The 109,277-nt window shown below is 59.0% G+C and overlaps 2 protein-coding genes across 12 annotated transcripts; both read left to right on the forward strand.

Moving 5' to 3' along the window:
- The first annotated feature begins 21,863 nt into the window (after positions 1–21,863).
- Positions 21,864–35,540, forward strand: BGN (biglycan). Of its 3 annotated transcripts, none has more exons than XM_032265196.1 (8): positions 21,864–22,155; positions 30,855–31,106; positions 31,370–31,482; positions 31,965–32,178; positions 32,594–32,704; positions 32,895–32,988; positions 33,111–33,249; positions 34,270–35,540. In XM_032265196.1, exons 2-8 carry the CDS (start codon positions 30,866–30,868, stop codon positions 34,465–34,467), a joined length of 1,110 nt encoding a protein of 369 aa, XP_032121087.1. In that variant the 5' UTR covers positions 21,864–22,155; positions 30,855–30,865; the 3' UTR covers positions 34,468–35,540. The 3 variants fall into 3 exon arrangements, with proteins under 3 accessions (XP_032121087.1, XP_032121088.1, XP_032121086.1); XM_032265197.1 differs by lacking the exon at positions 21,864–22,155 and adding an exon at positions 27,044–27,143; XM_032265195.1 differs by lacking the exon at positions 21,864–22,155 and adding an exon at positions 28,699–28,938.
- Positions 35,541–43,242: 7,702 nt separating this feature from the next.
- ATP2B3 (ATPase plasma membrane Ca2+ transporting 3) lies at positions 43,243–103,422 on the forward strand. 9 transcript variants are annotated; one of them, XM_032265202.1, is made up of 22 exons: positions 43,246–43,451; positions 60,655–60,988; positions 65,518–65,715; positions 65,854–66,111; positions 66,487–66,612; positions 66,900–67,025; positions 69,989–70,030; positions 71,438–71,638; positions 72,280–72,494; positions 73,098–73,340; positions 73,754–73,995; positions 76,399–76,633; positions 80,046–80,225; positions 80,321–80,408; positions 80,919–81,025; positions 82,027–82,218; positions 83,620–83,833; positions 84,593–84,804; positions 85,884–85,991; positions 88,431–88,613; positions 92,913–92,999; positions 102,716–103,422. In XM_032265202.1, exons 2-22 carry the CDS (start codon positions 60,781–60,783, stop codon positions 103,034–103,036), a joined length of 3,786 nt encoding a protein of 1,261 aa, XP_032121093.1. In that variant the 5' UTR covers positions 43,246–43,451; positions 60,655–60,780; the 3' UTR covers positions 103,037–103,422. The 9 variants fall into 9 exon arrangements, with proteins under 9 accessions (XP_032121092.1, XP_032121090.1, XP_032121091.1 ...); XM_032265203.1 differs by having other exon boundaries at positions 43,247–43,451; positions 71,474–71,638; XM_032265206.1 differs by having other exon boundaries at positions 43,247–43,451; positions 92,913–93,066; positions 102,716–102,835.
- Positions 103,423–109,277: the final 5,855 nt, after the last annotated feature.

Consider the following 109,277-nt stretch of genomic DNA (forward strand, 5'->3'; position numbering starts at 1 on the left):
AGACGCAGGCCTTGCAGTCGTCGCCCCTGCCACTGGCCGGGAGTGATGACGCGTCGAAGCGAGGCTCTTCCAGGAGGGGGCGCTCCCGCCTTGGTCGGTTCTCCTGGGCCACCACTAAGGGGACCCTAGTTCCCAGGAAAACCAGGGGAAGCCTTGGGTGCAGAATGGAGCTGGGACTGAGGCGCCTTCTCCCAGCGCGGGGCTCTGTCTTCACCATGCTCACGCTATAGTTACAGGGAAATTTCTTGTCACTCACTAGCTGTGTGCCTTTGAACCGGTTACCTAACCTCTCTGCGCCTCTTTGCCCTCACCTAATGGGGCCAATGAGAGCACCTATCCCACTGGGATGCTAATGAGGATGGCAGGCAGTAATAATTCCCATGGCCTGGCAAATGGAAAGCACCATGTAAATGCTCACTATCATAATCTATGCTGGCCCCTGCTCCCGTCACGGCGCCCGGGGCTATCTGTGGCTCCTTACTACCGTGTCTACTTACAAATTTTTCTACAACTCTCAGCCCCCTCAAACTCAATGACTCTGCAATGAAATATGTCAGCCCCTCCTCCCCCAGACCCGCCAAGCCCGCAGCTCGCTGAATGCTCCCTACGCTGTGACTTACTGATTGGGCAAGGCAGGAAGAAGCTGAAGGGTGGCTTGTGCCCAGGAGCCCATCTGCCCCTCCTCTGTGCCCTGCCCTGCCATCTCCTGGAGGATGGGATCAAGGGGCAAGTCTAGAGTCAGGGAAACCCAAGGACCTGGTAGGAGGTAACTGCAATCATGCAAGCGACAGGAGGGGACTTCGTTCTGTCCTGGGAAAACGGCGTGCCTCAAGGTCTCTCTCCGTCCTTTCACGTGGCTGCCACCTCAGGCCCTTCTGGAAGCTGAGGGCTGTCAGGGGCTTTGGGATTTTTTGAAAAAAGCTTTTTCTCCTCTTTTTTGTTTTTCTTTCTTTCTTTTTAGAAAATTTCATTTCAGTCACAGCCCCAGCTCAGACATTCAAATTCTTGTGGGTTTTTCTGTGGATCCTTCCTAGGACTGGGGAATTTGGCGGAAGAAACCACCTCCCCCAGCCCTCCCCTCCTCACAGCCTCTGCTCCTGAGGACTGGGAAGAAACCAGCCCCTGTGTACTCTGGAAGAAAATCTCCCTCCTCCACCCAGCTCCATGGAGTCTGTATGCTAAACAGGCCTCTCCCACCTCAGCAGTTCTGTCTATGGGATCTTGAGGAACTGGCAGGTTCTTGAGAGGAGGCCATCTTGAGAGGTGATGGAGGCATCGCCCTGCATGGAGATGGCCAGCTCTCAGCCCATGGAGATGGTCGCGGAAGACTCAGCAGCAGGCAGCGGCCTCCCTGCCCATGCCACCCGCCACCCGCCACCAGAATCATAGCAACTCCCAGGCATCTTCCTCCGGAAAAGCTGGAGGCTGGGGAGGGAAGAGAGGCTGCTGGGTCTCTCAGAAAGGTGGGAAGAAGGGGTCCAGAGGTAAAAGCTTCTGGAAATGTGGACTCAAGCTCGATGCAAGAAAGCACTCCTCCCAAAAAGCACTGTCTGAACTGTGGCTGCCTGGAGAGGGAAGGGCTCCTGGTCCTAGGAGGTCTATAAGCCCAGGGAGGTGGGTGGGCGTGATGTGGAGGGTTGAGTCCTAGCATGGGGGAGGGAGGGGCGCATCTCTAAGGGGCATTCCAACTGAGAGCCCCCGGGGCCTATGAGGGAGGCCTGGGTGGGTCAGGGGCCAAAAATGTGGCTGAAGGACCCACTAACGTGCAGGAGGGATGGGGGGAAGCTGTGGATGTGGGGGGCAAGCTGGGGAGTCCTGGGCAGACCTGGGTGTCCCACGCAGCGACAGCCAAGCTCCTGGTCATGGGGGAAACTTGGCCGTGCGTCCCAGCAGGGCCTCAGCTGTGTGTCAGTGCTTGGAAAACAGGCTGAAAAATGAGACCAGTTGACAGGCACTGGCCCTGCCATGCCAGAGATGGGCTGGCGGGCGCTGGAGGCGTTTGAGACCCTCAGTTTCTGTGGTGGCCCAGCGGTGTATGGCCCAGCAGTTGTGCTCACCGAATGGGCAGCCTCCCCGACCTGTGGAGGCTGTTGAAAAAGTCCTCAGAGAATCTGCGCCCTGCTGTTCATATGACCTTTAGGGCAGACCCCAGGGTGCAGTGGGAATCAGCCAGCCCCCCCAATCTGCCGAAGATACCGCTGATCAAAGGAAGCCGAAGTCCAAGGACTTTCCTCTCTGTGGAGGTGAGTCTGCTTCCGGCATGGGCTGGAGTGAGACCCGAGGGGGAGCTGCCCCACCTGGGGGGCTAGGCCTGGAATGCTGTCGGAGCTAAAGCCCTGGAAAGCCTTGCTGCACAGGCCACTTCCGCTCCGGCCCTCAACCAGGGAACCTAGGGCGGAGCCCTTGAGGGACTGAAGTGTCCGCCTTCACTCACCCCCTCCCCAAAGTTCCTCAGTGAGGGTGGAGAGCACCAAACGCAAGCTGTTGAAGACAAGGCAAGTATGTGTGTGTGTGTGTGTGTGTGCGCGCGCGCGTGCGTGCGCGCACACGTGTGTGCATGTGTGATGTTTTGGGGGAGAGTTCAGATCTAAGATGGGAAGCTGATCACACCCATGGGAGAAGCAAGTGGAGGGGCCTGGCATTGGGTTTGGGGGAGAATGCCTCTGCCTCTTCTCCCTCCCCTCCTCCCTCTCTTCTTCCCCCCTCTTCCTCCTCCCCCTCCTCTCCTCCCTCTCTTCCTGGGACCTCTCAGCTGCTAAGCTGCCAGGCTGAGCTGTTGGTCCCCCATCCACCCTGCGTCCTGGTATGCAGGCTCAGTACCCAGGTATTGTGGGCAGCCCACGCCATCTGCACCAGCCATGAGCCCACCCAAAACCCAGCCCTTTCCTTGAAGATGGGGGAAGGGGTGCAGAACAGGAAAGCAGGGGTGAGGGCCTTGCAAATGAGACAAGAAAGTGGCTGTAAGCTTGGGGGAGTCCCTCGACCTGTGGCATTAGCTCTGGAGGGACCACAGTGTCCACCTGGGAGCTGCCTGAAGACTTGACTCTAGAACGTTCTTCTCCTCGGCCTCTGTGTTCATCTTTGGAGTCTAGTGCCATATGAGAATGGGGAGGCTGCCCTGGGACCTTGGCTTCCTCTTCCTGTCACTTCTAGTCCTTCTGCTGGGCCCACCCTCGCCTCCTGAAGTTGAGAGGCCCTCACCTGCCCCATCCTGCCCCCAGGCCTCCAGCTCCGACAAGCACATTCTTCAGTGCAGCCCACATGCTACCACCGTCACCATCGCCATCATCTCCAGTGGGCCTGGAGGTGCCACCATCACCTGCCCTGTCCTGCCCCCCAGGCCACAGGCTCCTGCAAGAGTACATCCTGCAGGGCAGGGCCTGCAACCCAGGGCAACTCTTGCTCTGAGGCCAGAGGTGGTTGTAGGGGATGTGGACAGAGTCTGGCTGGCAGGAGTCCATCCTTGTCCTCCTGCCCCGGGTCCCAAAAATGAGGGGGAAGGACTGGGGCCCTGGGGACCTTTGGGTTTCCCGCTTCTGCCCTGGCACTGCGTGTATGCAGTAGACGCAAGGCATGAGGCAGGGGAGGGAGCGGGGAGCGGGGACCGGGGTGGAGGCGCGGCGTGGGCGAGCGGCTGCGCGTGAACGCGGCTCGCGGGAGGTGGTGGACGGGGGCGCGCGCGGCTGCACGTGCGCGGGGCGCAGCCGCCCAGGCGGAGGCAAAGGAAACGGCGGCGGGCGGGATCGCCCCCTCCGCGGGGAGACGCTTGGGTCTAGACGGCTTGGCAAGGCCGGCGGGGCTGAGTCACATGCGTCTGGAGCGGGAGGCCAGGGCGCCAGGATGGGAACATGAACGTGTGCCGCTAGGAGGGCCTGCCGGGGGAGGGGGCTCCCTGCCTGGCCTTCTCACCTAGCCCTCCGTCCCCTGCCAAGATCCTCGAAGCCCACCGGAGGGGGCAGGGCGGGGCTGCTTCACTGCACGGAGTCCAGTGAAGCCATGTTATGGGCGAGAACGGACTCGAATTTCACACGGGCAAGGAGGGTGGGAAACTGGCCCCTACTCTGCCCCCATCCCGACCATGGCCCTACTCCCTATGGGCCGGTCCCTGCTGCAGTCCTCCCTCCACTGGCACCCTCCACCCAATCCGCAGCCACCCCTGTCCTGTTTGGGGCCCTGTGCTCCCCTTACCTCCTTTTCCTTCTCTACCCCCTTCTCAGGATCACTGGGTCTCAAGCATTTAGTGCTCACCAAAGCATCTGCAAGGAAAGTCATTTAATTGGGACCAGATCCTCTGAGGTTTCAGTGGCATTGAAACAAGATGGGTTTACTCTAGGGAAGAGTAGCGGGCAACAGGAAGAGTGCATGGAAAGGGGGGCTTTATTCTTCTGCAAGCTTGAAGGGATAAAGTCTCCATGTTGTTACTGACATATAAGATAGCTGCAGGCGCATGTCGCCTGAGAGTCCCTTTCTCTGGGCGTCACCCCAAGGCTGTGTCTCTGGCTGCCCTGGGCCCTGGAAAAAGGACAGGCATGCAGTAGGTGCTCCTGCAGAGAGCAGGAGAGCAGGAACAGCCCCTAGACCTTGACCCTGAGGCCCCCATGTTCCTGACCCCACCTGCTCCTCCCCGCGACCCTGCCTCCACCCGGGGGCAGCCACTATCACCTGACTGCTGCACACTGCCTCCCACCTCCTACCCTCATGCCCCCAGTACTCCTTCCGTGCTCCACTCCACAGCCTGAGGGGCCGTGATCCTGTGACTCCTCTGCTTAGCAGTCCACGGTGGCTCCCTGATTCTTTCAAGGACAAAGGCAAATCCGCGCTCCCCGCAGCTCACTCAGCCTGCTCCGCCACATTGCTGTCATGCATGGCTAGTGCTCAAATTGGACCCAACCCTTTCCCACCTGGGGCCTGTGCACTGGCCAGCCCTCCTCTTTATGCACGGCCACGTCCTCTTCATTCACACCTCCGCCCAAACGTCACTTCCACTCCTCACCCGTCACCTGTCGGTGAACAAAGAATCCACTCTCCAGTCCTCATTGATGAGAGCCTTGAGGGACAAACAGCAATGCTACCAATCTGAGTCCCCGCTTATAGAGGGTATGTGTGTGCACGCGTGTGTGAAGAGTGGGCTACGTGGAAGGGAAGGGGGAGGAGGAAAAGGGACAGGAGTCTCCTCCTTGACCTTCAAATCCTGGGATGGTACAGCTAGAAGTGACCTTGATCAGCTAATGCACCTTCTCTAGGCCCCTTCTGGCTGTCAGATTCTAGAACTTTCTAAGGAGCTGTGTGCACTGTCTTGAGATGAGGAGACTGGGGCACTGAGGAGGGAAGCTTGTTCCTGACATCACATGGCCAGTCCATCCAGAGCAAAACTGGGAGCCCAAAGCTCTTTCCAACAACACTCAGGCTGCATCCCTGGTCCCTGGAAAATCCCGACACCCCTCCCACCGTCTGCTCCAGACGCCGGGCTCAGGATTACACAAGTCCATCAGTGAGCTCCTGGGCGGGGGTGGGGGGATGGGGGTGGCAAAGCAGAAACTTGCCGGGAGCCTCTGGCTCTGCTGAGCCCCCTGAAGGCTGCCTCTGCTCCATGGGGGTTCCTTCAAGGTCCCCACAATGGCCAGGTGCCTGGAACTGGACAGAGTGGGTGGCAGGAGTACTACTCCCCAGGGGCCCACCCGGGTCAGCCACCAGGCCCCCAACCAGGGGACGGGCAGCGAGGCCAGGCCTCCACAGGAGATGGGAACGGAGAGCACCCCAGGCCTCACTCCTTCCTGCTTAGGTGGGTGGGAGCATGATCCCTCCCTCCTCCAGGCTGGCTATGCCAGAGAGACCTGGGAGCAGGCTTTCCCCCACCCCCAGCCAGCTAATGGGAACCAGATGGCAGGATGTTTAGTCAGCGCCTGGGGAGCGGTGCAAACAGGGGAAATGGGTAGGGGGCCAGGATTCCAGAATCCATCCCCAGGCGGGCGGAGGGGTGAGGCCGGGGCTCCCATCACCATCCAGTCTCCAGGCCCCAGGTGGTGGGCTCACCTCAGGCAGGGACCTACCCCGTTTCCCAGGCCATGCCTGGACCAGGAGGCAGGAGGCCTGGCCTCTGCTGTCGAGTTTGGATGAGCCCAACTCCCTCCCTGTTTTTTCTCTGTAGAATGGGGGTGACTGTGCTCTGTCCTGTAGGATCCCAGGGCAAACTTCACTTAATCTTGGAGCCATACTTCAGGCCTCCCGTGCCCAAGTGCTGCCCTCTCCCAGCTTCAGCAGCTGCCCCCAGAAGAACACGAGCCCAAGACCATCCTGTGTCACCCCCAGGACACACAAGGAGACAGTGGCCTCATCCCTGGCTCCCAAGGCATTTGCTCATGCCCCAGATGGTCCTTGTCTCTGATCTGTATGTGGCAGGGTCCAAATTCAGGTCAGAAATCAGAGTCCTGGAAGGCGGGAGTGCCCTGGACATGGCAGAGGACCCAGTGTGGCTCCTATGGGACTGTGAGCTGGAGTGGCAGCTCCTCGAGGAGCCCAGTGAAGACCCGGTTGCTGGGGCCTCCTCCCCATCTTGACTGGCCCTGCACCCCTCCGGGTCTCACACATTGCCCCATTGCCCCAGGACAAAGACTCCTGCCCGATGGCCCTTGCTGGCCCCTGCCCCTCCTCCACAGCTTCCCTTCTCCCCTCCACCCAAGCCCTGCCCACAATTAACTCATTTCTTAAGATCGCTTCCAAACCTAAGTCAACGCTGGACGGGGCTGTAGGAAAAGCTTCCTCAATGCTGGCCCCGAAGAGCCCAGCCGCGGTGAGATCAGTCCTCTCTGCCAGCCCCCGTCTGCCTGAGCCCCCCCAGCTCCCACAGCAGGACCCGGGGCCTGCAGGGACACCCCAGTTGGAGCAGAGACTTTAGGCAGCCCTCTGAGAGTGGGCTCCGGGAACTGGAGCCAGACACCCCCTTCTTTGCCCCTCACTCCACCACACGCCCCTCCGGCCCCACCCAGCAGCCCCTACGTCGGGCCCAGCCTATTTGCCACCTCCTGCCATCCTGATCCACAGGCCCCCCTCTGACCAAGAGGATGTATGCCGCTGAGGCGAATCTGCCACCTGGGTCTGTTGACCAAGAAGTCTGCGGGAGACCCGTGACATGGCCTCACCAGGCAGTGCCTGGAACACCCATGCTTCTATGTAGGGGTCAGGACAGCCGCAGGACATCCAGGCTGCCCCCACCCCATTTTACAGAGGAGGAGGTAGAGACCCGGAGGGCAGGCAGAGGAACCCGCAGCCAGCACAGCCCCAGGCATGCCCATGCCCAAACAGCACTGGGGTCTTGGGTGCAGGAGGGGGACCCTGGCCGCCTGTGCTCAGCCTGCCAATTTGATTTCCTCCACACTGCTGCCCCGGCAGAAGCCCACAGCAGTGAAAGCAGGGCCTAGCAGCCTGCAGTGGCCAGCCCGCTCTGCGGTGGGCCTCTCAGGCCTGCCACGTGTGAGACAGAAGCCCCATTCATGGGGGCCACTGGGCCAGAGCCATCGGAGAATCAATGCGGGCCTCACAGCGAAAGGGCAGGGCCGCCGGGTCTGAGGAAAGGGCATTCTGTCTTTCTTTCCCGGTGGGAGCAGGGCACATTGCGGGAGTTGGGGGCAATGTCTGGGGAGGTGTTCGTTCGACAGAAGAGGGGCCTTCCTAGGGAAGGGCTGGGGTTGGCAGGGGAGGCTCCAAGTGCTGCTGCCACCAGGGCCCAGAACTTAGGGAGTGAGACAAACTTGTGCTGCCCGCCATCATCCCTTTCGGCCACCACCGTGCCTCTCCCAGTCCTCCTTCGCTCCAGGGCAGCCATGAGGAGTGTGCTGCTCCCCATCCTGGTGCTGTGGGCAGCGTGCTGCTCAGGAGGGCCCCCAACAGCCCCCATGGGCTTGGCTACCCTGCAGCTGCTGCCCAGCCCACCAGGGACCCTTGACGGTGAGTAGCTGGCACCAGCGGGAAGACCGCCACAGGCTGCCCACCTCGGGCCCACTTCGGGTACTCAGGCAGGGCTGTGAGGGGCCCAAGGCCCTGAGAGAGCCTCCCTGGAGGCGAGAGGTGCGTGCAGACTCCAGGGCCGAGGGAGGAAGAGCCTCCGGAGGAGTGATGCCGTGGGGCTGAGAGCAGCTGGGCGGTGCTGGGAGGAGCAGGGACATGAAGAATCTCGGGGGTTGGAAGTGTAGGGCTTGGGGGTGAGGGGTGTCACTGCCAGAGAGGGCTTCAAGGGGCTTGAGGATGTGGGCTGTGAGTGTGACCTTTGTCTTATAGGCTCGTGGTTGTAGCCACACTTGGTGGCACTGCCCCAGGCTTGGGGGTGGGGCAGGAGGGGCCGTGTGGGTGGGTCTGGCGCTGGTTAAAGAGGAGCTACTCCATGTGGAGGGAGGCATTGGGGTTGCCACCCTCTTAAAAGCGGCTGATAGACCCCTTGAGGTGTCCCCCAGCTCGCCTAATCCGCAGTGACCCCTTCATCTCCTCAGAAGCTGTCCCCAGGAGGCACGTGTGAGATCCCTGCTCACCACTGGGTATGGGGCAAAGGGGATGCCGGGACACACTGGGGAAGTGAGGGGAGGTGGGACCCATGGTCCCGTGAGCAGGCCAAGGCTGTCTACCCAGCGCTGCTGAAGCTCCCCTAGGCCCAACCCCCAGTCCAACTCCCTAGTCCTAATGGGCCTAGAGTGCCCCCAGCAGTGAAGGACTGCCTCGGTTCAGAGAGCCAGGCCAGGTGACTGGGCCCCAGGGGCCGCTGGCCTGCTGCCGACGGTGGGGGCACCCTGCCCTCTCGCTGGTCTCCTCAGGAGAGAAGGGCAAGGTCGGGGAGGCCTGGGTAAAGAGGAAGGGTGACGGGCTGGCTCGCAGCTGACCGCCCCTGGGGAAGGGAGGCGAAGCCCCCAGCCTACACTGGCTCCTTCTGCAGGTCGGGTGTAGCCCATTCCTGGTCCCGGCTGCCTGGACCCGCCACGGTCTCGGCCCACCCCAAAGCAGGGAGCTCAGGGAGCCCCCACCCAGTCCCCCTCCACTGGCTAGAAGGTGCCCCCCCCCAGGCCAGGGCTGGCTCTGAGGAAGGAGTCAGCCCCAGTAGCCTCGCAGCAGGAGCAGGGTCACAACACGGGCCTGGCCACAGAAGGACTGCAGCCAAGACCGGGATGGCGGCAGCGCCTCCGAGACCCCGAGCCATGGGTGGAAAAGGCCAGGAAGCACACCCAGGTACAGGCACAGGCGTGTGGACCTGGGCACCGCCCAGCAGGCCTTGCCCGCTCTGCCGGCCTCGTGCCACCTGGCCCAGGCAGCCATTGCCCATGGCAATGTCAAGATGAAGCACGTCCCTGCCCTGACCGACCCTGGCCTGAGCACACTCTACCTGGCAGGTGGGTGGCCTCCTCCCCTCACACCAGCCCCGGTGGCAGAGGTGAGAAGGCCGAGACCTGGGCTCCCACCCCGGCTCCCCCAAGCGGCCCCATCTGGTGTGGGAGGTACAGAGTGGCAGTGGGCAGGAGGCAGAGAATATGACTGCCCCGTGTGCGCACAGAGAATGAAATTGCCAAGATCCCAGCCCACACGTCCCTGGGGCTGCCCAACCTGGAGTGGCTGGATCTCAGCAAGAACAAGCCATACCCCAAGGCCTGCACCCCCATGCCTTCGAGGTATGCTGCAGCCCCTTCACCTGCTCCCAGGGGCCAGGGCTGGGGCTGGGGCTGGCAAGTCCCAGATGACCCGAGGCATCCATTTCCTGCAGGGTGGAGCTGCTTGCAGGGTAAGGCCTGGAGGAGACACTGCAGAGAGCACCAGCATGGCAGGCTTCCACGATTTGGGGTGATGTGCTCCATCACTGGGAGCAGGGGGAACAGCACAGGCCCGAAGCCCCCAGACAGGCCCGGACTCAGTGGGAACTAGGAAGCCATGATGCCCCAACAGAGCGCCCTTGGTCAGGCCCCAACCCCAGCCCACCTATTCCCCATGTACCCCAGAACCTGATGCGGCTGAAGCGGCTGAACCTGGTTGGGACCTGGCTGGACACAGCCCTGGCCCTCCCCCCTCCCTGCAGGAACCCAAGCTCGACGACAATCTCTCGTAGGGCCTGCAACGCAGCAGCTTCCGTGGTGCGGTGAGCTACGGGGGCAGGGGCCAAGGGGGCCAGGCCGGGGCAGGTGGGTCCCCAGGACAGGGGCTGGGAAGGGGTGGGCCCCCCTCTGGGAGGCACACTTGGGAGAATGCCCGGGGCAGCCCAGCTGGAAGGCAGAGGAGACTGCCAGCCTGGGTGAGGGGCAGACAGGGCTTTGGGAGCTACTGCCAGGAGCTCTGCAGTGGCTCACCACACCCCTCTGCCCACCTGCAGGACTCAGCCAGCTGCTGACGCCAGAGGTGGAAGGGAACCAGCTGCATGACAGGGACATTTCCCGCCGGCCTTCCAGCCCCTCTGCAGCCTGCTGTACCTGAGGCTGGACCGGAACCGGCTGCAGAGCATCCCACACGGCCCGCCAGCCTCCCTGCAGGTGAGCGGGAGCCCCCAGGATGGGGAGGCAACGTTGTTACAGCTTCTGCTTCTGCTTTGGGGGCGTAGAGGAGCCTGTGGGGGGATCTGTGCACTAAAACTCATGAGGCTTCAGGCCTCTCCTGAGCTTGACCTAACCTTCCAGAAGCCCAGAGCGGGACCTCCTGCATGGCTCTGCGCCCTCTGGGGTCCCTGAGTAAGGCCCATAGCCTGCCTGGTGGTGTTCTCTGCGGCTTTCTAGGGCGATTCTGAGGTTCCCCTGCACAGATGGCCATGGGCCTGACAGTGGCAGAAGCTGGCACCTGAGTTACATGGGCATGGCTGGGTGGAGGAGGCAGTGCTGGAAGAGAATGGGGACGGCCAGAGTTGGAGCCTGACCAGGTGGCCAACAACTGGCAGGTAGGCCCCTCACCCAACCCCTGACCCCCGACCCCTGACCCCTGACCCTAGGACCTGCACCTGGGCACAAACCTCATCGAGGAGGTGGCAGAGGGCACGCTGAGCCACATCCACAGCCTTGGCATGCTGGTGCTCAGCCACAACTGGCTTCATGAGCACCAGCTGGCACCCCCAGCCTGGATCCATCTCCCGTGAGGGGCCACCCCGGAGCTTCACCCCTATAGGCATTGGGAGGCAGAGAGCAAGGATGGCCCAGAGCAGCCCCGAGAGGCAGGTGGGGAAGGCAGAGAGGGCAGTGCTGAGCCATGGAGCCCCAGAGAGGAGCTCCCAATGCCTATAGGGGTGAAGCTCCAGGGTGGCCCCTCACGGCAGATGGATCCAGGCTTGGGGCCTAGGGGAAGGCTTGTTCCTTGGGCCTGCTCTCTGGCAGGCCACTGGAGTCACCTCCCTCCCTGCTTAGGTTAGCCTGGGCCCTCAGTCGCCACAGAGTCTTCCCAGATATTGCTTGCAAGGCCTCCTTTCTGTCTCTCCCACCCAGCAGAATCCCCCTCACCCTCCTGTGCCTAGGCCTGCCGCCCCCAGGAAGCTCACCCTGGAGGTGCCACGGGCCGGGGTGCAGGGCAGCAGTGGTGGGGAGAGCTGGCCTGGCTGCAGCACAGCCCCGAAGGGCTGGGGGCACAGGGAAGTGGGAAGGGGAAGTGCATGCGCGTCCTGGGGCTGCCATCACTGAGTGCTACAAACTGGTGGCTTCAAACAACAGGAATAAACTGAGTTGCAGGGGCCAGAAGTCTGCAATCTGGACATTGGGGGGCCTCGATCCCTCCAGAGGACAGGATCCTTCCTGCTTCTCCCAACTTCGGGGGCCCCAGGTGTTCCTGGGCTTGTGGCTGCACGTGACCCCGTCCCCTGCGTATCTCCGTCCGTCTCATCTTCTCTCTTCTGTCTCTCAAAACCTCACCTGTCATGGGAGCGGGGCCCACCCGGGAACCCAGATGAGCTCAGCTCGACATTCTTCTCTGCAATACTTACTTTTGCAAATAAGGCCATGCTCACAGTTTCTGGTGGACATAGGCTCCGGAGGCCACTCTTCACCTCATTCCAAGAAAAGTTAAGGGCAGCTCCCTGGATCAGTTTGGGACAGCTAGGTGGGGATGCTAGCCGCAGGCCACTCACAGCGACCAGACGCTGCAGGGCTGTGGAGGTTGGGCTAGGGAGTCAGGACACGGTCCTCGGAACAGCAGGGAGGGCTGGGGGAGGCTGGGTGCCAGGGAGAGGCTGAGGAGGGCCTGATGACCACCAAGGCAGGGTGGGGCCAGCATGGGGAGGGAGGCGGGGGTCCACAGACAGTCTGACCCGCCATTCCAGGGACCAGAGCCTCCCGCCCTGCATCCTCGAGTTCCAGGAAAAAGTTACCAGAACGTTTGGGTTTAATTATTCCTTTTTCCTCTCCCTCGCTTGCCAAGGGGGCAAAGGAAAGCAGACAGCGGCCTGGGAGGGGCTGCCCAGCCACCATTCCACTCCTGCCGCGGGGCCTGGACAGGGGCTGGCAGCAAGCCAAGGCACGGCCGCCTCAGCTCCAGCCTCTCCTGGACTCTGGTGCCACCCATGTCTTCTCAGGCTGGTAGAAAGGGAGGGGACCGAGAGGCACAGGAGCAGCGCAAAAGGCTGACCCCAGCCACGGGGGCTGAGGGTGTTGCCAAGAGAAGCCTTCCCTGTTCCTTGTCTCCCTGTTCTTACCTGTTCTAGAAGCCTCGCCACCCTCTGCTCCTGCGTGGCCACGGGGACCGGGGCTTCCTGCTGCTGGAGTCAGGGCCTCAAGGAGTCAGGTGTCCACCGTGGAGCAACAGGGGCTCCCAGCTGAAGGCAGCAGCCTGAACTCCATTATCGGACAGTGAGGGCTGTGTGATTCCCCAGCATCCCCCAGTCCTAACCCTCAGAGCCCGATCCTTCTCTCCCGACCCATCTAGCTTCTATACATCTGAGGCTAAGACTGGAAGAGGCAGGATGAGGGCAAGAAAGCGGGAGGGACAGAGGAGAGAGTTTCGAAGCTGAGGCTGGCAGGGGCAGAGACTTCCCCTGCCCCACTTTTCCCCTAGATTTCAGGAGCCGCCCTCTGAGCTCTGTCAGGTGTCAGGATTCGGAGACAGGAGGCCCGAGAAAACACTCAGAGGGAAGGAAATTAATGGGACGATAGTCTTTAGGTCTCCACAGCGACAGCCATGTAGGGAGCAAGGAAGGCCCCCACCCCGATCCTCTAGTCCCCAGGCCTTGGGGGACAGAGGAGGACATAAAAGCCCTGACACAAAAGCCACACAGGGCCTGGCCGGACTCACACAGGAGTTGTGAGGGTCCCAGCCGTCAAGGGTCCAGGTCGTGGTTGCCGTCGGGGAGTGAATCCCATGCTCGTCTTTGCGCTGTGCGGCTGCAGGCCCTGCAGCACCCCTCCAGCAGCTGCTGCAGCTCCCGCCGTCAGCCCCCTGTGCCCCAGTGTGCCCCACCTCACGGGAAGCTGGAGACCCTCCACCTGTCCTACAACCGGCTGGTGCACGTGCCCTCCTTCCTGCATCGCACACATGAAGCCAGGCCTGGAGCTCCTGCACCTGTCCCAGCGGTTGCTGCAGGCAGACGGCATCCACAGCATGTCCTTCCTGGACCCGCTCGCCCCGCTGGCGGAGCTGCTGCGGGATGACAACCAGCTGCAGGCCATCCTGCGCGGCCTCCTGGGCCTCAAGGGATTACAGGTGCTGGGCCTGAACCACGGCAGGATCAGGTAGCCTCCCCACTGCACCTGTGGCCATCCCCACCCCCACGCCCCTGCCAGCACACAGAGAAAGAGGTACCTGAGGCCAGGAGGCCCTGCTTTCCCGCTGTACTAGGACAGGCTGGCTTTTAGGCTCTTTACCCACAGGCTGGAGAGGCCGAGGGCAGGAGTTGAGGCTCATCCACCCTCCCGCAATCCAGCCATCCGCCCACCTTGGTGGCCATGATGGAGGCTGTGCCCAGTGGCTGGCGGGCCTGGAAAGCCAAGGGCAGGCAGTGGCCGGATGCTGGCAGGGCTCCAGCCCAGAGCAACAAGGGCTGGGGGGGGGACCTGGCACTGCGCCTCAAGTTGGGAGGGTCAGGAGGCCGCCACAATCTCAGAAGCCTGCCGCCCCTCCTGTGCGGTTCTGATGCGGTGGCTCGGTCTTACCGCTCCTCTCAGGACAGGGATCTCTGTCTGCCTCTTCTTGAATGATGTTACCCCTTCTTTCCGGGGTCTTCTCTCCCCTGCTCTGCCCCGCCCCTCCCTTGCAGACAAGTGCCCCTGAATTGCATTTGTGACACTCGTGTGGCCCAGGACTCCAAACTCACCTCCACACACCTGGAGAACAACCTCACTGCCCGGCACCGAATCCCACCCACCGCCTTCTGCATTCGGGCCTATCAGGCGTGGTCCTCCAGCCCCAGCCTGGGGAGGGGGAGGGCTCCTAGCTCCACCCGCCACCTTCCTCCAGCACACACTCTGCTTCTCAAGAGCATGGAGGGGCAGGACGAGCTGTGCTTGGCCTTCACATCACTGGAGAAAGGTCTAGAAGACCCCACTGCTTCTAGCACACCCAATTCCCACGGACCGATGAGGCCCCTCCGCTTAGCAAATGGTCCAGGGCGAAAGCTGGCATGGGTTTGTACTTGAACATAATAAATGCAGCTCAGGGAAGCTCGCAAGCCAGCCTCCTCCCTCCAGGAGCTACGCAGCATGTGCTGGCTCTCCCAGGTCCAGGCAGTTCCTGAGCTGCTCCTGAGACTGTCGGCAAAGGGACTCAGAAGCTTATCTGAGAGCCGCCCCACCCCCACCCTTGCTCCACCCCAGGCCATCAAGGGGCCAGGCTCCCCTCCTCTGCTTGGGGCAGCATCTGCACCTGACCCTGTCATATAAGAAGCGTCCCTGTCCTAGAGCCACCCACACTTGTACTGAGGCCTGAGGCCAGGGGCTGGGGACGCTGCACAGTGGTCCTCTCCAGAAGCCCCTTTGCCTCTCCCTTGACACTCCCCCAATTCCTGGTCCCAGAACCCTCATCCCAGCCCCCAACATGCACGCCCACCTGCAGGACAGGTCCCCAGGGCCCCACCCCCAGCTCACAGATGAGTAACTTGCCCGGGGATGGATGGCTGGCTCACTGTGACACCAGGCTGTGCCCCTAACTGACCTGGCACAGGGAATGGTGGGAGTGAGCACGAGGTCTGTGCAAAGCCAAGCCCCACCCTGAGCACCTGGCAGGGACCACCCCGGCCAGAGTTGCTGTCGGCCTGAGCGACCTCATGTGCCAGAAACCCCTGGGAAGTGACAGTTCAGCTCTGCCAAGCCCTGAGACAGCTATGCTGGCAGACACACTGGGTCTGTGGAGCCCTTGAAAGCCACTGAGGCCATTGCCCCGTTGGCCTGCCCGAGCGAGGGGGCCCCTGGGAACCGGATGGGGTTTCTGGGATAGCTTCCACAGCTCTCCAGGCCACCGGCCCCTCTGCCGGGAAGGGATAGGGACAAGGGGGTCACAACCAGTAGGGAGCACGACAGCCACTGCCCTTGGGTGGGGCTCACAGAGACAGCCAGGCAACAGGCGTGGACGACGCCGCAGGAGGGGGCCCGGCAGAGGTGTGCGGTCCCACCAGAGACACAGCCCAGCCCCAAGGAGCGTGTGGCCCCTGTCCCCATCTCTCCCCCTCTGACTCGTGAGCCTCCAGCATGGTCCTCCAGCCCTTGCTATCCCCCCCATCACCTCGGCACCCCCATCTCAATCTGGGCATGGCCTTCCTATTTCCCAGCCCTCCTCCACCCTGGCAGGGCCGCCCCTCTCCTTCCCCTCTGCCTCCGGGCTGCTGGATATGGGTGGAGCAGAGGGGACCTTGCCCCACCACCAGCTCTGCCTAGGACCTAGGCCTGGGAACTGAATCTCGCCTTGGTCCCATTCCATCACCGATTCCCCCCACCCCTGAGTTCTCAGTGGAGAAAGCGCCAGACTGTGGTGGGGAAGAGAGGCCTGGGAAGCTGCGAGCTGTTTTCTTTGGACTCATCCCGGCATTCCTTCTCCTCCAGCTGGCCCCACAGATATGGCACTTCCTGTTTGGGCTGGGTCACAGGTCAGCAGCCCTCAAGGCGGTCTCACAATCCTCCTCCCCTCCTGGCCTCCCCAGCCCCTGTGCCTCTGGCTCGGGTCACCGTGCAGTCCCCACCTTCTCGCAGTCCCAGAGGTCAGGCCCGGAGGCAGAGGAACAGTAGGCTGAGTGAGCCCCGACATCCCAACAGATGAGGCCAGAGGGGAGGAGGAGGAGGGGCCCTCGGCTGCAGGAGTGCAGGGACAGGTGGTTATTCCACTTCTCAGAGTCGGCCAGGCTAATCTTCTTGCGACCTTCCCAACTGGGGAGGCAAGGGACTTGTGTTGGGGACATGTACCTTCGGGCTCTTGGGGTCGCACCTGGCCAAGGGAGAAGCTGGGCTGCAGCCCACCCTATAGGCCCGGCCAGGCCTCAGCCAACCTGCACTCTGAGATGGGGCAAAGTGTCTCGGCCTTTATGTCCCCTCATGACTGGGACAAGGGGGACTGTTTTCAGCCCAGGGGATTCCCCAGAGGGCCAGGAGCTCATGGCTGGGGGCTTCCGTCCTTGGGGCTGTGGGAGCGCGGGTCAGAGTCTAGTTGGCACTGGGACGGAATCTCTAGACAGAGCCCAGCCCGAAAGCACGGGCAGCCCAGCGGTGCCTGCTACAGGATGAGTCCAGCGGTGGCTCTGCACCTGCCCTTGCTTCAGCGTGGGCCACCCTCTGGCACCCACTCACTCCCACCTCCGCCTGTGGCTACTGTGCACCTCTTTGGGGTGCCACTGGCTCCATCCGAGGGTACAGCAGTAGGTGCAGCTCAGTTGGTGACCCCAAAGTGCTGGGCATCTGAGGGGACAGTGCAGTGACAACGGCAACAGTGATGACGACAGGGTAGGTGTGACTGGGGGTCAGGTAGCAAGAAGGGAGGTGCTCATCGGTCCCCAGATCGAGATGGGGACATTGAAGTGATGGGGTGAGACTGAGGGTAAGGACAGTGGTGACAGCTCACAAGTCAGAGGGGTAGAGAATGGGGGTGGGGAGCCACCCCTCCCTGGGGCTGGGGCTGGGCCTGTGTCTCCAGCCTGGGACCTGGCTGGGACCTTGCGCCTCTGCTCCACTTCTCCCAGCTGCAGTCCCAGGAAACTGCCCATCAGCCTCCAAATTCTTCTCCAAATGACCCTCGCTGGACCCCCACATGCCCACACCCCACCTTCCGCACAGTCGGTTCCCAGACCTCCCTCCGGCCTAACACCCCCATTCGCAAGCATCTTGCCATGGTGCCAACCCCCACCCCTGCCCCCATAGTAGCTGCCACTATGGCGGTCACACAGGGACAGTCTGGGAGACGCTGGGCTGTGTGGCCCTCAGTCCAGGTGCTGTCCCGCCCCATCTTTGAGCATCTGGGCCAAAGATCGCCCCAAGCTGAAGTCAGGGCTCAGCACAGGCCCAGCCCCTCCCCACTTCCACTGGAGCCTCCCAGTGCTACTCCTGGGTTCTGGCCTCCCTGAGGGAAGACCACAGGGGTTCTAGGGTGCCCCTGGCCTCTGGCTCACAGGCTTTGGCTTCCAAGGCAACCCACCTTCTGTCCTCTGGCCACGCCCCAGGCCATGCCTCTCTAAAGATAGCTAGACGCAGGCTGGGCCTCCCCCGAGCCCCCGTGCCGGCCCTGAAATTACAGCCCTGGTGGCCCCGAGAGAAGAGATGCTGTGTGATTATGTCCTCGGGGGAAGGTCAAAAAAAGCTCCTGGCATGGAGAGTGCCAGCTTTCAGCAGCCACACCTCGGCCATCCAGCACTGGGAAGCTTCCAGATAGTGGAGGCGCGGCCCGCTCGGCACCAGCTTGGCCGCCCCGAGGCATGTTGGTGCAAGCCTCCTGCACCCAGAGGTCCCCGCTGAGCAAAAGCTTCATGCTGCTTCGGGGCTGCAAGTCATCCAGACACTCTTGAGTGGCGGTGTGGCTACACTCTGGTGTCTGCCCCGAGGGTGTGGACATTGGGAATGGGCAAAGCCCGCAGGCGGGAGTGAGGGCCACTCAAGGGTGTAAACTCCGTCCCCTATGGGCAGGGTCAGTTGCTCAAGAGGTAACCTGGATGTGTGACAGGTCCCTGGCTGGAAATTTGTCCTGGAGGCTGAGGCTCTGCAAGAGCTACTCCCCAAGTGACTGAGAGGTGGCCTTAGGACACTGTCTCCTCCCATAGAAGCCCTCCCTGCCCCAGTCTTGTATGGGCGCATGGCACTTGTCACCTCCTTGCTTCTTGAGGCTGATGGTCCAGGGGATCGGGATGCTGCCTGTCTGCCTCCCCTACTGCGGCTCTCTGTCCCAGCTCTCTCGGCTCTCCCTCTGTCTCTTTGTCCCATCCCCAAGACAGGCATGGGCCCTTCTGTTCACACCATCAGGATGGATGGGGGTAGTCACGGGGAGTTATGTCCAGGCAGAGGGGTTTGAGTGCGAGGGCCTGCCGGACACAGGGAGCCAGGCAGAGAGAGCCTAGGGCCCAGTTCTAGTTTCCAGACCCTGGAGAATCACAGGGCGAGCAAGGGAATCTCTGCATAAGAGACCACCTCCCAGGTGCCCAGGCTCTGCCCTCCAGGTCTCACACTACCCGCCAGCATTTCACGCCCACAGCCTGCCCTCTGGGCCCCCTGACCCTTCTGCTCTCCTGGGCCTCCCTGCTGTAGCTTTGAAGACAGGGCACCGACAGCTGCAGGCCAGCTGTGGGGGGCGGGCTGCAGCTGACTCCAGGTCTTCTTCCCCACACGGCCAAGGAGATGGCAGCTGCCTTAGATCCCTGTGCCCTGCCTCCCTCCTCTCAGCCCCTGCCTCTGTGGCCCTCTCCCTCCCTCATATGTGCCCTGGTCCCGCCCTTCCTGCCCATGGCTGCCTCCCCACCTGCTACCTTCCAGCACTTGTCCTGGGCTGTGCCCCAGGCAGGCTGGGGTGGCAGCTGCCTGACGAGGGCTAGATGAGAGGCAGGCTCACCACAGTGTGGCCTGGGGCTCCCAGGCAGGGGCAGCTGCCGGGGCAGGGCAGCTTTCCCCAGAAGCCTGAGCAGCCTGCCCAGGGCTGCCCTCCTCACGCAGCTGAGGGCTCAGGCTCCTTGTCGGGTGGAGAGGACTGAGCTCTCGGCTCCATCTGGCAGGAGGACGGCTCCCCGGGGCTGAGAGGCAAGGTAAGGCTGGTGCCAGCAGGACCTCCCCACCCTCTACAGCCTTTTGGGAGAAGCATCCCAGCTAGGGTCACATACAGGCCGTGCTGGAAGGGGCCAGGTTCTGCTTCCCCCACCTCCTGCGCTGGTGTGTCTGCCTCCTCCCCAGGAGCCCTGGGGGCCTCAGGAAATGCCTGCTCTTCCTTCCTGCCTTGCAACCCCCATGCCTGCCCTCCCCCTGCTTCCTCTGTCTCCCCCTGCCTCCTCCCAGCCCTGAGAGGCCAGAAGGGCAGAAGGCTGCCCGCCCGCCTGCCCATTCTGCTGGCCAGCAAGGCAGGAAGGAAGGTTGTTTCTGTGCTGCAGAGAGAGCCCAGGCCTGAGGATAGGGGAGCGGAAGGGGGCGCAGAAGGGGACGGCCCTAGGACAGAGGTACTGCCTGGCTGGTCTGGGAGTGGCCCCCAAATTAGAGGGCCAGGCCGAGTGACTCAGTGGGTCCTGGGCCGGGCGTGCAGTCATGGCTTATTGCAGACTGCAAACCACAGACACAAGAACCTTCCAAGCACAAGGACCGTATTTACACGAGTATTCCCCCAGAAGCAGCCCCCAACTTCGGGTAAGAGTTGCAAGGTGCATGCATAATGTGTCTCCCCAAGCAGGGTGTCACCTCACAGCCACTTCCAAGCCCCCTCCAGGAACCTGCCTGGCTGAGACCTGCGTCTCCCCACAGCCCCCAAACCTGGGCTCTTCCTTCCACCGGCTACATCCCTCTTCCCTACTGGTTTGCCCCAGGTCACCTCCTCCAGGTAGCCCTCCCAAGCCTCTGGCACTGTAGATGGGCCTGTGTCCCCACGGTATTCAGAGCTGTGTCACTGCCACTGGGCCTCCTGGATGGAGGGGCCCTGAGTGACAGCTCCTGGGTTCTCACTGCGGAGCAGTGCAGGAAGGGACTGGGTACTAGCACCTTGGGCAGCATGAATGCCTCGAGTGAGTTTCTCCTTTCCTCTGAAACAGCTTTACCACAGGATTTGCCCACTGAACACGTACCAGGCAAGGGTTATTATTTGGTCTAGTCACAGAATTGTGTAAGCATCACACAGTCAATTGGAGAGCATTCTCATCACTTCGAAAGGAAAACGCATACTTTTAGCTACCCCCTTGTCCCCACAGATGAGCCTATTGTGAACATTTCAAATGAATGGAACCGGAGGGTCTGTGGCCTTTTGCCACTGGCTGCTGTCACTGAGCGGAATGCTTCCAGATGCTTCTCTCTCCACCCAGACTGCTAGTCAGGCCTGGTCTCTACTGATGGGTTTCTCCATGAATGAGTTGGCATCTGGGTCCAAATCCAGTGGGGGATGGAAAGAGGGTGGGACAATGATGAGACCAGGCAGCCGTGAGTCCGACACTGAGGCTGGGCAAGGCTGCATGGCGCTCACAATACCATGATAGCATTCTTTCTCCTGCCAGGTATGTCCGCATGTTTACAGCAAAAGGTAAAACACACAAACCTGCCAAAAGACAAGCCACCCCCTTTGTCTGGAAGGGGCACACATGGTCTCCAATGTCCTCATACCAATCACGAAATCAAGAGGAAAGCGGGGTTCCCAGCCTAGTCCCTGGTTTCCCATGTCTCCCTTCTCCCTGGCCCAGCCTAGAAGCTTCTTGCAAGCAGGCCAAGCCACCTTGTGTCCCGGATCCTGGCCAGGCCCTGAGCTGCCTCTGGGACATGGGAGGGGTCTGTGCCCTGCCATGCTCCCAGGTAGGGCCATCCTGGGAGCATCCGCCCTGGCCTGGGGCCTTCCAGATGGCACTGCCAGGCAGGTGAAGACCCTGAGCCTTCGCCACTGTCCTATCCTCTCTAGCCACCTCTCTCCCTCTCTGCCCCTTCAAGCTTTTGCTCTCAATTCTATTGTGGATCTCAGTTTCCCACTCCATCTAAACCCTCACCCTGTGTCTCAGGAGCTGCTCTTGCTGAGGGAAGAAGGGGACACTACGGGACAGGGGGGCAGCATCGTGCTAAGGACCCAGGCTGTAGACACAGGAGGAGCTGGACTCACTTGGGCCCTCAGGAAGTGGCCGAGGCTTGGCGGGGTAACCTGGTCACCCCCGGCAGTGACGAGCAGAGGGTTGAGCCCAGAGGAAGTGGCCACCCACAGAGCAGTTCTGATGTCCGAGGGGACCTGCAGGAACTGAGCAAGAAGGCTGACTCGCTGGATCTTTCATCTCTGAATCAGCTCAGGGCAAGCCAGTGGGCGAGGCCCCTGCCCTGTCCTGCCACCACCAGATGGACGGGCCCTCTTTTCAAGGGAAGAAAGGCTGGGGTGGAAGGGAGGGCTCAGGGTGCCCAGGAGCATACGTGAAGTCCACAGCAGCTCCCTCTCTGATCCCGAGAAACCACCTCCTTGCTTAGGCCGAAGCAGGTTCCCCGCAAGCTTAGGACCAAATTCCAGGGCCACTCCCAGGCCTAGCAGCCCAAAGCCGCCTCCCCTTCGTCTTCCTTCCATCTCTTTCCTCCGCCTGGAGAGATGGCAGCCAGCACCTCAGTGTCCCCATCTGGGCAGTGGAAAGTTTGACACTCTGAGGCAGTGCCTGCCCAGAGACTCCAAGGGTCCTTGTCTGAGGGAATGAGACTGTGTCCTTTCCTCTGCTGTCTGCCCCAGACAGGGGCGGAGGGAAGGGGGGGTGTGTGGCGGGGGTGGGGGCAGGGGGGCGGGGGCTCAGCTAGCCCAGCAGTCTACAAGAAAATTGCTCCCTTTGAAGCTGCCAGGGGGGCCGGTAAGCCTGCCCCCTCCCAACTGCCCGCCCTCTCCGCCCCACCAGCCCCCTCCCTTCTTTCTTCCCTCCCCGCCCTCTCCCTGCTGTCCCCTCCCCAACGGCCCGCCTGCCCAGCCTTTAGCCTCCCTCCCTCCGCCTCTGTCTCCCTCTCTCCACAAACTGCCCAGGAGTGAGCAGCTGCCTTCCGTCCGCCGAACAGACAGGACAGACAGACCCACCACCCCAGCCTGCCAACTAGCCAGCCTGCGCCTGGCGCCTCCCCTCTCCAGGTAGGGCTCCTGAGCCAGCCCCGCTCCCGCCCTGCGCTGTCTGCACTGTTCCCTCGCTGGCCTCAAGCTGCCTCCTCACAACCCAGAGATGCCTCTGGCCCTCCTGCTTCTGCTGTCCCAAGCCCTGGTCCTGCAGCCCCCAGGGCCCTGAGGGTATCCACAGATTTCCCCAGCACTCGCTGCTGGCTGCTGGTCCGTGCCCCGTCACCGCCACCCTGTGGCCCCCTCGGTCCCTGCCAGACTCTGCCTCCTCTTGCCGCCTTCCAGGCACCCCTCCCTCACCCCTGCCTCTCCTTCTCCCTTCTGACCTTGCTCTGCTTCACCCAGCTCTTGTCTCTTTGTCTCCCCCTCGGGGTCCCTCTTCTTGGCTGCCACCCTAGAGCATGGCTGGGTGATTGGCACCGCAGCTTTGCCACGGGCCCTTTCCCATCGTTGCTAGTCCCAAGCGCATACTCCACTGCCTCAGCCGTCCTCTGCCAGGTGCCTCCTTGCTCCAGGACTTGGCACCTGGCCCAGGTTGGGTCAGGTCGGGGACCACCCAGCACTCACTGAGCTCAGCACCCAGGAGCAGTCCTCCACCACGCTGCCCAAGGCCAGTCCTTGGCCTGGGCTGAGAGACTTGGTTTCCCAGGCACCCTGCCCAGACATTCCTCACTCACCCCCAGGCTACTGCCCTGCCTCTACTTCCTCTGTGAGAAGTGTGGGTCCTGGGAGCCCTGGCTACAAGCGCCCCGGCTGGGGCTGCCTGGGTGGCTCAGCTCTGTCTGTCTGCAGGACCGCCTTGGACTCAGAATGGGCGGGGAGGGGAAGGAGAGAAAATCACGCAACTGTGCCATGTTCCCCAGGGCAGACCTGCCAAGGGACCCAGGAGAGGAAGCAAGAGAGTGCCCTGGAAGGCCCAGGGAGTAAAGTGCCTCCTCACTGCTCCTTGTGTGGGGCTGGGTGCCTGTGCTGAGCAGAGCAGGGGCACCCGGGTCAGCAGGCGCAGGCCACAGGAATCTCCAGTGGTGTGTCTTGGCAGGCAAGCTCAGGTCCCATCCTCAGGGGCTCCTGTCTCTGTACCTTTGCCCCTCCCTGGCCTGCCAGCTGTGTGCCCTATAGCAAGTAGCTGGAATTGGGACAAGCTGGAGAGGCTCAGGCCCTCCCCCTGTGCCAGAAAGGTTCCCAGGGGCCTGCGTCCAGGAGTGCAGGTGAGCGCCTCCCGGAAACGTTCAGGCGCCTGTGCCAGCCGCACCCCAGGAGAGCTGGTGTGTGAGCAGGGGTGCCTTGGGGTGGAGTGTGTCCATGTATGGCCACTGTAGGCCATCGTGGGCGAGCATTTGAGGGCAAGACCATGGGGGTGTATTGAAGACGTAGGGCTGCCTCCAAGCTACCAGGACTGGGTGGTGGGAGCAGGCTCTGAGCCAGGAAGCAGAGAGGGCTCCCATGGCAAGCTAGCCAGCTGTGGGTGGCAGCCCCGGCCTCCCTGGCCCACCTTCAAGTTCCAAGGACCCAGATGGCAGTGGGTATTAGCCCTGCCACTGCATAGACAGGGAGTCTGGGAAAGGAAAGGGGATGTTTCCAAGGCAAGAATGAGCTTCCTGTCTTAGCAACATTCCAGTCATTCAAACAAGGCTATAGAGTGTCCCTTCCAGTGACAGCACCAAGTCCCCAGAGGAGTGGTTTGTAATGAGTCCACACTTGACGGTTCATACCCAGAGCCTTTTGCGAGGGCTTCTGAGTCCTTGCCACCCTGCATAGAAGTGGGATTGGGACCTCCCCTTCTGCCGTCTCCTGTGCTTCCCAGGTCCACCCCCCACCATACCCAGCCTGTCTGGGAGTCACGTGTCCTCAGCCCACAGAATCCCCAGCACACGCCCCACCCCTAGGCCCAGCCCAAGCCCCGGAGTCCCTGGTGCCCCACCTGCCAGGGCCCCTCCCCTGCCTTGCTCACCCCCCAACACCCCTCATGGTTGAAAAGGTCTTCCCCTACCCACCACGACCGCCTGTCACTCATCTGTGTTCTGGAGAGCTTGGTCCCTGCTCCAAGTTGCTCCCTCTAGTGTCCAGGCCCGCCACTGAGCCGCTGCCAGTCCTGGGAACCCCACGGGTGGGTGGGAATGCTGGCGCCAGCCGGGGGTCTTGCTCATACTGAGGGGCTGGGGGTGATGGTGGCCCTCCCAGGCACCCTGCCAAGGGCTGTAGGCTGCTAGGTGGGCACCAGATCCCTTGGAAGGCAGCCCAACCCAGGACCCTGCCGGCGCTGACCCTGAGCCTGCCGGCCAGGGCCTAAGGGGACCAATGCTCCTGTCCTCTTCTGCTCAGATGCTGGGCTGGGAGATCAGGGGCAACAGCTTGGTCACTCACAGAGCCCTTTTGGCAAGTCTTAGAGGGACCAGTGGCAGAGGCGTATGCAGAGGGGGTGCACTCATGCTGGGGGGAGCGTACAGGGCTCAGTCCTGCCAGGCCCTTCTCCAGCCTTCCAGAAAGAACCAGCTTCCCAGGGTTCCCTAGGGAAGGCCTGGGCCATCTCCTCTGGGGGAGTAGTAGGGGCTGTGCTTCATTCATTCCTCCTTCCCCACGTTCCCTTCCAGGCCGGCAGGTCCCCTCCCCCACTGGGAGCCCACAGCCAGAAGCCCCCTCTGGGACTCTAGGCTCCTGGGAACCACCCCAGCTGCCCCTCCTCCATTTGCTTTCTTCCCCACCCTGTCATGGCTCTGGGTCAGAGCAGCTTCTGGGGTGGCTCTGGAGGGGGCCAGTAGCCTCGGCTCTTCCAAGGACTGCAGAACCCTTCCCCCTTCCAGCTTCCCACCTGCCCAGCTCCTGGCTCCCTGGCAGGCCTGGTGAAGGTGCTGCCGTTCCTGAGGGGCTCATCTCTGAGGCTTAGGGGCCTGGGGCTCTAGCCAGCCTTCTTGAATGAAACGCTCCCGTCCACGGAAACACTGGCCTGGGATGAGCTGCAGGACCAGGGTGCAGCGGGCTCTGTGGCCTCTTGAACTTGCCTCTGCCCCCACCCCACCCCCACAAGCTGCTGGACATCCCAGTCCTGTCTGGTCCCTGAGGTGTTCAAATGGGCCAAAGCGAGCATAGTGGGCAGACCTCTGGGTGGCCACAGGATTAGAGGGCAGCCCTGTCCCTGAAGACAGGGAAAGTCCAGAAGGCCAGTGAGGCTTCTGTCCTCTGGAAGTCTGAGTCCCTGCTTCACCTTGACTGCCATCCCGAGAGTCTTGGAGGCTGCACACCCATGGGAGCCCAGCAGCCCCGGGAGCCTGAAGCGAAGTAGGCTGTGGGTCACCCTGGCTGGCTGAAGGAGGCTAATCCCAGCCCAGCCTGTGCCCCTGGCAGAGAGCGGGTTGTGGCAGAGTGGGCCTGCACCAGGGAGGGAGGGAGGCAGCGCCCCAGGCTCTGGGGGGCAGGCCGGGAATATCTCCCCTGGGGCCCTGAAGTGCTCACCTGGGGGAGATCTTGGCTTTTCCAGGAGACATTCCAGCAGACAGGTGAGAGGGCTGGGCCGGGGCTGCCCTGCTGTGTGTGCCAGGGCTGAAGAGGAGCTTCTGGGTCTGTGGACCATAGGAGCTACTGACAGTGGTATCCGGAGAGAAGGGCCATGCTTCTAGGGGAGCAGGGAAGCACTCTGCACACCCCTGAGAGTGTGAGACCTGTCAGCTCTGGGTCCTGTGGCACTGTCTGCAGTGGCGGGGGGGGGGTCCAGACATGGGCAAGGACACGGACAGACAGTGTGTGCAGTCCCAGACCTGCTGTTTCCTCACCGTGTCTGTCTGTCTGTCCGTGTCCTTGCCCACAGCCAGAAGCTCTTGCCTTGGGCAAGACCTTGGGGAACAACTCCCTGAGCCTCAGTTTACCCCTTCATCGAATCGTAAGAGCATCACTTCCTTCTTATGGTTAATGGGGGATGGCAGGGGCTAAGTAAAGGATCTCTTTAGGGAGTGGGAGGGGACAGCAGTAGTCCGTGTGATGTGTAGAGGACCAGGAGCACACCCTGCCGACTGTGAGACAGGCTGGACCTGGACATGGGCGCCACAAGCTGCAAAGGGCTGGCACAGAGAGGTGGCAAGGTGGCTGGGTGCATCAAGGGAGAACTCCACCCCTGCCCCGACCCTGCCAAAAAAGCTGTGGAAAGCATTTGGGCAGCAGATGAGCCGGGGTTTCCCAGCACCTCCACACGTGGCTGCCTGAAGGGCGTGCCGGGTCGATGGCGGCGGCTTGGCAGGTGGCTGGGTGCAAAGGGTCCACCCTCCCCACTCCAGACCCCAGCCCCTCAGGCTGCCACTCCCACAGACCAACGCACACACCCGGGCTTTGCCAAGGCCATGGAGGGCACATATCCCCTCTCTAGTTGACGCCCAAGTGCAGGCTAGAGCCATCGGCAGGGAGGGACTGGTGGGCTGGGTCCTGGAAGAGCAGCAGTGCTGGTTGAAGCTGGGCCCGAAGGGCTTTGGCGGCCAGAGGGGAGGGAGGAAAGACGCAGTCCCAGGGACCCTGCAGGGCTGCGTGGAAGGTGGCACGTGTGTCAGAGTTCAGATTGGGTTGCTCAGGGGGGCAGACGCCCAGGGCTGAGGCTGCAGAGACAGCATCCAGCGTCTGCCAGACCTCAAGTCCTGCTCCCGCCGCACTTGGCCTGGCCTGAATGCCTGGCATGGACCCTCCATGTTCTCAGAGACTGCCAATGCATCTTGTTTGGCTGTGACCTGGAGCGATCCGGTGTGGAGGGTTGCGCTGGCTTTCCGAGGGGCAGACAAGGAGGGCCCTATTTGGGCGGTGGCAGGGGCTCCAGGAAGCCCAGCCTCCTCCCTCACTCACACCTGCGGTCGCCGGACCTGGGGCTCGTGCCATGGCCGCTCCTGTCCTTTGCTCCTGAGAGACAGCATCCAGGGAGCTCAGGGCACACTCTGATGTGGCTTAAAGCCCTCCCTGAAGTCCCTGAGAGCACACCCAGGGAGGCTGATGAAGGGAAACTGAGGCCCAGAGGCCTCGGTGGTGGTGGAGAGGTGAGGCCCAGAGGGACTTGCTGTGGGTCTCACAGGGTCTGACTATGGGGTATTCCTGCTTCCTGGGCCGGCTTATCTGTTCCTGTGTATAAACATGTGTATGCATGTGTGTATAAGTGTGTGCGTGTCTGTACATGTGTGTATGTGTACATGTGTGCATGTGTGTGTGCATGTGCATATGTGTGTATAGGTGTGTGCACTAGTATGTATGTGTGTGTGTACCTGTATGTATGTATGTGTGTCTGTATATATATGTATATACATATGTGTATGTGAACGTGTATCCATAGGTATGCATGTGTGTATGTGTGTGTCTAGGTGTGTGCATGAGTGTGGATGTACATGTATGTGTAGGTGTGTGCATGTCTGTGTGTGTCGGTGTGTGCATGTACGTCGATGTGTGTGGATGTGTGGACATGTGTTTTGTATAGGTGTGTGCATGTGTGTATGTGTGTGTATAGGTGTGTGCATGAGTGTGGATGTGTGCCTGTGTGTGTTTGTGCCTACGTGTGTGTGTGCATGTTCTAGCAGGAAGGAGGGGCTCAGTGTGAGTTGGTGGAAGAAGGCAGGGGCCAGGCTTTGGGAAGACAGCTGGGCCTCTCCATCTCCAGAACCCCCCAAACTGCCACCCCCAGGCTCGGTCATCCCCAACCCCAGGTTCTCGAAGGCCCAGAGGTGTGGTTGGAGCCCCTGTGGCTGAGGAGCACAGCTGAGGGCTCAGGGCCTAGAGACGCCACAGCAGAGTTCCAAGTCAGGCTGAGTGACTTGGGGAAGTTGGAGCCTCTCTCTTGGCCTCTGCTTTCGTGTCCATAAAATGGGGAGACTCATCGGCCAGCTCCAGGGAGCCTTTCCCCCAGGGTCCCTGGCTCCCTCCGGCTTCGCGGGCTCCTTGCCACCTCCTGTGGGCGCGGACATTCTGCCTGCCCCTCTTCAGAAGAGCTCTCAGTTTTATGCCAGTTCTTTGAGGGGAAATGAGGGTTGTGCCGGGAAGCCTGCCCAGCCCCCACCCCTCCAGCCTGCCCACAGCTTGGGCACAGCCACGAGCCACGGAAAACCAGCCAAACCTTGTCCTTCTGCCTCTGTCACGGGGCCCGGGCGTATGGGCCTCCTGGCCCTCAGCCTCCCTCCCTGCTCTGAGGGAACCTCTTCCCCTCGCCCCTTGCTCAGTCTCCTGGAGACCCCCAGACATCCTGCTATATCAGACAGCTGCCTCCAGAGTCCCTGTCACCCCATAGCTGGTCCCGGGAACCCACCTGGGACCCCGATGACCAGTCTTGCCACAACTGGCCTGCCCTGCGCCTGTGAGTTTCGTAACAGGAGTGCATACAGGGAAGCCCCAGCTCCCAGGGAGTCCTCCTCCAGGCCAGTGCATGGGTCCTGCGGGGCTCTAGGCTAGCCATGGTTACACAGCCCTCTGTCCCCTCAGCCTTCCCCAGCCCTTCCCACAGCCTCCCCTAGGCCCAGTCGGGCCACCCCAACCCCACCTGCCCAGGTGGACTGCCCATGCTGGAGCTTTCCAGGGCTCCGGCGGGGCGTTCCAGCCCTGACTCACTCCTCCTGGGAGGTACTGGCTTTGGCAGGGGCATCAGGCAGGGAGGGGCGGGGCAATCTTTTCCCTCCCCTCTCCGTCTTACTCTCCTGCCTCCCTCCTGCCCTTCCCGTTTTCTCCCACTGCTTCTCCTCCTCCTCCTCCTGCCCCCGGGTGTCCAGCGGCACTGGGTGAGGGCCCCGCAGTGGCAGCGGGCACCAGAGGTCGTGCCCTGCCTTGCCCGGGAGGAAGGGAAACGCCATCCAGGTAGGCGAGGGCTGCGTCTTCTCCCTACTTGGGCCCAAGACCCTCCAGGGGGCTCCCCTAGGTTCTGCTGGGCTGGCCTGCGGCTACAGTCGTGGGGTCTCAAGGCTCAAAGGAATGAGGGAGGCTGCACCCAGCAGGGGCTTCCTGGTGACCCCAGGGATCAGCACAAAGTCCAGCTCCACGTGAAGGGGAAGCTGAGTGAAGACTTGGGCTCCAACTCCCACTTTGCAGTGTGGCCCGGGGTATGGGCTCAGGAGGGCTCTGGGGCTGGCTGCGGGAAAGCCACTCCACTGGCCTCGTCAGAGGTCCCTCTGTCCACAAGTGTAGGAGGGGGCATGGGCAGCCCCTCGGGGGAATGCCAATGCAAGGGGCACGTGTACCAGCAGAGGCTCCCTGGAGCATCTGGGAGAAGCTGCTCGGGGCACAGTACGGGCCTCCTTCCCAACCCACTCCTGGGATTGATGGAACCGGAGGCACAGCACTGTGCTGAGACCCAACTTGGCCCTGAGGTGGCCTCAGGCCCCCAGTCCACTGGTTGCTAGGACCCCAAAGCAGCAGCCCCTGGCAGCCAGCCCAGCCCCCAGGTCAACTGGGCCTGCTGGGGAGGCATTGGGCAGAGCAGGGCTGCTCAGAGGCTCTGGCCTAGGCGGCAGAGTCCCCACCTCCCCACAGCCTCCGTAAAGCCCTGCAATCAGCAGCTGGGCTCAGGGGGCTCACTTCGCCCTGCCGGAGCCCCAGCCAGGACTGGTCCTAAGTGAGGGTCTCCTGGGGGTGCGACTGCTTCAGGTCTGCCAGAGGCTCCTGCTGCCCAGGTGGGCTCCCCATCTCCAGATGCACCCAGGGCCACCCCAGGCAGTCCAGCTGGGAGGCGAGCAGGGCAGGCATGTTTATTCCCACTTAACAGATGGCTAGGGGGAGACCTGGGCCTTTGCCAGGGAGTCAGGGTAGATGGAGCGGTAGGAGAGCCAGGCCTCCAGCCTCTTCCAGTAGGGTGTCTTCCCAGCTGCCTCTGGATGGGGAACTGTGTCTGATGAGGGGAAGGAGGCAAGCAGAGGTGGGTGCTGGGGGCTGGGCCGCTTCCCCTCTACTCCCAGCCGCCACCTCAGCCTGGGGGGCCTCAGGCAAGCCTGATCCTGCCCTGCCACCCTGGCGGCGGCCTGCTCCCCTGGGGGGGGGGGCTCTCTGGGTTAGGCTGTGGGCAGGGAGGAAGAGTGGGAGCAGATCTGGGAGCCCCAGGGCTGTTTGGGCCAAGGCAGTGTGTGGGAGCACTGGGGCGGGGTCCAGAGGAGGAAGCCAGGCCCAGGGCAGTGTCGGGGGGGCGCCATGCCCTCCACCTCTGCGGCCTCCACTCAGCGCTGCCTCAGCCAACTTTCCCTGTGGCCTCAAAGGACGTCCCCTCTGTCTCCAGCCTGCCTCCCTGCCTTGGCCTTAGAGGTGCTCTGAGAAAGGTGGGCAGGGTGGAAGGGAGCTCAGGAGGTGAGAAGCAACTCACAGTTGCCAAATTCAACTAACTTCATCCACGCTGCCCTGAGCCCAGAACTCAAAGGAAGGATTGGCCCAGGCAGGAGGCTACAGTGGTGTCCCCAAAAGTGAATTATTCAAAGCCTGTGGGGGCCAATGGCTAGGATTCCCCCTCACCTCCTCCACATAGCCTCACGGATGCCCCCGCCCCAAAGCAGGCTGCTGGCAGACTTGCTAATGGGGAGACATTTCATCACCCCATGAAGCCAAGTCCTGTCATGGATAGGGAGGGGGAAGTAGAGTGGAAGGGGCGCCATCCTGGCCAGCAGCACGTGCCCCCTTCCTGCCTGGAGCCCTCTGCCCACACTCTGACCTCTCTGCCTCCCGCCCCAGGGTCTGCTGTGGGGAAGATGAGCGGGTGCTGGCACTGAGGATCGCCCTGCCTCTTCCCCCAGGCCCATCCGCCATGCAGCCTCTGTGGCTCCTCGCGTCTCTGCTGGCCCTGAGCCAGGCCCTGCCCTTTGAGCAGAGGGGCTTCTGGGACTTTACCCTGGATGATGGGCCACTCATGATGAATGATGAGGAAGCTTCAGGCGCTGACTCGACCTCAGGCCTCCCGGACCCAGACTCCGTCACACCCACCTACAGCGCCATGTGCCCTTTCGGCTGCCACTGCCACCTGCGGGTGGTTCAGTGCTCCGACCTGGGTTTGTCCCTGGGTGATGGGGAGTGGGGTGTGCCTGAGAGCCGCTTCTGAGGGGGCACATGCTGGTCCTGTGCGATGGGGGAGCATGGTGTGTGGGAGGGCTCCAGCCATCTGGCTGTGAGCTGTGCAACTTGTGCCCATTTGTGGTGGCATCCCTGTGTGTATGTTGGTGCTCTGTGTGTGTGTCCCCTGTCCTCCCTACCAGTGGGACTAATGGGCTGGATGACCCCAAGTTCATGCTGGTGATGGTGGTGGGTTCCCTAGGTCTGAAGTCTGTGCCCAAAGAGGTCTCACCTGACACCACGCTGCTGGACCTGCAGAGCAACCACATCTCCGAGCTCCGGAAGGATGACTTCAAGGGTCTCCAGCACCTCTACGTAAGCACCCCACCAGAGGAGCCCGGAGGAAGAAGCAGGCCCACAGTGGGGGGCAGGGGTCCGGAAGGGTGCGCGTGCGTGGACGTGTGGGGCATGAGAGGGGCTCAGGGACCCGTGGGCTTCAGGGTGAAGCCTGGAGCCAGCCGTGATGGGAGCTCTGGGCTTCCGGCTCACTCGCATGGGTTTGAGCGACCACAGCTGTAGGACTGTCTCAGTCAGCTCGGCTCCCTTCACTGCTAAAAACGTTTCATCACATTCGTTCCTCCCAGCACCATGGTAGCCAGTGAGCGTGAGAGAACGCAAGGCAGTGGCGGCCCTGCCGGGGCTCAGGGCCGGGCTGGTGCTGCCTCCTGCTCTGCACTCTGCTCACCAGCAGGGACTGACCTCCTCGAGGCCCAGACTCGAGAGGCACAGGCCCGCAGGAGATGGGGCGGTGGGCCGGGGAGTCAGCGCCTCCACCTCCTCCGCCCGCCCTGCTTCAGGCTCTCGTCCTGGTGAACAACAAGATCTCCAAGATCCATGAGAAGGCCTTCAGCCCACTGCGGAGGCTGCAGAAGCTGTACATCTCCAAGAACCACCTGGTGGAGATCCCACCCAACCTGCCCAGCTCGCTGGTGGAGCTCCGCATCCACGACAACCGCATCCGCAAGGTCCCCAAGGGCGTGTTCAGCGGGCTCCGGAACATGAACTGCATCGGTGAGTGCAGCCCTGCCATGGGGGTGCCCAGGAGCCTCCCAGAACATTCCAGAGTCTTGTCTTGGGGCCTGGGGAAGGGAGACCAAGCAACAGCTTTAGAAGCCCAGTTCAAGGAAGAGTCTGCTGAGAACAGTGAAAAGAATATCCATGGATTTCTTAGCAAATCCTCCAGGCAGGAGGTCACCGTGGCTAAAGGGAATGTGGGGCCAGAGGGCCCAGGTGGCTTCGGGGAGCCCCGGCTTCGTCTCTGGCATTCCTCCCTTTCGTAATTAGCCCAGTAAATGAACGGAGCTGCTTTCGGGAGGTGGGAGCAGCCGGCAGTCAGGAGGGCCCATCACAGGAGCCCGGAAATGACAGGACCCTGGGGCTGTGTGTGGACCGCCAGCCTCCTGGACTGATAAGGTCCCTCTCTTAGAGATGGGGGGGAACCCACTGGAGAACAGTGGCTTTGAACCTGGAGCCTTTGACGGCCTGAAGCTCAACTACCTGCGCATCTCAGAAGCCAAGCTGACCGGCATCCCCAAAGGTAGGAAGGCCACCCTTGCTGCGCACCTGCGTGCCTCACCCCCCAGGGCACAGATGGCCAGGGTGGGGACTCTGGTCTGGCCCGGTATACTCAGGGAAAGACTCAGCAGTCCCCTCCCACCACCTGGGGCAGAGCAAAGGACCCTGCCCTCAGCATCTGCATTCAGCCCCGTGCCCTCTTCTCCTGGCAGACCTCCCAGAAACCCTGAACGAACTCCACCTGGACCACAACAAAATCCAGGCCATCGAGCTGGAGGACCTCCTCCGATACTCCAAGCTGTACCGGTGAGGCCAGCAGGGCACCGCCTGAGGGTGGCACGAGAATACCTCCGGGCTCTGCAGCCCTGACACCCAGCCCACTGTTCTGCTCTCCAGCCTCTCAGTCTGTGTCATTCTTCTGCTCGCAGGCTGGGCCTGGGCCACAACCAGATCCGGATGATTGAGAACGGCAGCCTGAGCTTCCTCCCCACCCTCCGGGAGCTGCACTTGGACAACAACAAGCTGTCCAGAGTGCCCTCAGGGCTCCCGGACCTCAAGTTGCTGCAGGTGAGAGCTGGGCGTGCACCGCAAGCTTCCTAAGGCTGCGCTCGGGGAGGCGTGCATGTCCCTGTGCTGTCCCTCGGCCCCCTGGTGCACCTTCCTGGCTGCTTCTGCAAATCTGCAAGGGAGTGGCCCTGATGCTCACAGCCAGTGCTGAGGAGGCAGGGAGCAGGGCCTCCATGGTGGATACCAAGCAAGGCAGCCTGGTAGGTGTTGCACCTGAGGGTCCCCAGGTGGGTCAGACACCAGAAAGATGTGGCAGGGTCCCGGGAGTCAAGAAACTGTGGGCCTGGGGCTGCACGGATCCGTGCCAAGACGCGACGGCCCAGGGCAGGAAGTGGGCTGAAGAGGGGGAGCAGGGTCTTGCCTGGGGTTCCATCGGGATCTTCCATCCATGGTCAGGCCCCCAGCCCAGATGGGCGATCTTGGTCTTGCCCAGCCCTGCTCCGTCCACACGTGTTTGGAGCACCCCAATCCGCACCAGCTGTGAGCCAGCACTACACAGGCTGGGCCCATGCTGGGTCGAGTGCGCCCTCTAGTGGCCATTGTCATGTCACTGGGTTCCCAGCCCAACCCAGCAAGCGATTTGCCTGTCTGCCCGCCTCTGCTCCTTCCTGAGACGGCAAGACAGTGGCTCAGAGAGCTGCAGGGGCTGCTACAGGTCGAGTTTCCCTGAGGATGGAAAGAAAGAGGAGGGCACCCCAAGGGCTTTTTCTACCCTCATGCCCCATGGAGTGTAAGGATGCTCCCCCGAGGGTCAGGCCAACTTTCCTGCACCTTGCACCACCACACAGCCCCGTCCCAGCCCATCCCGTGTCCTCTACCTGCCCCACCCAGTGCCTGAATCCTGCCTGACACCCACACAACGAACGCACCCATGCCTTGATTTGCTCCTCCCAACACCAGGGAGTCTCCTGTGTGGCCCTCGAATCAGGGAGGAGAGGTCACAGTGAGATTCCTCTTGGAGGCAGCAGGCTCCGCGCAGAGGGTGGGCGGCCCATGGTGACCCGGCCCCTCTGCCTGCAGGTGGTCTATCTGCACTCCAACAACATCACCAAGGTGGGCGTCAACGACTTCTGTCCCATGGGCTTCGGGGTGAAGCGGGCCTACTACAACGGCATCAGCCTCTTCAACAATCCTGTGCCCTACTGGGAGGTGCAGCCGGCCACTTTCCGCTGCGTCACTGACCGCCTTGCCATCCAGTTTGGCAACTACAAAAAGTAGAGGCAGCTGCAGCCACCACGGGGACTGTGGGGGTCTCTGGGGAACACAGCCTGACGTCCTGATGGGGAGGCAGAGCCAGGAAGCCAAGCCCGGATCCAGCTGCATCCATCCCAGCCCCCTGCATTGGGTCCCTGACCCCAGCTCACTGCCCCATCACGGCCTCTCCCTGGCTCCCAACAGTGCAGGTGGGCGCAAGGCCTGGCCCCCATCACACGCCTCCTTTGCCTCAGAGGTGCCCTTGCTCTCCCCCCCAGCCCCCCCAGAGACCCCCCATGAAGCTTCCTTCTCATCCACTCCCAAACCCAAGTATCCAAGGCTCCAGTCCTAGGAGAACGGTCCCCAGGTCGGCAGAAGGGAGGGGGTCCATAGGAATGGGGACAGTGGGCTCTGCCAGACACGCACGTTCTGTTCCTCCTCCTCATCCGCTTCCAACCTTTCAACCCTTCCCACCCCGCAGCTCCCCTCATTCCCCTTCCAAGTCCATGGCCTGTCCCCCCCAGCGCCCCCCAATCCACTGACCCTGGGACCAGTGCCCCCTTCTGTCCTCTCACTTTCTCTCCCTGTCCCTCTCCCTCTATGTGTCTTGTGCTTCCTCAGACCTTTCTTGCTTCTGAGCTTGGTGGCCTGTCCTCTCCATCTCTCTGGACCTGGCTTCGCCTGTCCCTCTCACTCTGCACGCTCTGACCTTCTGCCTTGAGCTGGGTCTGCTTTCTGTCTCACCAGCCTGCATCTAGCCCCTGCCCACAAAAGCTCGGGGACAGCAGCCTCCCCAGCCTGCCCTGCCCAGGCCTTGTCCCCAGAGCTGTATAGTCCTGGAGGAGGCTGGGAGGTGGAGGCCCGACACTCCGTGCAGATGACACCATCAAGCAGGGAGCCCTAGACATGTCAGGTCCTGGCCCTTCTGCCCCCAAGAGAGGAGAGGCCCCACATCCTGCCAGAGTCCCAGACACCAGTTTTCATGGAACCCCCGCCCCCCATGGCCAGGTCTCCCCTTGCCCTCTGTTCCAGCATGAGGAGGGGCTGCTTCTGAGGTCGGTGGCTGTCTTTCCATTAAAGAAACACTGCACAATATGGCTCCATGCGCTGCTCCTGCGGCGGCCTGGCCTCTCCATGCCCCTTCCAGCCCTTGGGTTCCTCGCCCTCAAAAGAGGGGCCCCATCACCCTCAGGTCTGGGCTAGACAAGGAGGCCCTGGGTGATGGGGTTAGTCAGTTTCCCCTCCCTTCTAGACACATCTATGGCCCCAGCTGTCCTAAGATGGGGCTCCAGAATCCAACCAGGCCTGAATGGCACCTGCCTTCTCTGTGTGGAGCCTTTGCCAAGAGCACGCCAACTGCCCGGCACCAGGCTAGAGCCTGGCAATCTAAGCACGGCCCTGCCTGCCCAACTCCATGGAGTCTGGGGCTCACAGCGAGGCAACACCAACACCCGAGGGCGAGACAAGAAGGAGGCGCCCCATGAAGCCAGGGAGGGGTGCTGAGGGCGCCCACTTGCACTGGCCTGGCCTTGGCTCCCAAGCCAGACCCCAGCAGGTCACACCATGTGCCAGGGGAGCCAAGCCTGCGTGCTGGAAACACAGGTGGTCCTGGAAAGGGCAGCTTAGAGAGGGACAGTACCCAGAGCACGCTACCACCTGTGCCTTTCCCTCAGCCCTGCACGAAGGGCCTCAGAGCAACTGGCAGGACCTGGGGCTTCCCTGTGCTCCTCACACATAACTGTGCCTTTACGCCTGGGCTGGCACTGGGGCACTGGTGTCTCCAGGTTTCTCCTTTTTGGGACAGGAGGCGCCACGAAGTGTGGTGGCCCAGTGATCGAATGTCACCAGCAGCATCATAGCACTATTCTGGGCCATGTGCTCCATGGCCTGGCAACGTCTGCTGAGCTGGGCAGGCGCAGTGCAAGGGAACTGGCCAGGAGCCAGGAGTCAAGGCTTTGGGCAAGTCCCCTCGCTGGCTGAAAGGAGGGGCAGCCAGCACCAGGGCCTGGCAGAGGTAGAAAGACGGGGCTTCTGCCCATTCATCTGAATGGGTCTCGGGTCACTGGCTCTGTGTTCAGTGGGTCCAATGCAGCCCCCCGAATCTCTGTCCACTCTTCCTGCCTCCCTCTCAGCCTTGCGCCTCCGTTCCTCTCTGTCTCCCTCTCATTCCCTGCGCCTTCATCACACCCGTCCTCTGCATGTCCCAGCAAAGGGATGCAGTGTGGGTGGAGGTGCCAATGGGACATGTGTGATCTGGATGGTCAGAGCAGAGGAAGGCGTCCGGTGGGCTGCATGCTCAGCCTGCACGGTAGGGGGCGCCCTGCAGGCAGCACACCCTCTGCCTTGACCAGAGTTGGACAGCGTCACAGCCTGCAAGGGCTTCCAGATCATGGTGGAAGGCAAACTCCATCCTCAAAGATGAATCACACAGCCTCACTACCGTCAACGTTGGTGAAAGCTATCAGATAATACTGGCCAAGGTGAGACTGATTTGGGCTTAAAAAAGAAAATGGCCAGACATGGTGGCTCACGGCTGTCATCCCCATCCCAGCACTTTGGGAGGCCAGGAGTCCAAGAGCAGCCTGGGCACCATGGGGAGACCCTATCTGTAGGAAAAAAAAGACTATAAAACTAGCTAGGCATCTTGGCACATGCCGGTGGTTCCAGCTACTCAGGAGGCTGAGGTGGGAGGATCACTTGTGCCCAGAAGTTTCTCCCTGCAAGCTACCAGCCCCCCACATTCACTTGCAAGTGGCTTGGAGAGCAGGGCCCTGGCTGTGGCATAGGAAGGCCGATGGGTGCTCTGCAAAGACGGGAGCAGAGGACAAGTTCCAGCCGATCTTTGCTTGAGTACGATCCCCTCAACTTAGGGACAGATTGAGTGTACTGTGAGAACAGGATTGGTTGTCATGCTCTGTGGCCTGAGGTCCCAGTGGGGCACAGCCTGGAGAGGGGAAGTGGGTCCTGAGGACCACCACCCAAGGGCCCAAAGCATCCCAGAGCTGTTGGAAGGCAGCAGGCATGGGCCTACACACATATGCACACACACAAACACACACGTGCACATGCACACAAATGCGTACACAAACACGCACATGCACACTCGAACACACAGACACAATCACACAGAAACACAGAAACATATGCAAGCACAAACACATGTGCACACAAACATGCACAGCAATGAAAGTCGCAGAGCTGCTCCCTTGGGGAGCGGCCTTGGAAGATGTAGGGCCAGGGCGGGGCTGCTTCTCAGCACTTGCTGTAAATCAGGTGCCTTCTGGGCGCAGCAGGGCCCAGTGGGAGCCTAAGCCGAATCCACTGCTAGGGTTTAGACGAGTCTAGGCTTGTCAAAGGGGCAGCAGGCCAGACCTTGGCAGGCTGGGCCCACGATGCGGGCAGGGCCCCTGAGGGACACGCCCCCTCCTTGGGGGGCTGCAAGGGCAGGTGGCCAGCCTGGGAGCCAAGGCAGAGGGACCTGGTCTTCCGACTCTGCTCCCGTGGGCTCCAGCTCTAGTCTGAAGAGGCCATGACCACAGGAAGAGGCCAAACCTCTGCCTGCCACTCTGGACAGCCAGGGCAGGACACCATTGCCAGCAGAGAGCCCTTGTCTCCCTCAGCTTCTGAGAAGGCACAGCCTCTCTGGGACCCTGAAACTGGAGCTGCACTGGCAGGAGTTATGCTCAAAGAACCATCTCATACACGAACACAACACACAAGACACACATACAACACAATACACACAACACACATGCACCACACACAAACAACACACAACACGCACACACAGCACAACACACACAACACACATACAACACACAGCACAGCACACACAACACACAAAACACACCACACACATAACACGCAACATACCACACATCACACACACACCACGCACAACAGACACAACACACACAACACACATACAACACAACACACACAACGCACAACACACCACACACAACACACCACACACAACACACCACGCACACAACACACACACAACACACCACGCACACAACACACACACTACACACACACACACCACAACACACACCACACCACGCACAACACACACAACACACCACACACACATAACACACAACACAACACATCACACACAACACACATATACAGAACACATACAACACAGAACACACACAACACATGACACATACAGAACAGACACACAACACACAACACACATAGCACAAACAACACACAGAGAACACACACAACACACAACACACACACACACAACACACACACACACGCACACACTGCATCACCAGCCAGAGCCTTCCAGAACCACCAGGAGTGGATGTACTTAAGCCAAGCAGCACAAGAGGCCTGAGGTGTGTCGTGGGCAGGGCTCTGCCGGGCCAGAGCTCCTCGGTGGCCCAGCTGTCATGGATAACCACAAACCGGGTGGCTCACCACACAGGCAGTGCATCCTCTCCCAGTCCTGGAGGCCGGAAGTGCAAAATCCAGGTGTCTCAGGGCCACACTCCCCCAGAGGCTCTAGGGAAGGCTCCTTCCTGCCTCTCCCAGCTCCGGCAGGCTCCAGGCATCCTGGGCTTGTGGCCGCCTCACTCCACTCTGCCTCTGCAATCACACGGCTTCGTGTGTTGGGGGGGTGCATGTGTGTGTGTATGTGTCCAATGTATATGTGTGTGTTTCTGTGAGTGTATGTGTGAGCGTGTGTGTGTGTGTGACTATGTGGGGGTCAGCATGTGTGTGTGCATGTGTATGTGTGAGCATGTTTGTGTGTGTGTATGACTGTGTGTGACTGTATCTGTGGGGGGGTGCATGTATGTGTGTGTGTGCAATGTGTGTATGTGTTTCTGTTGGTGTACGTGTGCAGTGTGTGCATGTGTGTGTGTGTACATATGTGTGTGTATGTGGGGGGGTGGGTGCATATGTGTGTGTGTTTCTATGTGTGTGTGCGCGTGTGTGTGAAAGGACACTTGTCATCGCCTGCAGGGTAATCCCCCATCTCAAGGTCCTTCACTTGATCACCTCTCCAAACACCCTATTTTCAAATAAGGCTGCATTCCGGTTCCAGGGGTTGGGACACGGACACCTCTGTGGGGGCATTTTTAGCCTGCCACTGGGCTGCAAGTGGACGTGGACTTGGCCCCTGAGGCCTTGGGGTAGGGGCTGGGACCTCAGCCAGGGCAAGAGTGGGCATGAGAAGGCCGGGGGTGGAGGGCCCAGGCCCAGCCAAAGGGGTCCTCACTTCAGGGCTGGCAAAGGAGTTGCTGTCCCAACAGTGGCAGGAGGGACCTGGGCAAGGAGGGGGCATGGCCCAGAGCCCCAGGAGAGGAAGGGCCTGGTGACCAGACAGGGGCCAAGGAGCTGGGAGAGAAAGAAGTTGTGGGAGGAGAGCGGTTGCTGAAGGGGCTGGAGGCAGGTGCTGAGAGAGGAGAGGGGTGGGTGAGATTGGGGGTGAGGCTGTCGGGCGGGACGACGGGCAATGGCTGGGCACAGGGAGCTCCCAGTGGCTTTTGTATCTTGGGCTGAGAGAGCCTTTGAGCTGTCTGTATTGCCAGGTAGTCGTTGGCGATGTGGGAGATTGGAGTGGGGACCAAGGCCTGGAGTGCCCTAAGGAGGCCCGCCCAGGGCTTGCGGGGCAGGTTGGCTTGGGACCCGAGGGCTGGAAGGCAGAGTGTTCTGGGCATCCCCGAGGCTGGCTCCCTAGGTACCTCCAGTGCAGAGGACAGGACTTGGTGTATGGGAGAACTTTGCAGCAAAGCTCCCACCTTTTTACTGATGGAGGATCCAAGAGGGGCTGGCCAGTGAGCAAGGATCACCAGTGACACTGGCAGCCTTTGGCTGGCACTCAGGTATCCTCATTCCCAGGCCTGGGGCCTCCCTCCCAGCCCCGGGGCTCTGTATGGGGAACCAACAGATGCAAACCACAGAGAAAGGACCACCCCGCCACCTGTCCATTGGCTGTTTAGGGACCACAATTTGCGAGGACTGGGGACTTCCATGACACTTTGTCCATGACAAAGGTAGGCACCACAGCCAGTTCTTGGCTGGATCAGCCATGAGCAGCGCCCTGGGGGCCCAGGAGAAGATGCAAAGTGGTGGGGCAGGTAACCCCGCCTTAGAATTTCTCCCAGGAACTTGCTTCCTCCCCCTGGCCAGAGAGGGTGTGTGCTGAGTGCCAGGTCAGAGAGCACAGAGGGGGAGATGCCCCCATGTGGATAGCAGCCATCAGTTAAATGAACAACCTCCATCCTCCAGGGGTGCTCAGTATGTTCCCTGGTCCCAGAGAGAAGACGGTGACCAGTGGCGCAGCCCAAAGGGAGTCCTCTCTTCTTGTCAGCTCTCACAGCCACTCCTAAGCCTTTAAGTGCGGGTCTCCCCAGCCCCACACCCTGGCTTCCAGAGCTGCCCACACATGTCCATTAAGAGGTGTGTGCCTTCAGCCAGGACCCACCCCTTGCCCAAGGGATGCTCCTGCTGGGGCCAAAGGAGGCCGGCTCAGCAGGCTGCCTCTGCCTTTGCTCACTGGAGCAGGGCCCTGGGGCCTGGGGTGGAAGGACATGACCCCAGGGGGCCTGCCACCATGTGGGAAGTCAAGAAGGGACACAAGCTGAATGCTCGGGAGAAAGGAGGCCACGGGCCCCTGGGAGACACTCCGGTGCTCACAGCTCCTCTGCCCTCCTGTGGTGCCAGGGGCCAAAGTCCAGCTTCCAACCTGTCCCGGGTGGGATCTGGTGCCCTCTGGGCCTCCCCTCCCCCATCTGGAATGTGGGGTAAGACGAGCTCCTCCTCCAAGATGACAGGGCTCCCATGCACAGGCCAGAACGCACCTCATGACAAGTTTCCAGCATGACTGGGGCTTGCTTCGGTCCTGATTTTTCCCACCTGGGGCCATGAGAAGTCACAGCCTGTGTGTGGGGGAAGGGGCCGGGGGTGTCCTGACGGTGCCTCCGGGCCCTGAGGAGCAGCCTACCTGACCCCCCCGCACATGCCCCAGGCTCTAGGGTTGCAGGAGCCAACACCCAAGAAAAGCTTCGCCAGAGTTGGAGTGGAAGGGGACTGTGTGAGTGTGTGAACGAATGTGTGTGTCACTGTGTGTGCAAACTGGGGAGGGTGTGTTTGTGACTGTAACTGTGAGTGTGTGTGTATGTGTGTGCCCTTGTGTGTGCTCACTGGGTGACTGTGTGAGTTGTGTAGCTGTGAGAGCATGCAGCTATGCACGAATCCCTATGTAACTGTGTGGGCCACTGAGCATGTGTGGGTGACGGTGTGTGAGCACATCTCAGCGTGAGGATGCATGTGTGGGAGAGATTGTGAGAGTGTGTTTGTGAGTGTGTGTGTTTGTGAAAGCATGCGAGTGCACATGAGTTCATGCATATGAGCAGGTGTGAGTATGTGTGTGTGCATGGGAGCCGGGGAGAGTGTGGGTGTGCCTGTGAGTGGGTGTGAGTAAGGCTGTATGAGTGCACATGTGAGCAGGTATGTGCATGTGTGTGTGTGAACGTCAGCCCACACTGAGAGGTGCCAGGGCCTTGGGCCTGGCTCTGGGATGGCAGATATCACTGGCTTTCCACTGAACCAGCTACTTCCTGGGGAAGGGAGGGGCAGTCTGTGGGGGTTGTGACAGTTCTGTGGTTGCAGGGGCAGCAGAACCTTCGTGTCCTTTTGGTCTCTAGCACAGTGGTAACTCCTCAAAGAGACCTTTCCTGAGCCACCAGCACCCTCTTTCGTGGCTCCCCATCAATGGGGTCCCATGGCCCTGCCCCCAGAGGTGCGGGTGCATTTGCCATCTATTGGCCACTCCCTGTTTTGTGGTCCCCGCTGTGTTCCCAGTGCTCAGCTCTGGTCTGGCCCACAGGATGCCCGGGGCCCTATTTGTCCAAGGCAAGAAAGAATTCGAGGCTGTGTCCAGGCCTCCTGCACCTGCCCCAGGCTCCCGCCCTGACCCCCTACCTGTGCCCCAGCCCCGCCTCTGCTCTCTGCTCAGAATGCTGGCAAAGGCCACCCTGGGGTCAGAGGCCTCCACTGGCCCTGGAACTAGGAAGCCTGGGAGTCCGAGGCAGGCACTGGGGTCTCTGTCCAGGTAGGTGGGAACTCGTGCTTGTGGGCGTGGCCAGGTGTCTGCCCTGGGGTTTGTCTGTGTGTCTGTTTCCACTCACAGCGGAGATGCTTGTGCACCTGCGTGTCTGGCTCTGGTGCCCACCTGTGTGCGGTCTGTGTCCTGCCTAACGGTGCTCCCGTGATAATCTTTTGCCATCACCCGTGGTGAGGATCTCTGGTAAACACAGCTTCCTCTGGGAAGACGAAATTGGATGCCGGAACTCTCCACAGGTAGTGGAGGCTGCAGGAGCTCACCAGTGGCTTGGAGCCCACTGCGGCAAGGCCCAAGGACCCCACACTACACATTAACCATCCGGTTCCACGTCCCATTTTCCTGTTGGGGAGACGCACCTAGAGGGCAGTGGTCTGGAGAGGTAGCGCCAGCCTTTTGCCCCAGTGGCAAGCTCACTCGGGGTGCTCTCTCTGCAGTCACAGGTGCCACGGTTCCCCAGTTTCCAGCCCCACCCACCCCCAACTTGGCCAGTGCCCTTTGGGGGAAATGCCAGGCCAGAAAGGGCGGGCATCCCCGCGCGTCCTGGGGACAGAAGGGCGGACACCGGGCGCGTGGCTCGGGAGCCCCGAGGCCCCTGCGCCGTGCACCGCCCCCCGCGCCCGCTCCCTCCTCCCTCCCTCCTCCTCCCCCGGCTCCCTCCCCCACCCCCCTCCCTCCCTCCGCGCTCAGAGCTGCGGCTGGAGTCGAGCGCGCCGCGTCGCCCGCCGCTAGTGCAGAGCTTGGGGAGCACTCCGCCGCAGCCCTCGCCCGCCGCGGAGGGTTGCGTGCCGCGCCGCCGGCCAGGCCGCCCCGTACCCGGGCCTTTCCGTCCTTGGAGCGGATCGTTGCCCGCCGGGCGCTTGCCCGCAGCGACAGCGCCCGCAGGAGCCGAGGCCGCGGCGGCGGCCGTGCCCATGCCTGGGTAAGTGGTGCTCGGGGCGCGCGGGCGCCACTGGGGTGGGCGCGGGCGCGGCGCGGGCATAGGCGCAGGCGGGGACCGGAGGGTGGCCCAGCAGGTGGCGCGGCGGCAGGTGGGGGGACGCGGGTCCCTGCCCGAGGCACCTGCGCCCCGCGCCAGGCCTGCGTGTCCTTGCGGCACCGCGGCCGCGCGTCACCCGGGGGCCCCAGGCCGGCAGGCAGCGCCCGGCATCCTGCACCCTGCGCCCTGCGCCCCGCATCGCGCGCGCAGGCGCATCCGTGTCTGGAGAACAAGGCCGTTGGGGGCTGCGGGCCGGGGCTCAGGGTGGGCACAGCCAGGGGCTCGGGATCTGGGCCAGGAGCCCGCGGGTGCGCACGCACCTTCCCGGAGCCTCGGGCACCCCCTCCCCCCGCACCCTCCCACTGTATCATCCTCCCCCTCTCGCGTTCCCACACCGTCCCCCACACGCCCACGGGGCTGCCCAGGAGACCCCGCCGCGGTCATGGGCAGTGCCCATGAGGAGCCGCCCTGAGCGCACTTAGGTAACTTCTCCATCCCTCCAGGAATAGCTGTCTCCCCCTCCTCGCCTCTGTGACCTTGGCCAGCCAGCTTTTACTGTGGCCACCTCCGTTTTCTCACGGGTGAAAGCTTTGGCTTTAAGATTCTGGAATTTGGAATGGCAGGTGCCGCATCTCCCAGACCCTGAGATGATGGGCTGCTCTCTCTGGGACCTGGTCTCCTTCCCTCTGCTGGCCCTTCTGGGAGTTAGTGGCTCAGCCAGCTGGCTGAGAAGGGGTGGGAGGTAGGGCAGGTCAGGGCTGGAGGGAGTCTTGGAGAGCCCTCCAGGGTGAGGGCTCCTTGAGGGTTTGGGAGAGACTGTGGAAAGGCTCCTTTGCTCACTCAAGAGGCAGGGAAGGGACCAGAATTCCTCAACTAGATGCTTGCTATTTCCTGGTGCGGCCATATAACTTTCAAAGACGAAGCTCCAGGGCCTCCGACCTCAAGGGAGTCCCCGTCTGCCAACGGGTCAAGTCCAGCCTGTCCCCAGCTGGCCCCCATCCTGAATTCTGCTGGCACCCTACAAGTTAGCCGACTTCCCCTGGCTGACCTGGGCACCTCCTCCCCTCCTTTGCCCACTAGGCTCTGTACCCTCAGCCCTGCCATCACCCCTCACTAGTCAGTGACCATGTTAAGGCAGGGACTGGCTCTTAACTTGCACGGGCTGCTTGAGTGCCCAGCACAGGCCTGGCACAGAGTGGGCACCTGGTTTCTTCATGACATATTCATGACCTTGACCTCACTGAATCTGCAGACTCACTGAACAGGAGAGGCAAGGCCTGGATTTTTGTCCCCATTTTTCAGATGGGATCATTGAGGCCCCAAAGAGGAGAAGGGACTCGGCCCTGAATTGAGGCTCCTTCCTTCATGAGTAGATGGCTGGGGGCGTTCCTATAGTCCTGGTGGTGGGGGGAGAGGTTATCTTCATAATCAAAGGCCAGCCCCACTTCCTGAGCTCCATCTGAGTCTCATATCAACCACACGAGTAAACGGCTGTTTTCATCCCCCATACACACGCTTTTCACAGATGAGGAAACCAAAGCCATGTGGCTCTCGAGAGAGGAGCTAGGAAGCTGAGGAGAGGGCTGGGGGTGCCCAGGCCCCTTCAGGACTCAGCTGAGACTCAGTAGAGGGTCCCAGGGTGAGGTCAAGCCCTCGAGTCTGTGCCATCAGAAAGTGCTGGGCAGTTGTGGTCCCGGGCCATTGATTGTCCCTGCTGCTGGCCCCAAGGTGGGGAAAGGCCAAGGACACAGCCAGTCTCCATCAGCTCCACCTGGGCCGTGCCCAGCAAGGCCAGGTGGTTTGAGTGCAGGGGCAAGCATGCTCTCACACAGCAGGGGGTAACAGGCAGATGGAAGTGGGGCAGGCGTGGGAGGGGGCTTTGCGCAGAGCCAGAAGGAGAGCCGATCCTTTGAGGAAGGAAGTCCCCAAGGCTAAGAGCATACCAGGGGACAGCCGTGACACCAGGCAGAAGAGATGCCGCAATCGGCCCCCCGAGAGGCAAGGAAGGGGCCGGAGGGGGCTCGTGTGGCTGCCTGGGGTTTCAGCGACAGCAGCTCCATGCCTGATGGCCTTTGTGACCTTGGCCAAGTCCCTTCTCCATTCCAGACCCAGGGAGGTGGGGGTGGGCCTGGGTGAGCTGGAGCTTCAGAGGTTGAATCATTCACTAGCGGGAGAAGCCAAGCCTGTGAGTCAGTGAGTGCTCTCCATCCCAGAACAGCTGCTCTCAGCCCAGGGATGCAGCCACGGAGTGCCGAGGTCAGCTTCAGAGGCCCCTCTGAGGATGTTTTGTGGAGAGGGGCCCCTTGCCTGTCCAGTAGACAGGACGAGGGTGCCCCTGAGTCCCAGGGGCTTCTGAGAGCTGAGTACCCGCTGGGCATCTTGCAGCCAGCAGAACCTCCTCCCCCACCTCACAGAGGAAGTCATCAGCATATATGAACTCCCTTCTGATTTTAAATTGATGGCATGTGTATTTCACCAATGGCCACTGTCTCCATCAGTGGTCAGCAGCACATCAAGTAATGTCAACAATGACAATAGTTATAATGGCAGTCACTTTATGTCAGATACTGAGTGCTATGCAGACATTCCCTTGCCCACTTAATTGAAACAACAACAAATGATTGTATCCCCATTTTGCAAATGAGAGTGAGACCCAGAGAGGTTAGGTAACTTGCCCAAGGTCACACAGCCGGTAGGTAGCAAATCCAGGGCTGGAATGCAGTCCATCAGGCTCCAGAGTCTGGTCTGTGCATGTAGCCATTTGTTCCTGTATCTCCAGAAGTGTGTGCAGAAGTCAGCAGAATAGAGTGCGGTTCTTGTGAACTCACTGTCTAGGGTAACCCCAGCCCTGTGGGCTGAGGCTGGGGATTCTTGAGAAGAACTTGCACCTCTGCCCCATCTACCCACTAAGAGAAATGGACAACAGGTGGATTTAGATCAATCTCCAGCAAGTCAGGGACTGATTTGCTTTGCATTCGTGGCCCCTTCAGGGCACTGTGAAGCACTGGTGGTGCATGTAAAGGGCAGCGGAGAGATAGGGACCTGGGCTGTGGCACCGAAGGCGGATGCTTCCATCTAAGCACTTGTGAACCTCACCAGTGCCATCTCGGAGATGGGCCGAGGCACTGGGCTCTCGCTGTGACTTTGCTCCCCAGCAATGCCCCGGGCTGGTTATGCAAAGCAGAGACCCAGAGCATTCACAGGGCTCCTCCCTTCCCTGCCCTGGCTAAGCTGGCAGAAGCTAGGCCAAGCGGTGCCTAGCTAGAAGGCCCTCCCCTGCCTGGGCTCCTTCTGTTAGGTGGGCGGTGCTGGCAGCGGGCCTGGGAGCCTGCAGAGAAGGATCAGAACCACACGTCACCGTCACCGGGGCAGAGGGAAGGAAGGTCTCAAATGCAGGGAAATTCGGGCATCCTAGACTGCCCACGGTTGGGAAAGGGACAAGTCCAAGGTCACGTGGCTGAGTAGGTGGCAGAACCCGAATCAGCGCAACAGGGCAAGGGTGGAAATGCCACTGGTTGGGGAATCTTGGGACTGGCAGGACTCTTTGAGCACGAGGAGGTTTCCGGAATCTGGCTTCCAAATCAAAGTTGTGCAAAGCGGGTGTGTCTCAGTGTCCTTGGAGAGCACCGTATTTAAAGCGGTCCTGACCCAGCGTCTCTTGTTCTGTAGGTGGGTCCCTCAGGAAATGAGCAACCATTTTCTTCCAATGGGAAGTTGTCCCCTGAGGCCACAGGCTCAAGGCACTTTCTCCACCTGCACTGTGCAAGTTTTTATTAGAATGCACTTCCTCAGGTGCATAAGGCTGGTGGCTACCATCACAGACATTTTTCATCACTCCAGAATGTTCTGTTATACAGAGCTGCCTTACAGGAAATGGAAACCCGAGTCCTCACTTGGACCCTGAAGCCACCTCCCACACCCATTCCCTGGTGGCACAAGGCCACTGATGCATCAGCTTGGGCTCCCGCAGAGAACCATCCTGAAGAGAAGCCCCAAAGAGGGCTGACTGGTCACAGATATTTGAAGATGTGTTCTGTGATGAGGTGGGCTCCAGTCTGAAAGCTTGACAGGTAGGGACAGAAGGTGCCAGGCTGGGCTTGAGCGGGTCGTTCCTCAGAATGGATGAGTGCATTCCATTGTCAGGAAGGGGCCAGTCATGCCAGGGGCCACATCTTATTCACGTGATGGGCATGAGGGATACTGCCCTTGTTCACTTCGGGCCAGGCTCTGTGTTTGCTGCAGGGGAGATGGCAGAGAGGAGAAGGCAAACGCAGTGCCCTTGCTGCCCTCCTGGAGCCTCTGTTCTTTGCTAAGTGTTCACCAAAGTAAAAGTGCAAACCTGGCTGGGTCCGGGAGGATGGACAGAGGCCACCAAGCCAGCCAGCATCTCCCAGGGCTCTGGTCCACAACCTGAGTCCCTGCCCATCCTGCCCTGACCCCGCCTCCTCTGCAACCACATGTGGCTGATGGCTACCATATGGGACAGTGCAGAGAGGGAACATTTCCATCACTCCGGAATGTTTTGTCACACAGAGCTTCTTTAGAGCAAATGGAGACGTGAGTCCTCACCCGGACCTAGACCCCCCCCCCGCCAAGCCCACTGCCCCACGGCTCCTAGAAGGGCGCACCAGGCAGGGGCTCTTTGAGAGCTGCTGAGATTCCTGGACAAACACAGACAGGGGAGGAGGGAAAGGGCCTCCATCCTAGTGGCCCGCCGTTTCATGGGGGATGCCCAGACCTTGACTCGTGCTGACTCCGGTGGCCCTAGCACATCCAGCATGGGGCAAAAACCAGATCCAGCCACTGCCCGGCCCTTGTGAGGCCCCGACATATGCCCTGTATGCTGCGTGTGCTCAGGAAACAGCAAGGAGGAGCCGTGGGGTTTAAAAAATAATAATAACATTGATTTCTTCCTATTTAAAAACAATCCTCTTAACATCCTGTCTGTAGGAAACGTATGAAACACAGAGAAGTCGAAGATGGAGTAAACCCATCCAATCATGCAAATGCAATTCAACATCTCCATTTTATTTATTTCACATTACTGTCATTATACCATGGGCTCAATTGTGTAATCTGTTTTTACTTCACATAAGCATTTTCTTTATTAATATAATCCTTTCCTAAATGAATTTTTTCAAAATGGTTATAGTTTAATTTTTTTTAAGATTATGAAAGTAGTAAGTGCTTATTGCAAAAATAAAGAATGATCTTGAACTGTGCAAAGAAGAAATTTGATAATTCAACAGTTATTTACCAAGCACCCGGGATGTGTCAGGCAGCCCTCAGTAATGACAATTTTCAATGGCTGAATAATATTCTCCCAAGAGATTGTAATTCGCTTAATTATTTGGCTAATTTTGGAAACCCAGGCAGTCAGATTTATTTTGCTCTTATACGTGAGCTCTGCTGGGGAGCCTCTGTCCTGAGGAGAGGACCTGGACAGAGGCATCTTCTGCCAAATCGTTCTCCAAAAGGGCTTTTTGCGTCCCACTGGATGATCGGTCTCGCTCGCTGCAACCTTGCCAGCATTAGGTATTTTAATCAAACAAATTGTCACAAGTATCTAGGTCAAAAACATGTACTTTAATTTATTTGTCTTAAATTGCTGGTGAGGGGCAATGTTTTTCCTCATGTTTATAAGTTGTCTTTTCTTTGTAAATTATCTGTTCCTACCCCCTCCTTTCTTTTGAGACAGCCTCGCTCTGCTGCCCAGGCTAGAGTGCAGTGAGGTGGTCTCCGCTCACTGCAACCTCTGCCTCCCGGGTTCGAGCAATTCTCCTGCCTCAGACCCCCTAGTAACTGGGATTACAGGGCACACCACCACGCCCGACTAATTTTTGTATTTTTAGTAGAGACGGGGTTCCACCATGTTGGCCGGGCTGGTCTCGAACTCGTGACCTCAGGTGATCTGCCCACCTCAACTTCCCAAAGTGCTGGGATTACGGGCGTTTATTGATGTCTTAGTGTTTCTCCAGTGGGCTTGAATAAACTGTATACATGAAAAAATAGTGACAATTTAACATATTTGTTGCAAATAATTTTTAACACCTTTGTTCTTTGCCTTTTTTTCCCATGCAAAAGGTAAACATTTTTTATCTCATAATTATTTATGATTTCTTCCATTGCTTCTAGACTTAGAAAATCCCTTTTGGAAAGTTGAGAGCTGTTCATTTATGAGTTTTCCATGTGTCTTCGTGTGTGTGTGTGTGTGTGTATCGGGGTAGTGTAGTTGCATTTTTAAGATATTTAACTCTTTAGGTATCAGCAAGCTTTTTCTGCAAAAGGCCAGATAGTAAATAGGTTTCCAGTTTGCAGGCCACACAGTCTCTGTCCCAACTACTCAACTGTGCATGGTAGCCTGCAGGTAGCCACAGACAATGCAAAATGAGTGGGCGTGGCTGTGTCTCAATAAAACTTTATTTGCAAGAGCACTGGGCTGCCAGATTTGGCACTTAAGCTGTGATTTGTCAAACTGTTGAATCCAAAGGAGATGTGTCTTGGGGAATCATATGAGGTGAGGATCTAAGGTGCATCTTTTGCAGATTGCTAACCAATTGTCAGATCTCTAGCAGCAAATCAGTTGTTCCCTGGATGGTTTACATGCACTGATGCTCGTCTGCAGTCAGGCCTGATGCTGGCTGCACGTGCTGTCCCACAGGCCCCTCTGTGTGCTCCTGTGCTGATGATGTGCTTCTGCCTCTTCTACCTGATATCGTTTCATACCTGACCTGCCAGCCCCACCTCAGTAATCCTAAAGTTTGCTTCTATCTGGTGAACATTAGAAGCACTTTGGCAGTCCCTCTTCCTCCCTCCCCGCCAACATAAAGCACTGGGCGATTCATTCTCTGGACATCCTCAGAGTTCTGATGCCACTGATGAGTCCTGTCCTCATGGGGTTGGGTGGCAGCTGGCTCTGTGCAGACGCTGCGGATTTGCCCCTCTGCACAGGAGGTGGGTGTGGGCAGGAGTGAAGGCCCCCAGCTGAGGGTGGCCAGACGGGCCCAGGAATGCCAGAGCCTCCTGACTGAGAGACACGAAACAAAGCTGGCAGCATAAGAGCGCACGGGAGATTGGGAAGCCACTGCGGGGCCAGGAGAAGATGACCTCAAATGACAGGACTTTGGTCTTTCTGCTGCTCTTTTGGAAATCACTGTCCTGACACTCAGAATTCCTTGCACTCTGATATTTCAAATCTAATTCTGAACCAGGCTAAGGCCCATGGGGTGGCCGGTTTGTAACTGAACCTACATTCCCACGGATTGCAGGCCAGGGGTGTGACAGTGGCACACGGTGTGACCAAGTGGGGAGGGGCCCTTTCTCCAGATTGGACCAGCCTGGTGGAAACTGCTTGGCTCCCCCAGAGAGCAGCAGGAGTAGGAGAGTGTGTCCAGCCCCGAGTCCTGGGCAGAGCAAGGGATCGCTAGGCACAAGGGTCCATTCCATCCCCACTATGGGCCTTGGCTCCATTTCTCCTGGAAGCATCCTGGACCACACACTGCCATATCTTAGTTTGGAGCCACAGGCCCAGGAGAGATGGGCTCAGGGGTCTCCAGGTACTCTCCTGTAGTCAGAGGACGGCTGCCAGCTGATGGTCCGATGCCTGGTGCAGGAGAGGAGAGCGCCTGCCTAGCCTCGTCTCCCCCTCTTGGCCTGTAGGTCATCTGCCCACAACACTGTGACCAGCAGCAAGGCTCGGAAACCTCTGTCCTGGGGAATGGAGCAAGAGTTCCTCCTTGCAACCCATCTATGGGGCCAGAGGGTGAGGATGGGCTAGCCTGGGGGCCACTGCCCCAGACCCCTGCCCTGGTAGGACCTAGAGAGGCCCTCGTGGCTGTGTCTGGAGGTGGGATGGGGCAGTAGGGGTGCGTCAGGGCTCCCGAGCCACCACCTGGCTCTCTGTGCCCCATCCACCCTTCCCTGAAGGAGGAAGCTGGGCTATAGCACCATCATGGGAGGGGTGCGTGAGATGGAGATGGGCAGGGTTGGGGTCTCCTCTAAGGGAGGAGGGAAGAGGGAGAGCACGCAGAGCAGACATCCACCCCTCGAGGTCCTGTCCCCAACCCAGCTGTGCTCTCCGGATGCCTTCCCAGTGGGGAGAGCAGGGCGTCTGTCCATGAGCACAGAGTGGGTGGGAGGAATGCGGCTGATGACAGAGGATGATAAGAGGGTCAGGAACTGGAGGAGTGGCTGGCTGGTGGTAGGGAGGTGGGGGGACCTGATGGGCTGTGGGGCATGCTGAGGGAGAGACTCAGAACCCTGCATTGCTGTTGCTTCCAGCCCGAGAGGGGCCCTCTGCCTCTGCATCCCCTTCAGGCGCCCCTGGGCTTTGTGGCACTTTCTCTGGGCTTTGCTGGAAGAGATTTGGGCTCATGTGCTGGGTTCCTCAGTCAGAAATAGTGTTTTAGGAGCCAGCAACGCTCAGCTCGTGCGACTCAGACAGCAGCCAAGCCCTTGGTGACCTTCAGATCCTGCTGTCACAGCCTTGGCTGCAGCGCCTGAGGTGCCCTCTGTCTGGGCACCCTCACCCTTGCTCTTCCTCCATCACTGCAGTTGGCAGTGGGGAAAGTGGCACAGATGCTCCTGTGTGCTCATTCCTTGGGTCCAGGTCACACAAAGGGAGCCTCGACTCCCGTCTTCAGGGAGCCCCCATTTAGAGGTCTGCCTTCCAGATCCTTTTATTGGCCTCATTGACTTTGAACCCAATGAGTCCCCCCAGCCTGTCCTCCCAAAGACTTTGGCCTGCTTCCAGAAACCAGGACACCCCTTCTACTGCCCCTGCCAGGATTCCTAATGGGGCCCCACGGGACTCATTCCCTAGGAGGACACGTGTGTGTGTCCTGGTAGCGCCTTATTTAGTCACTGCCTGTCCGAGCTGGAAGAACTCAGGCCTGCCCACAGCCCGATGGCCTCCAGCTGCCTGTAATTTCCTTAATTACCTATTTAGGCCTTGACGGCTTCCGGTCCTCAGAGCTGGCTCTGAGATTGGAAGCGGGCTGGGACCGACACCAAGGTACCCAGACAGAGCTAGGGCGACTTGGGGCACCTCTCCTCCCATCCACATGCTCTCTGGCTATGAAGGGCTGGGAGGACAGGGACCTAGTTTCCTACTGGACCCCAAACACAAGGTCTCCATCCCTTTGAAGCTAGAGCCTTCCACGCTGGCCACAGCCACCACGTTTCTAGGTCCCTGTGCCATCCATGCCATCAGAGCTGCTGGGCAGGCCGGGGTTGGCAGGAGGGGCGTAGGGAGTGCGTGGGGGTGCGTGGGGAGTGCGTGGGGGCCGGGTAGTGGCTGGCCAGGCTCAGGCTGCAATGCAGCTGGCAGCCCGCTGTAATTGGATAATTAGTGTCATTATGCTTCCAGCTCCTTCGCTCTCTCCTTCTGCAGCTCTTGCCTTCTCTGGCAGGAAACAAATGACTGTCCCCCAACCCTCAGTGCCCTCAGTGCAGACTTCTGGCCCCAATCAGGAAGGGGCTTCCAACCTCCCTGTGGGATCCAGGGACAGCGGCATTGTGAGGGCCACCTGCGTAGGAGACAGGAGTGCTGTGGGGGTCCAGGAAAGTTTGGGGAAGCATCCAGAGAGGCACATGGGTTCGGCCCCACCAGTGGAGCTTGGTCCTGACCTGTGAACCCTGGGGTGCAGCTGGAGTCCACCTGAGGACTTTAGGACAAGCCTCGGGAGGGGCGAGTGCAGTAGGAGGGACTGACTCAGCAAAGAGCATCGCCTTGTTTGGCTTCCTGGAGATCTCAGGGGCTTGAAGGAACCTCCCGGAAAATGAGCCCAGGGCCCTGGGCTGTAGAGGCTTATGGCAGAGTGAATGCTAGGGACTGGGGATGCCCGTGATAGGACTGTCATTCTGTCCGTTGTTCGTGGCTCTATCCTCTCCCTTCTGCCTTAGCTAGAACTTCTAGGACAATATCATGCCCCAGGGAGCTCAGGGGAGTCTGGGGATTTTGTAGGTCTTGGAGTGAAGATTTACTCGGGCTATGGGCTTAACCTGTCTAACAGAGACCCCACATAACAGTAGCTTCAGTGAGAGAGAGTTGACTTCTTTCTCATGTAAGAGTCTGGGTGGCCAACCCAGGCCCAGCGCAATAGCTACTTGGCCCTCAGGGATCTGAGCGCCTTTCATTGTGTCAGACATCGATTCCATCTGCAAGATGGCACAAGATGGATAGCTGCGGCAGCACCTGTTCCCACACTGGCGTTCTAGCCAGCAGGAAGGAGGGGAAGGGCAGAGGAGGGCACATTCCTTCTCTTTAAGGACACGGCCCTGAAGCTGTCCCTGTCATTTTTGCTCATACCCAATTGGCCAGGACATAGTCAGATGGTCATGGTTAGCTGCAAGGGAGTTGGGGACGCTACATGGCGTAAGAAGTGCGGGAAAAGCTGGCAAGTTTCCGCCACGCACCCCTGGGGCTTCATTAACACCTCCTCAAGACACATTTGAGAAATGGAAGGTACCTATCTTCAGGCCAGACCTTCCCCAGGTGACGTGGCCAGCCCTTCTGGGAACGGAATGGGGTCCGTACCTTTGAAGAAGTGTGGCAACAAGAGGGGGCCATTTGCAGGCAAGACGGCGATGGCCTCTCTCCGTTGATCCGGTCCTATACACCAAATAGGGCACCCACCTGGCTGGGCAGGATATGGACGATGTTAAAAGCCACAGAGGCTGTAGGGTGGGGGTAGGTTGTGTAGGGAAGGGTCTGCTTGGGCTTCCATATCCAGTCGGGGGTTTCCTGGAAGTTAAAATCCATGCAGGCAGACTGCTGGCTGATTGGGCACCACGGGAGGCCATTCAGGCGCAGCGTGCACCACCCTGGACACACAGCAAAGTGGCCAGTGGGGCCTGCTTGTGTGTTCTGTTGTGGACGTACACATCTCGTAAAACACGCCACACTCACCATGTTTAAGTGTGCGTCCCGGGCATAAGCACGCTCCTGTGCTGTGCAGCCATCTCCGCCATCCAGCCGCAGAACCTGTTCATCTTCCCCAGCTGAAGCTCTGGCCCCGTTCAGCCCAACTCCCCACCCCTTAGCCCCGGCACCCGCACTTCTACTGCCCGTCCCCCAGCAGTTCACGGCTCTCCTGTGAGGCCCCTCGCAGGAGTGGAATCCTACAGTGCCGGCCCCTCTGTGACTGGCTCCTTTCACTGAGTCCCATGTCCTCGAGGATCAGCCGTGTGGGAGCCCGTCTCAGAATGGCCTTCCCTTTTTTTTTTTTTTGGAGATGGAGTCTCACTCTGTCACCCAGGCTGCAATGCAGTGGTGCGATCTCGGCTCACTGCAACCTCCGCCTCCTGGGTTCATGCAATTCTCCTGCCTCAGCCTACCTAGTAGCTGGGAGCTACTTGGTACAGGTGCCCGCCACCATGCCTGGCTAGTTTTTGTATTTTTAGTAGAGATGGGGTTTTGCCATGTTGGCCAGACTGGTCTTGAACTCCTGACCTCAGGTGATCCGCCTGCCTCGGCCTCCCAAAGTGCTGGGATTACAGGCGTGAGCCACGGCGCCCAGTCAGCATGGCCTTCCCTTTGAAGGCTGAACCCTGCTCCATGGCCTGCTTTGGGGCCTATACCCAGCGGGGTTGGTGGGTCCTTGGGGAATTCTGGATTGAATGTGTTGAGGAACTGCCATACTGCTTCCACAGCGGCTGCGCCATGTCCCATTCTGTGGCGGCGCTTGTTTGAATGAGGGAATTCTGGGCCGGCCCTGGGGCCTCTGAAGGCAGGCAAATGTGTGATCTCAAGCTTGGCTAGGTACCCAAATCCCCAGGGGTTGGGGTGATGACTGCGTCCTGGTCTCCCTGCTTCTGAATGGAAGCCTCTGGACCCAGACTCTGTATTTGTAAAGCTCCCCGAGAGGGGAGGGGTGCCCACTCAGGTCTGGCGTGGGCTGCTGTAGATTGGAGTAGAGAGCTGGTAGTGCTGCAGAACAGCGTTGATGCGAAGGCAACCTCCTGGGCTCCTGCCACCTCCAGGCTGTTTCTCTGGGTTCCAGGATCCTCCGTGGCTGGACCCTCGATAATGGGGCCTTCCAATGCCTGTGTCTTTCTGTGGCACCTGGCGCCGGACAGGCGGTTGCTTTGGCCTTGCTCACGGCCGCCAGTGGGTCTCCAAGGTGTCCCCTCCAGGACTGCCCTGCAGGGCAGAGCTTCAGGCAGGTGGGTGCATGAGGGAGTGGGGGGGAGGCACCATGGTGACGGGTATTGTTTTTGCCCAAAGCTGTTCCAGGCATGAGAGCCACTTGGCGCGTGCACAGATTGTACCAGGAACAAGGGGGAGGAAGGAACGAAGGGGGCGGGGGAAGGGAGGCCTGCCCCTTTAAATCTGTTTTCTCTGATTTTATTTCCTTCTCTTTTCCCATCCTCCTCCCTCCACCAGCACAAGTGGAGCCGTGAGGGCCCAGGAGCTGCGGCGGCGGTGCCTCTCAAATATTAATGAGGCTGTTCTCTGCCTCGGCTCCTTTCCTCCCCCTCCCTGGCTGCAAGCAGGCCCCATCCTTGGAACCCTCCTTTCCCCTCCAGGGGGGTCACCAAAGTGCATCATGCAGGGGGAGGGGCTGGGGGCAAACAGGAAGGAGAGGGCCTGCCGCCAGGGAAGGAAGATGTGGGGATGGGGGTTAAAGGGTCTCCCAGGTGCACGCCGGCCGCCAGCATCTCCGCCTGCCTGGGATCACGCCAGGCCAGGAGAGGGCAGGGTGGCTGCCAGCCTGGGTGCCCTCCTTCCATGCGCTCTCCACTCCTGCTCCCCGGCTGGTCTGGGAGGCCACCCCGGGCCTGACCTGGGAGGCCTGGGCCACGCCTCTCCCTGTCTCCTTGGCTTGCTCTTCCTGAGCCTGGAGGTGGAGAGAGACGGGGGATTATTACTTCAAGGAATCCCCGTAGTAAGTCACGTTGCTAAGTGATGGGCCTCTGATGACGGGCTCATGCTTGGTGGGTCTGTAGGGAGCAGGTGATGGACAGTCTGCTTCCAGGAGGGCCCAAGGTGGAGGGCACGTGCCCTGGTGGGCCCCGGGGCCTCCGTCTCCTGCCCTCTCACCTTGAGTTCTGCTTCGAGGCCACGGCATCCCAGGCCTGGCTCTGGCATCTGGATGGTCTGAGGCCCCAGGGGCTGCATGTTCTCATCACTCATGACTAGGGAGTGACTCCGGGACTAGGACTTCCTCCAGTACATGCCCCATCACCCCTGTGTGGACATATGTCCACACAGACCGCAGAAACTGAAGGGGTACTTGGCTGGGGTGCAGTGGGGCTGTTTTCAGGATGGAGAACAGGGCAAATTCCGACGCGTGCCTCACCTGAGATCTGGAGAACCCCAATCTGTCCTCCACTCCATAAAGGTGGAGCAGGTGGCTGAGTGCAGCGCAACCTGAACCTGCTGGGGAGGCTTCTGGGGGTCGCATCAGAGCGCCCCAGCAAGAGTGGCCGTGACCCACCTCAAGTCACGTGGAAGGCAGGGCTGGGAGAACTGTCATAGAAGCAGGAGGCTTCCTCAGCCTCAGTTTCCCCTCCTAGCCTTGTAGGGTGTTTCTGTCCAGGGCTGGAAACTCACTGTGTGACTGGGTCCTGAGGGGGCAGCCCGGGAGTGGAGGTGCCCCCACTTAGAAAGTACCCAGCCTTCTGGAGGGTGCTGCGCTGCTCAAGGCCTGGAGGAAGTCCATGGGGGACTAAGTTGGAGGTGCTGGCCCAGTTAAGGGTGGCCAGGGAGGGACAACACAGGGGAAAGAGGGCCCCTGGGTTTCTGGCCGGGTGGGTTTGAGTCACTGGGTAGGGAGCAGGCACTGTGTGTGAACCTAGCAGGGAGGTGAGGGTGTCTGGTTGAGTAATGGGCCTGGACTTGGGCCATCCCCTCCAGCAGCGCCCAGAGGCATCCGCCAGGGACCCCCCTGGATGTCTCCCCCAGCGAGGCCGGACAGTCTGTGTGGGAATGGCGCAAATGCTGGAAGGTGTGAGGCCCCCTCTGTGGAGGTTCTCAATTCAATTAAGCCAATTAAGGTCAGAAAGATGAAAGAGCACAGAAATGGTATGTTCCCTGCTCTTTTGGTGCCTACAGACCGTTCTCGGCAGCCAGCCCAGGCCGGAAACTCTGTCAGGCCTGCAGAACTGACAGGCCTAGTGACTTCGGTTCTTGGCCATTTCAGTGATGGCTGCTGTCTTTATTGGGAATCGGGGAGGCCATCGCCCAGGCTTATATAGAACCCAGAGAAAGCAGAGTATATGCCATTTGGTCTCTACAGCAGCTGACAGTCAGTCTAGATAGGCCTTACTTTAACTGATGGCTCCTGTCTCCCCTGTAGCCTATTGCATTCATGAAGACGATGAGAATTAGCAAAGCACCCCCACCGCACCCCGTCCTCCAGGATGGAGACTCCACCTCCCAGGGCTCCAGCCTCCTCCTTTGTGGGCCAGGCCCCCATTCCCTCATTCCTTGAGGCCCCCGGCCCCGTGCTGCTGCTCCATCACCACGTGTCTCAAAGGGCTCAGGACCCAGCTCATGGGAGACAGGCTCACAGATCACCGCAATGCCAAGCAGAGTGAAACAGGAACGGGTCGTGGGATTATAGACTCAGGCGCAATCAATTTTGGCTGGGGAACTGGCAGAGACTCCTGGAGAATGTTCCACTTGAATTGTGACTAAGAGGATTCGTCAGAGGTCAGCAGGTGGAGCTGGAACACACGGCGTGCGGTCAGGGCTCAGAACTGGCAGGGCTGTGCAGCTGGGGCGGGAGCGGAGCTGGGAGGTGCTCAGAGGGAATCTGGCCTTTTGCTTGATGGAGATGGGAGGCCGAAACAGGGGCTTGCTGGAGCGATGGTACCTGAACCAGGGAAAGTGGTGACTCACAGTAGGGTCATGACCAGTGGCTGGACTGGAGGGAGACCTACCAGGTGGTGCACAGGACACACAGCTTGCTTGTGGGAGATCTGGAGGTAGGGAGGGCCAGCAGGGCCAACCGAGAAGAAGGAACTTGGCCCCGGGACCATGGAAGAGGGGAGGACTCCTCCTTGCCCACTGCCCTTCCCAGGAGTCACCGTGGGTCCACTCAGCCACAGCCATGGCCGTACTAGTCAGGAGGACCTGGTGTGGTTCTGTCAGGGCCACCCCTGTGGGGTCAGGGGCAGGGACCAGGAGGGGAGGACAGAGCTGGCCTTGAGTATGCCCTGGTCAGAGGAGGGAGGATGAGCATGTGCCAGGGTGACCATGCCATGGGGAACCCTGCTCTGATGAACAAGCATTCGTGTCATGGCAAGAAGGAACTTGGCCCCGGGACCATGAAAGAGGGGAGGACTCCTCCTTGCCCACTGCCCTTCCCATGAGTCGCCGTGGGTCCACTCAGCCACAGTCATGAGCCCACCAGACAAGCCATTCACTCTGTCACCCCCTGGGGGCACAGAGCTTGAACCTGACAGTTGCACCAAGTTGCTGCATAGTGGGAATGTTGAGGCATGAGGCGACTGGAGCCCAGGGAAGCAAAGGTCCTGGGCCAGGGAGGGGAGGTGGTCTCACGAGGGTGAGGATTGCAGGTGACAGCCGAAGGCTGCCATTGCTGCCTTGAGCAGTCAGAAGCACTGCCCCCCCCTTGTATCCAGCTGTCCTCTGGCTCTGCCACTTCCCCAAGCCAGCCTGTTTCTTATATTCACAAAAGCAGGTACAATTCGTCTACACAGCATCCCCGGAAGGAGCCCTCCCTGCCTGGGACAACTGTACTTGCTCTCCCGGCCTCCTCTTCCCAGCTGTCACACCTTCCAGTCTTCTCCCCATGCCTGTCCCCAGAAGCCTTCCCTCACCCTTGCCCCAGCTGCAGCCTCACAATCCTTGGCCCCAAGGCCTGCTGCTTTCTTTGTCCCAGCTGGAGAGGGACGCGGTTAGTTGAGACTTATCGAGTGCCAGGCATGTAGTAGCTGCTCAGTGACCAACTGCAAGACAGGGCAGGGGGAGGGGACAGCACAGGCACATGGCCACCATTTTGTCCCCATAGCTCCCAGAAGTGAAGGCTGCTTCGTGTGGAAAATGTTGCATGATTAAACATGCTTTTCAAACATGGATCACGATGGATGGATGTTTCCTGAAGTATCCACCAGGGCCTCTCCTGAGAGTAAGGCAGGGACTTGGTTGCCTGAGGGCTTTGTCACCTTGATTCGGGGCTCTGGGCCACTCATTTCCAAGGGATACTTCTGAGCCAGGAGCTTCCCCAGAGACGAGGGGTCAGGGCCCCGCTGAGCTGCCAGGAGGGCTCTTGGCTGATGTCAAGGCCAGGTCAGGTGCACTGAGGCCATTTCAGTTCCACGTGGCCCTGGGAGATGCTTCCACTTCTGCTCGGGCCAGGCAGGAGTGGAGAGAGACACGCTGCAGAGGGCCCAGCAGGCTCCGTGGTGGGGGAGGGGGACCCACCGAACACTGTGATGGCTGCAGGAGGAGCAGCCTGGGAGCTAGCGGGCCCTTGGATAAGGTGAGGGGGACAGGGAGAGGGATGACAACTTTGCGATGCTCGGCAGAGAGGGGTAGGCAGTCTGGCAAGGGCCGTGGCCTGCATGTTTTCAGCGTGGGGAGACCTTAGCTCCTTACCTTGTCATGTGGAGGGAAGAAGGGCGTGGAGGGGAGTGGGTGGCAATATGCTGTAGGCTGCGACATCGGCAGACTCCCCTCCTCAGCCACTCCCTTTGTCCCCTCCCTCTTCTCCCTCCCTCCATCCCCCTTTCCCTCCCTCTCTTTGCCCCTCCCTCTTGCCCTCTCTCCCCTCCCCTCTCTCCCACCCTCCCTCCAGGCCTACTCCTTTCCTCGCCCTGGGCCCCCCAGGCACCCTCAGGGCCACAGAAACTGAGCCACTAAAGCTGCACCAGAAGACCGCCAGGGGCTCATAGCATGCCGGCTGTGCCGGGCGTGTCTTAGCCAGACAAGAGGAGGGAGTGAGCCGGGCTGGACAAGCCCAGGACTGGTGGTGGGGCACCGGCACCTGTGGTAGGCAGGACCCAGGAGTGGCATGGCCGGTTGGGCCTGGCAGAACACGAGGGCCACTGGCCCAGCCTGGGAGGTTATTTTGCCCTTCGTGGATCATGGCACAGGCTGAGTGAAAACTTGCAGAGGATATTCTGGAAGATGGGACCTCAGTTTCGTCTCAACTGCTCCTCGCCTCCTTCTCCCCAGGTGTCCACGCTTAGCAGCTTTCCCACCACTGCCAAACCTTGCCCGGGCACTGTGACCGTGGGTGGCCGCCTGGCCCTAGCTGCAGCTGAGCCGAGGTTGCACCTGTGACGAGGCTTGACAGGCAGCATGGGTGACATGGCCAATAGCTCCATCGAGTTCCACCCCAAGCCCCCGCAGCAGCGGGAGGCCCCCCACGCTGGAGGCTTTGGGTGCACGCTGGCAGAGCTGCGCACCCTCATGGAGCTGAGAGGGGCCGAGGCGCTGCAGAAGATCGAGGAGGCCTACGGGGACGTCAGTGGGCTCTGCCGGAGGCTGAAGACCTCGCCCACAGTGGGTAAGTGTGCCACCCAGCCCTCCCCCAGCCTTCAGAGAGGCATCCTGCAGGCATCCTTACCCCCACGGCTGGCCAGCGTCAAGGGCCACCTGTGCCCCTCCTCAGCCATTTTCCTTGAGCGGGAGAGGTCCCAGGCAACCTGGGTCCTCAAGGGGTTGTCACCTGACCCCTCATCCCCATACCTTCAAAATCAGCAGTTCTCCACTCTATAGAGCCAGGTAGGGAGGTGGAGATAGGAACCTCATGGGATGCACACACGGGCCCCTAACAGAAACCCCCCTGAGGAGCAGGCTAGGGCAGCAGGAAGAAGGCAGCCCTGACTGCACATTTGGGGGTTCCTGGTATGCTCAACCCTGTGTTCAGTTAAGGGGGATCAGAACAGGAAGAAGCGGTCAGGGTACGAGCCTTTGGAGCTTGGGGTGGCTGGGGCCTCTCCTGGGTCTGGCAGGAAGGGCTGGCCGAAGCTGCACTCTCACTGCTGAGGGAGGCTCTAGAAAGCCCAGTGAGCAGTGTCTAGAAGGATCTGGGGCGGAGGTCTGGGGTGGAAGCCTGACTGTCCCTGTGGGAGGCGTTGCTCCACCCGGCCTTGTGCGGCCTGCCCACCTGGCTGCTGGGGTCTGCCATGAAGCAGGGACCCCCAGGAGCCAGGCCCAGCCCCAGATTCCAGGAGCCACAGCATTCTCTGGCCTAGCGGTCGTGTGCCTGGCAGGGCTGCTGGGGCGATCCCAGCCTGGTGCCAGGTACCCCAGCCAGTGCAAGCTGATTTGATCTGCTGCCTGTCAGGGCAGCGCCTGGGCCCACCCATCTCCTCTGCTTCCCAGCCTCGCAGCCCCCCAGCACCTCCAGCCTCCCAGTCTGCTCTCACTCCAACCCAGAGACCGTTCTCCTGCGGATCTGACCTCCTCGGCCCTTCTGTCTGCAGGGGGCATGCATGCTGCAGGGAGGAATGGGGATGGAGGAGGGGGGCTTCGAGCCAGGTCAGGAACTCCGGGTTGGCCTGGGTCTCCCTAGCTTTGTGCCCTGGAGCTGATGCGCCCATCACACCCTGCCTCTGCTGCACACGCCCACACCATGCAGCTGCTTGGGGCCGATGGCTTGGCTCCACTCCCGACCATCTCTTGCCTTCCCTCCTCCTTGCCCAGCCCCCAGGAGGTTGGGTGGAGGGCCATTTAGCCACAAGGGCTCTGGCCTCTCCCAGATCAAAGGAAGCAGATGGGCCTCAGCTGGCTGCTCTTCCCCCTGTCTGCCAGGCCTTGTTAAATATTTAAAATGTCAAGGCCCCTGGGAACCTGCCCGATTCTGCCATGGAGCTCAGGAGCTCTCTCGTGCCTTTGGAGGTGGGGGCACGGAGTAGGGCAGGTGCACAGGTGGGTGGCTTAGCCTCTGATGGGCTTCCGAGTGCCTCGGTCCCCAAGGCCACAGTGCAGGGAGCCGGCCAGGCCTGGATCTGCTGCCCGAAGAATGAGCAGCAGAGAACCGGCCCCTCCCTTCTTCAACCCTCAAGGTCCTCGGGCTCAAGCTGTCTGGGTGCCAAGAGTGGGTGACTCGATCCCCACATCCCCCAGCCCAGTCATGTGCCCGGATGCGCCTGCCCCTCATTCCTCAGACGCAAGGGCCTGAGCCATGGGGGCAGCTGGCTTCGTTGCGTCCCAGGCCCTGTGCGAAGCCCCTGGCAAGGTGGGCAGACTTGGGGCTGGGCAGGAGGCAGGCACGCCCCCGTGGGCAGGTGCTTTCTGGCATGTGGCACATTGTGGGAAGGGGACTATCTTCTGGCGGTCTGCTTATCGATCCACTCCCCTCTGCCTTGGGAGCACTCCAAGAGGATTCCAGAACCATCCTGGAAACTGTGCTGCTGTTGTCAGGAAACCTGGGCCTCAGGCTGAGCTGAGAGGTGGGTTTGCCCGGGAACCTGGCCTTGCCCGGTCCCCCCCCGGGCTCCACAGGACTAGCTGGAAGCCAGCACAAGATGCTCCTAATCCAATTCTGATGGCATCTGGCCTCTGCTCCAGGCAAGCCACCCATCTGTGTCCATGCCGACCGGCCAGCCCCTGCCCCCACGCCCTGGACCTGGACTGCCTTCAGGCCTGCTGGGGAAGCGTGTGCTCAGGGCCAGAGGGGCCGCATCTGTGTTCCTCCTCCTCATCAGTGGGTGCTGCAGTGGGGCAGTCATCAGGACCCCAAGCCCACAGGAAGGCTAACACCACAGGGCCAGGCCAAGGGCAGCTGCCCGTGTAGCCAAGGAGGAACGAACCAGGCTACAGCTGCAATGGCAGGTCAAGGCCAAGGGAGAGGCTGACCAGGGCGAGAGAGCTCCTGGGGAAGGGGCCAGGGTCCCAGCTGCTCTCACAGATGAACTGGGCATGTGAGGCAGGGCAGGCAGGAGACAGACTCACATGGAGGCTCCAGGCTAAGGGCAGTGGAAACTCCAGGGGTCTCGGGAGCCCTCTCCTGCCCCTCCAGTCCCCCTTCCCCTCCCCAGAGCTCCCGAGGTTAGCATGTGCTTCTTCTCAAGTCACTGGGAGGGGTCTTGTACCCCCTAGTACTGACCCCACCTGGCTTAGCTCCTGTCATTCTGGGAGACAGTCCCAGTCCAGAGTGCGGTGCACACCCCTCAGTTGGGTCCCTGGTCCCCAGCCCCTCCCCACCACCCAGGAGCTAAGGTCCAGCGTCACCCCCAGGCTCCCGATTGGGGCAAGCTCGGGCCTCAGCAAGAGGTCTTTGGCTCCTGAAGAAACCTGAGCCAGGGGGAGAGAGGCAGGGACAGCTGTAGCTCTTCTGGGTGGGGAGGACGCCTATGGCCAGTGCCTAGCTGGGTCAAATGAGCCTCGGCTGCTTGGGCGGCGGCTTCTGTTCCACCGTGGCCGGGGCCTCCCCTGCCCTCCTCAGAAGCCCCACAGTTAACCCCTGTTCTGCAGTCATCCAGGGGGTCTTGTGTGCCTTCCCACACCAACTGTGAGTGCCCCATAGGCTGGGGCTGGGCTGTCTGGCCACCTTGTCCCTGCAGCAGATGGCAGCATGAGGCCAGCTGCCCAGGGCTGGGAGCGGCAAGCTGCTGTTTGTCCACTAGGTGTCAGTGTGGATCTGGTCACCGCCCAGGACAGCCCTGGGCACTGGGTGAGCGCTGCGCGGGAGGGCTTGGGATCAGCCAGTGCTGAGAATCCTGGGGCCAAGGGTGGCCCTATGTGGGGGGACAGTGTCATCCCACATGCCTGCCCCCGGAGAAGGTGGCTGAGTGGGTGTCCATACCTCGATGCCAGTCATGCATGTAAGCCTCCAGTACCTTCAGGCCAAGGAAGGCTGAGAAGTGAGCATCTTCGAGGGTGACAAGTGACAGAATTGGATAGGGACAGGTGGCTCTGATTGTGAGGGCAAGGACGATTGAGGGGCTTCTGAGTGGCTCTGGGTGTCATTCAAGTCACCATGTAGACGAGCACTTACACAGCCCAGCGGGCTCAGAGGACACAGCGGGGGCCGGCATTCCTTGGCTGTGAGCTCCGGCTGAGGACTTGAAGTTGGCCCTGGAACCGCATGAGAACCAAGCAGCTGTGTCCTGACAGCCCTGTGCTTGCTGGGTCCTATCAGGCCGTGTAGGCTCTATCCTGACTCATGGGCACCGGGCCCTCCCCACCTCCAGCCTCAGTTGCCTTGCCTGCACCCTGCAGGGAGCACCTGATGAGCAGCCCGGGGGCAGTGTCCCGATCCCTTGGCACTGACCATGCTCATTCGCCTGTCCTTCAGGCCCCACCCGCCCTCTTTGCAGGGTGTTTCTGCCCCCACAGATTGGGCTGTGTGACCTTGCCAGTCTTTGGGACTGGCTGGCCCCATCTTACAGAGCTGGGGAGGGGGGCTTTGGTGAGAAGCCTGAGCAGGAAATTCATAGGCTGGGAGCTGGAGAGGTGTTTCCAGACGGGGCAGAGCCCTGGCCTAGTCTTTGGTGTCTGGTTGAAGCCAGGCTGGTGCCATCCCTGCCTCCCCTGATTGGTGGCCCTCCCCATGTCTCCACTAAAGTCCCCTGGACACTCGCTCCCTCCCCAGTGGACAGTTGGCTGTTCTCCTCTGTCCTGTGTCCTGGCAACCCTTGGCCATACCCTGCTGGGTCCCCTCTGTGCTCCCCTTGTTGGGTCCTGTCCCCTGCCTTCCAGTGCCCCCTTGGTGGTAGTGCAGAGGTGGTCAGGACAGCACAGGGACCTGGGACCTGCTGGAGTCTGGGAGCCTCCTGGCCTGTTTTGTCATCTGCGTGTCAGGAGGAGGGTGGCTAGCATCCCTTCCTCATGCTAGGGACTCCCCGTGACAGCAGCCAGAGGGCTGCATGCTCGCTCCCACGTGCACCCCCCTCCCCAGCGGTCTGTGCAGGTCTTGCCTTCTGAGAGCTTACTGTCTAGAGGGAGAGCCAGACGCTGGCCAGGCGGCCCCAGAGGGCTGCTCCCACCCCAGGAGCAGTCAGGCAGGGCCACATAGGAGACTTGGGACACACAGGCCCTGCTGGTCCCATCCCATCCTCTCCTCTGTGCTTCCCGGGTGCTGTGCAGGCCTGGCGGACAACACCGATGACCTGGAGAAGCGCAGGCAGATCTACGGGCAGAACCTCATCCCGCCCAAGCAGCCCAAGACCTTCCTGCAGCTGGTGTGGGAGGCCCTGCAGGACGTCACCCTCATCATCCTGGAGGTGGCTGCCATTGTCTCTCTGGGCCTCTCATTCTATGCACCGCCAGGAGAGGAGAGTGAAGGTGAGGGTGAGGGCCTGGGCTGGAAGCAGGGACAGGAATGGGACTTGAGGTGAGGGGAGGGTCACAGGATGTCAAGACTCCAGTGACAGGGCTCTCGGTGACATGTCCTCCACCGCTTCCCTTCTGTCCTCGGCACAGCCTGCGGGAATGTGTCAGGAGGCGCAGAAGATGAGGGCGAGGCCGAGGCTGGCTGGATCGAGGGGGCCGCCATCCTGCTGTCCGTCATCTGTGTGGTGCTGGTCACGGCCTTCAATGACTGGAGCAAGGAGAAGCAGTTCCGAGGCCTGCAGAGCCGGATTGAGCAGGAGCAGAAGTTCACGGTCATCCGGAATGGGCAGCTCCTCCAGGTCCCCGTGGCTGCGCTGGTGGTGGGGGACATTGCCCAGGTCAAGTACGGTGAGTGCCCCAGAAGCTCAGCTCTCATTTCCGGGGAGGGTGGACCAGAGGAGAGCGCAGCACAGGTTCTCCCCGGTGAAGTGGGTGTGGTCACCTGCAGGAGGCCGGAGGTGGGGGAGGTGGGGGAGCACAGGGCAGAGCAGAGCAGGAGAGTTTCAGACACAGCAACTGTCCCCACAGCCTCCACTGAGGGCCTCCCCCATACAAAGGGTGCAAATGACCTTGTTCCCTAGGAGCAGGACAACACCCTAACCCCCAGAAGGAGGGGAACTCCCAAGTCCCTTTCCCGGGTGGCCCATGGCACCTGATAGGGCCTCCCCTGGTAGAGCCGGGAGGAGGCAGTGGGGAGAAGGCCTCTGCTTCCCGCCGCTCTAGGAGACCTGCTGCCAGCCGACGGCGTGCTCATCCAGGCCAACGACCTCAAGATCGACGAGAGCTCCCTGACAGGCGAGTCTGACCACGTGCGCAAGTCAGCTGACAAGGACCCCATGCTGCTCTCAGGTGAGGGCCACCCTCCCAGCCAACCTGGCACCAAGGGGCATTGGCAGCCATGTGGCCTTCACCAGGGAGAATATGCAGTGGAGGGAGTGTTCCCTTTCCAGAAGGTTCCAACGTAGCCCAGTGTTTATCCCCCTGTCGGGGAGGAGGCTTCAGCCTAGTTTTAAGATGGACACGGCCTCTAGAGGCCCGGACGCCGCATCCCTGCTTCTGGGATACCCTGGAAGACAAGCTGTAGTGCCCACCAGGTGGTGCAAATTCCTGTCTCAGTCTCTGTGTTGCTGTGCCAGGCACGCATGTCATGGAAGGTTCTGGAAGAATGGTGGTGACTGCTGTTGGTGTGAACTCCCAGACGGGCATCATCTTCACACTGCTTGGAGCTGGCGGAGAGGAGGAAGAGAAGAAGGATAAGAAAGGTAGCGCAGCAGTCCCTGGCGCTGGTGGGGCCTCCTTCCATGCAGCCCATTTTTCCTTTGCGGGCCCTTGCAATTAGGGGCTCAGAGAGAGCCAGCCCAAGTGGGTGACAGGCCAGGTCCTCTCTTCTGGTTCTCCTTAGGGACTCCTCTTCTGAGGATTTTCCCCCGGAAAGCTGGCAGGCCAAGGGCCCCTCCAGTGCTATGGACAGGAGCTTCCATGAAATCACCATCCCCAAAGGCTTCAGGACCCCATGCCTACCTGGGCATGAATGGGGTCAGAGGGACAGGGGCTTCGAGGACCCTCGTGCCCACCCTCAGGGCCCATGCCCAGTAAGGCACCACAGATCCCAGGCCTGCATGGGAGGCAGTCAGGGAGGTGGGGGTCAGAGGTCAGAGGAGACTGGGACAGGTAAGGGCAGGGCCCTGGGGCTTACTAATCCATGCAAGCCTACACCAGAAGGGCCCATTGCTCGCCCTGTGGCTGGAGTTGCCACCGTCAGGCCCTGCAGTGGGCAGAGTCGTCAGATGCTCGAACCTGAGGACTGTTCAGGGAGGCCCTAATGGACAAGATCAAATGGCTGCCATGGCCCCTTCTGGCCTCTTCTGCAGCCGAAACAGGGTAGGGAGCCCCGCCAGAATCGGAAGGCTCTGCTTCCTGCCAGGGGCCTCCAGCCAGGGCCCTGGGGCCAGTGTGTAGGGCATGGGGGCCAGGGTCAGGCAGTCAGGGCCGGGGGAAAGGTCAGCCCTGAGCCCAAAGCCCCTGCTCCTGTGGCCTAGAAGCTTTGATGAGCCCCGCCTTCTGGCAGCCTGGGCCTGTGTCTCCCTGCACCGGCTCCTCTTGGTGGCACCAAGTCCCAAGTCGCTGTAGGGCTCAGTGCAGTGTCCCACCCCAGTGAATGCTCTGGGGGTGCACAGGCAGATAGGTGACCCTGGGCCTCATCCAGTCTGGGCTGCATCCCCATGCCTTGCACACAGGGCCCTCTCCCATGCCCATGGGAACCCATGCTCCTCTGGAGTCTCCGGCCACCTTTCCCAGCCTCTTACCTTTCCTGTCCCCTAAATGAGTGTGTCTTTCCCAACTGTTCCAGGCCCCTCCTCTTTGAAATTGACAAGACCATAAAGCCCCTCCCAGGCCCCACCTACCCCGCTCTCCAGGCCCTCAGGCTGTGCTACTTAGGAGCCAGAGCTGGAGGGCTTCCTGGAGGAAGGGAACCCTGAGGGGGCCCTGGAGGAAGAGCAGCAGCTGGCGAGCTTGAAAAAGGATAGCCACAAGACCGGGTGCTCCCTGCTCGCCCTCCCCGTCGCTCCCCCACATCCCCGTTGGTCGGTGCGGCCTGCCAGGCACACACCTAGGATCCTTCCCTCCTACCTGCACCCACCTCCCTGGTTCTCGTCTCTTGACCTTGACTCCCACACACCTTTCTCCAGGTGTCCTTCCCCTCCTCACCTTCCCCCACTCCTGTGTCTTCTGGCCAGGCCCAGCCTTCCTCTTCCAGCAATGCTCATCCCAGGCACCCCACTGCCTCCCTCCTCCAGAGGCCAACCATGGTCTGTGTGCAGGCTGGGTCTATAGTCCATGCTTACTTCGGGCCCCCACGGCCCCAAGGCTCTGCCGTCTCCCCTGCTGTGCTGCGGGTCATCGCACTGCCATCCTATGTCCATAGGGGTCTCCCCTCCCTGCAAGAAGGCTCTCTGTGCCCACAGGAACCCTGGGCGGAGAAGGCCTGATGAATGCCCCAGCCCTGGCTGAGTGGAGGGCCTCTCCCTGCTCTCCAGGGACCCCAGACCCCAACGCCAACTGCCTGGGAGCCACCTGGCACTCTCTGTATCCCTGGATGCCCAGTGACATGAGTTATTGGATGGAAACTGACCACAGCTACTATGGTTGCCCACAAGCCCCTCCTGCCCTGGTCGGTTCGATTCTAGAGCTGGGGCCAGTGAGGATGTGGCCCCCAGGAAGCTCCTCTAACTGCAGCTAGAGGAAGGGGTGGCTGCACCCACCACCTGAGTCCCTGCATAGGGGTTCACTTGGGGCCCAGACCAGCCTTCCAGGGCTGTTGCGAGCTGGTGCTCAGGCGGGCACTCCCATGCAGTGGCCCTAGGTTGACCAATGAACTAAAAGCACTTGGCAGAGTCCTAAAGTCTTATTCCTTCGTCCCTTTAAAATACACACTGGGGCTGGCGCAGTAGCTCATACCTGTAACCCCAACATTTTGAGAGGCCAAGGCGGGAAGATCACTTGAGGTCAGGAGTTCAAGAGCAGCCTTGCCAACATGGCGAAACCCTGTCTCTATTAAGAATACACAAATTAGCCGGGCGTGGTGGTGTGCACCTGTAGTCCCAGGTTCGTGGGAGCCTGAGGCAAGAGGGTCGCTTAAATCTGGGAGGTGGAAGCTGCAGTGAGCTGCGATCAAGCCACTGCACTCCAGCCTGTGCGACAGAGCAAGACTCATCACACACACACACACACACACACACACACACACACACACACACACACTGAGCTAACTGCTGGCCGTAGCTGCAGGGAAAACCGGTCCCTAGTTGCTGTCTGCCCAGTTTCCAGGGGTTAGGGGCCATCTAAGTGAACCCCTTGAGCTGCTTTGCAGGGAGCAGGTCCCAGCTTCCGGGAACCTCCCACTGCCAGCCGTGTGTGACCCAGGGCCCATCCAGGGCTGGCTTTAGGGGTTCACTGTAGGTCTGGGCTCAAGGCTCAAAGACCACAGGTCTGGCTCAGGAATGCTGGTGTTCATGGTGACTGTGTGCTTGCTGGGAGGTGGTGACGGGGTGAGCCTGGAGAGGCGGGGCATGCAGAAGGTGCCGCAGTGCGCAGCGCTCAGGGCCACCAGCAAGCAGGCCCCTCCTCCCCACCCCCTCTGCCATGTACCCCAGGCTGTGCTGTGCATGTGCATGCCACACGGTGTCCTCAAGCCTTCGTGTCTGTCATCCCTCTTCCATTGTAGGCAAGCAGCAGGATGGGGCCATGGAGAGTAGCCAGACCAAAGGTAACGTGCGCCGCTGCTCGGGCGCCACTGGCTTGGAGCTCTAGGGGTGGGCTGGTGGAGGGCGCTGTGTGGGGGAAGGGTCACCTGCCTTGGTGGCAGGAGCAGCACTTAGAGACCAGGTGAGTGAGTTGCACAGTCCCATCCTGGGGCAGAGGTAGGAGAGGGCACACCCCTGGGGCTGCTCAGGGCATCCTGGCCACAGACACAGCCACCTAGAGGAGACCTTAGCCCAGCACAGCTGTGAGGTTCACCTGTAAGTGGGCACCCCAGGTCCACTCTGGCCAGATGAGGAAACTGAGGCCCAGAAGAGCTGACTCGCCTGAAGCTCTGGGCACCAGTCAGGGTGTTTCCCAAGCCAGCTTCCTTTCAGCCAAGTCTGTGGACCTGGGAGACAGAGCGGTCCACTGAGGCCCAGAGACCCGACTCTCCTCTCAGCCCCAGACGCCTGGCAGGTGCCGACACCCTGGGGCTGGCCTGCTCCTGGCTGTGAGGCTCAGGAAGTAGGAGAAGGGGAGTGAGGGAGGCCAGTGTGGCCCACAGAGGAGATGTTGCCCAATGCAGCAGCGAGCTCTAGGTGCTGGGACTTCATGGGGACAAGGCAGGTCCTGGCCCTCAGGAAGGTCACAGGCAGAGACAACCAGGGTTTGGGAGGGCACTGGGGGGCAGCCTGATGGCTGAAGCCCTGGGTTGAGAAGGTGGCAGCAGGTGGGGTGCAAAGCTAGAGGGGCCCAGCTGGGTGGGGCCATTTCGTCCTGAAGCCCCTGGGAAGAGGAGCCATGGCGAGTAGCCTTGGGCTGCCAGGTGAGCAGGAGTAAGGGGAGGCAGACGTGATGGCCATAGCGCCAAGAACCCCAGTGAACGGGGGACGAGAGTAGCAAGGGAGAAAGATGAGACTGCTGTCCCCAGGTGGCTGTATCAGTCCTGGGGCCGAAGAGGACGTAGGGTGGCCAGGATTGCTCCAGGGAGAGGCGGGGAGGGTGCTGGAGGGACAGATGGAACCTGAGCAGGTGCAGGGCTGGCTGGTGGGAGGACAGTGCACCGGCTCCTGGGCCTCCCTGAGGGAGGTGGGAGGTGACTCGGACACCAGTAGGCAGACAAGTCAGTTCAGGGCTCTGGAACATTCCATGGGCCACAGCCCTCTGCTCTCAGGTATTATTTGGGGCATTCCAGGACCGGTCACCCTGTCTGTGTGCCCAAATTCCTTGTGTTGTGTCTGTCCTCACTTCTCCCGAGAGAACCATCTCTGTCCCACCTAGAACAGTGCCGGGAGAGCCTGGGCTTAGGAGGCGGGAGAAAGGAAGTGGGTGGACTTGGCAATAAGAAAGCGCCACTGAATCCTGCATCCTCTCTGTGGTGTGGAATGTCTTTCCCCATGAAAGTCCCTTGTAACCCCTTCTCCCCAGCCAGGCTCTAACCTTGGCGATGGGGTTCCTCTGTGTGCAGCTAAGAAGCAGGATGGGGCAGTGGCCATGGAAATGCAACCCCTGAAGAGTGCGGAGGGTGGGGAAATGGAGGATCGGGAGAAGAAGAAAGCAAGCACACCCAAGAAAGAGAAGTCTGTCCTTCAGGGGAAGCTCACGAAGCTAGCCGTGCAGATCGGGAAAGCAGGTAGGGACGGCAGGAGGTGGTGGGCCCAGGCCAGCAACTGGTCATGGAAGATGCTGGGCTCCTGGAGATGACCCCAGGCTGTGCAGAGTGAGGTGGAAGGGAGGTGGCAGGCGGTGTGGGAACCAGGCAGCCAGGGGCACAGGCCAGGGCCAGCAAGGGCCATCAGGGCCTGGCACAGCTCTTCCCTAGAGAGCATAAATCCCACACCCTTGACCAAAGCCCTGGGTCACACACCGAGCCACTGCCCATGAGGTGCCCCCACCCAAGGCTCCAGGCTCTGCCCTGGCACACTCAAAAGGCAGCTGGGGGCATGTGGGGCTGGTAACCCGACTTCTGGGGGTTAGTGGGGGATAGAAGCTTGCTGGTCCTCCCCAGCAGTGCCTCTGATGCCATCAGGGCACAAACTCCACTCCCCTGCCCCAGCAGGACTCCAGAAGAGGCCACACAGAGCCCCCTTGCAAACAGGCCCCAACTCACCTGCTGAGCCAAGTCAGGGCTGCTTATCCCAAAATGCAAGGCAAATCCACAAGCCGTTCACAAAGGCCTCTGAGACCGTGACCACACCTCTTCTTCCCTCGTCCTGTCTCCCTCCCTCCCTCACCCCTGGCAACCACTTTTCTGTCCTCCCCCGGCTGTCGCAGGGCTGGTGATGTCCGCCATCACTGTCATCATCCTGGTCCTCTACTTTGTGATTGAGACATTTGTTGTGGAAGGCCGGACGTGGCTGGCAGAGTGCACGCCGGTCTATGTGCAGTACTTTGTGAAGTTCTTCATCATCGGTGTCACTGTGCTGGTCGTGGCTGTCCCAGAGGGCCTGCCTCTTGCTGTCACCATCTCCTTAGCTTACTCTGTCAAGGTAATCATAAAGCTTACAGTTGATACCGTTTACAGAAGCGGAAACTTGGGTAGGAAGCCATTAGGCACCTCCCCGCCACAGTATAAACTGGGGGAAGTTTGGGATGGCTCAAGGGAGGAAGGGAGGTGCTGGGCAGGGACCCAGTGGGCAGCTTTCCTGATCCGTCAGAAAGCAGGCGGTGGGGTCCCCAGGGGGTCAGTATCTGCACAATGTGGGCAAGGGGGTGGAGGTGCTGCCTGCAGATGCCAAGCGGGGAGGCAGCGGTCGGGAGAGGGCCCAGGACAGCAGGAGGCAATGGGAGGAGGGTGGGGGAGCCAGGGGTGGGGTGGTGAGGTGGGAGAGTGGTAGGGGTGGTGGGTAGCTGAGAGGGGGCTCGGGCAGGGGAGGCCCTGGGTGCGCATCCCGCCCCCACCATTAGATGAGATTGCTGATGCCTTAGAGCGTTGCTGTTGGCTCAGGGCTGACCAAGATTCCCAGTGGGCTTAGTGCCACACGTGGAGCTGGCGGAGCAGAACAGAGTCATGTGATGTTTGTGTTGACATCTCTCACTCCCCCACCCCAACAAGCACCTGGGCCAAATGACCCCGCCCCCACCCTTTGCAGAAAATGATGAAAGACAACAACCTGGTGCGCCACCTGGATGCCTGTGAGACCATGGGCAATGCCACAGCCATCTGTTCCGACAAGACGGGCACGCTCACCACCAACCGCATGACCGTGGTCCAGTCCTATCTAGGGGACACCCACTACAAAGAGATTCCGGCCCCCAGCGCCCTGACCCCTAAGATCCTTGACCTCTTGGTCCATGCCATCTCCATCAACAGTGCCTATACCACCAAAATACTAGTGAGCTGGGGCAGGAGCGGGTGGACAGGGCCGGGGTGGGAGCAGGGGAGGGCCCAGCCAGGGTGCCGGGGGAGCTGTTGTGAGGCGCTCATTAGGCCCCCCTTGAGAACTTTTGCTTGGAGCCACAGTGGTCCCTGGGGTGCCGCTAACCCTCCTGTCCATCCTCGCAGGTGGCTCTGGCTGTTGGGCAGGGCCTGCCAATTCTGGAAGGCCCTTCCAAGCCCAGTAAATGCTGGGAAACTGCCTTAGCTAAGGCATGGCCCTTGCAGTCCTCTAGGTAGACCTTCCTCTGCTCCCTGCCTCCCACACCCTGACAATGTGCTGACCACACAGGGGCAGAGCTGGAGCCCCAGGGACGACATGGAGGGAGGTCTCAGGTCCCCAATGCCATGCTAGCCCTACTCATCTTGCAGCCTCCTGAGAAGGAAGGCGCCCTCCCACGCCAGGTGGGCAATAAGACGGAGTGCGCCCTGCTGGGCTTCGTCCTGGACCTGAAGCGGGACTTCCAGCCAGTGCGGGAGCAGATCCCGGAAGACAAACTTTACAAAGTGTACACCTTCAACTCAGTCCGCAAGTCCATGAGCACAGTCATCCGCATGCCTGACGGCGGCTTCCGCCTCTTCAGCAAGGGGGCCTCAGAGATCCTGCTGAAAAAGTGAGTGGGCAGCAGGGAGGCACCTGGCAGTTTCTGTTTCTATTGTGGTCAAAGAGGGAAACATCAAATTCACCATTTCAAGCACTTTACAGTGGACAGTTGAATGCACAGTCACAATATCATGCAACCATCACCACAACCCAGTTCCAAAACACTTCCATCGCCCCAGAAAAAAACTCCAGAGCCATGAGCAGCCTCTCTCCACACCCCTCCCCAGCCCCTGTGCCCATTCATCTGCTTCGTGTCTCTATGGATTCGCCTTTCTGGACATTTCCTGTCAAGCAACTCCTACTCTGTGTGGCCTTTTGTGTCTGGCTTCTTCCCTTAGTGTTAAGTTTTTAAGTTTCACCAGCCATCCTCCCACCTCAGTCTCCCGAGTAGCTGGGATTATATGTGCACACCACCATGCCCAGCAAATTTTTAAATTATTTGTACAGATAGGGTCTCATCATGTTGCCCAGGCTGGTCTTGAAGTCTTGGGCTCAAGCGGCCCACCCGCCCCGCATTGCAGGCATGAGCCACCGCCCAGCCGGGACCTGCTTTCTGTGCATGGTAAAGCACATTTGGTAGGTCCATTCATCTGTCTACCTGCCCGTGAGTTGTTTCCACCTTTTGGCTGTAGTGAGTCATGCTGCTGTGAACCCACGTTTTCCACTCTTTTGGATGGATGCCTAGGAGAGGAATGGCTGGGTGTTTTCCACAGGGGCAGAACCATTTCACATTCCTACCGCTGACACGCGAGGGTCCTTCCTTCTCCCCATCTTCAACAGCACTTATTTTCTGGTGTGGCAGTGCTGGTGGGGCCACCCTTGTGGCCATGAGGAGGTGTCTGTTTCCCTGATGACCAATGACGCTGATGTGCTGAGTGCCTTCGCTGATTGCAGAGTTGGATTGTTTGTGTTTTTATCATGCGTTCTGGATCCTAGGCCTTTATCAGCTATGCAATTTCCACGCATTCTGTCCCACGCCGAGGCCTGTCTTTACTCTCTTGACAGTGTTTGTTTTACATTGTTTTCTTGTTATTGCTTACATGGGGTTTCTTTTAGAGATGATGAAAATTTTCTGGAATTGGAGACGTGACAGTTGTGCAAGTCTGTGACTAAAAACCACTGAATTGTCTACTTTAAATGGCTGGACTGCGTGGTGTGTGAATTATATCCCAATAAAGCTGTTAGAACAAAGGGAGGGAGCATGCATAGCTTCACCTGCAGGTGCCCTGGTGTCCCCACGCCCACTCAGCCTTCCTGGACTCCACACTCTTGGCCTTGGCTTCTCTGTCCCCCACCCACCTGGCTCCTCATGGCTGTCCTCCCAGGGCCCTCAGGACAGGGTCCTCTGCAGGACATCCAGGGATCCCCAAAGGCCCAGGATCATCCTTCTTTCTGGTTTCAGCAGACTGGACCACCAAGTGCGTCCTGCCTGGCCTCCCTACCCACAGCACTCTGCCCAGAACTCTGCCAGGCACAGCGTTCCCCACCAGGGCCAGGGCCCCTCCTCACCAGAACCATCCCTCCTGCTGTGGGAGCCTCAGCCCTCTTTCGTGCTTCTCCTTTGGCGGGCACCGGGATTCACAGAGGGACTGTCAGTAAAAGGCCCAGCCCAGCTTCACTGTGCTGGCTGTGTGTACATGAGCAAGTTACTGCCCCCTACTCCCATGCCTCAGTCTCCCCTGTGGCACGGAGATCACAGGATACTCATCTCTGGGAAGGGGTGTGAGAATTCCATGGGTGCATCCACATCCGTAGGAGGCCCTCCATCCCTACAGCTTCTGTAACATCATTTCCTTCATCACCAGCGTTCCATGCATTGGCAGCACCTGGCACTCACAGCCCCACTGGTGTCTTCCACCGCGCCCACCTCTGTGGCCCTCAGCTCCTATCCCCACCTGAGAAGCTCCTGGAGTCATGAGAGCTCTAATGAGACTGTGGCTGCCTGGACTTGGTGATAACGATTGTCCACTGAGTTCAGTTTTTGCCCATGGTCCATGCCCTCGCCCCATGGAGTCTGTGGTGGTGCTGCCGTGAGCCATGTGCTCCTGCCCACCTCCCGGTCTCTCGGCCTGCAGCAGTTCATGAGTATCTGGGGGCTTCAAGCAGCAAAAGTCCAAAAGCAGGGCATATGGGCAGGGCTGCAGCGCTTCCAGAGCATCTCGGGGAGAATGCGTCCTGCCTCCTCCAGCTTCCAGTGGTGGCCACCAGTCCTCATGTTCCTCAGCTTCCAGGTGCCCCTCTCCAGTCTCTGCGTGTGGTCACACGGCCTTCTCCCTGTGTGTCTGTGTTCTCACATGGGGCTGTCCTCTCGATAGGACCCAGTCCTGGGCTCAGCCACCAATCCAATGTGACCAACGCTGTTTCCTGTTGTTCTCTCCCCTCCTCCACCTTGTCTCTGCCCACCCCCGCCTAGGTGCACCAACATCTTAAACAGCAATGGTGAACTCCGCAGCTTCCGGCCTCGGGACCGGGACGACGTGGTGAGGAAGATCATCGAGCCGATGGCTTGTGACGGTCTCCGCACCATCTGCATCGCGTACCGGGACTTCCCTGCAGGCCAGGAACCCGACTGGGACAATGAGAATGAGGTCGTGGGTGACCTCACCTGCATAGCTGTCGTGGGCATTGAGGACCCTGTGCGGCCCGAGGTAGCCACCGCCTTCTCTGTGAGCTGCCCTGGTAACTGTGCCCTCTGCCCAAGCTTGTCCGGACTGGTAGGGGCGGCCTTTCTTCACACATAGTCACTGTGGTCCCTCCTCAGTCCACTTGTGCCCCGTCCTGGTGCTGTCACCCTGGCATCAGCACAGGTCCTGGGTGGGCCAGCTCAAGCTCTACCGTCTTCTAGCTGAGAGGGTGGCAGTGGCAGAGAGACCCTCAACATTTGGGATCTGGTCCCCCCAGGATGGATGAACTGGAGGTAGAGCTGAAGCCTGAGGGACACAGGTTTGGGGGACAGGATGGGCATTTACTAGTTGAGGATTTGGCTGGGACCACTTGAAGGGCAGGAAGTCCCGTAAAGAGCTCGCAGCAAAGGTCCTGGTGGGAGAGGGAGCCCAGAAGCGTATCTCCGTATGAACGATGCCACCAGGGGAGTGCAGACAAGGGGGGCCTCAAGGGTCGCGTGGCAGATGCAAGAGCAGAATGAAGGCGCACAGGTCAGGCTGGCCACGGCTTTGATGCTGGGAAGTCACTTTGCTGTGAAAAGATGGCAGAGCCTGGAAAGCGTGGAGGATAGCAGGTCCCGGAGGGAGAGTTCGAGGCGTGGAGGTACCCGTCTGTCTCCCCAGGGAGAAGCAGGGCCACTCTGATCCCGCTGATTAGCCTGAGACCTTGTATTTCAGGAGCCGCCCTGGGGCATGCAGGTGCAACCCCGGAGAAGCAGCTTCGGGATGCTCCTTCGGGAGACAGGGATTCATGTATTGGATCACATAGCAAAGACACTCAATTCAAAGACAATGCATCTAAATGCCAGCCATGGGTACTGTCAACAGAGCAGCCCTGCGTCCCGAGAACATGGTCACAACGTCTGGAGAGGGAGCGCCTTGAGCCTGCCCTGGTGGAAATGGGTGGTAGCAGAGGACAGGGACAGAAGTCCAGCCAAGGAAATGGGCCCTGCAAAGGCAGGCAGGGGCATGAGTCCCAGGCCCCGCTGGGCCTGGGAGAGCAAAAGGAGAGGGTGCCAACGAGGTGAAGCAAGGCCACAGCTGGGGAAAGGCGGGGAGGCCTCTCCCTTCAGGAGCCATCGAGTGCCTCTGTTGGAGGGCCTGAGGAGCAAGGACAGCTCCTTTCTGGCTTGAGAGTGGCTGAGAGAGAGAGTCCAAGTGGCAGAACACAGCGGCAAGGCCAGGCTGAGGACACCGGGAAGACCCCCACAAAGACTGGCCAAGCCGATGGTGGCTGAGGAGGGTGCACAGAGGGCCCAGCAAAGACCTGGGTGCAGACAACAGGCAGGAGGACACAGGGGCATCACTGAAACCTGCCAGGGTGCTTGGAGGTGCAACAGGGCTGCAGCCAGAAGAGGGCCCTCGGGGCTGGGCCCAGGGGGAACACAGGAAGCGTGCCTCTGGGGAGGTAATGAACCCGGGGCTGGGCTGGCCAGGGGCGCTGGCGACTTCTCCAGACACCTGGCTGGCTGCGTGCTGTGGGGCCTTGGGAAGAAGGCAGGGAGCAGGGCTGAGCAGGCAAGGAAGGACAGCTTGGCCTGGCCCTTTGGGGTCATGGGGAAGGAACAGGGCCACACACATTTGGCCTGAGGAGGTGGCAGGCCTGGGTTCACAGCTGCAGGTTTTCAGGCTCGTCACGGCCACTTGGTGGCAGCAGAGGGGTGGCTTCCAGATGGTTCAGGACAGGAATTCACTCGCCCAATGGAGAGTTGTCTTCCTGTGGCTCCTGATCTTATCCAGCACCCCAAGAGCCTCAGAGTAGAAAGTGTCCCCAAGGCTGGCAGCAAGGGACTCACCCCAGGGCTCCTCCTTCCAGGCCACCTGGTGGTATTTGCCGCAGGGATCATTGGATCGCCCTGCCACAGCCTGAAGTGGGGCCCCCAGCGCTCACCGTGGCAGAGATCACAGCCCCCTGCCCATGGCCTCAAGGGCCGCCAGCATGTGGGGACTCCCAGGTCCCTGTCCTTCCCTGCCCCTGTGTGTCTACCCCACCTGCCCCAGGCTCCCTCGCCCTGCGGGCTTGGCCACACCTGAGACACCTGCCCACTCTCAGGCTCTCTCCTCCTCGGGCTCAGCGACTGTCCCCCCAGGGCTTCTGCACTCACCCAGCGGAGTTCACAAGGCGCATTGCCTAGGCCTGACCTCCTCATTCAGGTCCCCAAACTCTGAACCTGGCTTCCCTGCCCCTCCGCCTCAGTGGCATCAGCTGCCTGATCCTGTCTCTCTGTCCCCAAGCCTGAAGAGCCACATACTTCTTCATTTGGGAACTGTCTTCCCTGTCCCTCCACCACTGGGACAATGCCACCATCTCCCAGCCGGTCTCCTGGCCTCCTGCTCTCAACCCTTTGCACTGGGGAACCTCTTTCTCTTTCTGTTTTTCCCGACTCTCATATGGTGCATGAGGTCCCCAACTTAACAATGTTTGAACTTGGTGCAGAAGTGATGCGCATTCAGCAGAAACTTCACTTCGAGTTCCATACAAGACTTCTGTTTCCCCCTTTCAGTGCAGTCCTCAGTGACTTACATGAGACAGCCAACACCGTATTCCAGATTAGGCTTTGTGTTCAATGCTTCGCGCCACTCTAGGCTAACACAAGTGTTCTGAGCATGTGTAAGGCGAGCTGGGCTAAGCTATGTCTAGCAGCTTAGGTGCATTAGATGCATCTCTGACTTATGGTATTTTCAACGTATCGTGCGTTCATTGGGACCTAATCCCATCGTAGACTGAGGAGCATCTGCGTTTGAAAACTGAAACGCGTGCTACACAACCAAGGCCACACTTGGCTTCCCCTAGGGTGGAGTGAAATACATTATCCTACAAAACCTACAACTCTAGGAAAAACATTAACTCCTGAGAAAAATGTCTTAGGTTTTATATTGTTTAAAAAAAAAAAAAAAAGGCTACAGAGGCAAGTGAGGAAGGAGTCCAGGTAGGAGCCCTGCAGGCGGCGGAGGATGCGAGGCCCCTCCTCCTTCTTCCTTAGGGCTAACATGGCCCCTGCCAGCCTGTCCATAACGCAGGCTTACCCCAGATCAGCAGCCCTGGGTCTGTTTTCCAGCTGGAAAATGAGGTTGACCCAGGTGACTCTTCCAGATGTAAATCTGATGGTCCCCAGGGCCTGGGTCTGTCGTCACTGGTCCCCAGGGCCTGGCATGGTGAAGGAGGGAAGCACCCACTCATTGTAGTTTGGCTGGGGCAAGACAGCCCCACCACCCTCTGGGCCTCCTCTGGGCCCATGCCTCCACAGGGACCCTGCATCGGGACCCATGGCTTGGCTTTACTGTCACCTCTGCCGGACCTTGCGCTGCCTGCAGATCTGATAGAGGAAGGGCTACTTGATCGACACAAAAGATGTCTTGCCTCGATAGCCCCACCCACCTCTCTTGTCTCTTCCAGGTCCCTGAAGCTATCCGAAAATGCCAGCGTGCTGGTATCACAGTTCGCATGGTGACTGGGGACAACATCAACACGGCCCGGGCCATCGCGGCCAAATGCGGCATCATCCAGCCTGGCGAGGACTTCCTGTGCCTGGAAGGGAAAGAGTTCAACCGGCGGATCCGCAACGAGAAAGGCGAGGTAGCACCCGGCTGTCTGCTGCCCCCGACCCCCTCTCCTCCCTGCCCCCTCGTGCCCACCCTAGCTCTGCAGCGTCCTGTGCTTCCCCTCCCCAGATAGAACAGGAGCGGCTGGACAAGGTGTGGCCCAAGCTGAGGGTGCTGGCCCGGTCGTCTCCCACCGACAAGCACACTCTGGTCAAAGGTAGCTGAGCTCCCACGCCTTCCTGGGGTGGTCGGCCTGAGGTTGTCTGCTCCCTGATGCCAAAAGTCAGGTTCCCAAACAGATAGCCAGGGCCTGCCTAAGAAGCCAGGTCCATTTGTCCCATTAGCCCAGAGCAGCAGGGCTGGGGCCCATGAGGGAACAGCGGTTCAGGGAGGGCCAGTGACTCACTCCAAGTCACATAGCCTTTCTCTAGAAGCAATGGGTCTAGAGCCAGGGACCCGGGATCATGTCCCCAGACCTTAACCAGTCAGTCAGCCCCCAGTCCCCATCCTCCCACCCTGGCCATGTCACTCAGTGAGACTTGGTTGCTTATTTGGGGATAGGAGATGGTCCTGGTGAGAGGGAGCACAGATAATTGGGACAGTCAGCACGTGTGCAATCCCAAAAGGTTTTCATGGCCAACCTGCCCCCATAGCTCCCTGGGCAGGGCTTCACAGAGATGTGTTGACAGATTGGCCCAGCCCTGCCCTGCCCCGATCTGTCTTCCAGGGATTATCGACAGCACCAGCGGCGAGCAGCGGCAGGTGGTGGCCGTGACTGGGGATGGCACCAACGATGGGCCGGCCCTCAAGAAGGCAGACGTGGGCTTTGCCATGGTAAACCACCCAGTTGGCATCCCAACTCACCACGGCAGATGGGGCCTGTGTGTGTCCCATGAACTTTAGCTTTATACCAGGAAGTAGGAGCTAGTGTTGGGGCAGGTTACAGAGTGACTGAAGGTTTTTTCTCTCACATCCGGGCCACTTGGGCCTGTGTGGGCTCTGCCAGTCAGGGAACACGTGTTTAAAGGCATCTGTTGTAATGCCCAAGGTGATAGTGGGCCCTAGACAAGATGTACTGTGGAGAGGAAGGGGAGTGGGGGCGGGGCTCATCACTGATGGAGTTGCCTATCCCCAGTCCTCTCTAAATGGACCCTTAGCCCCAGATGAGGTGAGCAGAGTCCCCAAATGTGCTCTTCCTCTGTACTTCCTTCCTGTTGCTCACCCACTGAGCAGGGTGGCCCTGCAGACGCCACCCACATGGCTGCTTGCGGTCCCACAGGAGGCTGGGCTCCTTTTTCGGTAGGCCACCTGGGGAACCCAGCCCAGTCCTTCCCGGCACCTGTAGCCCAGAGAGGAGCTCCAGCGAAAGCTTCACGAGATAGCGGCTCTCACGGGCCAGACTTGGGGCAGGGGAGAGGGCTGAGCAGCTTGGCACGGCTGCAACTGCGCCTGCCCAGGGTGTCCCCTGCAGGGCTTTCCAGCGTGCCTTACACAGCAAGCCTCTCTGGAGTGCTAAGAACAGACCAGGCTGGTTGGTGGCCACGTGGCGGCAGCTGGCCTTTATGTGTAAAGCCGTGTTGATGCCATGTCATCAGTACCCTCTGTGTTTATGAGGAAGGCCCCATCACCATGACATGTGACAACTTACTGTGTGTAGTATAAGAATGTGTGAGATAAAAATCAGTCCTGTTCTTGGCTTTGCAGGGGAGGGGTGGGATGTTATTCAGAAGGGAAGGGCAGGGAGCCAGCCCAGGTGAGCCAGGTGATCCAGGGGGGCTGGGGAAAGGACTCCCCAAATACTCTGTGTGTGTGAGTGTGTGTGTGTCACCCGTCAGGGCATCGCAGGGACCGACGTGGCCAAGGAGGCCTCTGACATCATCCTGACCGATGACAACTTCACCAGCATCGTCAAGGCAGTCATGTGGGGCCGTAACGTCTATGACAGCATCTCTAAGTTCCTGCAGTTCCAACTGACAGTCAACGTGGTGGCTGTGATCGTGGCCTTCACAGGCGCCTGCATTACTCAGGTAGGCACTGAGGGCTACCGTGACCCGGCTAGGAAACCTGGGCTCAGGCCTGAGGGCCAGATTAATAAGAGTGAGGGTTTTGTTTTCATTGCTGCAGATTATTTTAATTGAGATCAAATTCACATGCCAAAAATTCACCATTTTTGAGCACACAATTCCACACTCGAATTTTGAGGACATTCACCATTGCCTCTATCTAGCTCCAGAAGATTGTCATCATCTTAAATAAAAGAAACCCTGTGCTCCTGAGCAGTCACTTCCCCATTGCCCCCCAAACATCCCAGCCCTAGGCCACCACTCACAGGCTTCCTGGGTCTATGGATTTGCCTGTTCCAGACTTTTCATTCCGATGGGATCAGATAATATGTGGCCTCATGTCTGGCATCTGGCTTAGCACCATGTTTTTCCTGCCTTTTCATGGCCTCAGAACACTCCATGGTACAGACCGTCACAGTGTGTCTGTCCTGATGGACACGTAGCTCGTTCCTACTTTTTAGCGCTTGTGAACAGTGCTGCCAGGAACATCTGTGTATGAGTTTCTGTGTGGGCTATGTGTACCATGGGAATGCTTTCTGAATAGTCCCATTTTCCTCATGGGTGAGTATCTAGATTTTCTTTGCTGCCCCCCGCCCTTAGAAAGGGGGTGCAAAAAAATACCCGTTTCTTGCTGACAGGGATTTGAAATGCCTGCTGATCAACTTGGTCTTTTCAAACATAACAAACTTCACCAGAACCATTTTAACCTTTTGAAATTCCATAACTCAGAGGTTTATCTCCCTCTGCAATGTCACAACCATCGCTACTGTCTTCCCGGAAACTCTCTTCACCCCAAAATGATACCCTGTCCCCATGAGCAGCCACTCTCTACTTCCCATCCCCCAGCCCCTGACACCCACTCATCTGCTTTCTCTCTCTGTGGATTTGTCAGTTCTGGAAGTTTCCTATGAATGGAATCAGACAGTACGTGGCCTTGTGTGTCTGGCTTCTGTGAGGCTGATTTTTAACCAACAACTCAGAGGAGCTGAGAAGAAAGGTCCAGCTCAGAGTTTCTGCCTCCTCCTCCTCCTGGGGTACAGGAGACAAGGAGAGCAGCCCTCACTCTGTTGCCCCAAATGGCAGACCCCATCGTCAGGCTGTTTTGTGGTCTGGGGTTTTTCACCTCCTGCGAGGGATTTGGAGCACACCTTCTAGATCACTGCCACCAGGTGAGAGAAGGGAGGCGGGCGTGTGACAGCCCAGAGAAAACGCCCCGCTAGCCTAAAGGAGATATCTGTTTTCATGGGCGTGAAATCCCAGTGATGTGGACCCCACGAGGAGTTTTCCCCCAGGTGTGACTGGGTTTCCACCCCGGGCCTTCCCGGGCGGGCGGCCCACGGAAAGGTGAATGCCTCCTCTCCGTAGGACTCTCCTCTCAAAGCCGTGCAGATGTTATGGGTGAACTTGATCATGGACACCTTTGCCTCTCTGGCCCTGGCGACGGAGCCTCCCACAGAGTCGCTGCTGCTGCGAAAGCCATATGGCCGTGACAAGCCCCTCATCTCCCGCACCATGATGAAGAATATCCTCGGCCACGCCGTGTACCAGCTCATCATCATCTTCACCCTGCTCTTTGTCGGTAGGCTGGCCAGGGATACACAGGAGGCCTTCGGGACACTGTTGCCAGCACCTCGGGCTCAGATTCTGTCTGGTGTCCCTCCGCCTGTGTCCCCGGGCCCAGTATGGGGTGGGACGATGCAGTTCTTGACTGGACAGCACCCAGGGGAAGGGGCAAATGGGCCAGGCCAGCAACCCTCCTCCAGCGAGGCCTCCTGGGAGCCTGCAGCTCTTTCTCAGCCTCTCCTCCCAGGCACCTGAGTAGCTGAAAAACAGTTTTTGTCTTGACATCCTGCTCCCAGCCTCTACCTAGCCCCAGAGTGGCCATGGTAACCCTAGGAACAGAACAGCCCACAGTTACCCCGTGACGATTGCTCCCACGGAGTGACAGGGGTGCTGTGCTGGATGCTGTGGGATGAGGGGGACCATGAGAGGGAGAGGGAGGAGGAGGGCATCTAAGGAAAGCCAGCTTAAGAGCATCCCTTCTTAACCTCTTCCTTCTGCCCTCAGGCTCAGGGACACCACCCCTGGGACTGTCCCTGGCCTGATAGGGTCTCAGGACTCTGGTCGGTTGAGCCTGTGGTCTGGCTGCCTTATCTGTGGCCTTGTCTGTGAGCTGGAATTGGCCATCCCCTGGGACAAGAGACCCCTCTTGGCAGCTACACACTATGGTCTCGCTCCTGAGTGACGCGTCACGCACTGAGATGGCTGTGCCTGAGTGGGGAATGTTGCCCGGCACCCGTGGGGGCTGCTCCCTCATGCACGCGCCCCCACTTTCCAGGAGAGCTCTTCTTCGACATCGACAGCGGGAGGAACGCGCCTCTGCACTCGCCCCCCTCAGAGCACTACACCATCATCTTCAACACGTTCGTCATGATGCAGCTCTTCAACGAGATCAACGCCCGCAAGATCCATGGCGAGAGGAACGTCTTCGACGGCATCTTCAGCAACCCCATCTTCTGCACCATCGTCCTGGGCACTTTCGGGATCCAGGTAGGGGCCTCCCCACCTCCACTCCCAGAAGAAGCCCCACCCCATCTGGCTTTCCTGTAGCCCCTGGTCCTCTCTGCATGGCGGAGCGGGCCTTCGTCATCTTCCAAATATCACTGGCCTCGCCCTGGGTTAGCCCACTGGTTTCCAAAAGGGTTTCATGAGCCTTCATCAGAACTAACTTTTCTCACAGGTGCTGGAAGGAGTCCTCCCTGGCCCCCTCTACGTCTGCCATTCCCATTCCTAGTACTTAATTCCTTGGCACGAGGCTGCCATAGCTCCAGAAGGTTCTTTTGCAGATGCCCTCTGTGATCAGTGCTGCCACACTAACCTCTGCTTCCCACAGGGCTGTGGACAGGCTGGTCAGCCCCACTGTCTGTGAGACAATTTTTTTGTAGAAAAATTGAGGTATAGTAAGGCCAATAGGTCAGGAGACAGTTGCCACTGAAAGACAGCTTATGACTCACAGATCCCTAGAGGAGGGGACATGGCACACCACAGGGGCCCGAGTGGTAGAGCGCCAGGCAGGAGCCAGGGTGTGGGAGCTGTGGACAAGAGCCTGTGCTGTGGTTCCTTCGGGGAGGAGCGGGTGAGGCAGCATGGCTGGTAGGCTCAGGACTGGCTAGGCTGTGTCATTGCAGCAGTTCTAGGGCATAGGGGCACTCCCGGTTGTCTGATACCTGGCCCTGGGTACTGAAGGCAGGAAGATAGTGGCCCGGACTGTGAGAGTCCAACAGGGGACAGGGTGTTTGCATCTGGAAAGCTTGCCCCTGAGAATTGGATGCCTCCCAAGGAGGCAGGAGGCCAAGGCAGGGTAACCAGAAGGTTCTAGAGTCCTCCAGAATCAGGTATGTCCGGTGTGCCCGCAGGCCTGGTGTCACAGCCTCTGGTTCGCACCCAGGGGCGGTGGGGCCACACGCTGCTCTGTCACAGCACCCCTGGCCTTGTGGTCCTCTCGAAGGGAGCAGCCTGTGTGCCTGGGGGAACTGACCAGGGTGGCTGGGCCTTCAAGGCACTGGAGGACAAGGGTGGTTGGGGAGCTGCGGCTGGACCTGCCTCTCTCTCTCACCTGCCCTCTGTAGATTGTTATCGTCCAGTTTGGCGGGAAGCCCTTCAGCTGCTCCCCGTTGTCCACGGAACAGTGGCTCTGGTGCCTGTTTGTTGGTGTTGGGGAGCTGGTCTGGGGACAGGTGAGTGACAACCCTGCCCCTCATTCCAGACTGCCCTACAGACAGCTTCTGTGATGGCCCCACTGCCCTAACCCTGCTCCAGAGCCTTGGGGTCCACACCCCAGGAAGCATACTGTGTCCTCAGGCCTCTGACACACCAGGACCCAGGGACAGGCCACAAGGGATGGTGTCAGCAAAAGAATGCAAAGGAACATGGCCGGGATGTGACATGGCCCAGGAAAACTGCCCATAGCTCCCCTTTCCATGTTAAGAGTCAAAAATTGTCCTTTCAAACTGGGTGGGTAGCTTGGGTAATCCCTACATATTTTAAATCAATCAAACAGCACTCTGGTCAATAAGCCATGGGGTGAAGACAAAGTCTGAAGAGAAAGTCTCTAGAGAAATTAGGAAATCTTTTGGTCTGCTGGAAAGGACACACACCGGGAGTTTCTGGGATCCCACAGTCAGATCAGGAAGAAACAGCCTGGGTGTTTAGGATCCACTTACTCCATCTTCATCGGCTCCGACTGCCATAGCAAAATACCATAGACTGGGAGCCTTGGACAACTGACACTTACTTTCTCAAAGTCCTGGAGGCTGGGCATCTGAGACCAGGGAGGCAGAGGTCCGGTTCCTGGTGAGGGCTCCTTCCTGGCTTGCAGACAGCCACCTCCCCAATCTGTGCTCATGTGGTGGAGAGACGGAGCAGGGTCTCTGGTGTCTCCTTTCTTAGGAGCACTAATGCAGTAGGATCAGGGCCCCACCTTGGTGACCTTAATGAACCTTGATCACTTCCTTACTCCAAATCCAGCCACACTGGGCACTAGGACTTCAACACATGAACTCGGGAGCACATTCTGGCTTTTGTTTCTTTTTCTTTCTATTTTTTTGTTTTGTTTGTTTGTTTGTTTGTTTGTTTAGACAGGGCCTTGTTCTGTTGCCCAGGGTAGAGTATAGTGGTGCAATCATGGCCCAAGTGACCCTCCTGTCTCGGCCTCCCACATTCCACCACGCCAGACTAATTTTTGTATTTTTTGTAGAGACGGGGTTTTGCCACGTTGCCCTTGAACTCCTGACCTCAAGTGATCTGCCCGCCTCAGCCTCCCAAAGTGCTGGGATTACAGGCAGAAGCCACCATGCTCGGCCTGGCTTTTGTTTTTGATCTGCTGGTTCTCTGTGCTGACCACAGGGGCTGCTGCAGCTGCTATAGATGCCAGCCTTCTTGCCGACCCCAGCATTAGTGTCCTCGGGGACAGTCCTCCCAATTCCTCTGACTCATTTAAGAATTCTCCTTTTCCTCTGCTACTGCACCTCACCTCTCAATCACACTAGAATCTGGTCCCTTCACTTCCTGAAACATGGACTTTAACCACAGCCCAAGGGGGTGCCAGGCCCTCTTCTCGACCTTCAAGCTCCCAGGCCACTGGCCTTCCATTTCCCCCCAGGAACATGGCACCAGCCTGTAGCTCAGCCTCTCAGGGTTACCAGCTTGTCTTTTTCATTTTTAACCTTGTTCAATTACAAAGATAAAGCTTCTTCAAGTGAAAAACTAATAGAAGGGAATGTCTGTGAACAGTCCTCAAGTCCCCACCTGGCCACGTTCAAGAAGGACACTGGCTCAGACACACAAGGCAGATGGGACATCTTATTCTAGAACTCCCTTTCTACAGCGTCCCCTGTGTCCTTCTAGACTGTTCCCCCCACTTCCCAGTGGCCTGCAATATGCAAAGCTACTGGGAAGTGGCCCTCTCTTCACTCCTGCCTTTCCACCTGCCACCCTCCTTGTCACTTCCCACCTTCCCCCGATGCACAGGTCTTCTCTAGGCCGGTCTTACCCCAGGAGATGCCCTCTCCAGGAGAGACTAGGCCAGAGCTCCAGGTGTGTCTCCCAGCAACGGTGTGGAGCAACATGCAGGGAGTACTGTCAACCAAGGCAGCTCACCCGGCCCTGGTGTCCACAGCTTTTCTTGGGGTGGTTCACAAAGCCGTGCTGTGCTCACGTGGCTGGCCTCCATCTCCAGCCTCCCGGAGGGCCAGCTGTTAGTGTAGAGTATGGGGCATGGCCCCCAGCCCCTGGCCCTGGTAAGCCACACTGCTTTCAGGCAGGATGTTCCAGGGGCTTAGCGATCTCTCCCAGGAGCCTTTGCTACACAGCACTCCACTCCTGGGCCCTTTGGCTGAATGGGACTCCATGGAGGAGGGGTGGGCAGAGCTCCGCATACTCCTGAAAATGCACATCAGCCCCTTGGGGGAACACTACGCCGGTTCCCCAGGGGCTGCCAGTTCCTGGGGGACAGAGATGGGGGCTGCTCTAGCTTTACCCCCTTTGCCTAATCACAAAAAGCAAATGACATCCTTTAGAGGAAGGAGGCTGGCGTCTCCCTCTGCAGAGCGGACCTTGACGCCAGGCAGACGCAGCTCAGTCCGGCTCTCACAGCCATCTCTGTGTGGCTTCCCCAGGTCATTGCCACCATCCCCACCAGCCAGCTCAAGTGCCTGAAGGAAGCTGGGCACGGGCCAGGGAAGGATGAGATGACAGACGAGGAGCTTGCTGAAGGCGAGGAAGAGATCGACCACGCCGAGCGGGAGCTCCGCAGGGGCCAGATCCTCTGGTTCCGGGGCCTGAACCGGATTCAGACTCAGGTAAGCCCCACCTCGCTCTTGCCCAGGCGCTTCCATCCCGAGATGGTAGAGGCAAGTTGGCGGCAGCAGCCGAGAGCCGGCTGTCTGCACCCAACACCCACAGGGAAACCCTTTGGTCTTGCTGCTAAGGTCACAAAAGCAGCTGCTGGTGTCCCCTTTGCCATTCCAGGATGTGCCCACTGATGGCTGTGGCACTGAGGTCGCCTCTCCCTGACACCTCCTTCAGAGCCCAGGTGTCCCCTGTAGCTAAAGGTGTGTGTGGGTGACTAATGGCTCTCTCAGAGGCGCGGGCCAGCGCTGTCCTCATCACTGCGGGGGCTCCCTTTACTTGGCGGGAACTGCCCCAGATCATAGGCAAGTGACATTCTCGGGAAGACACGCCCGTTTCAAACAGCCACCAGCGAGCTCAAGGTTGACTGGATGACACCATAAATGCGATGGGGAGGCTTCATTTGGGACTCTGGCCACCTAGTTGGTCCTTTCTGTTCATCCAAATAACCAACTGTTAGGGCTGGCCAAGACCAAGGCTGTCAGCTGCATTCCCCCCTGAAGTCAGGTGGCCACAACTGCCGCCAGCAGCAGGCACTTGCCAGAGCTACCCCACTCCCTTGTTCCCATCTCCTCCCAGCCAACCTCCTTGCCAGAATGTTCCAGACTCGCTGTGTCTCCACACCCCTCCCTGGAACTCTCTTGTGATCCCACTGCAGCCCGGCCTCTGCCCACCACTCCCCAGAAACGGCGCGCGCCTAGGTCTGCAAGGCTCCCCTCCGGCTCCTGAGGTCGGGCTATCCCTGCATCGCTCCTGCCTGCTGTGGGCACTGCCTGGAGACTTGCTGTCCTCACCCGCCTGGCACCCCCACCTCCTGCTCAGCCCTTGCCCCACCCTGCTGTGGCCCTTGAGCGCTGAAAGTCCTGGCCGGGGAGGAAGGAAGAGCCACGCCCCTCTCCCACAGCAGCCTCTGCTTCATGGCCTGCCCTTCCCCCAGCAGCCTCCAGAGGGCCACCCAGCATGCTTCACACTCCACCTCCTCCTGCAAGGCCTGGGCCACCATCTCTCAGGTCACAGCCGTCGCTCCCTGCCCCTCCAGCCTCTCTCCCGGACCCCCAGTCGCACTGCCCCTGACATGGAGCGACTGACTGCTGCTCCTCCCTGGGGTCCTGCGCACTTGGAGGCGCAGCCAGGGCCCGCCTAAGCCACCAGCCCCAGGTGATGTGGGAACACCTGGCTGGGCGTCCATCAGGAGTCTATCTAGGTAGGGCCTGAGGCCACAGCCCTTCCCAAGGTCTGTCACACATCACCAAGGGCTTGTCCCAAAGAATCATCCATGCAACTTGCCCAAGACTGTTCTCAGTGCCCTGGGTCCTGTTCCCTCCCAGTGGCAGCCCCACCCCCAGGCCGCAGCCTCCCTTGCTTGTCTTGGCTGCACTCAGCCCCTGCCACGCCGCTCTCTGCAGTGCGACTGGTGGAGCCTCTCTAAGGATGAAGTCCAGGCTCCTGAACACGGCCTTCAAGCCCCTGCCTCTCGATGTCAACCCATCCTCCTGCACCCCTGCACCCCCGGCTGCCTTTCCAAACATGCCCTGCCCGCCTGTGCACTGCATCTCCCCAACTCCCATGTGCCTCCTGGGGCCCTCATGCTTACAAAGCCCTCTCTGACTCCACTCCCACCACGGGCCACCTGTGCTGCCAGCCCAGGGCACTAGAGTTGGGGCATGTCAGAGTTCCTGCCGAACTTTCCAGAGCTACAGAGTCCCCAGGCCTACCCCAGAGACCACAATCATGCAGGACTAGGTCGGGGCACAGGAGAACTTCACATTTAAAGCTGAGAACTGGGAGGTGGGGCTGGCATCTGAGGCACCTCACACAGCGCAGCCTGGGAAGGGTGTCTTAGGTCTGGACTCAGCACTGTTACCTACCCCCTGGCCTGGCCAGAACACAGACAGCCCCGGCGAGGAAGGAGAACCGGCTTTGTAGCCAGATGGCGTCTCCCTCCCAAGTGCAAGGGCTAATGCCTCAAGCCCCGTGCCCGGATAGGCCAGGGCTGCAGTACAAACAGCCTTTTCTCGTTCCCCGAAATGCATATTTCTGTGCTAAATTTAAAACACATCAAATGTTAGAAGCAGCACCCGTCTCCCCCAATGCCCTCCTAGCGGTTCAACTGTGCCTTCTACAAGACCATGGATATGAGCCCCCCAGCTGCCCCCAGATGGGCTCCTATCTATCACACCCCTGTTGTGCTACAGAGCCCAGAGTTGCCTAAGCCTGGGGTGGGGGGTGCAGAGAGCAGGACCTTGCCCCTCAGAGGCCCGCTTCACTTTTGCCAATGCAGCTGAGACAGCAACCCTGCCCTGATCTGAAGTGTCAGGTGGCATCAGTGGTACCCTGGCCACCTGTGTGTCTTGTGTCCTCTGCATGTGGGTGCCACTGCAACCTGGCTAGTAGAAGCGGGTCCCATCGGTTAGTCTTAGAGTTCCGGGCTGTTCCAATTGTCGGTGCCTAGAGAGACACGGGCTGGTGATGCCCCTGCTTTGCCTCTGAGGAAATGGCGACCCCGGGAGCAGGACGCACTCCTTTCCCCTTGGCTCCTGACCCCCAAGGCTTTTCGCTTTGACTTTGTCACATGCAACTCACCACGTTTCTCAGGAATGCCAAACCAGTCAGTTCTTTCAGCCAACTGTGAAAGAGCATCTGCTCCCTTTGATTCCAAATACCTGCTTGGAAAAAATTGAGCTAAAGGAAAAGCCCATCAGGTTGTACATATGTCCGAAGCCAAGAAAAGCATTTCCTAGGCAGCTGGCCCCAGATTTCTGCATTTTATGAACCCCAAAATCACTCCCAGATTTTGGAGGCCGGCACACGCTTTTATGTTGCTAAGCGAAGGCTCGCACCACGGTTCCACACTAACACATCAACGCACCAGGCGGACAGGGTGCCTTCCAGAATAAAAGAGTCCTTCAAACCCACAACATGTAGCTGTTTGAAGCGCTCATGACTCGGTCTGTCTTTTTTGCACCCATTATAACCCAAAGAGAAGCTTCACCAGCGACTGGGCCTTGCTCCTGGCCCAGCTCTTGGGCTTCTGGGTATGGGGTGGTGGCAACTGTGGTATTGTCACTGATGTGGCTCTCCCACTGGGACACCATCTGAAGCCAGGCCAGGCCAACACAAACCTGAGGCAGGAAAGGCATCTTTCCCGTCCCTCTTCACTTTTGCGGCAGTGAGAGTCCTTTCCTGAATCTAGACAGGAGACCGCCCCAAGCCACCGCGACACCGTCACATCAACCATCCTCCTTCCGTGCGCTGATACATTCAGTATGCATTCCTCACAGTCGCAGCCAGCACCATGAGGTTCCCCTTGTCACAAGCGAGCAAGTGGGATGTGCTGGCCAGAAAGGGACTGGGCAGGCTGAGAAGAAGGAGTCCTTTCCGAAGCGCGTCAAGGGTTGAAGCGGCGGACATCCTCATTTTGCTCAGTTACGGGGGGAGTCTGAATACTGAAGCTGCCTTCTTCCGTGAAGCCCTGGCCCCTGTCAAGACACCTAGCTGAACCTGGTGGCCACCACGTAGCCACTGCAGGGCTCGGGCTGGAGCAGATAGCTTTGGGCTCCAGATGCGCACACTGGCTTTGCTGTTCACATCATCTCCAGCCAGCTGGACATGAGTCCCCATGCCAGCCAAGGGCAGGTCAGGAAATCCAAAGACACTGGATCAAGGTCCTCCTGTGGGCCTCAGTTTCCTGAGCCTCACTTCCCCTTCAACTTGTAGAAAGCTGTAAGAGTGGGGACAAAGCGAAGCCATGCCTGCCGGTCAGTGGGAAAACGCCCCTCCTGCTAGGACCATTCGGCTACTGAGGTTTGGAGGGGGTGCCCCGCCAGGTCATTGCAATGAGCCGCAGAAGCTAGCAGAGACGGGCAGGCAGACAGAGCATGAGGAAGCAGGGCAGGTTCTAATAGGAGCATGTCCTGTCCCTCAGGGGTGTTGGGGCGGAAAAAAACGTTGAGAACTATGAAGTGCTTCCTGATGAGTGGCTTGCAAGGGGCATTTTTGAGATGTTTGCTGTATGCCCCCGACTCGTGACCCTTCCCTTCCAGATCTCATGACCACTAACCATCTGCTCAGCAATCCCTCTCTCGGTGGGTGGCACAGAGGCCAGTCTCGGTCAGGGCCCTGTCCAAACATCGCCAGCTCCCAGTGAGTGGGGTGGCCCAGTGAGGCTTTGCTGTCGCCCTATGTGTCCTCCCCCACAGTAGCCTGGACAACAGTGCAAGCCACACTTTATCTCATTTTCTCTCCCACAGATGGAGGTAGTGAGTACCTTCAAGAGAAGCGCTTCATTGCAGGGTGCTGTGCGCCGGCGGTCCTCGGTCCTCAGCCAGCTCCATGACGTAACCAATCTTTCTAACCCTACTCACGTAATTCTCTCTGCTGCCAATCCCGCCAGTGCTGCTGGGAGTGAGTCTTGACTTCCCTTTTCTCCCATAAATGGCATCTCTGGGGAAGAATAAGCCTCCCCAGCTCGGCCTCTCTCTTTTCCAGTATTGCCTCCCGCTCACCGTGGCTTTTCTGTTCTTTCTTTACCGCCCTGTCCAGTCCTTCCCGCCCAGACGGTGTCTCTCAAAAGCCATATTCTTTTATGAAATGTATCCAACGCACGGCACTCCGGACCTCCTTTCTTTGCTTTGTTTGGTGTTTGGTTTGTGTTTAGTGCTCCTTGTGCCATTGGTTTTCCTTTCTTGAACCTGTCTGCCTTTGCCGACGGTTCTTCATGAACTTGGGCCGCTTCTGGAGGTGTCTGGGGTCAGGCCGGGGCCTTGCGTGGTGTTAAGTGGTGCAGCGTCAGGGCAGCACGTGGGCTCAGGGCCACCTTCCCAGGGCTGCTGGGGTGGCGGCTGCCTTTCCCGCACTGTTTGCCATGGAAGGATGCAGCCCACCTACCCAGGAACTGGAGCGGCCGCTTCCAGCATCCTCCCTGAGTTGGTTTCCTAAGGATCCCGCTGTCACCTCTCCCCAGGTGGGCTCAGTGGTAGGCAAATACTCCTGCAGAAGTGGTGCCCGCGCCGGCAGCGTGCCCAGGTGCTCTGAGGCACCTTCACTCTTTCCACATGAGCCTCGGGGTCAGGCCTTAGCCTGATCATTAACCCACACCCTCTCCTCTCTTTCCTCTGAGAAACCGAGAGAAACCACTTCCTTTTGAGAGGTTGCCATGAAAAGTTCCCACCATGTTGGTCACATTTTAAAGAGAACCCAGGGGCTATCCTAAGGTGGTAGAAACTTCCATAATTGCTCACATCTTTTTACAAAGACAAAGGAAAGGCCACTCTACCGCTGACCATACCCCCCTGGTGAGAGAGAACGCAGGGAACCCAGTGGGCCCAGCCAGGCAGCCTGCTCTTTCCAACAAACTCAAAAGAGTTTACACACCAAGCAGTAAACGTTCGCGCATGGGCCCAGAGCCTTGCCAGGATGGTTCTATGGTACCTCTTTCCTTTCCTTCTAGCGAGCCCCCGCAGCGCTCCCCTCTGCCAACATGAACACGCCACCCTGCAGACCTTAACCACGCCTTCTTCCATCACAGACTCTTCCAGCTTGATTTGTTTTCTTTTCCTTTTCTTTTTCTTTTTATTTTTTATTTTTTTAGGAACTGGTGAGAGGTCCCTGGTGTGGGTCACCCCTCCTCTTGCATAAGCTGTCGTTTTGGGCCACTTTGTCCTTAAAGGAAAGGAGGAGGGCCATCCTGTCCCCCTTGGGAACAGAGCACGTGCACTCAGACACACACACACGCACACTCCTCCAAGCCACAGGTCACGCTCATCACGGGGCCACCTACCCGGGTCACAAATATTGGCCGACACCATGGTGGTTGGGCTGAAAAGCAGCCAGCATCCCCAGTGCCCTAGATGTGGGCCCAGAGGGGCCTCACCGCCACTCCACCTGAGAGGCCAACAGGAGGCTCCACCAAGTCAGTTAATGACAGAAATGGTTCGTGGCCTCCCAGCACCTTCCTTCCTGGGAGCTGAGGGGCAGCTTGGGGCATGGCTGTGCCCCTGCCTCCCTCCCCCTTGACTTCCTCCATATGTTGCTTTGCCATCTTTCTCTGTGCTTCCTGTCTGTCTGTCCATCTGCCCATTTGTTGAGTTAAGGGGTAGGCAGCCACCATGGCCCCACTCTACGCGTTCCTCGAGCCTTCTCCACAGCTCTGCCCTCATCCCACCCCAGGGCCAGCTCCTCGCCCCTCTCCAGGTCCAGCCCAGCCCTGCAGTGGGGCCTGCTGTCTCTTCTCCCTCTGGATTCCTCCACTTCTTCCCTGGGGCGGCCTCTCTCTCCTCTCTTCCTTGGTTCCTAGAACTTCCTTCCTGCCTTCATCCCGTGGCCATCTGTCCCCCTCCTCCCCACCTCTGGAGCCTGGCAGTGCTGGGTAAGTACAGTGGGAGAGACGCCACCCCTCCTGCTGTTCACAAGCTATTCCATGGGGGCCCTAAGTGGCAGATAGCCATAGGAGGGCAGCTGTCCCTTGCACACTGTGTGCTTCAGCAGAAGGCGGGTGGCAGGGCCCTCTGAAGGGGGTGCTGCTGTAAAGTCACAGGAGTCCTGATGTCCCGCCCGACAAAGGCCAGCCTAAAAGGCCCATCCCAGCTGAACATCAGTACCCCACAAAGGACTCTGCCGTGGAGGAAGATGCTGGCTAGGGACCTGGCAACACCAAGGACATGCCTGCTTCTGGAAGCCACCCGCCAAAACCACCTCCCGCCAAAACCGCCTCCTGACAAAACCGCCTCCCGCCATCATTACAGTGCAGTGGATTGGTTTAGAACTCAGAACCCAACCCCCACTCCACGCCTCAAGGACCCCAAGACATCACCAAGCCTGGTATCCTCATCCTAGAAATCAGGGGAAGGAGGGGCAGCCAGGCCCGGCAGAGTGGGGACTAGCACCAGCGCCCACCCTCTCCTTGGGACTTCCTGGTGGATGGGAGATGCTCTGAAGGCCGTGACAGAGCTCCCCTAGACAAGAGGGCTGCCCCTACTAGGCCTGCAGGGTCTTCGAGTCACGTGGTTTCCCGTCTTTGCCGGCTCCAGGCCAGGCTACCTTTCAGCCCACCGGGAGTCTGGGGCCTTCCTGGGCACTGGTGCTGCCTCCATCCAAAGCCTTTCCCACGAAGGACCTCAGGCCCTCCAGGGAAAAGGGCCAGGGGTTGGTACCATGACATCCCCTCACCCTGTGCCCCTGGGGCCAATGCAGGAAGCAGCAAGAGGGTGACTAGGATCGCTGGGGCTCAGGGCTCACACATTCCAGCCCTCCCCACCCTGTCTAGCCTCCCACGCTTTTGCTGCTTCCGGACTCAGGAGTCCCAACACAGGCACGCCCCTCCTCTGCCTGCATTGTCAGACCGCACCAGCCATGACCTCACTCCCGGCTTCCGGACAGCCTCCAGTGCCCCTCGCCTGCCCAGCCTGCCCACCCACACCATGCCCCAACCACACACACCGAGGCCACTGCATCCCTTTCCCGATAGGGTGTCCATATTCGAGAGAGCTGGCCAGAGAGGGGGGTTCAGCCACTGGGGTCTGCTAAGGGCAGCAGGCCCAGGGGGCTGCGTGTCAGCCCCCAGGAGGGACTGTAGGGTGCAGGTCATTTGGAAAGGCCTGCCAAAGCCACTCGAGAGGTCTTTTATGTCTGTTTTCCACTGGGAAGCACAGACACACCCCGGCCATGCATCCTTCCTGCAGCACCCACACCGGGCCTGTGTGAGATGCTTGCTGTTGGAGTGGCTCATGAGATGGCAAAGGAGCAGGGGTTGGGCAGTGGGCCATGAGTTTGGTCTCATGTGGCCACAGGGGGTCTCTGAGGGCCGTTTAGTTCTGGTTAATCACGCTGGAAACAGATCACAGCAGTTGCTTTGTTTTATTGGCTTTTGCAACAAGAAAACCTGTGGCCAAAGGGGCCACATCGGGCCATGTGAGTCCCAGGCTTTCCTTGAACACTCCTTTCCAGGGCCCAGGGTGACATGCACTCCACACTCGCAACCCCATAACGGAAGGAGTCTTGTTTTCTGGAGTTTGCTCCATTCTCAGGAAGGTCATGTGCTTTGAGCCAAGCCTCCCTCCCTGGCTTCTGGGAGCAGTGCGCTGTAGTCTGCCTCCATGCTGGAAACGGTAGCAGCCCTCCCCAAGAGCCTGTCCTGCCCCAGGTTTTCCTGGGCTCTACCACAGGGGAATGCCCTTCCAGGCAATTCTTAAAGTAGACACCAGAACGCAGCCTAGGGCAGACCCCAGAACCTCTGGTCCAAGGCACTCCCCATCAGTCCGACCACCCGACAGGCCTGGGATTCGCCGCGCCCAGGTCAGTTCAGCTGCTCAGTGCTGATGTCAGGAGCACAGATCGAGGCTCACACAGTCCAGGGCATGCGTGTGTACACTCATGGTGGGAAGTAATTTTCCTGAAACTGGCCAGCTGCGAGCAGTTCCGGCCTGCCAGCACTCGCAGACCCATGTCTGTTGTTTCCATTCTTTGGTTCAATTCTTTGGGGAAAGAGCCAGCTGTGGAGTTTGCATTTTCATTTTTCCTAATTCGAGCATGTGACATCCCCCTGGGGGAGAAAGGGGCCTTCCCCTTGCTCTTCCTCCACGTAGAAAAGCAAGACCAAAGCCATCTTCTCGTCAGTGCTCAGGCTATCTGAGCTTGGCTTCTCATTGCCCGAGCTGATTGATGGTTCGTATCACTACAAGCTTTTGAGGACACCTTTGTGTCGCTTTCAAGTTGTGATTCACCCTCACGCCTACAGGGGTTGTTTTGGGCCTGAAACCCTAAAGTTCCTGGCGAGCAGCTCCCCATGGGTCTCCCTGGCTGCTGTGCTCAGAATCTGCTCTCAATTCAAAGCTCAGATGCCTGGGGAGCTGACAGGTCCCTGACTCCAAAGGAAGGTTCTGGACCAGTGTTTGTTGCCGAGCAGTGGACAGGCAGGGCGATTGAGACTGAGCAGAGAGTATGGAGCCCCCGGGCCCGCGGGTGCCCAGCACAGCGGCAGCAGGATGGGGTTTGTTTCCGCTTGAGGAATTAGAAGGAACAGTGAGAAGGTGGCAGGCACAGCTTCTGTGGTTTCTTTTGTCACTGTGGTTCGGGAGCCTTTGCTTGACTGTTCTCTCTTCCTTTCCTTTTTTCCACTCTTCTCGGAAGGGCAGGTGTCCCCAGGCCTTTGCTTGTCTCCCTGCTTCCCCGGCCCTTCTCCACCCTCACCCTCCTCCGCAGCCCTGCACTGCCAACTCCATCACTTGAAGGCTAAGCAGGGACACGTCTCCCCATGCACGTGGCAGGCACCTTCACTCCAACCGGCCAGCAGTGGCATTGCACATGGCACTCTACACCCACAACCCTTCCGCTTTGGCTCAGTGTGGCCAGGGATGGGCCTTGTCCATCTGCAGCGTTACTCGCCCTGTGTAAGGCTCAGAACTGCTCATCCACGCAGATCAGGAACCTGGGCCAAGCCAACAGCACCCAGTGTGTGTCCTCTGGGCAGCCTCTCTAAGGATGGGTACTTGAGCTAAGTTCAGAGGAAGGAAGCCCAGCCAGGCGGCAGAAAGGGCAGGAGTCATTGCTCCGGGGAGCCCCTGCTTGGGACGTTAAGGAATAGCTCCAGCCAGCTGGGCATCACGGAGTGGGTGGAAAGCTGTGGGGAGGGCTGAAGCCAGCACAGAAGACTGGTGCCAGGCCGTGTGGGCCCCATTCAGCCCCGTCTGCTGAGACCCTGCTGGGTGCAGCGACCCAGACAGACAGACCCCTGCCCCAGGGGGATTCTCTTCCGGTGAAAGGAAGGAAAAGAAGTGGGCACTGGGCTGCGGGGGAGCAAAGGCCGCGAGGTGGGATGTGCTGGACGCTGAGGGGTGAAAGAGGGCAGAACCACAGAGGCCGGGGCAGGCCCCAAGGGCCACAGCCAGTGGAGGGTTTCCAGTGGGGGAGACCAAACACGTTCTGGCTTTTGTACCGCCATGCTAAGGGCAGGGAGGGGTGGGGATGGCGTTTGAAGGGAGCTGCGTGGCTGGGGCCAGGGGGTCGGGCCTGCTAAGTTTGAGACTTGGCTTATACGCCCAAGTCTGGAGCTGGAGCCGAGAGGCTGTTAGTCATCAGGTGGAATGGAAGGCTGAGGGCCAGAAGAGAGTACATAGACCCAGAGGTGGGGTCCTCGGGTGTCAGGGGATGGGAGAGGAGGAAGGCTGGAGGACTGTGGGGAACACAGAACTGTGACAGAGGGAGACTGCAGGAGGGCACGAGGCGCGGACACGCAGTGGGGAGCCGCCGTGCCTCACCCAGATGAGGTGGGGAGTCCCCCAGCCCAAGCTGACCCTCCTCAGCCTTCGCGGATGCCTTGGCCATACCCCTAGGGCCATCTTTCCTGAGAGTGCTTTCATTTCTTTTCTTTTTAAATTGTCCTGCAGTAAAACAGTCTTTGGGGGTTCCAGTTCAATGAATTTCCACACAGTCAGGACCTGGGCCAGTTCTGTTGCCTACTGGAAGGTTTGGAGCCAGATGGGGGAGCAACAGAGAGCTCGGCAGCCAGAGAGAGCTCAGAAACTCCATCTGGAGAAGGGACAGGCAGGATGGAGGGCTCTGCTGCTGGGGGACCCCAGGCAGGACATAGCAGCAGCACTGGAGGTGGGGAGAGTTGGATGTGGAAGATGCTTCTCAGTTAGGGTCAGTCCCACAGGACACACGGATGTCTGGCAATTGGGTCAGGGGGTCAAAGTACTGCTAAGGTTTGGCCAGAGCCCTGCACTGGGATGGGAAGGCTGCTGGTGGCACTGATAAGAGTCCTCCTCGGGCCTCCCGCAATTTGAGAGGTCCCTTAGGTATCTGAGGGTGGACACCTGGGAGGCAGCCAGGATGGAAGTCTGGCAGTCTGGGAAAAGGTGGCGGTAATACAGCTGGCCTGATGGTCTGCAGACAGCTTTGACAGCCTTGGAGGCCGTGAGATTCCTTTGGGAGCAGTAGCGGTGGGTGAGGGGAGGGGGAGGCGGGTGTCCTGGGCTGGGAGCAGAGCAGGAGGTGGTGCAGGAGCCTAAAAAGATGGCAGGGGAGCCCAGGCTGGGGGAAAGAGGCCCGGGGCCATGGGGCATCCTTGAGCACCAGGTAGGAGTCCAGCCCTCTAGATGGACCTCTCTTAGAAACGTTTGCTGCTTTCCATTGAACCAATCTCCCAGAAATTGACTGCATCCTTCAGTGTTGGCTGAGCTGAAAACACTCCATAAGACCAATGCCGAAACATTGTTTAATAGTTCAGGATTCGAATCCAGGGAACACAGAGCCTGGAGAAAGCTGCTCACTGTCAGCTGTAACAGACTCACCTGGACACCAGCCAAGCTTAGCACCCCCAACAGCAGAATGCTCAGGGCAGCCCTTCCACCCTGCAGCGGCTCACTCTGTCACTTGCACATTCCCCAAGGGTCTGCTGAGCAGCTGCTCTGGGCCAGGATCTGGTGTTAAGCAGCAAACAAGGCAGATGCCATCCAAGAAGGGCACACTGGAGCAGCAGAAGCCAGGCCTGGAAGGAAGGGCTGGCTCTGTGGCCTGGCTGCCCTTTGCTGAGTTGAGCCTGGTGCAGTGAGGCCCCTCAGTGAGGAAAAGGTGTGGCCAAGGTCACCTGGTGCCAGCAACCTCACCCTACACAGCCCTGGGGTCGAGGCCTGCAGCTTTCTGTCCTTTCTGTGACTTGATAGGCATGGGCACCAGCTGGAGTAGGCGATGCCCCAGCTGCTTCCACACTACCATCTGTACCAGGAAAGGCCTAAAGAAAGACGCAACATCTGCACTGGCTGCGAAAACTGAATTCTGTTTCTTTTCATTAAAAATGTCAAAAGATTCTCAATTTCTATGTTACTTCTAATTCAGACGGCAGTCCAGGGATAAAGGCCTGAGTGAAAAGAGCTGACCATCTGCCATCTGGCAGAGGTGGCTTTCCCAAATCCAGAGAAAATCCTAACCAGATTTCAGAGAAGGTGCTAGAAAATTCCAATTTTGTGGAGCTTTTTGTTCACTTTTTTTTATTTTAAATAGCAACCGGGTGGGGTATCTCACTCTGTTGCCCAGGCTGGTCTTGAACTTCTGGGCTCAAACGATCAGCCCACCTCAGCCTCCAGAAGTGCTGGATTACAGGCGTGGGCCACGGCACCCGGCCCTGGCTGACTTTTTGCACTGGAAAGGGGATGAGGTGGGCATTGTTTCCGTTGATTCAGGAGCGCTGTGCCTGGTTAGCCCGAGGGTCCAGCCCCCGGAGGGCTCAAAGGAAGTCACCAAAGAGAGTAATTCATTGTCTAAACTAGGGGGTGGCTAACTCTTCCTGTACAGGGCCAGAGAGGAAATATTTTTAGCTTTCCAGGCCTGGTCTCTGCCGCCGTGACACAACTCTACCCTTACAGCATGAAACCTGAACCAGTAAAACTTTATTAACCAAAACTGGCAGAGAGCTGGGGTTAGCCCAGGAGCAAGCCCTGACAGCTTGTCTAAATCCAGAAAACCAAATCCTAGATAGAACCTTGGCACCGGAAATGCTTCAGAACTCCTGTGTCCACCCGCTCACATAGGGAGGGACAGGCAGGTGCTGGATGAACCCCAGGGTCCGCCTGGCAGCTTGGCGCTCCATCTGCTGCCCTCTATAGGGATGACAGTACAAAGTGGGCCAGCTACCATTTGGTGGCTGGGCCAATGCTGGCCTGTGCAAGGCCAGGCAGAGGTCTCCCCATCAACTCCTGGCTTCTAAAAGCAGGAAGGAGTCCGGGCTGCGAGGCAGCAGGGACTTGAGTGCATGAGGCAGGGTGGAGAAGCCGGAGGAAGGAAGGGCTCATTCTTGTCTCAGCGCCCTGCTGGCCAGTCAGGAGGCTTCAGAGGTGCCGTGAACTCAGCTAAGCGTAGAGGCCCACTGCTAGGGGAGTCTGGGCATGGCAGGAGCTCTTTCCTGCAGGGGTAGGGGAGCGGCGGAGATGCAAGTTTCAGACTGTCTGACTGGGAAATGGAGGAGGACGAGGGAAAGGAGAGGCCAGAGGAGCAGGGACATCAGATTCAAGCAGACCCAATCAGACTTGGGGGCTATGAGGAGGCCGCAGAGGCATCTGAGCAGAGACGGGCTTCAGTGGGTGCAAATCCAAAGTGTGGCCATTCTTGATCTCAGAGTTCTGGGTACTGTGGCCAGAGCAAAGAAGTATGGACAGAGAGGAGGAGGGACAGGGCCAGGTCAGAGCTCTGGGGCACCCAGGGACATAAGAGAGCAGTGGAGGAGATGGAGCCAGAGCAGCTGGTGAGGTGGAAGAGGGCCCGGCAGGGGCAATGTCAGGAAGCCATGAGAAGTTTCCAGAAAGAGGGATGATCAGCTGTGTTGAGTGACCTGAGGGATAGAATAAGACAAAGATAGAGAAGTGGCCAGTGGACTTAGCCACAGGGAGACTCTGGGCATGGCAGGTCCCAGCTCTGGCCATGGGAGCTGGGAATGGAGGCCGGGTCCCTGAAGGAAGACCCATTAGAGAAAGGCGGGCGGTGCCCATAAGCTGGGGCCTTGCTCATACCAGAAGCTACTTCGGACTTTCTGGTAAGATCGAGAAGAGAGCCCCTCATCAGCGTTCTCTCCTGTTCAAATCATCTTTCTTTTCTACCAAATTGGAATTCAGATTGGGCAGAGACCCCAGAGGCTACCAAAGCCAGTAGTCCCCCCAGGACAGGGAATTGGGAGGTTGCAGCCCAAAGCCTAGTGCAGCACTCTTGAGTTCCAGAATATCTGCCCAGCTCAGCCTAGAGAAAGCCACTGCCACCTTTTCCTGCATGTGAATTGGTTGACCAGATCAAGGCCCCCAACTGAAAACCCTTCCTAAAGCCAGGCAGAGCAGCCTCCAAATGTCCAAACGAGTGGACATTTCTCATGCCATGACCCCCAGCCATTGATGTGGGTGGAACTTGCCAGCACCAGCCGGCCACTGACTATCTCTTTCCTTCCTTCTTCCTTCCTTCCTTCCTTGCTTGCTTCCTTCCTTCCACCTTTCCTCTCCTTTCCCTTCCTTTCCCTTCCTTTCCCTTCCTTTCTTCCCTCTCTGCTCACACTCTGTCCCTCCACCTCCCACTCCAGATCCGGGTGGTGAAAGCGTTCCGTAGCTCACTCTATGAAGGCCTGGAGAAACCAGAATCCAAGACCTCCATTCACAACTTCATGGCCACGCCTGAGTTTCTGATCAACGACTATACCCACAACATCCCGCTCATCGATGACACGGACGTGGACGAGAACGAGGAGCGCCTCCGGGCCCCCCCGCCCCCGTCCCCCAACCAGAACAACAACGCCATAGACAGCGGCATCTACCTGACCACGCATGTCACCAAGTCAGCTACCTCTTCAGTGTCTCCCTCCAGTCCCAGGAGCTCGCTCCACAGCGTGGAGACGGCCCTCTAATGAGAACTTGTCTCAGCACATGCGCACATGCACACTCGGGCTCACACGCAGTCACACGCACACACGCACGCACACACAGATAGCGACCCGCACACCTGCAAAACGGGGAAACAACTAAGGTTGCTGAAGAGCCTTCTGGCAGGGCATTTGCGAGAAGCCAAATCCATTCAACAAGGGTGCAGCCTGCCACAGCCTGCTCACGAGGACGGAGGAAGAGGAGGACAGGGAGGAGGAGAAGGAGGAAGAGCAAGACAAGAAGGGGGAGGAGAAGGTTCTTCATCCAAAGGAGGAAGGAGAAGTAGAGGGTGCGAAGAGCTGAGTTCCCCACCTTTTTTCTATTGATGCTTCTTTTTTAACGAACTACAGCTCCACCGCGTGTTTGCCGTTTGGGCTGTGCGGCGGGCAGGGGCTGGTTTGGGTTTATTGGGAGCTTTTGTTGCACCCATTCAGGAGAAATCAGATCAACATATTCATGCAAAAAAAAAGTTGAGTGCTCTGCAGGGCTGTGAAGGGTGCCACCCGAGGGCACCGCCTGCAAGCGTCCCTGCAGTCACAAAGCAACCTGTCCCTAGCAAAAGCTAGGCACACCTGCAGTGTGCATGTGTGTGTGCGCGTGCACATATATGTATGTGTGTGGATCTGTACACATGCACATATATATGACCAGATGCATACTTCCATAAGGAACTATTTATTGGCATGATATTTGCATTCCTCTTATCAGGCATTTTCATTTGGAAATTTTATTATTGAATGTAGTAAGGTTTTTTTCAGAGAACTAGACTGCAAGAATATCTGGTCAATCCATTTTCATCCCTCGTCATCCACTCCCACCCTTTGCTCCTGCCCTCTGCCCGGCCCTACTGAGATTCCCGAGGAGAAGGCAGAGAGGGGATGCTCCAGGTCCGGAGCACTGAGACCCCTGCCAGAGAGGAGGAAACCCTTTCAATGGAAGTTCTTACCTAAAAGGAAAACACCAAAGTATTGATGAGAAGGAGCCCTTCAGTTAGTGAAAGGGAAGTTTTGTTTTCAGCTTTCTTTGGTTTCTCCAATTCCACGTCCTTCATCCTGGCCACTCCCCCAACTTCAAGAGCACGAAGCACTCTTGGAGGTGCGGGTCCTGCCCAGAGTCCAGGGAGCAGCCTCAGCTGAGCACAGGTCCGAGGGGCCAGGTGCAGGGCCAAGAGTTCAAAAGAAACCAATGGAGGGAGACGGGCCCTCAGAAGCCCAGAGGAGCTGGCGGTGGGAGAATGACAGCAGGGATGTGGCCACAGTTCAGACCCTGTCCCCTCGGCACCCGGATGGACTCCCACTGTTTGCTCTAGCAAATGCTGAGGAGTGCTCAGTAGACCACCTCAGTGTCTGCTATTACACCAGAGGCGCCACCACCAAAGCACTCTTTCCACCCTACTCTTCACGTCCAGAGGTCAAGCTTCAGCCATGAAGGCGTGGATTTGTGGCTGAGCACCAGGTCCTGATGGGAGCCTATCCTGGCAGTGTGGGCACCTGGCGGCCCAAGCCTCAGTTTCCCCCAGATGAGCAATCACTTGGGAGGGAAGTACAGAGAAGGCAGAGGGAGGAAAGAGGGGCCTGACTTTTGGCACCCTCCTGAGGAAGCCCGTAGGTCCACAAAGGCACACCCACAGTGACACCCACAATGACACCATGGAGGACCCTTGCCCTCGCACTTGCAGCTGTCACGTTTTGCAGGGAGGTGGTTGGGCCTGGGGCTCAGCCGCTGGGAGACAGCTGGAAGCTGAGGGACAGAGGTCGGAATGGAAGCCCACCGACGTGGGCTGGCACCTTTGGGAGGCTTGTCTCACCTCCACTGTCCCCACTATTACCATTAATGCCATGTCAACCCTGAGCAGGAGAAGTCAAATCTCGGGCAAAAGAATTTCAGTTAGAAAAGAAAACCCCTCTTGAAAATGCAAGCTGCACATAACTAAAAGCCATCCTTTTTTCCTAAAGGGCACACTGAGAATGTTACCCATTTGTAAACTGCTCCCTGATGTCCTTGTCGAAACGACAGTAAGAAAAAGGATCTTTGTGTTCGTCAACGAGAAATAAAATTCGAGACATTGAAATTGCAGAAGATGAGGCGCGTGCTGCTGCACTCACGGGCTTCTCATTCTCTGTTGTAGACACACCGATAGGACCAATGGCCAATAGCTATTAAAAGCAAAGCCTCACTGCTGCTGTAGAAAGTTGCCTATGTAAATTTCGACTGTTCAGTCCCTAGGTCACCTTTGTGCTGGGCTGTGGGGTTCAGAAATGAGGCATCATCTTCAGGCCGGGGCCCTGTCTCACTGGGAAGCCCCTCCTTATAAAGCATTGTATTACCTGGAATGGCTTGGTCAACTGTGTTGAGTTCATATATATGTTTTACATTTTTATCTGCCTGTTATAAAGATGAACAAAAAATCTCAATGAGAAAGATCACAGATGCATAATAATTTAAACTCTGTAGTTGAATTTCCTAAGTTAAAGAATAGACCAAAATTTCTGTGTGTATAAAAAAAAATGAAAGTCTCCTATATCCTGGTCTGGATAACATGTGTTATTTATTATTTGGGGAATTCCTGTGTGGAACAAAACAAAGGTGTCTTCATGCCGTTTTAACAGAGCTGGAGAAGCCACAGGCAGAAGGGGGTTTCCCCTGGGTGTGCAGCAGGCTGGCTGGATGCTAGGGTGCTACGCTCCCGGGCGGAGGCGCTCCAGCTGCTGCAGGAGTCAGGGCTGTCTGGACTCAAAAGGGCCTGTAGCAGCAGCGCGGCAGCTCAGGCCAGTAATCCCAGCACTTTGGGAAGCTGAGGCGGAAGGATCCCTTGGGCACAGGACTCTGAGACTCCCTGACACACATTGCACACTCCTCACTTCTTTTATTGTGGCAAAATACACATCTCGTAAAACACGCCACGCTCACCATGTTTAAGTGTGCGTCCCGGGCATAAGCACACTCCGGTGCTGTGCAGCCATCTCCGCCATCCAGCCGCAGAACCTGTTCATCTTCCCCAGCTGAAGCTCTGGCCCCGTTCAGCCCAACTCCCCACCCCTCAGCCCCGGCACCCGCCCTTCCTTCTGCTGTCTGTCTCTATGGATTTGACCACTCTAGGCCCCTCATAGAAGTGGAATCCTGTAGTATTTGCCCTTCTGTGGCAGCATGGAGTCCACAGGGGTCATCTACGTTGGAGTGTGTGCCAGAATTTCCTTTTGAAGGTGAATCCTACTCCATTGTCTGGATATACCGCATTTTGCTTATGCAATCAGCTATCCCTGGACAAAGAAAGCACAGCTGGGCTCGGGGAGGGGGGTGGGCATGCCACTTACACGCGGAGACAGGCAAGACCCTGAATGTCCAGGAGCGTCTGTATTTATTGGGTATAGGTTAGGGGGCAGAGTAGTGAGTGAGGTCAACTTAAGGATAGTGATGGGGTCAAGAGAATCACATGAGCAATAAACAAGGGGCCCACCCCCATGAGGCCACCTAGGCTGGGAGGCAGGCCGTGCGCAGTGAGGAGGGTGCAGTGTACTCTCTTATCTAGGGGCAGGCAGCATCTAAGGAATTCTATAGGAGAATGCTTTGAGTCAGCACAGTAGCTAAAGAGCTGACAGGGTACACAGCCACCTGCTGGCAGCTTCCAGTGATTTCTATAGGACGATGCTTTGAGTCAGTACCTAGCAGCAGGGCTGACAAGGTATACAGCCACCTAGGCATGATTATACCGGAGGAGTTTAAAGCCCTGGGACGCTCGAGAGCTTGCCAACCTGAGGCCAGCTTTCCACAAGAAGTGGACGCAAGGTACTGCGACTCCTTTTCAGGAGGAGTGACTTGCTCCAAGCCTGCCACACAGCCAGTATCTTTATAATACTGAACGCTGCCGCCTGGGCCAGCCTGCTATGTAGCGCATGCCCTTTGAGGCAGAGGCACTACCGCCTGGGCCATAGATTCTTGTCCTGGTATAACTGTTTTTCCCTTAAATCATGCTCCGCACTGTGTCTGCGCTAGACATTCCTCCGACTATAAGCAAGATATGATTATGTATGTATAGCTGCCTACTCCTTCGTTCATGCTGTGTACCGTGTCTGCTCTAGGTATCTCCGACTATGAACTAAGATATAATTTTGAATATCTATAATATGGAAATAACTGAGTGGTAGGATATTCTTCAGGCACTAACTGTTCCGACTATAAACTAATACATGATTATATAGTATAAAGGACTATATAAAGGAAATAGCTGAGTAGTAACACTATAAGCTAAGATATGCTTCAGGCACTAACTGTGCCGGGGATCTGCTTAGCTCTCCTTCCTCGGTGCCCAGATGGGGGGTTGCCCACACACATGCTGCATCCCTGAACAACTGCACCTGTGCATGCCCACGCCCCATGGTCCCACCCTAGCTTGAGCCTGGAAGAGCCAGGAAGGCAATCCTGTAGCCAAGACCTGCTGATAGCCACCCTGGCGATGTCGGTAAGACCACAGCCCCACGCTTCATTGGATTTCTCTTTCCCGTCTCAAGTTGGCAGCACCAGAAGATGCATTTTCCAGGAATGCTGCCAAGAGAGGAGAAAAATGGCTTCAAATTTACCCAAAGCAGCAGAGTCCATGCTTCTAAAACCGGCAAAAAGACAAATCAGGCCGGGCACAGTGGCTCATGCCTGTAATCCAACACTTAGGGAGGCTGAGGCAGGTGGATCACCTGAGGTCAGGAGTTCAAGACCAGCCTGGCCAACATGGTGAAACCCTGTCTTTACTAAAAACACAAATATTAGCTGGGTGTGGTGGCACACACCTGTAATCCCAGCTACTTGGGAGGCGAAGGCAGTAGAATCGCTTGAACCCGGGAGGCGGAGGTCGCAGTGAGCTGAGATCACATCACTGCACTCCAGCCTGAGTGACGAATTGAGTTCTTGTCGAAAAAAAAAAAAAAAAAATGGAAAACAGCAGGCAGAAGAATCGCGGCATGCTCTTGCTGCATTGGTGTCCAAGTGCATTCTGAACAATAAAGATGAGCCAAAGTCCATGCCAAGACAGCTAGCTTTTCGTGGAGAGACATCCCGCTATCCCAAAAGAATTGCAAATCCGTGTCTGTGAATTCCGTGTCTACCAGCTTCTGCTATCGAACATGACACCGGTACCATGGGGGAAAATCAGTGCTCAGTGAAACAGCTTGGAGCGAGGAAGTCCCCCAACAGCTGAACCCTGGGAGTAAAGGCTTGTGCAAGGGTCTCGGGGAGGGCCGTTCACAGCAACAGAAACTTCTCTCACAGTTCTGAAGGCCAGAAGTCCAAAATCAAGGCCTTCAGGGGACACTCTGTTCCAGGGCCTCCTCTTAGCTTTGGGCATTGCCAGCGTCCTCAGAGTTCCTTGGTTGTAGATGCCTTGCTCCAACCTCTGCCTCTGTCGTCGTGTGGCTTTTCTCCCGCGTCTGTGTCTCCCTGTGCCTGTCTGCCTGTGTCTCTCCTCCTCTTTTTTTTCCATAGCTGAATTAAGATGCTTCATTCTCACCCACAGCACAATTAAATGCACGCAGGAGGCTCTGTTAGGCTCCAGAAGCTGTTTCCGGCTTGCAATTCTGTCACCTCAGAGTCCTTTCTTTCTGGAGGTTCAGATGGGAAAATAGTTGCTCTTATATGCTTACAGTGACACCTATAGTGTCCCCTGGACTTCCAGAGGTGAACATGAAGCACGTGACCCTATCTGGAATCACTGGGCACGAATTTTCTCCACCACAATGATTACCTGTTATTTCAAGCAACTACTATGTTCCCTATTGCTTTGACATTTTAACATTCCAGACCAGGCATGGTGGCTCGCGCCTGTAATCCCAGCACTTTGGGAAGCCAAGGTGAGAAGATTGCTTGAGTCTAGGCATTTGAGACCAGCCTGGGCGACATAGCAAGGCCTCATCTCTACTAAAAATAAAAAATGAAATTAGCCGGGCATGGTGGTACACACCTGTAGTCCCAGCTACTCAGGAGGCTGAGGTGGGAGAGTTGAATGAGCCCAGGAAATCAAGGCTGTGGTGAGCCATGATTGCAAAAGAAAAGAAAAAAAGAAGGGAGAGTGAGGTAGGGAGGGAAGGAAGGAAGGGAGGGAGGGAAGGAAGGAGGAAGGAAGTAAGGGAGTGAGGGAGGGAGGGAAGGAGGAAGGAAGTAAAGAAGGAAGGGAGGGAAGGAAGGGAGGGAAGGAGGGAGGGAGGGAGGGAAGAAGGGAGGGAGGGAGGGAGGGAAGGA

The sequence above is a fragment of the Sapajus apella genome, unplaced genomic scaffold (genome assembly GCF_009761245.1).
Source record: "Sapajus apella isolate SASKATOON/1434 unplaced genomic scaffold, GSC_monkey_1.0 scaffold149, whole genome shotgun sequence".
In the NCBI taxonomy this organism is placed as follows: Eukaryota; Metazoa; Chordata; class Mammalia; order Primates; family Cebidae; genus Sapajus; species Sapajus apella.

What these genes read in the sequence shown, in the direction of transcription:
- BGN (XM_032265196.1), top strand. Translation starts at nt 30,866, where the DNA reads ATGCAGCCTCTGTGGCTCCTCGCGTCTCTGCTGGCCCTGAGCCAGGCC. An exon ending in CGATACTCCAAGCTGTACCG is followed by an intron (nt 32,989 to 33,110) that starts GTGAGGCCAGCA and finishes TTCTGCTCGCAG; the next exon opens with GCTGGGCCTGGGCCACAACC. An exon ending in CGGACCTCAAGTTGCTGCAG is followed by an intron (nt 33,250 to 34,269) that starts GTGAGAGCTGGG and finishes CTCTGCCTGCAG; the next exon opens with GTGGTCTATCTGCACTCCAA.
- ATP2B3 (XM_032265199.1), top strand. Translation starts at nt 60,781, where the DNA reads ATGGGTGACATGGCCAATAGCTCCATCGAGTTCCACCCCAAGCCCCCG. An exon ending in AGAGAAGAAGGATAAGAAAG is followed by an intron (nt 67,026 to 69,988) that starts GTAGCGCAGCAG and finishes CTTCCATTGTAG; the next exon opens with GCAAGCAGCAGGATGGGGCC. An exon ending in TCAGAGATCCTGCTGAAAAA is followed by an intron (nt 73,996 to 76,398) that starts GTGAGTGGGCAG and finishes ACCCCCGCCTAG; the next exon opens with GTGCACCAACATCTTAAACA.